The sequence below is a fragment of the Gossypium hirsutum genome, chromosome D13, assembly GCF_007990345.1.
Source record: "Gossypium hirsutum isolate 1008001.06 chromosome D13, Gossypium_hirsutum_v2.1, whole genome shotgun sequence".
Lineage (NCBI taxonomy): Eukaryota > Viridiplantae > Streptophyta > Magnoliopsida > Malvales > Malvaceae > Gossypium > Gossypium hirsutum.
In genome coordinates this window covers 49,334,604-49,478,782 of record NC_053449.1, presented here as the reverse complement: position 1 = coordinate 49,478,782, position 144,179 = coordinate 49,334,604, and the positions used below count along the sequence as shown (strand labels likewise).

General features: G+C 33.6%; 4 protein-coding genes, 1 long non-coding RNA gene and 2 other non-coding genes across 10 annotated transcripts; 3 read left to right on the top strand and 4 right to left on the bottom strand.

Annotated features, from left to right (window-relative positions):
* Positions 1-30,706: 30,706 nt before the first annotated feature.
* On the bottom strand, positions 30,707-33,177 carry LOC107918652 (uncharacterized). The gene is made up of 5 exons (XR_001690189.2): positions 33,090-33,177; positions 31,556-31,636; positions 31,360-31,467; positions 31,174-31,277; positions 30,707-31,070 (listed from the first exon to the last, which is right to left on the bottom strand). It is a non-coding gene; the product is annotated as an uncharacterized lncRNA (long non-coding RNA).
* A 24,507-nt stretch (positions 33,178-57,684) lies between these two features.
* LOC107920560 (uncharacterized) lies at positions 57,685-60,193 on the bottom strand. 4 transcript variants are annotated; one of them, XR_005922945.1, is made up of 5 exons: positions 59,938-60,191; positions 59,525-59,668; positions 59,310-59,372; positions 58,866-59,227; positions 57,685-58,157 (listed from the first exon to the last, which is right to left on the bottom strand). XR_005922945.1 is itself a non-coding variant. In XM_016850315.2 (3 exons), exons 1-3 carry the CDS (start codon positions 59,630-59,632, stop codon positions 59,110-59,112), a joined length of 333 nt encoding a protein of 110 aa, XP_016705804.1. In that variant the 5' UTR covers positions 59,633-59,931; the 3' UTR covers positions 57,685-59,109. The 4 variants fall into 4 exon arrangements, 2 of the variants coding, with proteins under 2 accessions (XP_016705804.1, XP_040964953.1); XR_005922944.1 differs by having other exon boundaries at positions 57,685-59,227; positions 59,938-60,193; XM_016850315.2 differs by lacking the exon at positions 59,938-60,191 and having other exon boundaries at positions 57,685-59,227; positions 59,310-59,416; positions 59,525-59,931.
* Positions 58,163-58,269, bottom strand: LOC121226083 (small nucleolar RNA R71). The gene has a single exon (XR_005923980.1). It is a non-coding gene; the product is annotated as a small nucleolar RNA R71 (small nucleolar RNA).
* An 8,338-nt stretch (positions 60,194-68,531) lies between the features above and the next one.
* Positions 68,532-71,563, top strand: LOC107920541 (FRIGIDA-like protein 1). Its single transcript, XM_016850293.2, has 3 exons — positions 68,532-69,587; positions 70,484-70,659; positions 70,752-71,563. Exons 1-3 carry the CDS (start codon positions 68,627-68,629, stop codon positions 71,349-71,351), a joined length of 1,737 nt encoding a protein of 578 aa, XP_016705782.2. The 5' UTR covers positions 68,532-68,626; the 3' UTR covers positions 71,352-71,563.
* Positions 71,564-73,968: 2,405 nt separating this feature from the next.
* Positions 73,969-78,156, top strand: LOC107920301 (probable WRKY transcription factor 20). The gene is made up of 6 exons (NM_001327172.2): positions 73,969-74,203; positions 75,557-75,715; positions 75,998-76,538; positions 76,617-76,749; positions 76,833-76,988; positions 77,348-78,156. Exons 1-6 carry the CDS (start codon positions 73,997-73,999, stop codon positions 77,835-77,837), a joined length of 1,686 nt encoding a protein of 561 aa, NP_001314101.2. The 5' UTR covers positions 73,969-73,996; the 3' UTR covers positions 77,838-78,156.
* Positions 78,157-78,817: 661 nt separating this feature from the next.
* On the top strand, positions 78,818-80,552 carry LOC107920302 (uncharacterized). Its single transcript, XM_016849940.2, has 2 exons — positions 78,818-79,568; positions 79,739-80,552. Exons 1-2 carry the CDS (start codon positions 79,277-79,279, stop codon positions 80,338-80,340), a joined length of 894 nt encoding a protein of 297 aa, XP_016705429.1. The 5' UTR covers positions 78,818-79,276; the 3' UTR covers positions 80,341-80,552.
* A 7,690-nt stretch (positions 80,553-88,242) lies between these two features.
* LOC121225854 (small nucleolar RNA R71) lies at positions 88,243-88,349 on the bottom strand. Its single transcript, XR_005923758.1, has one exon. It is a non-coding gene; the product is annotated as a small nucleolar RNA R71 (small nucleolar RNA).
* Between the last annotated feature and the right edge of the window lie 55,830 nt (positions 88,350-144,179).

Below are 144,179 nucleotides of genomic sequence, written 5' to 3'. Positions count from 1 at the left end.
TGGGTATAGGTGAAGTGAGAACAACAATTGTAACATTTCAATTGGCAGATCGATCTTTAGTACACCCGAAAGGATAGATTGAATATGTTTTAATACGTTTGGACAAGTTCATATTTCCTACTAATTTCATAGTTCTTGATTTTCAAGCAAATAAAAAAGTGCTAATCATCTTAGGGAGACCTTTCCTGGTGATTGGTAGAACCTTAATTGATGTGCAAAAAGGTGAACTCACTATGTGAGTTTAGGATGATCAGGTAACTTTTAACATTCTTAAAGCTATGAAATTTCCTGATCAATTATAGGAGTGCTCTGTAGTTGAAGAATTAGAATCCTTAGTCTCTATAGAATAGGAGCTTAATTCTCTAATAAACTAATTCGAAAGGTTATCTTCGAACATAGTAGTTCGAATCTTTGGAGTTAAAATCTTGGTTCGACAACCCAAGGCATCAATTGAGGAACCACCTAAGTTGGAACTCAAGGTACGTCCTTCCCATTTAAAATATGTTTATCTTGGTAACTCCTCTACTTTGCCTGTAATTATTTTAGTAAACTTGACTCAAAGAGAAAAAGAAAAGGTAATTTAAGTCTTGAAAATTCAAAAAGGCAACTGATTAGTCTATAACCGACATCCGAGGGATAAGCCCATCTTTTTCCATGCACAACATTTTACTGAAGAAGGATGAGAAAGCTATAATTGATGGTTAGAGGAGGCTCAACCCAATCATGAAGAAGGTAGTTTGAAAGGAAATCATTAAATGGCTAGAGGTGGGAATCATTTATCCTATCTCGGATAGTTCATAGGTGAGTCCAGTCTAATGTGTTCTGAACAAAATAGATATTACGGTTGTGGTAGACACCAATAATGAACCGATTCCTACAAGGACAGTTATCGATTGGAGGATTTGTATAGATGACCAGAAGTTGAATAAAGCAAAAAGGAAAGACCATTTCCCATTGCCATTCTTAGACTAGGTTTTAGATAGACTGGCAGGACGACAATACTAATGTTTCTAGGATGGATATTCAGGTTACAATACGATTACTGTTGCTCTAGAAGATCAGCATAAGATGACCTTTACATGTATTTATTATACTTTTTCCTTCTAGCGAATGCGTTTTGGTCTATGTAATGCGCCCACTACATTTTAAAGATATATGATGGCAATTTTTACTAATATGGTGGAGCGATTCTTGGAAGTATTTATGGACAATTTTTCGTATATGGAGATTCGTACGATGATTGTCTGAATAATCTTACAAATGTGCTACAAAGGTGTGAAGAGACAAACTTTGTCCTTAATTGGAAAAAGTGTCACTTCATGGTTAATGAGGGTATTGTCTTGGATCACAAGATCTCAAGTCGAGGAATTGAAGTTGATCAAGCAAAAATTAATGTGATAGAGAAACTACCGCCTCCTATGTCAGTTAAAGGCATTAGAAATTTCTTAGGACATGTTGGTTTTTATGGAGATTTCTCTAATATTTTTCAAAAATAACGAAGCCATTATGTTTTTTGCTTGAAAAGGATACAACATTTAAGTTCGATGAAGTCTGGTTGAAAGCTTTTGATGAGATTAAGAAATGATTGATCTTAGCACCCATTATTGTTACGTAGGATTGGAATAGTCCCTTCAAGCTGATGTGTGGTGCAAATGACTATGCAATTGGAGTAATTACGGGGCAAAGGAGAAACAATATTTTCCATCCCGTCTACTATGCGAGCCAGAATTTGACAGGAGCCTAACTAAATTATACAGTAACTGAAAAGAACTACTCGCTATAGTTTTTACTTTTGATAAATTTCATTCCTATCTTGTAGGCACCAAAATTACAGTTTAAATTGACCATTCAACAACCAAGTATTTTCTTACTAGAAAGGATGCCAAATCGAGGTTAATTATGTGGGTGCTTTTACTTTAAGAATTTGACTTGGAAATTCAGGATAGGAAAAGAGTTGAAAACAAAGTGGTAGATCATATGTAAAGGTTGGAACAATCTGAGGAAACATGCTCTCCTGTTCCTATAAATGAGTATTTCCCAAACGAACAAATTTTTAGATAAATCATTTAAATAAATGTCCTTGGTTTGCTGATATCGCTAACTATTTGGCCAGTGGAATAGTACACTAGATTTAACATATCAACAAAGGAAGAAATTCCTACGTGATATGAGGTATTATTTCTAGGAAGAGTCATATTTTTTTTAAATAGTGTGTGGAACAAATGATTAAAAGATCAATAGCTTAAAGAGAGATAGCTGAAATTCTTTACCATTGTCATTCATCCCCAAGTGGTGGGTATTTTGGAGGATCACGTACCACAATTAAGGTATTACAGGCTAGATTCTTTTGGCCAACCCTATTTAAGGATTCGTATGTCTACATGAAGAATCGTGATCGTTCTCAAAGAGTAGGGAATATATCAAGGAGGAATGAGATGTTATTAAATAATATCTTAGAGGTAGAATTATTTGATATGTGGGGCATCAATTTCCTTGGCCCATTTCCTCCATCATATGGAACCTAGTACATTTTATTGCCAATTGATTATGTGTCTAAATGGGTCGGGGCAGAAGCTTGTCTAGTGAATTATGCCAAAAAAATTATGTGTTTCTTGCATAAGCACATATTCACTAAGTTTGGAACCTCAAGAGCCATAATAAGTGATAAAGGGTCCCATTTTGTGAATAGATGGTTTAAGTGGTTACTTGATAAATACAATATGAAGCACAAGATTACAAAAGCTTACCATCCATAGATGAATAGGAAAGCTGAGTTGGTGAATAGAGATATAAAGAACATTCTTGAGAAAGTGGTGAAACCTAACCAGAGAAATTGGTCTAGAAAACTCTATGAGGGAAGTCTCTGTATCTTTTGGTGTTTGGAAAAGTATGTAATCTACCTTTAGAGCTTGAATACGGAGCTTATCAGGCTCTCAAGAAACTCAATTTGGACATGAAGCTTATTGGAGACAAATAGAAGTTTCAATTAGAGAAATTGGAAGAATTAAGATTGTTTTCATAAGAGAATACAAAGATTTTTAAAGAAAGGGTAAAAAGATGGCATGACAAGCACATTCAGTCTTGAGAGTTCAAAGAAGGTCAACAAGTCTTATTGTTCAACTCTAGGATGAAATTATTTCTTAGAAAACTTAAGTCTCGATGGACTAGACCTTATATGATTCACTGAGTGTATCCATATGGAGTAGTGGAATTGCATAATGGACAACGAAGAACTTTTAAGGTAAATGGTCAGCATCTTAAACATTATTGAAAAAAATGAAATGGAGCATAATGAGATTTCACTCATTTTATTGTATCCATGAGTGTATTTCTTAGAAAACTTCTGTCTCGATGGACTAGACCTTACATGATTCACTGAGTGTATCCATATGGAGTAGTTGAATTGCATAATGGACAATGAAGAACTTTTAAGGTAAATGGTCAGCGTCTTAAACACTATTGAAAAAATGAAATGGAGCATAATGAGATTTCACTCATTTTATTGGATCCATGAGTGTTACTTTAAATTAAAATAATTTACTTAAACAATAATTCAGAGATCATTATAATAGAAAAAATTATGTCTAAGAGATTAGGTTTTAAATGGGACCATTTTGTGACCCCTCCAATCTCTCCTGGGAATTTATTCTATTATAATTTTTTAGGAATTATTTTCTTAGTAAGCCATTAATTTGGGGATTTGTGGAATAAGGGTCAATTTTGGCCCAATAGTTTTCATTTATTTTATTACTCTCAAATAATGGCTGAATTTTATTTTTATATTGTTGATAGCCAAAATCATTTTTAAATTTATTTATTTAGTTGACAGTTATCAATTATTTAAATTTATTTAAATTTTATTATCCATTTTCTAGTGTTTAAATTCTTGAAGAAACTCCCCTATTTTAGTTTAATTAAAATTTTGTTGCTTTATCTCTTTAGTTTCCAGCCTCCTACTTTAAACACATCAACAACCATATCCTCTCTTAAAAATCCTCTTGTCGTCCTTACTTTTTAGTTCTCTCTTCCCATATTGTCCCAAAATCGCCGATCACTTGTGATTCTTGGCCATAGTTTACCATCAACAACTCTCCTTAGTCACCACCCTTAGCCGTCGACAACTATTCTATCCACCGGTGTTTAACCATCACTCTTCCCTAACACCATATAAAGTTTCCTTGTTGCACCACCTCTAAGAAGCAACAACCATGTTTGAAGTTGTTGATTCATAGGTACTTTTACTTGAGTATTTGTCAGTTTTTATCGTTGCTAATATGTGTTTTGTTGAAGAGATATTTTAGTCACGCATTTTGTCACATAAGAGGAAAATTTCACCCTTGCAAAATGATAGATTTTAGCCATGGTTTTGTAATTAGACTACAAGAGAATGTTATTAAACAGTCTTTAAAAAGAAACTGATGCTTCCAGACAAAGGTTTCCAGCTTGCGAATGATGAAGAAGTGAATGTGTAGAAATATGTTCGAGAAACCATTGAAAAGGTGAAATGGAATTCATTCTGTGTTGTTTAATCCATCCCTGACGATGATGTTGTTCGAGAATTTTATTCTAATTTAACATCGTCAGAAACTTTATCAATTTAAGTCCATAGAAGATGGATTCCTCTAAATCCATCAGTGATCAATAAACTAATTGATTTTTCTAATGTGGAGCATGATGATTATTCAACTTAATGCAAAGATATTGATAGCGAAATGCTTTGAGATTTGCTCAAAGAATTGACAATTCATGGTACTGAAAGGAACATCTCAAAGTAAGGTAATTTATACATGCAGGCACGAATTTCTTAGTCGAGAAGCGAATGTATGGTTTTACTTTATGTGGTCAAGTTTAATGCCCATTGCAAATTGTTGCACAATATCAATGGAACACATGATTCTTTTATTCTGCATTATTACTGAAAGATATATTAACATGGGGAAAATAGTCCTCAAGGAAATTCAAGAATGTGCAGGTAAGAGAACATGTAGTGCGTATTTCCCATCACTAATTAGTTTATTATATCGTCAATCACGAGTGCCAATGCGAAGATCACCTACAAATTTTTACAGCAAGGGATTTATTTCTACTAATGACATTGCTAGAATAATTAGTGACCATAGTGGGAAGAAGCAGATAGTAGAAGTTGAAGATGAAACATCTAAACCAATTGTGCAGCCAAACATGCATGTTTCTACAGAAGCTTCAAATTCAATTAATTCAACCATTATGCCTTATTGAACATCGACCCCAAGGTTCAATCAGAGCAGTCGCCAAATGGTATTTGTTGTAACACATGTATAAGCAACAAAAAACTTGTTGGTAGTTTGCGAAGATCTGAGATGATGCAATCTGGATCAGTACGCAGAGGAATTTAATTTAACACTTCAATGAATTACCTGAATTTCCAAATGCTATTTTTGAACCATGGAAACCAAAAGCCAAACAATAAGAATATGGTGTTTCAATGCAGAAAACAAGGCAAGAGGATTTCAACAAGCCAAGACAAGATAATGATCATGTAGAAGTGGAGACAGCTTCAGAAAGTTCTGAGTCTAATTAAGGTAGTTTTACTTTCTTGATATTTACAACATTATTTCTTTTAGAATTTTTTATATTTCTTTTTCAGCATAATAATTTTGGATACTTACCCCTAATTTATTTCTTTTGTCCTTGTTGATTTTAAGTCTGAGCGAATCTTAAACAAAAAGTGTGCCAATGAGAATGTACATGTCTAGGATTGGTTCTGACAAGCAAAGACTTGGTATTTAAGTAGTTTAATCAGGCTCACCTCTCTTCCTGGGAACCTACTTGGTGTACAATTCACATTCACTTATTTGTTAAATTATTTACAACGAGGACATTGTTTGTTTTAAGTTTGGGGGAACATTCTAAGGCAGTCATCCGTTCTTCAGTCTTGAATTATTTTTTGATCGAGTCCCGCATGAGGTATGTGTAAGTGGAAAAGTACTCAAAGTCAATTTATTTCACATATTATGTTACCTCTAGTTCAAGTATAATTTCTTATTTTAATATTTTTCATTTTAATTTTATTATGAGAAGAATGTCAATTTAATGGATATGAATAATATTCAGCTCATTTAAATTCTTTTAAATGTCTAAGTAAGCATGAAATTTTATGTCTTTAGAATTGATTCTAGTAAATCCTTGAGGCGAAATCCTAGTTGGCATAATAATATTAAAAATGATATAGGCTATTTAAGGCCTCTTTATGGGATTAATTGTTTGAAATTAAGTGAATACATCTGCATTTTTAGGACAATTTTAGAACATTGCATAACAAAGCTTAGATTGCGCTACATTGGCCATTATTTGTTACTTTTATCACTTGAGGAGTATAGGTGTAGTTGTGTGTGAATACATGTGAAGAAAGAGCAAGAAGATGAAGAGGGAAACTAAGAGAAGTGAAACATTGCCGTGGTAAGTGGCAAGATTGATTGCCAACAAAATTGCCATGGCAATGCAAGGAAAATGACTCCTCACTCTATCCCCGTCACTCTCAGCCAGCTGGACGTGTAGCAGAAAAACCAACCTAAAAAGAGGAATGAAAAATTTGTACTGAGGTGGGACGAATCTACCCAATAAAAGAATGAGAGAGAAAAAGAAAAATGGAGAGGAGAATTTGTATGAGAAAGAGACTGGTGACAGTAATCCTTTCTCTACAGAGGGAAAAAATCCATTGGAGAATTTCAGAGAAAGAAAGGGTAGCAACTACAAATAGTAGAATACAGACGTGAAGAAGAGGAAGAGACATCTATACTGGATTCACGAACAATTGGAAGATAAAAGAGAAGCTGGAGTGTGGCGAGAAATCCTGCAGTTCTGCCTTTAGTTTTCCTAATTTTTGTCATTCAAACTTCTTTAAATGTCGATGAATGATTTAAATTCAGTGTTTACTTTTCCACCCATGAACTAAATCTTTTTTGGGTTGGAGTTATTTGGGTGGATGTTTATCATCTTTAATGTTAATTATTTGAATTTGCCTATATCACTGTTTCATTCGACTTATGCTTATTTTAAATACATGCATTCAAGCTCTAGACATAGCTGATTGTATTTTGTTTTCATATATGTATTTTTAATTCTGAAAATTTTAAATATATTGGATCTAGAATCGTGTGATGCAAGCGAATATTCAACAGAATACTCGTAGCACTCTAGACATAGATGTTGCAAATTGTGCAGAGAAGATCGTTCATTATTGTTATTAATCCAGAGTTGTATAGACATACAGTAACTTGGATTTCTAGCTTAAATTTAGCTATCGAAAGAGCCAGGTTACAGTAGTAATTCTCTGAGCAGTTGATTAGACAATATTTTTCCATGACATTATTTTGATATGAGTATTTCAATTGAATAATTAAAGCCGTGTTAATCCAACAACATAATTACTCTTGCTTTTCTTTGCAATTTGCCACTACATTTTACTTGTCATATCAATTTTCTGTTTTTAGCATTAAATTGCATTCATTCATTATACCAACTTCTTATTTAGTTTAAAAGTATTCCTAGTATTTAGTATAGTTAATAGGGTTATAATAACTTAATCAGTTTCTTACCAATTTCTGATCCCTGTGGAGACGATAATTACTTATCACTTTATTACTTGAATGATGTGTACACTTGCACAATTGCATTAGTAATTTACACACAATAAGTTTTTGGTGTTGTTGCCAAGGATTAGCAGCATTAGTGAAAAAATTGATTTGTTATTTCTTTTTATTTTTGTTAGAATAGTTAATTAGTATTTTATTTGATTTTTCAGGTTTTGTACTAGTGCATGAGAAAAAGTATTCAAGAGGATACAAAATACTATTTTGCTCCTAAGATTGAAAGGATATTAAGGCGAAGAAGGAAAGTGCTAAGAGAAATGGAAAGGACTATAAATGATCCAATAAAAAACGATCAGGAACTCTAGAATGAAAGGAATGATGATATTCCTCGAATCCTAGATGACAAAGATAGACCCATCAGAGAACTTGTAGTGCCTACTTTGGGTGATCTAAGTCCAGGAATTGTTAGGCCACATATTAAAACCAGTAATGTTTCAGATGCTAAAGACGGTAAGGCAGTTTAGTGGTTTACCAACTGAAGATCCCAGGTTGCACTTGAGAGTTTTTCTTAAAGTCTGTGATTCATTTAGGCAGCATGGTGTTCCTGAAGATGCCCTTAGATTAAATTTATTCTCATATTCATTGTGAGATCGTGCCAGATCATGGTTGAATTCATTACCATCAGGTATAATGGCATCTTGGAATGAACTGTGTTAGAGATTTTTTCTTAGGTATAATTCTTCCAACATGAATGCCAAGCTGAGGAATGGCATTACATCATTTAGAAAATCTGAAGATGAGACATTATATAAGCAATGATGGCATTTCAAGGAATTAATTAGAAAATGCTCGAGTTATGGTTTTCAACATTAGACACAAATGTAGATGTTCTACAATGGATTAAATGCTCATATGTGAATGGTGGTGGATGCATCTGCTAATGGGACGTTGCTTGACAAGTCCTACAATGAAGCATACGAAATTCTAGAAAGAATAACAAATAATGATTATTAGTATCCGACTACCAAAGTTGGTACTGGTAGAATACTTGCTGGAGCAATGGAACTTGATGTGATTACATCGTTAACGACACATGTATCATCTTTAATCAATATGATTAAACCTCTGAAAAGACCCCTTTGCAGTGTAGGAGATGAAGGTTGCAGAACTAGCATGTGGTGCAGAAGATCACGTTTTTGATGAATACCCATCCAATCCAGTCTTTGTGTATTACATAGGAAATTTTAATCGTAGCAACAACAATCCCTACTCTAACACTTACAATCCAGGGTGAAAGCAACATCCAAATTTTAGCAGGAGTAATCAGGGAATGAGAAATGCCAGCACTGTTAATAGACACAATGCAACTAGTTTACCACCTGGACACAGTCAACCAATGCCACGGCAAAATGTGCAACAAAGTTTGTCATCTTCAACATCAGCTATTGAAGCTTTATTAAAAGAGTATATAACTAAGAATGATGCAATTTTTTAGAGACAGACAACTTCCTTAAGAGCTCTAGAGAATCAAGTGGGACAAATTGCCACTACATTAACCTCCAGACAACAAGGAGCGTTGCCTAGTGACACAGAAAGTTCTAGTCTCAAGGAAAAGAACAATGTAAAGCCATAACACTCCGGAGTGGCACTCAGCTGCCAGGAGTTGTGAATGATCCCTTATCTGAGGAAAGTTTTAAAGTTCTTAGAAGCAGAACTTTCGAATCGGAGGTGGAGCAAACTACAAAAGATAGGAGTAGACAAAAGCATACAGAACCAAATTCATCTTTCCAAGCCAATACAAATGCCATAGCAAAACAAATGGAAGGAAGACCACCACCACTTTGTCCCCAATATTTCCAAAAGTCGAAATAAAATACTCAATTCAAGAAATTTCTAGAGGTCGTGAAGCAATAACACATCAATATACCTTTGGTGGAAGCATTAGACAAATGCCTAAGTACGTGAAATTCATGAAAGATATCTTATCCAATAAGAGAAGGTTAGGAGAATTTGAAACTGTTGCACTTACTGAAGGGTGCACAGCAATGCTAAAGAACAAACTGCCACCAATATTAGAAGATCCTGGGAGTTTCACTATACCCTGTTCGATTGGAAACCATTATATAGGTAAAATATTATGCGATTTAGGTGCAAGTATCAATCTAATGCCTATTTCTATTTTCAAGAAACTTCGGATAGGAAAGGCAAGACCTATTATAGCCACACTGCAACTAGCTGATAAATCATATGTCCATACAGAAGGTAAAATTGAAGATGTACTGGTAAGAGTCAACAGTTCATCTTTCCAGCAGATTTTATTATTCTGGAATGTGAAACAGATAAAGAGGTACCTATAATACTTGGATGACCTTTCTTAGCAATTGGTAGAACATTGATTAATGTGCAGAAAGGTGAGTTAACCATGAGAATTAATGATCAGCAATTGACTTTTAATGTGTTTGATGCTTTAAAGTGTGCAGACCCAAATGAAGAATGTCATGTTGCAGAATTTGTTGACATTGTAATTCAGGAAGAATTTACAGGACATATGCACAACAATTCTGATACAGACTTTGTCCAATTAAATGAAACAAATTTAATTAAATAATCTGAAGAACTGACAGAAGCTCAGCAATTTGAAAATGGATACAGAAGGATCTTTGAATCATTAGATTTATCAAGTCACTCTTTAAACCTCCTCGCTCATCAATAGAAGATCCACCGATTTTAGATTTGAAGCCATTACTAGTGCATTTGAAGTACGCTTATTTGGGAGAGAACGATACACTACTTGTAGTTATTTCTATTGAGCTTACAATAGATCAAGAGATGCAATTACAGGAGGTTTTAAAGGAATCCAAGAAAGTTTGAAGATGGCCAATTGCGGATATTAAAGGAATTAGCCTAACAATCTATATGCACAAAGTAATACTTGAAGATTTCCATGGCAAATCTGTTGAACAGTAGAAGATACTGAATCCTATCATAAAGGAAGTAGTTAAGAAGGAGATTATTAAATGCTTGGATGTTGGGATTATATACCCAATTTCTAATAGCTCTTGGGTGAGCCCTATTTAGTGTGTACCCAAGAAATGAGGAGTTACAGTAGTTAGAAATGATAACAACGAACTCATTCCTACACGCATTGTCATTAGTTGGAGAGTTTGTATGGATTATCAAAAACTCAACAAAGTAATAAAGAAGGACCATTCACTTTGCCTTTTATAGATCAGATGCTGTATAGAATAACAGGGAAAGCCTTTTACTATTTTTTAGATGGCTGCTCAAGTTACAACCAAATTGCCATATCTCCTACTGATAAAGAAAAAACTACATTCACCTGTCCTTACGGAACTTTTGCTTTCAGAACAATGCCATTTGGGTTATGTAATGCCCCAGTAACATTCTAGCGTTGCATGATGGTAATATTTTCAAACATGGTGGAGAAAGTCCTTGAAGTATTCATGGATGATTTCTCGGTGTTTAGTGACACTTTTGAAGATTGCTTAAAAAATTTGGATTTAGTAATTTGCCAATATCAGGAAACAACTCTGGTGTTGAATTGGGAAAATGCCACTTCATGGTTTGTAAGGGCATTGTTTTAGGCCACAAAATTCCACAGCAAGGAATTTTTGTCGACAAAGAAAAATAGAAGTCATTGAAAAGTTGCCACCACGCATTTCATTGAAAGGAGTCAGAAGCTTTCTCGGGCATGTTGGATTTTACCACCGCTTCATCAAGGATGTTTCTAAGATATCAAAGCCTCTATGTCAATTGTTGGAGCAAAACAGACCATTTCATTTTGATGAGTTATGTTCAAAGGCGTTTGAAGAGTTAAATGAGCAATTAACTATAGCACCTATAATCACTGCACCAGATTGGAATCTACCATTTGAACTAGTGTGTGATACAAGTGACTTTGTTGTTGAAGCAGTGCTAGGGCAAATAAAAGCCAAGATGTTTCATGCTATATATTATGACAGTCGCACGTTGACAGATACACAGCTCAATTACACCACTACGCAGAAAGAATTGTTAGTAGTGGTGTTTACCTTTGAAAAATTCAGGGCTTATTTAGTGGGCACCAAATTCATAGTTTGTATAGACCATTCTGCCATCAAATACTTGGTGACAAAGAAAGAGGCAAAACCTAGACTCATTAGATGGATATTGCTACTACAGGAATTTGATTTGGAAATCAAAGATAGGAAAGGAAGTGAAAATCAAGTGGCTGATCACTTGTCACGACTGGAAGCAGAGAATGAGTATGGTGAGAGTCAAATGATTAAAGACGAATTCCCTAATGAGAAAATATTGTTGGCTATGGCATTGCCATGGTATGCTGATATTGTTAACTTTCTAGTCAATGGGTTGTTGATACCTGTGATGAATTATCAAGGACAAAGGAAATTCCTTCATGATGTCAAGCAATATTACTAGGACGAGTCATTTCTATTCAAGCAGTGTGCAAATCAAGTAATCCAGAGATGTACTCCAAATGATGAATTTCAAAGTATTGTGCATCACTGTCATTCTACACCTTATGGAAGACATCTTGGAAGCATGAGAACCGCTGCAAAGATTCTCAAATCTAGTTTTTATTGGTCCACCATGTTTAAATATGCTAATGAGTTCTGTAAGAACTGTGATCACTATCAAAGAACTGGTAACTTATCAAGAAGACACGAGATGTCACTGCAAAATATTCTAGAGGTAGAATTATTTTATGTTTGGGGAATTGATTTCATGGGTCCATTTCCACCATCCTAGGGAAAAATCTATATTCTTTTCGTTGTGGATTATTGGAACGATGGAAATGTTCAAGTGTACACAATCGCAACAAGTAATAAAGTGATAAATAAATGTCGAGTTATCGTACCCACAGGGACTGTGAAAAGAATTATTTATAAATGCAATTAAAAACACTTTGGTGAAGAATAATATTTTGATATTAAGGAAGTGATTAAAAAAATAAAATTCAACTAAGTAAATAAAATAAAAATAAAAGTTCCAATGCACAATTTCAAAAGATGATTTTCATCAAGATGACATAATTGTGTTAGATTAATTACATTTATTAATTTAGAATTACTAAATTCACGGCAACTCGATAATTTGCTAACTACTGCTCATACATACTTATTAAATTAACTAATCTCTTGAACATTTTCCAATGTCAATTCAAACTGTCGAAACCATTTTTTGTAAAGGGGTCGACTTTTTGTTTAAAAACAAAAATGGAGTCGTGACCAATATTTTTTATTTAGGTGTGATCCGATCACCTCATAATTTAATCATCTTAATAAAAGTTTAAATTTACTAAAATGATAATTTTTGGTCTACAAAATCTAGAAAACGGGTTCGGGAGTCGGTTACGCACGAGGAAGGATTAGCACCCTCGATACGCCCAAAATTGGTACTTAGTTGATTACTTAATGTCTTAATGTCGAAAGTTGAAATTTTTAAGAAAAATGTTAATTTTTAAGAAAAATATTTGAAAAAATTGAAACGAATGGCAAAGACCCTCTCGTCTCGAGAATATAAATGTCACATCCAGTAAGTTAGGACACGACATTTTGAACCCTCGAGAACAAGCTTACCTTTAGACTTTTTTTATTGAAAACTTAGGTATTTTAAATTTAGAAGGATGTTCGGTTGTTTAGATTTAACGAGACAATCGAAACCCCATAAGTTAGGGTACGACTTCTCGAATTTCCAAAAAAATCGAAACATTGCCTTATTTTGAAAATTTCTTTTTACGAATAAATACAAGCGTAATTTTTTTAAAACAATGTATACTTATTTTATTTAGGCATAACGTAAGAATGGCCATAGTACATGACTTAGTGATGATAAATCGGTATGAAATGACTATACGGACGGAATATTGGAATGATAAATGAAAAATATATAGATAAATATCATGGTAGTAATAATATGAATAGAGTAATAATGAGAAAGAAGGGTAAATAGCATCCAATTAAAAATTAAAGAATAAAAATAAATAGATGAAATAAATAACAAATGACACCACATTTAAATATCTAACGAATAAATAAGAAAAATTAATAAATATATAAATAGGTAAAACAAGCACAAATAATAACTTCGGTATTTAAAAGGTAATAGAATAATAGACAAATAAAATGAATATACATATTTTAAATTTAAACATTTTAACTGTAAGAAATTAAGAATTAATAATAAATAAATAAAATAAAAAAAGGTTGAAATTTAATTGACGAAAGCCAAGATTAAAATGGACAACAAAATTTAAGGATTAAAACAGGATTTAGATGAAGTTAAGGGATAAATTAAAAAAAGGAATTAATAAAACAAAATAGAGGGCTAAAATGATACACGCTAAAAGGACTAGGGAGTAAACATGAAATTACCCCTAATTCTTTATGTGCGTCATTTCTCAGGTGGGTTAAAATAACATTCAAACAGAGTTATAAGGTAAAATCTGGAAATATATAAAAATAGGAAAGACTAAATTAAAAAGTAAATAAAAGGCAGAAGGGCTGAATATGCAAACAGCCCCTCAAAGCAAAAACGCGCGGATCCCGATCGCAATCGGGTCGATTTTTGGGTCTGCTGCAAAACGGCGCCCTATATAAATAGCAAAAAATAGAAAAAAAACATTGCAACTTTCATTTTTTCAAAAAAATCTGAGAGTTCTCTCAGTCTCTCTCAGCCTTCCCCCTGGTCGGCCATGGTCACCACCGCAGCGCCGCCATGGCTCCACCGTGTGTGGTGATTTGAGCCACGCAAAAATCGGGTTTTAAAACACGTTCGAAGGCCAAGCCTTCTTGACCAAAAAGATCGAAGGAAAAGATCCCTCACAACCATTTTGGTCTGATTTCGGCGATGAAAAAGGGACTTTCAGCGACGTGGCCGCGAGATGAATTGGGTAACTTTTCTTTCCTTTTTTATTTTTGTTATTTGTTTGTAAAAAATGAATTAATAAAATGAAAAGAAAATCAAACAAGAATTTAAAACAAAAGTAAAAAATCACCTCTGAAGTTTTGTTTTCTGTTTTTTATTTTCTTTCTAATGTGTTTGTAAAAAAACACAAAGATGAGATTTAGGCTTTTATAGTCGGATACAACTTTTTAGTTTCTAATCTTTGTCTATTTTCTATTTACTGCTATTGTTGCTCGCATACTTCTATGTTATTGCATTCCATTGCTGAAATGTTTAGGTTCTGGGCCAATTGGGCCTCTAGTTTTTTTTGGGCTACTCGGGCCACATGTAATTTTGGGCTTGATGGACTATTTCTAATGGACATTTGGATTGTTTTATGTGGACTTTTAATTGGTTTTGGTCCTAGGCAAATTGGGCCTATTACACAAACAATTAGTCAATCTTCATAAGCACATAAAAGATTAAGTGAAGTAACAATGTATTCCTACCTTGAAAATGTTTAATCACAATAATCTTGCAAGTTATGCAAGGCTAATGTACCGTTAATACCATAGCTAATTTAACCCTCAGTTACCTTAGAAGATTAAGCATGCACTAATTAAGTATTATGTCAATTAATTACAATTTCAACATGATTAAATAATTAATTCATTAGTTACCTTACAATTATAAAGCAAGAATAACTCAATCATGATTTTACTTAATCAAACAATTTATTAAGGCCTATAACAACACAAACACAATTTTAATAACTTAAGTGGATGAAATACAATCAACCTAACACAAATTAAATTTGAGCCATACTAATTAAATTAATCATATCAACATCACAAGTATTCATAGACATGTTCATAATAACAACAATAAAAATTAAATGATAGGGAACTAGAATCAAATCCAGTGTTTCTTTGAAGCTTGACTAGTTTGCTCCACTCCTCCTTCTCTCCTTGTTCTTGTTGAACCGAGGCTTCTACGAGCACTTGAGTGCTGCTTCCAATGGTGGTTGAAGTATTCTTTTCCAAGAGGGGAAATCAGAAAGGGAACAGAAGGGAGAAAGAAGAACAAAGTGAGAGATAAATGAAGAATGAAAGGAAGAGAAGTGTGTTTGAAATGAACAGCAAAGAGGGGTATTTATAAGTTGGAAAGGCTGCTAAAAATAGCAAAAATCAGCAATCGTAGACTCCCCCAATGGCCTGCCACACATGTGGCAACTTTGAAGCTTTCAGACTTGCTAAATTTAGCTAGGGGCAAATCTACAAATGCTTGATAAGTGGAGCGGTTTGAATGCAATTTCAAGGAAGCTTCAAGGGCTATTTTGCAAGCCAAAAAATCAGCTAAACAAGCTGATTGGGTCAGCATGTTGGACGGTTTTGGGCAGCCCAATTGCTCAATTGGATTAGTCTCTCAGTTTAGCACAATTGGGCCTCTTTTCAAAATTTAATTAATAATAATTATTTAACCCAAAATAAATTGGATTAAAATAAAAATTAATTATATTATGAATTAATATTCATAATTTGGACCGTATTAGGTTGAAAAATTAATTCACCTCGATGTTTCAAAATCGCTTCTCAGTTTTGTGCTTCTAGCAAAGTCTGCGAGCCATTTTCCGCCCTTTGTTTGAATCTGTCGAAAATAAATCAACCAAGAAATAATGCAATGGCATAGGCAGTTAGGACACCTATCATTTTTTTATTATAGAAAAGTTATATCCCAGTTTATTTTCGAAGACTCGGTTTGATTCATTGTTTTGTGAAGCTTGTGAGTTTGCTAAACACTAAAAATTCTTATATTTTGAGAAATAATAGAAGTAATATCCCTTTTATGACCATTCATTTCAATGTTTGGGGACAACCTCGACATATCTCATTATCTAGTAATCGATGGTTTGTTACTTTTATTGATTGTTGCACTAGGATGACATGAGTGTATTTACTAAAATTGAAAAATGATGTGTTTACATGCTTCCATTCTTTTCATAAAATGGTTTATACTCAATTTGATGCTAAGATACAGTTTTTTAGAATTGACAATGGTGCAGAGTACAATTTTGATACCTATTTGGAGTCTTATGGAATAATTCATCAAACAACTTGTCCCGATACTAGTTCATAGAATAGGGTTGCTGAAAGAAAAAACATCCATTTGCTAGAAGTCATCAAATCTCTTATTTTTACCATGAACCTTCTAAAACCATTCTGAAGGGATGCAATTCTTGTAGTTGCTTACCCTATTAATAGAATGTCTCGCAAAAACTTTAATTTCAAGAGTCCTTTGGAACTTTACAAGATAAAAATAATTATACTATTCCTCTAAGGGTATTTGGATGTGTCTGTTATGCCATGATTGAAAACTAGGAAAATTAGATCCATGAGTCCTTAAATGTGTGTTCATTGGGTATTTTCCAACACATAAAGTTTACAAGTGTTATCATCCTTCTTCATGAAGAACTTTCATTAGTATGGATGTTACATTCGAGAAAATGAGCCCTATTATGGTACAACTCAATCACCTCTTCAGGGGGAGAATAATGAGAGAGAAGAAGTGATGTCTGACTCAGTAACTATTGAAATAATTATTCTAGAAAACACCATTCTACAAGGGGAAGCTACTGTTCAATGGGAGACAACTGATTAAAAGGAGATTGTTGGGCGTTTGGACAAACCAGATTTAAAGAAGTATTCAATAAGGCTTAAAACATAAGAAGCCATCATGCAACCTACTGTGTGCCAAGAATCTTCCTTTTCTGGTGACTTACCTTTAATTTCCTATCTTTATAATGATTTAGATAAACCTATTACCCAAAGAAAAAGTGTTACATCCTATACTAGACACCCTATCTCTAACTTTATCTCTTATGACTTACTGTCCCCTCCCTATAAAGCTTTTTACTTGTCTTTTTCCTCTGTATATATTCCACAAGATTGGTGTGAAGCTTTTGAAGAACCCAAGTGGAAAGAAACCATGGTTGAATAAATGAAAGCATCGGCAAAAAATAAGACTTCGGAGATATTAACTCCTCCAGTAGACAAGAATTTCGTTGGTTGCAAATGGTGTTTAATGTGAAACACAAGTGTTGTAACATCCCAAAAATTGGGGGTTACTAGAATTGGGTTTGTGAATAGAGAGAATGGTCAAGCCTTAATTTTTTAGATTATCTATGTATTTTTAGGAAATAAATGAGGTATTGGTTATTTGGTTAAGTGTTAGTTAAACGTTCCTTGAAACCCAAGTTCAAATCCCTTTTCTCTCACCATTTTTTATTATTTTGTAATTTTTTCCTTAAACCCTAGTATGTGACATGCCTTATTTTCAAAATAAATATTGCAAAATCATTTCAACAATGAGGAAAAAGTCTAATATTAAAAGAAATATGAGAAAGCTTGGAAATTAAATGAGGTCCCAAGTTCGAACCGTTTCCTTTGCAAAATAATTAAATTTTGCAAAATCAATTATTTTTTAATGTGTGTGTCATTCATACCCTTGAACCTTAAGTATAAATACAAATTTTTATTCTATTTTTCAGCCTTTGATTGAATTTTTACTTTCCCTAGTCGTTCACCCTCTTACTCTCCTCTTTTCTCTTTAATATTCTTTTTTTCTCCTATTGTTGTCGTCACCTACACCTCACGTTTTACCATCTCTTCTTCTTTTTGCATCAAGATTGTGAACCATCTCCTTTACTCTATTGGTTCCATTTATCCTCATCTAAATTGACCCCAAATATAAAATCTTGAACCCCAAGATCGATCCCGAACATTGCCAAGAAAGTGTCATTGTCTTTTCTCTCAACTAGCTTGGCTAAGATCTCTTTTATCTTCAATTTCTTGATTAATCTTGTCAATTAAAAGAAAAAATTTATAGATCTTGAATTTGGTGGATGTTAAATTACTTAAAAGGTATTTTTCTAGATTTTAATAGGATCTCAAACCGTTTTAAAATTCAGTCCCAATTTTGGCCACCATGTGTGGTGGTGCGTTCGCCTATGCGCAAGAAAGGGGTTGTTTTGTTTCTAGGGTCTTGCCAATATTTTTCCAGAATTAAATTGTGTTCTTAAATCCTCCTAATTATAATTTAATCACATGTAAATTAGGGATAGACGTTCTTGATCAATTAGCCAATTGGATCCCACAAATCGTGAAGCGTAAGTGCAATTAAGGATAATTAGTTTGTTATTTCGACATAGTTGTTGGGTAAAGGTTATGAATTGATTAAATGAAGGAATTTAATCATTAATTAGCTATTTATTTTACAGTATATTATTGAATTAGGTACTGACCTAAGTACCCCAAATCATCCGTAAAGGCGAAGAACGATTGTACCTACAGTTCGCATCGATACAATGTAAGGAATCTAACTAGTTTGGATTCATAAAATAGTTATAATTTCAACAATTCGTTTGAACTCATAAGTGGATGTTTGGGGGCTGGTTTAATGGTAAATTGATTTAATTTATACTCAATTTTGGTTTAGGTTCATTTAAGGAATTATTAAGGAAAATTGGAAGATTCGCTAGTGTGTTGTGAGGAAGCAAAAAATAAGGTGTGGGTCCTAAACTTATAAACTTGTTTGAAAATGTTAAATATCATGTTATATTTGATAAATTAGCTTGCTTATTAGATTGGATTAATAGCCAAATTATTAATTTGTGACTGGCCGAGCTAGGTATGCTTCGAGCCTTTAAAGATTGATATGTTGGTAAAATTGCTAGTTTGATAGTATGAATGTTTGATTAAGTTCATAACTGCATATTTGAGTTATGAGGTATGAGAATGTTTGACTGAATGATATAATGTGTTGAGATATTAAGCTTATGTATGATTTAAATGCATGAGATATTTGTTATTTTGTATACTAAAAAGGGTGATATTTATGCACAATGAAAATCTGTGAAGTATGTGAAATTGAACGATATTAATTGATACCAACACAATGATAATTTGAAAGTTTGGAACACTATTTCCATTTGCTAAAAGTTTGTGATTATTGAGGACATGTTGAGCATGTCAAATGAATGTGAAAAGTATTGAGATATGATTATGTATGAGATTGTGTGATATATTGCATATGCATTGGATTGGGATTTTTTCGTTGACAGAGGAGTTCCGTTGAGTACCGACGACATATTAAGTCTGCATTATTTGTAGTTAGTGCCCTGCACCTGGAGTACCGAGGGAAATGGCAATTTATTGTATTTTTACTGGCAGCTTGTTTTCATTTTTACTGGTAGAATTTTTTGCATATTGTTATAGGTGATTTTAACCACAACGGGCTTAAGCCCATAATGTTTTGGAGTTCGGATGACGGGTTCTGGGGAACTTGTGGTGTATAGCGAATGGTCTGGGTAGGAACATTTTTGCATTGCATCATGCTCGTGACATATTCAAATGTTACTGATTTATGATATGTATTGTATTATATTGTATTGAATGGCATCAAAATTAATGATTGTTACCCGAATGAATGATTTCCCATGCTCATACATCATTTGACATCAATTTGATAGTGGCTATGTAATGATATGAAATTCCTATGATGGTTTCATTTTCTTCTATTAAAGCTAGTTTGTTTCAATGTATTCAATATTTATGTTTGTTTAAATAATTGTTCGAATCACACTGAGCATTTCATAAGCTCACCCCTCAATAGTGTTTAACTTTTCAGGTAAACCTTGAAATTAAGACCGAATTTGGTATTCGGGGAATCACCTTGGACCTCGAATTATTTTTTTATAAGTATTAATCAATCTCTACTGGTTTCAGTTTGTAATTTTTAACAACTTCTGGTCTGTTACTTGGTAACTTTTCTTCTATTATTTTTGCATGCATGGATTACTCAAGCATAATAATCGAATAATACATGATATCAGATTTAAGTAAAATTTGATATTGTTCCTTAGTTTCTGCTACATTGTAAAGGTACTGTTTTTAAAAAACAAATCAACAACGCAAAAAAGTTTCCAAAATGACTTGAAAAATGGTTTTTTCGCTGCATTAGTTTAACATCGAGTTTTTTTTAAAAAGAATAGCGACAAGCGAACAATTTTTCTAAAATAACACTATCAACAATAAAATGAATCCTAAGTATACACGACTTAATGAATCAATACTTTTAAGCTATCTCAAAGTACAACTACGGTTTTATTTAAAATGAGTTTACTTAAGGTCTTCAAAAGTAACATAAATTAGCTTAGCCATTTCGGTGGCTAATGTAGCCTTCTCAATCTAGCCATAATGTCTAGGCTAGGTTTGGGAGGTTACAAGTGTGATGGTTCGATTGAAAGGTTCAAAGTTAGATTGGTTGTTAAAGGCTTTACTAAAACTTATGGAGTAGACTATCAAGAGACGTTTGCCCTTGTTTCCAAAATGAGCACCATCAGAATTTTGTTATCTTGTGCAACCAACCTCGACTAGAACCTACAACAATTTGATGTGAAGAATGCATTCCTACATAGAGACTTAGAAGAGGAAGTATATATGGAGAGTCCTTATGGATCTGATAATGTTAAAATGCAAGGGAAAGCATATAGATTGAAGAAAGCCTTGTATCGATTGAAACAATCTCCTAGAGCATGGTTTGACAGATTTCACAAAGCTATGGTCACTTTTGGTTAGCAATAGAGGAATTTTGATCATACCCATTTTATGAAAAATAACAAGGGTAAGATAACACTTCTTATTGTATATGTTGATGACATAGTGATGACAAGAGACGATGAAGAAGAAATGGCTTAACTGAAACAGTGTTTGGCTCAAGAATTTGAAATCAAAGATCTAGAGAAGTTACAATATTTCCTGGGAATTGAAGTTGCCAAATCAAAGAAAGGAATCTTTATCTCTCAAAGAAAATACATCCTAAACCTCTTGACTGAGACAAGTATGATGGGATACAAACTTGTAAAATCACCTATAGAAAGCAATCATAAGTTGCAAGCTGGAATAGAAGAGTCAGTGGACAAAGAGAGATATCAAAGACTGGTTGGTAAACTAATTTATCTCTCACGCATTAGACCTGACATAGCATAAGCAGTCAGTTTATGCATGATCCTCGATAGTCTCATCTACAGGCTATCTTTTGTATTCTGTACTACATAAAGTCTACCCCAAGAAAAGGTCTCCTCTTTTCTAAACATGGTCATCTCTAGATAAATCTTTTACAGATGCTAATTGGGTTGGATCTCTGGATGATAGGAGGTCTACATCTGGATATTGCATACTTGTGGGAGGAAACTTAATCACTTGGAGAAGCAATAAGCAAAGTGTGGTTGCTCGATCAAGTGATGAGGCAAAATACAAAGCTATGACTCAAGGTGTTTGCGAGCTATTATGGTTATTCAAAGTTATAGAGGAATTAAAGTTGCCGAATAAAGGATAATTATCCTTATATTGCGACAACAAGGTCACCATTAGTATAGCTCAAAACTCGGTAAAACATGATCGAGCAAAGCACATAGAAATTGATCGACACTTCATCAAAGAAAAGTTTATTGTCATCATCTTGGGCTTAAGTCATGTAGCCTCTAATAAGCAATAGCTGATGTGTCCACTAAAGGACTTAAAAAAAGAATCTATCATAATTTGGTTTGCAAATTGGGCATGGGTGATATCTATGCACCAACTTGAGGGGGAGCGTTGACAGCTTATCTCTTGACAGCCCATTGATAGCTTATAAATCTCAGTTAATCCCATTACTGATATTTGGGGATTGGGTTAGCTTAAAATTAGGGATTATTGTTTCAATGTACTTATTATTTTTCCTTAGTTAGGCTTATTCTTTTTGGCATAAATAACCATGGAAATTTTCTATTTTATATACAAGAAAGAAGGATTCCTATTTTCGACAATAAATTTCATGTTTGTTATAGTTGCTAACACCATTGTTGAAATTAGAATTGAGTTTTTACAATTAATTTTTTTTTTAAAAAGCAAGATGTGCAACTTATTTATTTAATTTTTTAGTTTTTGTGGCAAGTGTCTAATTTTTAAGAAAAAAAATTTGGGTAACTTAATAGTAATTTTGATTATATTTTTTATACAATGCTTAAAACAATTTGTAATTCTTCTCAAACCTTTAAATAAGATAATAAATGTACTTTAATTTATTCGAACATACATCTTCCTATGTTGACAACAATATTAGACTTGATTAACAAAAATAAAAACAATTAAAATAACATTTATAATTACATGATAATAAATTCATATTTAATAGGTAATTATTTCCAATCATTTTATCTTGATTCACATTAATTAAAATTGTCTACACTAAATTTATACATTTTGCTTTGATCATTTAAATATTAATTTAATATTTTTTATTTTAAATTTAATTAAATAATATAATTATTTTTTCCTATATAACATTATTTGAAATTTAAAACGAAAAAAATTAAAAAATTTATTTTAAAAAATTATTAAATTATTAAAAAAGACATAAGACTTATTTGGTCCACCCACTTAAAAAAATCATTTTAGCATTCTATTTAATTTTTCACCATTTTTACCCTTTAAAATTATTTTTTTTGTCAAATCACCCTAAAATGGATGGAAGAATGAACACTTTTTAACTTTGCTAATGTGGTATACACATGAATGACACATCAACATTTTATTAATTTTTTAAAATTTTTAAAATTCAAAAATATATAAAAATGATTTTTAAAAATTAAAAATCATTAAAATTATTTAAAAAGTATAAAAATTATAAAAATATTAATATTTTTAAAATTTTTAAAAATTAACTTAATGCTAACATGTCATCCACGTGGCAATTGATGTTATGCCACGTTAGCAAAGTTAACAAACATTAACTATTCCATCCATTTTGGGGTGATTTGACAAAAAATGCAAGTTAAGAGCTAAAAGAGGAGAAAAAATAAATGGAGGGCTAAAATGATTTTTTTGTAAAGTTGGAGGGCCAAAAAAGTCATTATGCCTTAAAAATTATAAAAATATATATAATATTTTTAATTTTTAAAAATTGATTAATTGTTAACGTGACATACATGTGGATGCTACGCTGGCAAAGTTAAAAATTTAAATTTTCCATGCATTTAGGGTGATTTGACACAAAATTCAAGTTTAAGGGCTAAAAGAGGCAAAAATTTAAATGGAGGGATGAAATGACTTTTTTTTTTGTAAAGTTGGAGGCCAAGAAAATCATTATGCCTAACGGTTTTAAGGGTATCAATATTAGAAAAATCAAAAACTTCTTGAACCCAATCATCTATAACATACATAGCATATACATATCATACATCCCTAGGAAATTTCATAGCATCAAAAATATTAAATTTAATTATCTCCATCAAACTCCATGTAACACCCCATACCAGACCCAATTGTCGACTCTGAGCTATGGAATGTCACAACGATTATCGATGAAACTAATGTCACATAAACATCATACAACCATTCACACATGAAATTAAGTACAAATTACATTCATAATAATCTACATAATCATTTTCAAGTCCCACATGAGCTTATGAAAGCTCTTTTATTAACTCGGGGTGAATTAAGACCAAATTGTAAAGTTTTCAAAATTTTGGGCCAACAGCGCGACTTATGGTCTCGACTTCGGGACATCACCAACTCAGGGAGTCACGTCACAAATTTGGTTATATTGATGTCACTCACTGTCAATCTATATCGTGACGTTGGGGTTTCATGGTAGTGACTTTGTCCCTACTTTTGGAAAAATGCATATTTGGTACCTATTCACTTGTTTCCAGCCAAGGCATATTATCACATTCATTCATTTGCCAATTCTACCTATACCAAATCATGACAGAACATGCTAAAACAAGTTTATAACATTTGAATTCAACCATTTAACATGTCATTCAATACATAATCATCATTTAGATTCAATCAATCCATATGTTCACTTAACATATCAACTATGTCATTCAAGTTCGTCACATGCTTACCTATACATTTTTGCACACCAAGAACCTATATGACCTTAGTATGAACCAAAACAAAACATGCACCAACAATGTCTCAAGCATAACATTCAATTATACCAAATCCATCCATTCATTAACTACCCTAATTGCCTTAATTTGTAATCTTTCACATACCAAATCATGAAAGGTTATATTATCACTCAAACTAATATGAAACATAATCAATGCCATACATATACCAAGTCACAAGGAAATCGTATTACACAAGATTATCCATACCGCAATTGCCATATAACTAACTATCCAAAAAGACCATTTGCACACTAAGGTTCCCCTATATACATGCCAAAAGATTTGGACACAAAAGAACATAATTCTACCATCTTTTGATAGTGTGTGCTTCACACTGATCCAAATCAGCAAGTTTCGCAATGTGATGATCTACAAGGAAAGCAAACAATTAGTGTAAGCATTAAGAATACTTAGCAAGTTCAAATGGAAATACTATGCTTACATTGATCAATTATAAGTATAACAACTACCAATCACTTTGGCAGACAATTTGGATATCTTTGGCGTATAATGCCTTAACTAGTCACTTGCCAACATTGACATTCAAATAGGTTAGTGCATATCGTAAATAACATCACTTAATACCAAAGTAATTTCATATCACATAACAAGTTATAAACATATACCATTTCATATTTAATACATTTTCAAGCTTTTCCACTTCCATTAAAACTAATATCACCTGATGGAACCATAGCAAAATAGACTCGGATACACGAGTGAACTAAGTTGCTCACACAAGCTAAAATTACGTCAAGTTACCCGTCTAGGCTAAACCTATGTTACATATAACCCGAGAATCTGCAACAAATGATAGATCTCATTATAACATATAAAATCTCTGATCAAGCACATGTATAACCTTATTGACAAGCCAATTGTATCTTAAGCTTTTACTAAGTTCACATGGGCATTGATTACATATATTTTAATATCATACCTACAATCGATCATTTTCATACATTTGTACCCTATAGTTATTCCCATGTTTCAATTCAATCCTTTCTAACCATATGTACCAAACTATTAGTATGTCATTACATACTCAACATACACATACATTTTGATATCGAATTAAATACAAGAATACATACCACACAAAGTGAGTTAATAAGTTCCATGTGAACTTACCTATTCAAAACATCGAAACGAGTTGATTCTTTAGGGACTAATCAATAATTTTAGCTTTTCCCTGATCAACTCCACTTTGATCCAAATCTTGATTTATGAAATATTTTATATCACCAATCAATACAAAAAATTTTCATACTATAACATGATTTGCATGATCTCATATAATTCTATTTTTTGATTCTCCTCATATTTTGCATTTTATTCAATTTAGTCTCTAAACTCGAGAAAGACATAACTTTTGATTCCTAACTTCAGATTAAAATCTTATTTCATATACTATCATTAAGGAAATTATACTTTCTATTTATAAAATAATTTCATAAAAAAATTTACATTTATTCAATTTGGTCCCTAATGTAACATAGTTAACAAACAAGCTAAATTAACTTTACAATCTAGTCTTTTCATAATCTAAGCTTAATTTTTTTTTCAATTTCAAGTCTAATTTTTCAAGAAATCAACAATGAGAACTTTCTAAAACTTTAGCAGTTTGACAAATTAGTACATGGGCTAGCTAAAACAGCTCCCATGACCCCAACTCTATAAAAATTACAAGAAAATGACTTAAACTTTCTTACCTATTTATGGCCGAAAGTTTCAAAGCATGGAAGGTTTTCTTTTGATTCAAGTATGGTAGACTGCTAAGGTGGAGAAGGAAGATGATTATTTTTTTCTTTTTCATTCCATCAAAGTTTGGTATTTATATGCTAATTAAAATTTAATTTAAATTAACTAATTACATTTAATTAATACTAATAATGCTTAGTAAATTTAACATCACCATCCACTAACTCTTATTTCAAAATGAATTATTTATCATTTTGGACCTTTGGCTCATTGCCTTAGAAGTCCTTAAACCTTTGGCCAATTAAAAACCTATAGCGGTTGGACTTTTACAATTTAGTCATTGGGCTTTAATTAAAGATGATTTCGATAAAAATACTTGACCAATATTTAATATATTTTTATATTATCCTTTTAAATATTCATTTTTAATATTTATGAACTCGTTTTACATAAATGAGATTTCAAAACCATATTTTCCTATACCATTAAAAAATCGGGTCATTACACTCTATAGTGAGTATATTATCATGGAAATCAATTTTCATTTAGATATGTTCAAGAATGGTCTTCCCAGTAAAACTTGTGTTGATTTGGGTGAGTTATCATCCTGCATATTCAACATATAAAAATCAACAAGAAGAACTAAGCCATGAACTTGCACAACAACATCCTCTACTACCCCTTTCAACTAGACCACAGACCTATCAGCAAGTTGGATAATTACAAAAATTTCATAAAAAGGGCTTAGTTTCAAGGATAAGTAAATAGATAATAGTGTAACATTTATTGATGCTCTTAAGTCGCACATAGCTTTCTCAATTTTGACATAGCTTATTTTGCAAGGGATAAAAAAATATACTTGGGTTTTTGCATTTATGAGGTAGCTTCTTTTGTAGCACGAGGGAGACATTATCCCCCACACTTATGTTCTCATTACCTTTAAGCTTCCTTTTATTAGTGTAGAATTCTTTGAGAAATTTGGCTTAACAAGGTATCTGTTTAATAGTATATAGTAAAGGAATATTTACCTTAACCTTGCAAAGAGCCTTTAGGATTCTTTCTTCCTATTTTACCTTTTTGGTCTTTGTAAGCCTTTCCAAAAAAAAGGGGGTGACACCACTAATTTGGGTACTACTCTACTTGGTTGGACATTTGGCTTTTTCGATGTAACCGGTTCCTTTTCAACTTATTCTTCCAAAGATTGACTCCTTTCATCACGGTTAGGTTCCTTAATGTAATATCCCGAAAATTACTACTGTAATACCCCGAAAATTACTACAGTAAGAAAGTAGGTATCATTGATAGTAAAATAAGGAAATAAAGTGACAAAAAGAGAGATTTTGAGTTATGGCAACATTGGGAATTATATTATGACATATTAATTCCAGAAAGGATTAAATCGCAAAAGTGAGAAAAGTTTTGTTGCCCAAGAGTAAATGCTTGAAATTTGAGGGATTAAAGTGTAAATACAAAAAATTTAAAGGACCAGTAGTGTAAATATTTTAAGAGTGGAATAATCTAGAAACTAAAGAAAATGGATGAATTAGGACCAAATTGAAAAGGTGAAGAATTTTGAGGGACTAAATTATAATTTTACCAAATTAAGTGATGATTCAAGGATGGAATTTCAAAAGATTATAAAGGGCAAAATGGTCAAATAGAGAGAGAGAGAAATCTAGAAGGTAATGATCATGTTTGTGATATTTTTAATTAATTAATTAGATAAATGTTATTTAATTAATATTTTATTAAGATTTTTAGTATTATTTTATTGTTAAATGATTAATATAAAAGGGAGAAAAGATGATGAAAAAATCATCATCTTTCCATGCACCCAACGTTAGAAGAGAAGAGAAGAAAGAAAGTTTTGCTTTTTTTACAATTTGGTCATTTCACCAAAAATTCACTATTTTCACCTAGAAATCAAAAGAATTTCCATAGCTGCCAAGAGAGAAAATTAATAAGGAGACAATGGGGAGCTAGAATGTCAAGTTAGATTCAAGAAATAGAAGCTGGAGGAGAGAGAAAATCAAGTTAAAGATTGAAATCAATAGCACAAGGTAAGAACATCAAGATTTCAATATATTTTTAAGTTTGTTATTGTTGAAAAAGCATGAAGATGATGTTATAGTAGAGTTTTCTTAAATAAAGTCTTATGTTCTTGATATATTAGTGAAGGGAAATAAATGATTATTCAACTAGCATGAGTTCTCATTAAAAATGGTCAATTTGCATGTTTTAGGTTCAAGGACTAAATTGAATAAAAGTAATATTCTAAGGGTAAATTGGTAAAGATGTCAAAAAGTGACCAAATTTCATGAAATGAATTGTTTTATTATTTAAATTAATAAATTGAATGAAATATTAATTTATATCAAGATTGGGTGGAAATTCGAGGAAAATAGAAAATTACCAAAATGTCCCTTAATTTTGGTATTTTTGCAATTTAGCCTGGTAAGTTCGTGTGACTTGAATTATATTTTTAGATGATTGAAATATATATATTGGATTGAGAAATTGATTTGAATTGTGAACATGAGAAATTGTGAATTGAATGAAATGGAAATGAAGCTTTGAATTACATGAGTAAATATTGGGTCTCGTAGGCCCTATTTGTTATGAATATAATATATTTCGAGGATATGTTGTCAAGAATTATAAAAGCATGTTAATAATTTGAAAGTTTTAATTCGGATGAAATTTTGTAACTCAGTTTAATACGTATGTAAATGTATGTCTTCTAGTAATGCCTTGTACCCTATTCTGACATCGAATACGGGTAAGGGGTGTTACAATGTGACATCGCCAGATTCGGTCATAACATTTAGACCGGGTTTGGGGTGTTACACTTAAGTTCCTTGCCACTTCTCAAAGTAATAGCACTAATATTTTGTTTTAAATTGACAATAGTTTGAAATGGCAATTTACCTTGAGATTCCATTATACTAAACAAGGTTGCGAGTTGCTAACTTGATTTTCCAGGTTTCTATTATCATTTTCTAGGTTTCCATTATGATTTTCTAAGTTCTAAATACTTAACCTTGTCTCTTGTTGAAACTGTTGAATGTTTGGCCTTGTCTCATTTTGAAATAGTAATGTCTCATGTTGGATCTTTTGAACATTAGTATCAAGTGATTGAACAAGATATTCAATAGATATACATTGCTTAGAAGACATCGATTGCATTGGAACTGATGGCCTCAATTGAGAATTTTGATAACCTTACAATTTTGTCCCATAACTAGAATTCAAATGATCTCTCTATCTTGGATTATAGTTATTCAAATATGGGTCGTATCTCTTTTGTGGCGGCCAAGGAAATTCTCTGTTTGTAGTAGCGTGCTTATTTGTATTTTCAAAAGTGTAGGGCATGAATCAGTTTTATGGTCATAAATAGTGCATATGAACATGTAGATTTTCTAATATCATATGTTTAATGAGTGAAGTTAGCCTATCAAGAGGATTTTTAATAAAAGATGAATTTACCTCATTCATTCATCTCAACATATATTGTCAAAACCTAAATTGTTGAAATTTAGCAACCATTATTGAAATTAATTCCTTAGACTTGTGAGGATTTTTATTCACTATGACTCCTTTATTCGTGACATCTATCATCTTTTGCACCATCGATAATAATCCTTCATAGAAATATTGGATGAGTTTGCGGGCAACTTGCACTCAACTATTTAAATCACTCTCAATATTCATGAAGCACTACACCAAAATAGGCTTTTAGCGGCGCTTTTTTAGGCCTTTAGCGGCACTTTGAGAAGCGCCGAAAAAAACGCCGCTAAAGAACGCGTCTCTAACTTTAGCTGCGTTTTTAGAAAAAACGCCGCTAAAGACCAAGACCTTTAGCGGCGCTTTTACCACAAACGCCGCTAAAGACCAATATCTTTAGCGGCGCTACTCCCACAAACGCCGCTAAAGACTAATATCTTTAGCGGCGCTTTTCCCAAAAACGCCGCTAAAGACCAAGACATTTAGCGGTGCTTTTTCCCACAAACGCCGCTAAAAACCATAACCTTTAGCGGCGCTTTTCCCACAAACGCTGCTAAAGTCCATGACCTTTAGCGGCGCTTTTATCACAAACGTCGCTAAAGACCATGACCTTTAGCAGCGCTTCTCACAAAAACGCCGCTAAAAACCATAACCTTTAAAAATATATATTTAATCAAATAACATTTATTTTTATGATAAATATTTTATTTTATTTTTTAAATTTGAACTTTAAATATACTTTTAAGGATAAAAATATTATTTAAATTAAATTTTCTATGAAAATTTTAACTTTAAAATTAAATATAAAAATTAATGAATTTAGTTTTAGAATTTAAAATAATAAATTAATAACACAATTAAAATCCAAAAGTTAGAACTCAAGTTATCGTAAATATTAAAGTAAAAATAAAAATTTAGAATCAAAACTAAAATAAATAATACATATGAGCAACAAACTGACTAGTTGAACAAGCCTATAATTATACACATTGCAAGGTAATAAAAAATACAATGCATTTTCTTAATCAAGTAAATCTTGGTAATAAAAGAAATAATACAATTTACATGACTCAATAATTTACAGTTTAATAAAAGATATAATCAAGCAAATATGAAATCCAAATTCAGAATAAACGCCTATTTACATCTCTAACTGCCATGCATTACTTCTTTACATGACTCAACAATTTACAGTTTAACGGAATCGAATTTCTCACCCACTACACCGCCTTTTTGTTTTTGGAACTGAATGTAACGCAAGGTGCTGGCAAGGAAAGCATCCGCCACACTATCAGGGTTTGTGGAATCACTTTGCATCTCAGTATTAATTAATTCTATCAGCCCTTGGATTGCAGAACTGGTGATTTGCTTATTGTTAGAGGACCCTGCAACCTCTCCCGCAAAGTTTTTCAGTTTCTTATTGTTAGAATGAATTTAATGTTTACATGAAAAAAAATCTAAACCAAAGGACAAGTTTTGAGGCCAGACCTCTCGCCGTCCTTTATGCCATCCTGATCATCAACCCAAAATAGATGGGAACATGCATAAACAGCTCTACACTGATTAGCCTTCTTCAATAGCCAAGCTGAATACTGACCAAAGTAACACATATGTAAGTTTTGTATAAACAGTTCAATGAAGTACAATGAATCAGAGAAGAGGAAGCAATATTACTCCTGTGGCTTTGTGTGTCAAAGTATCTCTGTTCTCAACACCAAATACATTCATCCTCTGGAGAGTCCCAATTATCATATGAATTGCAGTCACTTGGGCTTTAGAGTCCTATGATCAATAAACATTCATGAAACTCTACACAAATTAGAAAGGCATAACAGACTTCAACAATAGCTGATCTGAGTAGTACAATTACCGCTATTTCTTCTTCATATAATACAAACACTTGTGTGAAAAAATCATACGCAACATGCTCAATATCACAGCCATTAGCTGCCTGATCGTCAGGAAACAGAACAAGGACAAAATACAGGTTAAAAGTTAAACATAAAATTCAAGCCTCTCTTCATAAAAAAGGAATATAACCAAAGACAAAGCCTGCAATACTGTTCACTATGCATATATTGCTAATATCATAATGATAATATGCCATTCATTAAACTTAAAAGTCATAATGATGGGAGATTTATGATGATAGCACCCCCTTCGCATCATCTTAAAATAAAATTATTGATCCCTAATGCCTGGAATCAACATAATAAATTAATGGAACATTGGTAACAGCCCTAAGAATGTCACAAATAAAGCTATTTATTCTTGTAAGCACCTGTATGTATGATCTTGTGGATTTTTACTAATAAGCATTTAATATGTCATCGCTGTATATAGAAATAAGATGAGATGAAAGGTATGCAGATAAAATGAAAAAACTCAAACCACAAGCTGCAAGCATTTGACAAAGAAAAAACTCACATGACTTGGATTAAAACAACGGAATACCAAGAAAATACCACATCAGAATCTTTTTTTAATCAAAATTTTATACATTTATTGTATAATTGTTTTCACCTATATTATGAGCGTGTCAAAATCTAATATACAATATATATATTTTTTGTGTGAACTTTAAAGCTATAAAATAAATAATTATATATATAAATAATTTAGGTAAATTATACCAACAGTCTCTAAGTTTTATATAAAATTATATTTTAATCATTCCACTTTAAAAATTTACACATTTTAATTACTCAATAATTATTTATCCGAAAAATACCTTTCCAAGAATAAAATGGATGGCCATGCGACCAAAGAGATGACTCTAATCATAATCTTTAATATGGTGAATGAATGGTCAGAATTGAAAACGTGATTGGACTTTAAACATTAAACTTTATTTAATTATAAAATAAAAAAAGTAATAATGTCACATCAAAATGTAATAACTTTTGAATAAAAAGATAATTAAGCACGTTTAAATTGGAGCAAAAATAAATAAATAAATACATGCCTTGAATAAGACGCAATGAAATGATATATTTTAGGTTTATGTCAATCTGTGACTATGACCTTTTTATCAATCCAACCACATATGGCTACCAATTTTCTTGGCAAAATAAAATATTCTTTTCTTATCCTGATAAATCATAAACAAAAGTTACCAGAAATGTACATTCAAAGTCCAAATAAGCAAAAGGAAAATAATGCAGACCATAGCATACCAAAACTTCATACTTCCCAGGCTTTAAAATCTATCATAGCTATATTAGATGGACACATGACATGACGGCCAAAAAACATAGAACAAATAAAGTGCAAGAACTAGACAAGTAATTGGCATGCACAACCATGGTACATTCACTGCTAGGATACACATCATTACTATTTATATCAACCATGGTCAAGCAAGCTTCCATCATTACTATTTATATCAAGTAGAACGAACTTACAATTGCCTGGTGCAGATCATTTTTGCTGCTTTTGTCAGAAATGTGCAGCTGCCCAAACACCTTTTTCCATTGTGCATTGGCTCAGACTTTCTGGAAAGTGATAAAGAGTAAGCATTTGATTTGTTAAAGAATTTTAAGTAGCCCATTTCGTCGCTTTGAGAATGTAACTTGCCTGCTCGTATTGTTCTCTATGCGCCTCATTTGTGCTTTTCCCCTCACCATGATGAGGATCTTCGTACCTTCAAAGCCAACAAAACATATATATATGAAATACCAAATAGGCATTAAAACAAACACATGGAAAACATAAGAATATAACTAGTTCTTCTTGTTTGTATGCGGCGTAGTCATTCTACTGCTAAAACTTCCACTTAGCTGGGAAGAAAATTGATCTGCAAATCCTTCATAATCATTCATTACATTCATATCATCATATAATTTTGAATGACAAGTCTTAATTGCTTCTCTCTGATCTTTCTATCAACAATTATTCAACCAGTATGGCCATCAATATTTAGAAATCAGAGTGACTCTAGAACCTAATTTTCTTTAATCCCCTAATTACAGATAGACAAGCTGATAAAATTGAGACCGTAAATGAACATATATGATATTACCTTATCCTTCAAAACAACGGAGCTACTTCCTCCTATCAGAATGGTAGCTTTTCATCAATAGGATTCGAATCTGAAACTGACTCCATAAAGGTAGCTTCCTCAATAGACCCTTCAGTCTCATATTCATCCGACACTTTACCGTTTTCATTTGCCACAGTTGAGTCAGTTCATCTTCTTTCTTCCCAAATAACTTAGATGGAAGAATAGATGAGACAGCCGCTTTTGCACTTCTCTTGGCTGCTTCATGGAGGCAGAGCAAGAAAAAATTGCTTTCCAAATTTGGGCGTTTAAGAATTGGGGTTGAGGAAGAAAAGATAGCAATGGGCATGGATTTAAAATTTTTAAAGGACGGTATGTTTGTAAAGTTGGGGGTTTCAAGAGGGGAAATTAGGGATTTTAGGAGGGAAAGTTGGGGATTTTGGGGAGGGGGGAGGGGATTTTATAAAATGAAGCTATTTTTTATAAAATAATTTTTGTGGTTTTTTTATAAAAACGCCGCTAAACCTTTTGTTTTATTTTTTGTGGCGTTTTTATAAAAAACGCCGCTAAAGGTTTTGCTATATAAAATGACTATTTTTTAAAGTAAAATTATTTTTTGTGGCGTTTTTTATAAAAACGCCGCTAAAGTTTTTGCTATATAAAATGACTATTTTTTAAAGTAAAATTATTTTTTGTGGCGTTTTTTACTAAAACGCTGCTATTGCTTACCTTTTGCGGCGTTTTTTATAAAAACTCTGCTAAATGTTTTGCTATATAAAATGGCTATTTTTAAAGTAAAATTAATTTTTTGTGGCGTTTTTATAAAAATGTCGCTATTGCTTACCTTTGGCGGCGTTTTTATAAAAACGCCGCTAAATGTTTTGCTATATAAAATGGCTATTTTTTAAAGTAAAATTTTTTTTATGGCGTTTTTATAAAAACGCCGCTATTGCTTACCATTTTGCGGCGTTTTTATAAAAAACGCCGCTAAATGTTTTGCTATATAAAATGGCTATTTTTTAAAGTAAAATTATTTTTTGTGGCGTTTTTTTATAAAAACACCGCTAAATGTTTTGTATATAAAATGGCTATTTTTAAAGTAAAATTATTTTTTGTGGCGTTTTTTATAAAAACGCCGCTATTGCTTACCTTTTGCGGCGTTTTAAAGAAAAACGCCGCAAAAAATTATTTCATTTAGAATAAAATGACACTGTTTTGCTATGCTAAAAATCTTTTATTTTGTCTGTTAAAAATTATTAGTTAAGTGATTTTATAAAACATTTATTATTATTTTTTATAAATTGAATTTTTATAAAGAAAAATCAAGTACTCTCAAAATAAATATCGTATATTTTAATAAGAAAAAAATGATTAAATGGTTGTAATTAATTATTAAGTTAGAATTATCCAATGTAAGCAATTAATCTCTCACAAATCAAATTTCTATTAAAGATTGAGACGTTAATTATGATTTTATATTGTTCATTTCCGATCTAATCTCCATTTTATTAAAGATATTTCTTTTTATTAATGATATTTCTTCCTAACTAAAATATAATTATTTTGTTAGATGTTCGATGTGGAATGATTTTAGTTTTTGTATTTTATTTTTATTTATTATAATTTGGTCCTATATATCCAAAATAGATAGTTACCTATCCGTATCAATTTGTTACATTTTTTTTTATTTATTAATTTTTTTAAATCTAATATTTAAATATATCAAATGGTTTAAATTAAATATTTTTTAGTCATAAACACCGCTAATGTTACCTTTTCCGGCGTTTACAGAAGAAACACCTCTAATAAATTAAATTCTTGTAATGAAACGACACCGGTTTGAAAAATTCTAAATCATATTAGCGGCGTTTTGGCTATAAACGCGGCCAAAGCTCGCATATTTTACTATTTTTTATATTCAATTATTGTATATTGCATATCAATTTTAAACTAATAATCTTTACAATTTATTATTTCTCTTTTACAATTATATAAGAACTTATTTAATATATAAATTAAAAAATACTAATTAATCTAAACCTTAAACCCTAACTCGACCCCGAATCTCTAAACCCTAAATCACTAACTCTTAAGCCCAAACCTCAAACCCCAAATCACTAACCTCTAAACCTTATTTAATATAGAAATTAAAAAACACTAATTAATCTAAATCATAAACCCTAACCCGACCCTGAATCCCTAACCCCTAACCCCTAAACATTATTTAATATATAAATTAAAACACACTAATTAATCTAAACCCTAAACCTAACCTGACACCAAATCTATAAACCCTAAATCCCTAACTCTTGACCTCTAACCCTTAAACCTTAACCCCTAACCCATAAACCTTAAATCACAACCCTTAAATCAGAATTCCTAATCCATAATCCCTAATTCCATAATCTATAAACCTTAAAATTGCAAATCTTAAACCAGCCCTAAATCCTAAATTAACCATATATATACCCTAAACCATAATATTAAACCCTAAACTATAATGATAATTAAATTAAATATTTTAAAATTAATACTATCGTATCTTTTACAATTATATTTGAAATTATTTAATATATAAATTAAAAATCAATCAATCATGTACACAAAATATTTTAAAATTATTTTAAATAATAGTATTTTAATTTCTTCATTTTTAACAAATATATTTCTATGTTTTTTTATTTCAAAATTTTTTTACGTGTCATTATTTCAAATTTATCCATTTTTAACAAATATTCAATTAAAAATAAATTAAATAGTAAATAGCAGATAAAATATTTTTGCGGCGCTTCTTCAAAAACGCCGCTAAAGATCTGAGCATTAGTGGCGCTTCATGGAAAACGCCGCGAAAGATCTGAGCATTAGCGGCGCTTTTTCAAAAACGCCGCTAAAGATCTGAGCATTAGCGGCGCTTCTTCAAAAACGCCGCTAAAGATCTGAAAGGTAGAAAATGATGCCGTTGGGCTTTGGTTTTTTACGGTGTTTTTCCAAAAAACTCCGCTAATGCTCATTTTTAACGGCACTTTCCTGGAAGCGCCGCTAATGCTCGATCTTTAGCGGCGTTTTACGTAAGGCGCCACTAATGCTCGATTTTTAGTGACGTTTTTGTCCAAACGCCGCTAAAAGTTTGTTTTGGTGTAGTGAAGGCTTTCCATGTCCTTCTGTTTGATACAACAAACTCTTTCTTGATAGTAGTAGCACATAAGGTAGAAAAAAATTATCCAAAAACAATCTCACTAGTTTGGTCCATGTGTTTATAGACCTGGGAGGTAGATACAAGATCCAATCCTTTGTTTTATCTGCTAATGAGAAAGGAAAAACTCTTAGTTTGATTTGTTCTTCGATTACACCGTGGGGTATCATAGTGGAGCATACCACATGAAATTCCTTCAAGTGCTTGTGAGGATCTTCATTCTACAAACCATGAAAAGTAAGAAGTAAGTGAATTAATCCAAATTTCAATTCAAAGGGTACCTCAAGTTTAAGGTATTGGATGCAAAGCGGTTGATGGTTCAATTTTGGTGTAGCCAACTCTCTCAAGGCTCGATTATCATCCATAACTTCTTCAATTTCACTTATTTTAGTTTCACTAGATGACATAAATGAATCACTATTAGTATTCGATTCAATAGCGGCAAATAAGACGTTTCAATTGATTCTGATCTCTCTTCTTAGTTTCCTAGAAGTTTGCTCAATCACTGCATTATACAAAAATTCATCTATACGAGAAGATCGGGGCATAAAGCGAAACAAGAACAAAGATAAAAACTACAATTAAAAATAGAAATAAGAAAACAAATTATCGACACTAATCCTTGACAATGGTAACAAATTTTGTTAAGCTGTTGAGACCTACAAAAATAAAAACCTACTTGAAAATAAAAAATTAGTAGATAGCAACAAGTAGGGTCATATCCGTAGAGATTGGTGATAATTTTATTTCTTGAATAAAAAGAGTAAAGTAAATATGAGGGGGCTTTTGAAAAATTAAAACAATTTAAATTAAAAACTTACTAACGAGAGCAGTAATTAAAATTTGGAAAAATCAATAAGAAAAAAACTCTAGTTAAAAGTAAAATCTCTGTTTGATTCATAAATCTTTTGATTAGAAAAGGGAGTTTAGAAACCCCAAAGAGTTAAAGAATGCAATAAACAATAAAATAGCTAAATGTGAGAAAATAGCTAAACTCCCTCTAAACAAATCATATTTATATTGCTTAAATAACCTAAATTAGGTTACATGAGCTTGCTTGAAGCTATAAAACTCCTAAAGGACCAAAATACCCTTGAAGCTTGGTCAAAACGCAAACAAAATGCATCAAAGCAATGATGTTGATGTGGGGGCATCGAAAGGCGTACGAGCTGGGACACTAGGACCAGACAGTGGCGCTTGGTTTGGCAAGGTCACTCATTTTCTTTTCAATATTCGTTCCATTATTTTAACTCCTCGTTTTTGCTTCTAGTGGTCTTCAAACTCGACCTTAAGCTTCCAAATACCTAATTCAAGTCACAAAACATTCAATTAATCATCAAATCTTAAAATCCTATAAAAATCAAGCATAATTAAATAAAAACTCAAATAAACATAAATGAGATATAAATTTTGCAACGTAAGCTAATATGCAAGATTTCATTTAAGAACCAAACAAAATACTAAGTATAAGGCCTAAAATATACAAACTATTAGCACTTCTCAATAATATTGAAAAAATATATTTAGTTAAAAAACAAATTTATTAAGGAGGGACGAATTTATATTAGAATGATAATCTTAGTTTTAGGCTCCAATAAAATAAAGGCATATCATTATTTTTTAAATGCATAAAAATGTTATTATACACACAACAATTTCATTTCTAACTTAATTTATTTTTAATTAAATTATTTATAAATAAATAATTAAAATTTTGGAAAAGAAAAACCACCCCATTGAAACTTCTCTAGGATTTATTTTTTTTATAAATATTAAAGTTATATTTTATAAATCTCCTCAAAATTTTATGAAATTTATGTATAATTCTAGTATTAATTGGTTGCTAAGTTCTTATTGTATTGTTGTGTTTGAATAGGGTTAATGTTTCTCAACTTTTCAAAACAAGATTATATAAAAAGTTTCTTCATCTTTTAGAGAAAAAAGAACCTTTTTAACCCTCATTGTATCGATGTTTATTTTATAACTAATCTAATTAAAGTAAAAATAAATTAGAGAGGGCATTGTGTATGAATGTTTGTATAATAAATTTTTTATCTGTTTAAAAATTAATCATATAATTTTACTTAATTGGTGCCTAAAAATTAAAATTATAAATTATTCTAACTAAAAAACCATTTAATATTCGATTTGTGTAAATAAAAATTATTGGATTGAAAAATATAGTCTGACCTTTAGATAAAATCATAACATTATACATTCCTTTATTAGATCTAATTTCGGGGGGCCAAAATTTCTTGAAAGGAACCTTAATGCGCATGAGTTGTGCAAGCATGTGGTATTTTTATCACACCAAAATTCCATTATGATTGTTATTATCCGAAACTTAGGGTAGTTTAGTATTTTTTTTAGAATTGTTTTTAAAAAGTATTTTGTAAAAGTAATTTTGAGAAATAATTTTGAAAAGTTTGGTTTAAAATTTAAATATTTAGTATTACTGTTAAAAAGTACTTTTGAGAAATAAAATATCCATTTTAGATATAGTGTTATAAAGTAACAAATAAACATTTAAAGAATGTTCAAATTAGTTAATATTATGATATTTTAATAAGAATATAGAAAATAATTTATTAAAATTTGTTGTTAATATTTTAATATATGACAAATAAATTTTAAATATTTTTTAAGCAATTAACCGAAGAAGGGAAAGTACTATATGTTGGAGAGTTGAAAACGTAATTAAACTATTAAAGGTGCTTTTGAGAGAGAAAAACTAAAAATTTTAACTTCTCCATTTGGGGGAAAAGTGCTTTTGAAAAGCTAAAAATTTTCTTCAAAAGTTGCTTGTTTAACATTCCTTTTGCTTCAAAAGTGTTTTTCATGTTAAAAGTGCTTCTATCAAGCACTACTAAACACAACCTTAAACTTTTGCGTTATAAATTATCAAATTTTGAAATGATGAAGATAAATTTTATTACTTTTAATAAAAAAATAGTTAAAACGAAGTGAAATTTTAAAATAGAGTCAATACATTCTAAGTCCCTAAGGGATTTCGATTTGCCTTATCATTGTTACTTCAACAAGAATTAAGAACATTTTTATGCATCTTATTTTAAATGTTAAAAGTACACTATGAAATTATTATTTAAATAAATTCACGTCCTACAAAACTTTTTTGTAATGCAAACATTTACAGAGAAAAAAATATACGTCACAAACAATCCTTTCATTTTCTCTTCTTTTTATTCCTTCCATATAAATACTTTTTATCAAATGAAAATGCTTATGTTTTATATTATTTTTATCATAATAAAGTTGTACAAGATATTAGGGTGTATAAAGGTGATGGCTCACATCCTAGGTGGTATAGAGAGTCGCTATGATAGAAAGTTTGGGATAAAGGGTTGGAATGGTATTTTAGCAAAGTGAAAGCCAATGGTTCTTGTTCTGTCCCCCTTGATCTTGGAAGAAGGAATTTTATAGAACAAGGAAGGCTTGGAGTGGATCCATCTTATCATTATTATTTCTTCAGTAGAGTCTAATTTAGGTTCATGTTAAGGTATGGCCTGAATGTGCGCTAATGTGAGGTTGGTGAGTTTGAAAAATTGAAAGCATTAATGAGATTGGATCTTATTGGACAGTTGTCTTTGGTGATGTCAAATAGATGCTCTCCTCTCATGGCGTAGGGGTGTTTAAGAGTAAGGGTATAACAATTGTTCCCCATACTAAAGAAAAGTTTATAAAATGAAATTTTTAGAGACTATGATTTTGAAGCAGTGGGTGCTGCCTTTTTAGGCAAATGTAACAAGTATGACAATGAACTTATGTCATTTGGGTTAATCATAATGGGATTAATAATTAATCTGTTGATGTATTAATATGTAAAACATCTTTAAAGATCATGATTGCTAGTTCTTAATGTGGTGTCCCTTCATTAGATAATTGTTGCTTTATTTAAGGATATTTTCCCTCTTCATCTTTGTACGATTTCAAAATTAAGTATATTTTCTCATAAAATTGAGGTTTTTGGGTTTTTTTAGAAGGATTTAACTTTTGTGATTCTTCTTTTACCAATTTATTTAAATTTCTTCAAATTTCTTGCTTTTCAATGCTTTTTAATCTTCTTCAGAGTTGATCAATTCTCTTCTTTCTTCTTTAATAAGTTTTTTTTCTACATTAATACCCTTTTGTGATTCTTCATCTCTAGGAAAACTTTCTTTGATAAGTTATTTTTCTTTGTGATTACCTTAATACCAATGATCGACTTTCTTGTATAGCCACGATGGAAGACATGTTACGAATTCATCAGTTGAGGGGGATTAAAGATCCCCATTATAGGTATAAGTTCTTGATTAGGGGCAGAGTTCATCAGTTGAGCGTTGTCGTTACAATGGGTAGTATACTTTTCCTCTATATATTTTTGAATTGGGATTCCATCTAAGTCTGCACCTGTGGTTCATGAAAGTGCACTATTCTTTTGAATTGTCCCCAGGACAATTGGATGGGGGTTTATAGTTCCACTTGGTGGCATTCTTCTTGAATTACCGTAGGAGAGAGTAAGGATCTCACTTAAATAGTTTTCGCAACTTGTACTTCTTCCAATTTTCTGACAAAACGTGCCAATAAGGGTTTTGCTATTCTCAAGGGTTTTTTACAAAAATAATATAAAAAAAATAAAAAATTACCAAAATGTTATAACTTTTTTTTATTTACCAAAATATATATAAATTTTTTTATTTACCAAAATATATCAAAAAAACAAAAAAAACAGAAAAAAAACCTGAACTGATTTGACAACTCCCTGGGTGGAGGGAAGCAGGTTGGCGGCACCAAACAAGGGAACTCTGTTGGCGGCACCAAACAAGGGATCCCTGTTGGCGGCACCAGTCCTGCCAACCAGATTGGCGGCACTACTCGTGTTATAAACACGAACTCTGTCCAGCTGAAACAAGAAAAATCAGAAGAAAAAGAAAAGAAAGAAGAGGTGCTGCAGAAAAAAAGAGAAAAAGAGAGAAAGAGAAAAGAAAAATAAAGTATTTTTTTAAAAATATTATTGTTATTGTTTTGTATAATTTGTATTTTTTTTGTTTTAGTTTAGTTATTAAGATTAAAATCAATAAAACTCAAATTGATAGTTTTAGTTAGGGTTTTATTATCAAAATATTACAAAAAAATAAAAATTTTATAGTATTATTATTATTATTATTATTATTATTATTAAGATGTTACTTAGTATTATTGTTAGTAAAAAACTAGTATTATTTTTATAGTTAGTTATTAATAATTTTAGTTAGTATTATTTTGTATATAAAATTATTAATATTATTATTGTGTTAGTTATTAAGATTAGTGGTTAAATGGCTTTCATGTACAAAATTGAATATTGAAACATTAAATTTTTTATTTAAGTTATTTATTATCCGTGCGAGATGTTTTATGAGATTTTGTTTATTTTTTGACAGATTAAATATTGAAGATGAATGCTAAGTTTTTTGTATGTGTTTATTTCGACGGAGTCATCTTGACAACAAGTGTTGGATGTGTATTTGAATGTCAACAACAAATAGCAATGAGATTTAATAGAAATGTCTCGTTTGACGAAATGAAGGCAATGATTAATGCAAAAATTTTAAGATGTTGTGGGAGAAGGATAGTAAAAACTTTCTACAAGTTTCCAGTTTTGACAAATGAAGGCAAGGATTAATGCAAAAATTTTAAGACGTGGGAGGAGCCTCTGACGACTTTCGAGCTTCTTCCAAACAGAGGGCTGCGGAGGAATCCGAGAGGTCGTCCGTAGTCAAGCAGAATCCGTAATGAAATGGACATCAGGGAGAAGTCTGACGGAAAGCGTTGTGGAATATGCAGGTTAAGTGGTCATAGTCGGAATAAATACCGTAACCGAAACTTTCATGTTGGACAGTCATCCGGATCGGGTCGTAATTACCTAATATTGTAAAACTTTTATGTGTAATGATAAAAAACTATACAAATGATTATGATTATCCAAATTAAGTTATAAAATAATATATGGCGTTTGGAATTATTAATATTATATCGAAAATGGAGGCATATAACCTTAAATTAAGCTTTAATATAATGCAACTTTAAAATAATTAAATTGGTAAAAAGAAATTGAACAATAACCACAATAACTAAAACTAGAATAATTAAATTGATACAAAAAAGTAAAAACGTGTTAATGTACAAACATGTGCCATACACCCCTAAAATTGATGGTTCGATGGTGTAGTCCTAGGGGTATACCTATTCGGAGGTCGACGGTCACGTTCTGGGTGCCCGCGACGACCGACATTATCATTTAGCGCAGGTGGTGGTGTAGTAAAAATAGGGAGGAAATCATTTTGAGCAGGTCCTTCGTTCGGCAGCGACGAACTTGATGCACCTGAGGGAGTCTCATAATGCTGCGGATATGGGCCGGGCGAGTAGGATCTGAATAGTTCAAAGTCGTATGCATATTCTGGCCCTGAGAAGCTCGGCAAATTGTCAGTGCCTGACAATTTCGGATGATAGCTATCTGAACCGACAAATCCAGATTGTTCCGGATCTGGCTGGGGCTCTTGCTCGGGCTCCGGTGGTTCCGGAGAATAATATGCCATGGGATCTGCATCATGCTGGGCCGCTATGGCCGATCCTCCATGTCGCTGCATGTGCCGGGGGGGATTACAACCGACTGGCCTCCGTATAAATATGGCTTCCTGCAACTAAAGTACCATTGCATATACTCTTCTGATGGTTGTGAGTCGGTAGCCATAACCATCTGAGGTCTTCGACGAAATCGATCGTTCCACAGGGTCACAAATTTCTGGTGCTTAATTCCCCAATCTATCATCGATTTTCCTCTCTTATTCTTGCCGTGAACTTCTCCCACCTCACATGGTGGATCCGGGATAGGTTGGATGAAGCCAAACTGCCGTAGCACCCGATCCCCGTGATACCACTCGACCATGTTGAAATTTATAATTGGTGCGTTAGTGCACCATATGCACGAATGCACGTACGCAGACGAGGGTACCACGGCGGTAATTTCTGGCGTTCGGTACGGCGTCCATATAAACTGCATGATTAATAACATGGTTATAATTAGCCATAACGTGTGCGTAAGATATAGAAAGTAATATGTCATGAATATGACTATAGCATGAATATTAGAATAGCATCTTACCCCATCCCGGGCATACTGTTCAATCATGAGGCGGTATAGCGGGACATTGTATGACTGCCCGATACCCGGATGACCACTCCACCTACAAAAAACAAATATGGCGTTTAGAGTTGGTTGGTAACATTAGTCAATATATTATGACTACAAATAACGAGAAGTTATATTTTATCACCTGTTCAGCAGTGGATAAACATATGGTTGGTGTCTAACCGATGCCAAAAATGGCATCCGATACAGCGCCCAAGACTGCAGCAGTGAGAGGCATTCGCCAATGTCGCGAACTTTCGGATCTGTCGTCCGACAAAGCTCTCGATACAAGACTGCTAGCACAGTTGAGCCCCAGCTATAGGAGCTAACACTGGACAAGTCAGCTAACAGGGGCAAGTACATCAAATGCACCTTGTCGTTGCTTGCATCAGGCATGATTTCTCCCCCTATGATATGCATGATGTACGCTCGAGCAGCGCACATCAACTCGCATTCAGTGGCTGTCGCTGATAATTGTCCATACTTGGCTTTCAGCCATGTAAATTGTACGCCCGAAAAATATGACTCACCGTCCCCTGGTGAGTCTCCTAGAAGCTGATAGCAAAGTGCATCTGGATCAGTAAATGCAAATAATCCCGTTACGGGACTCCGTCAATTGGGAGCCCAAGCTGCAACGCTACATCCTCCAATGTCACCGTGCACTCCTCACACGGAAAATGAAAAGTGTGGGTCTCCGGGCGCCACCGCTCCACTAGCGCAGATAATAAATCAAAGCGCAAGACGGTGTACCGGATCTGTGCTACGGACCCAAATCCGGCTAGCTCTAAGTACGGCATCAACCGTGCATCCGGAGTATTCTTCAAAACACTCACACGACCCCTTAAAACTCGGTACGAATCCTGATAGTGTTAAATTACAGAAAAAATTTTACAATAACATTATTTCTTTGTACGTCTATCCTTTTTAAATAAATAGAACCCATGATTAATAAATAATAACTCATACCGCGTTATTAACCGCATAGATATGTGGCTTTTGCTGCTAATCAATGAAGCCATTGTGATGCCTGCAAGTTGAAAAAAAAAGTTAGTTAAAAACTCTTACTTCGGCCATTTGTTCGTATTTTTTTCTCCGGATTTTATTACTTTAAAAAATATCTTCATTTCTAATTTTATAATTTTACATAATGTTTTAAATTTATTAATTTAGTGTGTTTTTAAAATTGATTTAATGTAAAAAACCATTATCCCTGCCATTTACTCGTATTATTTAGTGTATTTAGTGTAAAATTAATTTACAAATTTAGTGTGTTTTTTTCTGTTTTTTTTATTTTTTTTGTTTTTTACTTTTTTGATATATTTTGGTAAATAAAAAAATTATATATATATTTTGGTAAATAAAAAAAAGTTATAATATTTTGGTAATTTTTTTTTATATTATTTTTTTATAAAACCCATAATAAAACATTATAAAAATAATAAAATATTAAAAAAATACCAAAAGATTATATAGATTTTTTATTTACCAAAATAAAAAAAATACTAAAAACGGGTTTTTTGTTTGGTGTAAGAAAAAAATCCTTATCCTTGCCATTTCCTCGTATTTTTTTCCCGATTTTTATTACTTTCAATAAAAATATTTTTATTTTTTATTTTATTATTTTATATTATTTCATTACATTTTTTTAAAATATTTGTATTAACTATTTCTCAATTTTTTAAAAAGTTAGTAATACACTATTATTTTGGCAATTTGTTCGTATTTTTCTCTCTGCATTTTATTATTTTAAAAAATATCGTCATTTTAAATTTTACAATTTTATACTTTTTCAGTGCATTATGTTTAAAATTTATTAAATATATAATTTTTTTCGCATTTTTTTTACTTTCGGTGAATATATAATTTTCGTTTTTTCTTTTCTTATTTTATGTTTTCATAAATATATTTCTTTATCATTTTACTTTTAATATTATTTTCCTAACAAAACTAATTTCAACATCTTAAGTCAATTTCATAAAAAAAATTCCTAATCAACATATAATGTACATACCATGAATTTTTTTATGCTAAATATATCTCAAAAATTATATATCCTAAATAAATTAATAAAATACGTAAAATGTACTTCACATTATTTTTTAACACACAAATATTACAAAAATCTTAAATTAATAATAAAAATTACCTTATTTTCTTTTTTTTCCTTCCTTCTCTCTTCTTCTTCTTTCTTTTTTTTTTTTCTCTTCTCCTTTCCTTTTCTTTCCTTATTTTTCTTTCTTTCCTCCCCTTTCCTTTTCTTTCCTTCTTTTTCTTTCTTCCTTTCTTTCTTCTTCTTCCCCTCTCCTTCTTTCCCCCACCAACTAACCACCCTTAAATTCAAGGGTGGTGCCGCCAACAGGGATCCCTTGTTTGGTGTCGCCAACCTGCTTCCCTCCACCCAGAAAGTTGTCAAATCAGTCCAAGTTTTTTTTTCTATTTTTTTATTTTTTTGTTTTTTTGATATATTTTGGTAAATAAAAAAAATTATATATATTTTGATAAATAAAAAAAGTTATAACATTTTGGTAATTTTTTATTTTTTATATTATTTTTGTAAAAAACCTATTCTCAACAATAGAGACATGGGTCCACTCATTTCTATTAAGCCCAATAATTGGTATCAAGATACGGGTCAGTTTATCTAGGTGGAGGACAAGCTGGGTGTCTGTCCTTTCCTTATGGCATGAAAAGAGCCTGGCACGCAAAAGTTAAGTAGCATACCCAACTTTTTGCATAGTTTAATGCAATCAATACAATCGTGAGTGTTATATAATATAGTAATAATATGAATTACTTTTTATTTAAATTAATTCTAAAACATAAATATGGTATAGATAACAATTTTTTTTTAATTATTGATGTAAAGGTAAAAATGTTAGAGATTAAATTTAAAGTCTCTTACCACTTAATCTAAGAATCTTACCGTTAAGTAAAAAAATATTTTTATATTTTTAGGTTATAATTAACTAATTACATCAATAGTTTTAATAAAAATAAATTATTAAAAATACTATAAATCGTATCACACGTTTATGCATGTAAAAATTGTAAATTTATAACACTATTGTGTGTTTAAAAATAACATCCAATAAATAATGAAAGATAAAATTTAAATTTAATTAATTAATATATACAGACAATTGTTTACACTTTTCTTTTTCAATTCCAGGTTTAGTGGAACAAATTAATTTCTAGAAAGATTTATTTCAATAAGAAAAACATATTGGATGACGACGACGATGGTTGACGATGATGGTGGCGTATCTTCGAATGAGGATCGTACCACCGAAAAGGTCAAATCCAAAAGGATGGATGTGTATACGATTAGCGGAGTGGTTAATGACTCGAGTTGTGGTATGGTTGTTAATCCCTCTCCAACATAAGTGCTGTCTTGGAAGGACAAAGTGGTTGGTAGTAGATCATTTGATTTTGGATGTGATGAAGATCTGGAATTTTTAGATGGTGATATTATGAAATCTACAGTTAATGGTTACCTACGATTAGCTTTTTCAGAGAGAATCCAAAAACTTTTGGTGCTAGATATGGCAACCACGTTGGTGGTGAAATTGTTGGGTAGGAAAGTGTCGAATGTACCTCTCTATAACAGGATCTCTAGCCTTTGGAAGCCTTCGTAGTAGTTCCATCTCATGGACGTCGAAAATGGTTACTTTCTGGTTAGATTTCAATGTCGGAAAGATTATGAGAGGGTTCTTACTCAGGGGCCATAGATCGTTCTTGGGAAATATCTCATGGTGCAGCCGTGGACTCCTGAATTCAATCCACTTCAGCCATTCCCGAGGAATGTTATGGTTTGGATTCGACTTCCTGGTTTGTCGGGGTTTTTCTATAAACGGAAAATCTTGGAGGAAATAGGCGGGTTGATCCGCAAAGTAGCTAAACTTGATTTCCAGACTGATCGTGGTTCAAGGGGGAAGCTTTCTAGGATGGTAGTGTTTATTGACCTGGAAAAACCTCTTGTTACTAAGATCCTTGTTGATGGTAAGGTACAAAGGGTTGAGTTTGAGTCGTTACCAACTGTTTGCTTTGCTTATGGCAGGTTTGGACATGTACAAGAAGCCTGCCCGGCCGTTGGTCCCAAACAAGTTGATGGTGCGATTGTTTCTCCATCGCCGGTGATTATACCGGAGAAAGAGAAGTCGAAAGAGCCATCGGAACCTTTCTTTCCCTGAATGTTAGTTGAGAAAAAATCAAGGCGAAACTTGAGGGTAAATTAGAATCAAAACTCGATCAAATCGGCATCATTTGGGGAAGGGTCAAGATTTGGGGCCTTGATTTTGATTAGGGACAAAGAATCTGAGTTTGCAGCAGCGGAGCTGCAAATTTCGGGTGTTATATTTCAGAAGGGGGGGTTTGAAGAAGAAAGGTAGGGTTAATTTTGGGGGTAATAACAAATTAGTTGGGTCTAGAACGGGCTCGCTATAGATAGGCGATTTGGGCCATGATAATTCAGTTGGAGCTGGGGTTTCCCGTGGGTCCAATGCTGTGGAGAGTGTTGGGCCTAGTATAGAGAAGAGCAAATTTTTGCATGGGGTTTCGGGGGAAAGACAAATTTTAGAATTTGGGGGTTCAAAAAGCCCGAATAAAACTGATTCTGTTGGGTCTGCTCCAGTCGGTGAAAAATTGGATTGGGTCCAAGGGGAAAAAATCCTAGGGAGGTGCAGGTGAATATTAATGTTCCTAGCAGTATTAATAATTATGTTGATTTGCTGGTTGATAACGAGCGTGAGAATAATTCGGGCACTAATTCCCACTTAAACCCTATGTTCGAAGGATTGATAGAGCAAATACTGCTTCCTATTAAAGATATTCTTGATCCCAGGAAACACTCAACCGTTTTTTTAAGGAAATTGAGGGCCCCAAAAATACTACATCTCCAGGAAAAGTTTTTTTGGCCGAGAATGATAAAGGACTTTTGTCTCTCGGAGGGCGAGATCCGGGTGGGAAAAGGGGGTTGTTTGAAATGGTAGAGTCATCAGTAAGATTTAGGATCGTGGTGGTCGGTTTAAAAATTCAGGCAATACAAGGGTTCTTTTATAAAATAACATGAATTATATAACCAAACTTATCAGAGAAAATGAGGCTAAGAAGGAGAAAATGAGTCATGATGAAAAATGTCGCAGAGAAAACTGTTAAGCTAGTTTTAAGGTTAGTTTTCATATTTCCTTTATTTTTTTATGAATTTATTTATATTTTCATGGAATTGCCAAGGATGTGCAAATATCAAGTTTCTACGGATTTTTCATGAGTATAATCGGGCCTTTTAGAGACAAGAGTTAGTGTGGGTAAAGCTGATTCTATTATTGCTAGTCTTGGTTTCCAGTGCTCTCAGTGAGTGGAGGCAGTAGGTTTTTCTGGTGGCATCTGGGTTGGGTGTAAGTAGTTGCTCCGTGTTGATATACTTTGGAGTCACCCTAAATTCGTTTTGATCCGCATTTCTGAGAATTCTCTCCTAAGACCAATTTTTGTGGTTTTTGTTCGTGGTAATCCAGATAGTTGTAAACGGAGATGCCTTTGTGATGATTTAAAGTCGTAGATTTTGAGGAATGGTTGCCCTTGGTAGGCTATAGGGTATCTCAACGCTATTCTTTCTATCAATGAAAAGAGAGGTGGGCGTGGTAAGGGAAGAAGATGTCCATATTTTGGTGACTTTATGAATTCGGTTGATCTTAATGATTTGGGGTTTAGGGGTTCTCCTTTTACGTGGCATAGGGGTGGAGTTTTTGAGCGTATTGATAAAGCAATTGGAAATGATAAGTTGATGGCTTCTTTTCCAACTTGTTGTGTGACTCATCTCTCAATGCTCAAATCTAACCATAGGCCACTGTTGTTGTCACTTAGGCTATTGATTCATTATTCTAATAGGAGACCCTTTCTTTTTTCGGCGAGATGGGCGAAACACCTAGGTTTGGAAAAGCGGAATTTTAACAGTTAGGGTGAGCAAAATTGGATTCGACTCGAAAAAATTGAAAAAATATTGAATTTCGAGTTAAATGAATCGAGTTATTCGAGTTAATCGAGTTATTCGAATCAACTCGAATTTTTTTTTCAACTTTCGAGTTCGAATCGAGTTGAGTTTTCGAATTCGAATAATTCAAATATCAAACTATAATATTTTACATTTTTACCCCAAACTCCCAAACCTTTTTATTTTTCCCTTAAAACTTTTACTCATTCCCACATTCCCCCCAAAACTTTTACTCCCCTCCCCTCCCAACCCCCAATCTACCCAAAATTCATTTCTCACCAAAATTTTACTCTCCCATTTACTTTTTCTCAAAATTTTACTCCCAAAAACCCTCAAAACCTTTTATTTTTCCCCAAAATTTTTACTTCCTCCCACTTTTTCCCTAAAACTTGTATTCCCTTCTCATCCCACCTCTCATCTACCCCAAACCCTCCCCCCTCCAATTTTTTTTTAATATTTTCCCTCCAAAATTTTACTCCCCCCTATTTACTTTCCCTCAAACTTTTATTCCCAAAAACTTTTTATTTTCCCCCTAAACTTTTACTTCTCACCCTTTACTCTCAAATAAAAAATCAAAATTATCCAAAAAAAAACACTAAACATAAATAGTAATAATTTTACTTATATCTACTATTTATATTATTAAATTAAATTTCACATTTTATATTATTTATATTATTGAATTGTTTAGTCATATTGAATATTTATATTAAAATTGAATTATTAATTATGCCATAAAATATTCGTGTTAAAATTTTATATTGGTATCAATTTCACATTTTATTTTTAAAATAACTTTTATTAAAAAATCATATTTTTACATTTAATATATTTTTTAATTCCAAAATACATAGTGACAAGAATCTGAAGATAATTGAAACAACTAAGCAAGCAAAGAAGCTAACCAGTATATAAAAAATTAATAAATAAATTATGAGGTGATGAAAGTTAATAAAAAATTTGATTAAGGTGGACAAATTTTATTACGATGGGTGACAGTGGTTACAAGGACCCAAAATTATTTTTTAAAATTTAACTCGAACAAATATATTCGATTCGATTCGATTCGAATTCCATCCTACTCGACTCGATTCGAGAAAACTTCAAATAAAGTTAGGATGATAAAATGAGATTCGAAAACTCGATTAACTCAAAAATTTTCGATTCGCTTCGATTCGATTCGATCGAATGCTCACCCCTATTAACAGTGTTATGTGCTCTACGATTTCAAATTTTACAAGTCAACTTAGAGATTGGAATAAGAAGGTTTATAGGCACATTAGGACTCGTAAAAAATGTTGGTTCAGAAACTTACTATAACGCCTTAAATTTTGAACTGTTGTTGTTAATTTCTGTCAATAATTAACTATCTGCTTCAGTAGTTAAGTGTTTTGTTGTGTGATTGAGGTCAGGGGTTCAAGTCTCACTTTTAGAAAATTTTATTATTCTTTTGGTTCAACTCCTATCCTTGAATGTTTGAATTAAGTATATTTATGCGTTAATTTATATCAAGAATAAGTTTACTGGTTTGATGGTTAAGTTATGTGTATTATCAAGTCTTGTGTTCGAGTCTCTGCCTTGGCAATAAGGAGATAGTTTTATGCTACTCAAGAAAATTTTAGTTATAATTTTCTTTAATTAAATAGTTTCTTAAAAAAAATTCCATTTCTTCTCTTTTTCTTACTGTTCTTCTTCTCCCTTCTCCTTCTTTTCTTTTTCTTTTTACTTACTTAAATAAATTATTACTAGGTCGAATTAGAAGTTCTATGTTGCTCGTTGTGTCGATTAGAAGGTTATTGTGTAAGCTATGTCATTATTCTCTTCTGTTTTAGTGAGTTTTTTATTTGTTATCGTTCGTTTTGTCGAAATAGGTTTTCTACTCATTTTGCTCGGATTCTCTATTTAAGTGTGCGATTAACTTCTTTTTTAGGCGAGGATTTTACTAAAGACGCTCCCCCAACGCGCTAGTTTCGTTTTTCACTTTTACGTGCAAGGTGTATGAATTTTGAGTTGGCATTGTGTCAAAGCTTTTCGACAAAACTTTGGTTTGATTGTTATTCCTAGTGATTGTTTGAGAATAATTGTGTAATTAGTCGCTAGATTGTCATTTTTAGGCATCAGATTCTCCCCGATTGCTTATACGTCGAAACCATGTCAGGTGTGAAACAAAAACCTAATTTTTTGCAAATTGCGAACACCAGAAAACATGGTTCTCGACTCCACATGGCCATTTGATAGGCCATGTGAGCCACACGGCCTTGTGTCAAGCATGATGACAGGTCGTGTAACTTACTATTTTTGAATTTGGAGCTCACGAGCTAGGGACACGGGTGTATGTCCAGGCCGTGTAACTCATTATTTTTGAATTAGAGGAATACGAGCTAAGGACACAAGCATGTGTCCAAGCCGTGTAACTCACTATTTTGGATTAAGGTCACATGGGCCAGGGATACGGACATGTGAGCGTTGTGAGTCATATGGGTGTGTGCTTAGACGTGTGCCAGACCATGTAACTCACAGTTTTGGGCCACACGACTGTGTGCTATGCCGTGTGGACCACACAAGCCAACCACCCAGGTTGTGTGAATCCACACGAGCTTATGAGCCAAAAATCAGAAATTTCCTCTAGGGCTGTAATAGTCATTCGGATCGAATGTAGGCCTACCATTAGGTCCGTATGATCTGAATTATACATTGAAACTATTTCTGATAATTTGTTACTGAGTAATATATTATTCTGATATATACATATTTGTTATTAGATTTGGCAAATCAATGTGATTGTGTTACATGATAATGGTCTGAAATTGTATTATTGTATATTTGTATCTGATATATGTTAAATCTACATTTGCATCGGGATTGGGACTGTATGAAGAAGAAAGTGTGGGCAGTTTAATAATCTGCCAAATCCAGTGGCTAAGCCACGTACATTTCTAATTCTGGCGAATTATCACATTCTAATCCGGAATTATTCTAAAATGTAACATACCATCACTATATGGTGTGAAAGGATGGAAGGGTACTTGATGCCCTATCTAGTGTGTTAGGATGGACAAAGATGGTGTGTGGCGAATAGGGGTAGGAATCAACATCTGTATCTGATATGTTCTGCATCTGTATCTGAGATACTTTATGTCTGTTTCTATATCTGATTTTGAGAATTGACTGACTAAAGATGACCTAAAATTACATCTATTCTTTTACTATTTAATTGAGAATGTAAGTTACACACTGAGTTGAAAACTCATTAGTTTTTTTTGTTTGGATTATAGGTAGCTAACATACTTAGGCGGGTTGGCGTGAAAGGAGCTGGGTCATTTCTTTTTAGTTATTTTATTATTCTTTTTATAAACTTATGCTAGTGTATGTTTATTTTGAATTACGTTTTAGAAGTTGGATTTTATGTTTGATTTAAATAATTATAAGTTTTTCAATGGTTGAATTTCAATTAATCAAAGGTTAGGTTGTTCTAAAATAGTTTAATGTAAACTTTAGACTTAGTCTTAACTTCTAAGCCAGATATGGGGTGTTACGTTTTATGGTATCAGAGTCAAGTTTACAAAACTCGAGTTGTGTTTTTAGGCTCCTATTTTTATTAAAATGAGTTTTGAATGAAAACTTTAATCAAGTAACTCTGAAAATCGATTTTATAAAAGACTGAGTCTCCGATGTCGAACCTATAAGTATTTCTACTTTAACTATACTATTTAACTAGAAATATAGTAATGACTGAACTTGTGGTTTTAGTTAGAGACTGTGATATGAGCTATGAACTAAGATATATGATGAGAATTCTAAATTGATCTATGAGGTCAGAGTAAGCTCAAGAGGGATTTGGGTTCCTCTAATTCTGTTCAGTGCCCTATGAAAAGGGTCAGGTTTGATAAGCCTTCGAGGACTGAGGCACCAGCTAGAGCGACTAAGATTCAGACATATAGTGATTGTGGGAGATGTCATTTGGGCGAATGTTGGAGGAAGTTGGGCACATGTCTTCGGTGGGGATCGATGGAGTACCGTGTTTGAGATTATCCCCTACGATTTGATCAGGTGTAAGCTCCTGCACTGGCTCCGACTCCAACTCCTGTGCAGCCGCTGAAAGTAGCTCAACAACCACCTAAGGGTCGTGGTATGATCAAGGGTGGTAATGGTTCTGGCTGAGGTCAGAAAGCATCGGGTCGAGGCACGAGTCAAATTGAAGCACGACAGCTTCCCCTTGTTTATGTGACGAAGCGCCGTGAGGATAGAGACAATGCCGACGTTATAATGGGTACTTTCTTTATCCATTTTGTTACGTATTTTGCTCTGATAAGTATTGGTTATACTCACTCGTATATAACTAACACTATTTCTATGAATTTAGGTATTTTTGTTAAGTGTACTGCTAGAGAGATTTCTGTAATTAGTCCATTGGGTCAGTCGGTTCGAGTTGATAAGGTGTATAGACGAGTTTTGTTAAAGATTCAAGGTGTGGTGTTTTCGGCTAACTTGGTGGAATTATCGTTTGGAGAGTTTGATTTGATTCTGGGAATGGATTGGCTCGTGGAACATCGAGTCAGTTTAGATTGTGCCTCTAAAAAGGTAAGTCTGAGATCATATTAATATTGAGATCGTTATGATTGGGCAGCGTCGAGATTACCTCTATAATGTAATCTCTGCTCTTACATTTGAAAAGCTAGTTCGAAAAGGTTGTGAGGCGTATATGGCCTTTGTGTTTGACTCTGGTTCTAAAAAACCTTATGTCACTGATATTCAGACAATAAAGGATTTTCTAAATGTTTTTTCAGATGAGTTGTCGAGAGTACCTCTAGGCAAGGAAGTTGAGTACGGTATTGAACTACTACTGAATACCTCTCCTGTGTCTATTGCCCCTTATCGCATGACATCAAAGGAGCTCTTGGAACTAAAGGCTCAAATTTAGGAACTTATGGATCGAGGTTTCATTCGACTAAGTGTGTCCCCATGGAGAGCACTGATTCTGTTTGTCAAAAAAAAGGATGACACGATGATGATGTGTGTGGAATATCGTCAGCTAAATAAGTTAACGGTAAAGAACAGGTATCCACTTTCGAGGATTAACGATTTATTTGATCAGTTTCGTAGGGCATCTATATTCTCCAAAATTGATCTTCGTTCTGGATATCATCAGGTTAAGGAGACTGGTATGTATAAGACTGTCTTTAGGACTAGTTATGGGTATTACAAGTTCCTAGTCATGCCTTTTGGTTTGATGAATGCTCCAACTGTATTTATGGATTTGATGAATTGGGTATTTCAGCCGTATTTGAATAAATTTGTCGTAGTCTTCATCGACAGCATTCCGATTTATTCAAAGACTAAGAGTAAGCACGATGAGCATCTTTGGATAGTTTTGTAGATACTCTATAAGAAATAGTTATACGCTAAGTTCAAAAAGTGTGAATTTTGGTTACAAGAGGTTACCTTTCTGGGGCATGTTGTTATAGCTGAGGGGATCTGAGTAGATCCCAAAAAAGTTGAGGCTGTGATCCAGTGGAAACAACCGAGGAATGTGTTTGAGATTCAGAGTTTCTTGGGCTTAGCAGTTTACTATCTCCGATTCGTTGAGGGGTTTTCATTTATTGCAGCTCCATTAACTAAGCTGTTGTGTAAAAACGCACCGTTTGTGTGGTCTGATAAGTGGAAACACGAAAATATACACACTTTTCATGCCCTTTTTAACCCAAATTCATGCAGTTTTGGTATAATTCTTATCAAAAAATATATAATAATTATAAAATAATTAAATTGTACTTAAAATTATTAACATGTTGAATTTTAATTAATTTTATAATAAATTTTGATTTATTTTCGACATATTCACACAAAGGGCGAAAATTGGCTTGGCAAACACTACTAGAAGCACAAAACCGAAAAGCGATTTTTGAAGCATCGCGGTGAATTAATTTTTTAGCCTAAGACAGTCCAAATTATTAATATTACTTCATAATATAATTAATTTTAATTTTAATCCAATTTATTTTGGGTTAAATAATAATAATTATTTAAATTATGAAAAGGGGCCCAATTGTGCTAAACCAAGAGACTGATCCAATTGAGCAACTTAGCTGCCCAAAACCATCCAACATGATGACCCAATCAACTTATTTAGCTGATTATTGGGCTTGCAAAATAGCCCTTGAAGCTTCCTTGAAATTGCATTCAAACCCCTCCACTATTCAAGCCTTTGTAGATTTCCCCTATCTAAATTTAGCAAGTTTGAAAGCTTCAAACTTGCCACATGTGTGGCTGGACATTGGGGGAGTCTATGGCTGCTGATTTTTTCTATTTTTATCAGCCTATCCAACCTATAAATACCCCATTGGCTATTCATTTCAAACACACCTTTTATCCTTTCGTTCTTCACTTCTCTCTCACTTTCTCTCTTTCTTTGTTCTTCATTTTCCGTTCCATTCCCTTGTCGATTTCCCCTCTTGAAAAAGACCCCTTCAACCACCATTGGAAGCAGCATTCAAGTGCTCGTATAAGCCTCAGTTCAACAAGAACAAGCAAGGAGGAATGGAGTAAACTAGTTAAGCTTTGTAGAAACACCCGATTTGATTATAGTTCCCTATCCTTTAATTTTTATTGTTGTTGTTATGAACATATCTATGAATGCTTGTGATGTTGATATTTTTAATTTAATTAATACAGCTTAAATTTAATTCGTGTTAGGTTGATTGCATTTCGTCTACTTAAATTATTAAAATTGTGTTTGTGTTGTTATAGGCCTGGGTAAGTTGTTTGATTAAGTAAAATCATGATTAAGTTATTCTTGCATTATAATTGTAAGGTAACTAATGAATGAAATAATTATTTAATCATGTTGAAATTGTAATTAATTGACACAATACTTAATCAATGCATGTTTAATCTTTTAAGGTAGCTGAGGGTTAAATTAGCGATAGTATTAGATGATACATTAGCCTTGCATAACTTGCAAGATTATTGTGATTAAACTGTTTCAAGGTAGGAATACATTGTTACCTCACTTAATCTTTTATGTGCTTATGAAGATTGATTAATTGCTTGAATTGGCATTGGAAAATGTTTAAGAGATTACTTAATTTAATAGGTACGTATGAGCAGTAGTTAACAAATTACCAAGTTTCCGTGAATTTATTCTTAACAACATGAACATGAGTTTAGTAATTCTAAGTTAAGAAATGTAATTATCTAACACAATTATGTCATCTTGATTAAAATCATCTTTTGAAATCCTGTATTGGAACTTTTATTTTATTTTACTTAGTTAAATTTTAGTTTTTAACCACTCCCACAAAATCAAAATATTTTTAATCACCAAAGTGTTTGAATTTCATTTCATAAATAATTTTCTTAAACAGTCCTTGTGGGTATGATAACTCGATATTTACTTGTCACTTTAGTACATGTTGCGATTGTGTACACTTGCACATTTCCATCGTTCCAAGTTTTTAGTGCCGTTGCGGAGGACTATTTTAAAAGACGTTATTTTTGAAATCGTTAATTTTTCATTTTGGTCTTTTTTTTTCTATTAAATTTTAATTCCATTTTTTGTCTTTGTTTCAGGTGTTTATGATTATTGATAAAATTATTAACTTACTCCCAGTAGACCTTGAAATTGAAAGGATGTTCAGACAAAGGAGACGATAGGCGAACCAAAAAAGGATCGAAGAGATGAATTTCGAAAATCAAAACCAAAATCCAGGAGGAACACTCGCTTACAATATTCACAGTCTGATCATTGTTTCTAATGACACAAATTGTTCCATTTGACAATATGCCATTCCTCTATTCAATGAGCTCTATATGAGCATTAGGAGACCCGAAATCGTGGCACAACTATTCAAGCTAAAGCCGATCATGTTCCAAATATTGCAAAATATGGGTTAATTTAGTAAGATTCCTACTGAAGATCCACATCTTCTTCTTCTGCTATTCATGGAAGTGAATGACTCATTTAAACTAGTCGGGGTGACTAAGGACACCTTGAGACTGAGATTATTTCCATACTCTTTAAGAGATATAGCACGAGCATGGTTGAAATCCCTACTGTTAGGTTCCATAACTACATGGAAAAAGTTGGTTGAACGTTTCTTACTGAAATACTTTCCTCCATCTCTGACTGCCAAGATCCAAAATTAAATCACTTCATTTCAGCAACTTGACGAAGAATCTTTATATGAGGTATGAGAGCAGTTCAAGGAGTTATTATGAAAGTGCCATCATCATGGCATTCCTTACTGCGTTCAAATAGAGACTTTCTATATTGATCTCAATTTACATACTAGAATGATGGTGGATGCTTCGAAAAATGGAGCCCTTCTTTCTAAGTCTTATAACAATGCTTACGAGATTATTGAAAGAATTGCTAACAATAACTATCAGTGGCCAACCAACCGAGTAGCCTCAAAAAGATGAGTAGCAAGAGTACATGAAACAGACACATTTGCTTCTTTGGAAGCCCAAGTATCCTCTATGTCTTCTATGCTTAAGAACATAATTGTTAACGGTTTCAATGGTAATTTGTCAGGTCAACAGCCTAAATATTTTCCAAAAACAGATTTTTTAAATTCGTGTCTCAACAACAATTGCTCGTTTACATGGAAGAGTATATGGGCAACCAAAGGAGTCTTAGTTGATGGGTTTGTTGGAAAGTAGGAAAGGGTACTGAAATCTCAGCCATTAATGATAGGTGGATACCAGATTTTAAGTATGCCAAATTATCATCTCAGTTTAATAATTTGTGTGATTTTAGAGTTGCCGATCTAATCGATGATGATCTAATCGATGATGTCAACAGGGAATGGAAGAGAGAGTTAGTTGTTTCTACCTTTCCAGAAGAAATTGCTGAGATGATTCTTCGAACTCCGCTAGCAAAGCAGCCGCATGATGACTATCTGGCCTGGAGGGGGGAGTCCTTGGGAGAATTCACGGTTCGTAGTGCCTACAAACTATTACAGGGCATCGAATCTAATCCTAGAGCTGACACTTTAAAAAACGAGCATAAGAAATTTTATAAGGAACTATGGCTTCTTAATCTTCTTACTAAACTAATAATTACAGTCTGGAGAATTTCATGGAATTATCTTCCAACATGGGTCAACTTGCAGCATAGAAGGCTTCTCAAAAACACTGCATGCTCCCGGTGTAGAAGAGTGGCAGAAACCACGAACCATGTTTTTCGCGAATGCCCTGGTGTAATATCAATATGGAAAGAGTTATCATTTCCGGAGATCCTTCAGGTGCCCCATATGGAATTTTTTCAATGGCTTACCTGGATTTTTGAACAAATCTCGCCCTCTCACCGAAGGATATTTTGTTGCGCTTTATGAGCAATCTGGGGAGAAAGAAACAAAAGAGTACATGAAAATTCCACCAGATCTGGGAAAAAAATTGCAAATTTTATTAAGAGCTACTTCTCTGAACTTGTTGGGATCGAAGAAAAAACACCAAAGGTTATAATAGGGAACAGGAAATGGCAGCACCCACCTGATCAATTTGTGAAAATAAACTTTGATGCGGCATATGATGGACATCTAAACCAATCGGATGTAGGGATTGTGGCGAAGGACAGTGAAGGAAATGTTCTCCTTTCATTCACAAAGATTCATAAGAAGGTTGCTTCAGCTTTTGCTGCAGAAGCAATTGCTTGCCGGTCAGCAACACAGATTGGTATTGACATGCAATGGGCAAAGATCATCATTGAAGGAGATGCATTAGCGATTATTAAAAAGTGTAAGATGAAGAGTCATGACAGATCGATGATTGGAGCATTTATCTATGATATTCACCTGATAATGACCAAATCTAGCAATATTTCATTCGAGTACATCCCAAGAGAAGGGAATAGTCTGGCACATTCACTTGCAAAGGAGACATTAAAGAGGAAAGATGAGATTTACCTGTTAGGTGAAGTCCCTGAGTATGCAGAACATCTGAAGGACAGAGATAAGGAGGACGGAATGGATTGAAGAAGGAAACAAAGAAATGAAGAGGCGATTACTGTAAAATCAAAAGGATTTGGAGAATAGGCTCCATCGGTATCCGGAAATCCCAGTAAAGAAATGGAAGATGATGAGACAGGATGAAAGCGAATTGGCTTTTGGTTGGGCAAACTAGCGGTGGAATTAATTAGTTGTCTAGAGTATTCTTTTATCTGTTATATTTTTTGATTTTCCTTCGGCCTTAGGTTTACTTTATTAGAATGGACTGAGCCCAGGTCTCTGCTTTTTAGGTCAGTGTTTTGTTTTTTAATATGGGTCATGTCATACTCTTTTAAATTTTTCAATAAAGCCCAATCTAAATTATGTTTCAAAAAAAAAAGAAATACTAAATTTTATAAAAAAATTACTACTTATTTTTATAAATTTTATGAATTTTTCTTATTTTTATAATTTTTTGAGAATTTTTATATAAACTTTAAAAATCATATAAACCCTAATAAAATAATTAAAAAATCAATTTAGTCTCCATAAAATAATTAAAAAATCAATTAAGCCCTCCATGTTAGATGACATTTTAGCAGTCGCATAATCAAATTGTCAATGTTAGATGCCAGTTAGTCATTACGTCATTTGTCATGTCAGCACTTAATGAATTATTAGGGGTTTTGATGAAAAATTATATTCGAGGGACTTAATTGATTGTACTTTTAAAAAAACTCAATTATTTTTTGAATTATATTTTAGAGGGCTTTTGAGTACATAAATTTTTTTTTGATGATGTCTATCGTTATTAGAATAAATATTATTAATTTTAAAATAAGAAACATTATTTTTAAAATACATCTATAATTAAATTCAAATAATTTTTTAATAATAGAACAATATTTTGGGCATTTTATCAAAAAAAGCTCTTTTTTTAAAAAATTACCGAAATGGGCTCATTATTTAATTATTTATAGAAATAGTCCATTTTTCGAAAAATCGCGTCCACGTCAGCGCGATGTCAGGAGACGCGCTAGGAAATCGCGTCCACGTCAACGCGAGTTGCTGACGTGGCCGTGACTTGACCCGCTCGTGAATAGTGCTCCAACGGTCAAAAATTTGACCGTTGCCCCCCAACGGTAAAAAAAAAACTAAAAATACCCCCACCCTTTTTTTTCACAAACTAATCCTCTCTCAAATTTCCTTCAAAAATTCTCTTAAGTTCCTCTTAAGTTCCTCTTAACTCCCTTTTTTTATAAATAATTTTAAAAATATTTTTTAAAATTTTTTTAAACCGTAAAAATTTGTACGATTTCAACAATGGCCGGAGAATTGACTCGTCTTGATAAGCATTACATATCGGTGGAACAAATGAAAATGGTAAGTATTAAATTTAATTTTTAAATATTATTTAAGAATTTTTTATTTATGCATTTTTAGATAATTATTAATTTTTTATTTGTTATAAAAGACTGTAGATAGGGTATTGGAATGCAATATCCGGAATATGCATGCTCCTTCATCACCGTTGGTAGAGAACTACCTGTGGGAAGCGAGTTTTTGGAACATGGCGACGGTAGGCTGGGGATGTAAGGTGGACTCGAAACTAATCAGTGCTTTGATTGAGAGGTGGAGACCCGAGACACACACATTCCATCTTCCATGTAGAGAGTGCACTATCACTCTAGAAGATGTCAGTCTGCAATTGGGATTACCGGTGGACGGGAGCCCAGTCACCGGGTCTGCCCAATCTAGCGATTGCGGGGCGGTGTGCTACGAGCTTTTGGGCACTATTCCGGAGAAAATGGAGGGAGGTAAGATCGAGATGGGCTGGTTACGTGACACATTCACTGATCCTGATGAAGATTCAACCGAAATTGAAAGAATATGATATGCTCGGACATACATTCTTCAATTAATTGGAGATTATCTGATGCCCGACACGTGACAGAGCCGCGTACATCTAAGATGGCTGCTGAAACTCATTGATTTTAGAGCAGCCGGTGAATTGAGTTCGGGGTCTGCCATCTTGGCAACGTTACATTGGGAGATGTGCAGGGCGACGCGACTGAGGAGAGTAAAAATCGGAGGTTGCCTGTCACTACTGTAGTCGTGGGCATGGTTTCACTTTCCATTTCTACGTCCTCGAGTGGACCACCCATATACATTCCCACTCATAACGAGGTAAAGTTTATATTAGATTTTTACAATTATTATGTAGATTTTTAAAAATAAAAGTATGCTAAAAATTTATTTAATTAGGTGGAACCATCCGGCAAGTCATGCTCGATTACCGTCCTCTCTTGAAGATATACGACTTCTATTGGACCAACGGTCGGAAGCACAAGTAAGTTTTAAATAAAATAGATATTTCCATACATTCGCTAGTCGGTTGATATTTAGTATTTAGTATTTAGTATTATGTATATAACTAATATTTCTATCATGTTCATATAGTTTCAATGGACACCATACGAGGATCCGGCAATTCGGGCAGTAATCCCGGAAGAGTCCTTACAATATCCACAAGCTTGGCACGTGAAAGTCGTGTTGATCAACTACGCAACCGTGGAACCGCACCAAATAGACAGAGTGCTACGACAATTTGGATGTCGATAACCGATTCTCGTGGATCCTGAGGTGTTTGACGATCAATACAAAGTCGACCTTCGGCAATTGAATACGGATTGGACGAGATACTGGTCTGAGTACATGGAAATGTGGGAAAATCTATATGAATATATACCTACTCAGGAACCAATCATCGTTTTGGAGTTAGCGTGCGTTCCAGAATACATGCCATGATTTAGGATCAATGGGAAGCTGTATTTACTGACGCCAGAGGAGAGGCAGTGGCAAATACGTGTCGAAAGGGAAAGGCACGAGCCTCTAAATCCAAGATGACGAAGGCAGCCCCTCAACGAGGCCCAGACATTCACCCGACTCATCATCAGCGGCCATGCAATCACCAGGCCCAACAAGAGCACCGACACAGTCACCCGATGCAGCAGTTCAACCGATAATACCCATGTAACTGCTTTTTCAGATGATGCCAGGTGCGTTTCCTAGCACTTATATGTATCCTAACCCTTATATGTATCCTTTTTCGAGTCCTATGGCAGGTTGGAGCCAAATGCTCGGTTCAGCTCTATTTCCTGTTATGCCGAGTGGACCGCAGATGTATAGGCCAGCGGTGCACGAGGGATCGCAAGAGGGGCTGTCGGGGAGTTCTCCTTTTTACCAATCCCCACCAATGTATGGGTTTCAAACACTGTCGCTGTTCGTGATACAAACACCTCCACATATACTATTCTTTAAAGGTGGATCATCGTCCCAAGTCTGACAACCAGATGCCGTACCGAAAGAACCAGAATCCCCGCCGGAAAAACAACAACCGCCGCCGGAAGCTAGAGAAAGGAGGAATCGAGCGCGTAACCATCGACGGTCGCCATGTGGCACTGAATCCCCTGGGCATAGACATTGATTACTGTATTTAAATTTATTTGTACAAATATTTTGAATATTTTGATATTATTTGATGTAATAAAATAGAAGTTTATTTGATGTAATAAATAGAAAATTTTGATATTATTTGAGAATTCTACTAACCATTTATACCCTTAAATTAAAAACCCTAACCTAATTTAATTAAAAATCTTAAACCCTAAACTTAAAAACCCTAACCCCCTTAACTTAAAAACCCTAACCTAATTAACTTAAAAACCCTAACCTAATTAAATTAAAAACCCTAACCTAATTTAATTAAAAACCCTAAACTTAAAAACCATAACCTAATTTAATTAAAAACTTTAAACCCTAAACTTAAAAACCCTAACCTAATTAAATTAAAAACCCTAACCTAATTTAATTAAAAACCCTAAACCCTAAACTTTAAAACCCTAACCTAATTTAATTAAAAATCTTAACCCTAAACTTAAAAACCCTAACCTACTTAAATTAAAACCCTAATCTAATTTAATTAAAAACCCTAAATCCTAACCTAATTTAATTAAAAACCCTAAACCCTAAACTTAAAAACCCTAACCTAATTAAATTAAAAACCCTAACCTAATTTAATTAAAAACCTTAACCTAATTAAATTAAAAACCCTAAACCCTAAACTTAAAAACCCTAGCCCCCTTAACTTAAAAATTCTAACCTAATTAAATTAAAAACCCTAACCTAATTAAATTAAAAACCCTAACCCCCTTAACTTAAAAACCCTAACCTAATTAACTTAAAAACCCTAACCTAATTTAATTAAAAACCCTAAACCCTAAACTTAAAAACCCTAACCCCTTAACTTAAAAACCTTAAACCCTAATTAACTTAAAAACCCTGACCTAATTAAATTAAAAACCCTAACCTAATTTAATTAAAAATCTTAAACCCTAAACTTAAAAACCCTAACCCCTTAACTTAAAAACCCTAAACCCTAATTAACTTAAAAACCCTAATTAACTTAAAAACACTGACCTAATTAAAAATCTTAAACCCTAAACTTAAAAACCCTAACCTAATTTAATTTAAAACCCTAAACCCTAAACTTAAAAACTCTAACCTAATTAAATTAAAAACCCTAACCTAATTAATAATTTTACTTTCACATAATGTTAGATTTGGAAAAATGTTTTTTCCTGGTACTAACAATTAATAATTTTATATAATTTGATAATTTTACTAATCATTAATACAATTTATCAATTAATAATTTTACATTCACATAATGTTAGATTTGGAAAAATGTTTTGACTGGTACTAACAATTAATAATTTTATATAATTTGATAATTTTTACTAACCATAAATACAATTTATCAATTAATAATTTCACAAACTTAATTTTTTTATAATTACATTCAACTATTACGATTAGGGTATGATCGACTTGTATGGTCTAGATTCCTACACCATCCGCACAACTTCGTTTGACTGGCTATTTCTCAGATATCCATATTGTTACGTATTCTAGTCGAGCAAGGTCGAACATTTGGTTTGCGACGTAATTCTCTATCTGGTAACAGCTTAAAAGGAGTAAGAGATACGGGTGGCCACTTACGGTTCATCTGGGACCGGTGGGAAAATGTGTCTCCAGACGTTGTACATGTTTTCTAATTTGTACACTTCGTCCACATAACTCATCGGATCCAGACGGAGATTCTGACAAGCTGCAATAACATGCGCGCATGGATAACGAAGTGCATCAAACATCCCAAAGTCACAAGTCCTATTTCGCAAGTGTACACGATATTGCCCGCCAACAACACCTTGGTGCGGTCTGTCAAACTCTGTCACGCGAAACCATAAATTGTCTCAATCGTGACACACTATGTGCATGGTGTTTGCCCTCGCCTTGGCCTTGTTAATTTCTTAAACTACCTTACTGCACCATACATGTCCTCCCTGCATCTGGCCTGCATAACTTACTGCTCGTTTTGGAAATAGCGCCGCCAAACAAAAATATATCTCTCGCACAACTGATGTTATCGGTAGATGGCGCATTCCTTTAAGAACAAAATTGATGCATTCAGCCAGGTTCGACGTCATATGGCCATATCGTAGGCCGCCGTCGTATGATTGTGCCCACTGTTCGAAACGTATGTTATAAAGGTAGTCTGCCCCTTCTCCGTTAATTGAACGTAAAATTGCCAACATCTCATGAAAACGATCTTTATTTATTTCATACCCTGTAAATATAAGATCATAGCAAATAATTTATACCACTTCTACCAATAAAACTAATTCAAATTGACAAACGAAATAACACAGATATAGACTAAATACCCATGTTGGTCACTTGTCGTCGTTCGCTCTTAGATGGATATTGCCTGTAGTAGTTCGAAGCAACGTGTCTTAGGCAATATCTATGGTGTGTGTGCTGCCATAAGCTTCCCTGTCGATCAAATACAGCTAGTATACCAGCGCCCCGATCTGAAATATCACAGATATCAGGTTGGGGGCACACATGCCTCCTTAACCTAGAGAGAAAGAAATCCCAGTCATCAGACGACTCCCCCGGTGTTATTGCAAATGCAATTGGAAGAATTCTCCCACCGCCATCTTGTGCCACTGCAAGCAATAGCCGATGAGTATACCTACCGAACATAAAGGTACCGTCAATTTGTACCAATGACTTACAGTATAGAAATGCGTCTCGACATTGCTTAAAGGTCCAAAACAGGCGTTTGAACACTTGGCATCCACGTAACAATGGGCTGTTGTAGTACGCATGTTCCGTTTCAAGGTCCGTGATGGCACCTGAAACGTATCTCTCTAGCACCTGACACCACTGCCATATTTCATTATATGAGGCATCCCACCCACTATGCATCTTCTCCAACGCCTTTTGCTTAGCTATCCAAGCCTTACGGTAAGAGGGCGTGTACCCCATTTGGCTACGGATATTGGCAATTAACACCGGCACTGAAGTCTTGGGATCTGCTTTTACCGTAGGCAGTATCAAGCTAGCTAATATAGCTGAATCCATCTTGGGATGATCTTGTGAAACACCTATAAACCGAGTACATTAAATAATGCAACATTGCATAATAAAAGTATTATTCAGAAACTGTCAATACTATACCTGCAGCACATGTATGTGGACCTTTGTACTTTTTAATCTCCCACAACCCTGTCCTTTTCCTTAACGAGGCATAGATTTTCCATGAACATGTGCCGTCTTGGACCGCACACTTCGCCTCAAACTTATCAGATTTGGATTTAACGACGTGGTAGTTAATGCTGTTTTTGATGCTATGTTGTTTCAAAGCACCAATAAACTATCCTTGTTGGTAAACTGATTACCAACTTCAAATTCACCGGAATCTACCCCCGAACTTGTACGATCACGCAATCGGTGTAGTAGATCTGGAAACTCTAACGCATCATCTGTAGATAGATCGACATTATGCATGTGGGCTGGAGGTGAGTATGCTCTGAATCTTGGATTTTCTTCTTCATCTGAACTCCTTTCAGCATCTTCAGTTTCTGTTGGAATAGGCCCTGATTCAGAAAATAAGCCAACTTCTGCACCATTTAGCCCGGGCTCTCGAGGTGGATCCACATCGGAGTCATTTCTAACCCATAATTATCTGTAGCGTACGAGGTCCCCTCACTGGTTGACGTCGTAGGGAGTACGTCGTCCCTTCTTCTGGGCATTTGATAACGTCCCCAATTGGATGTAGATTGCCACCCACTAGAACTTGATGCCGTTCCCCAGTACGTATTTCCAGCATCAAATGTCGAGCCATCGACGTACATGTCTCATCCACCTACAGAGTGTCTTGCGGGGGATGTGCATTCGACACCGCTACCGAACATGGGTTGTTCCGTATTTTGTAACCTGCTAACCGAGTGTCAGCCAGGGTTCGTGTATACATCTCGAACACCGGTCGCAAGTACATCAGTTGGCGATGTAAATTGTACATATAACTCAGTTTAAGGTGCTCCACTAGCAAGATGACTCTGCACCATTGCCTCCAAGCTACGAGCACCTTTTATGTCGAACGAGTCATATGTCACCGGATCAACAGAAGAACAAAATTGATACGTGATAGACAGAACTTTCATTGGCGTCGTTCCGAAAATTTTACGCCTAATTCTTTTACAAAGTTCTGTCAAATCTATGTTCTGGTTAAAAACCAGTCACACCGTATTCTCCGACAAAAAAACAACACCATTCTCGGTGTGGCAAATCTCACCATTGTAGTAAATAATAACACTAATACATTCACTCATATTTGAAACTCTAACCTTCTTAGCCTCTCTAAATTGTTTCTGCTGTGACTTATGCATTCTGAGAACATTTTCTGCCTAATTTATAGCCTCAGCCCAAACATGCTACTGTAGCAAAAGCGCGTCCACGAGGGTGCGATTTTCACAAATTCTTCTCAAATAGCATTCTGCTAGAAGCGATTTTATACTATTTGCTCAGAAATGTCAAAAAAAAAATTTCTTCCATGACCGACTGTAGCAAAAGCGTGTCCACGAAGGCGCGATTTTACAAATTCTTCTCAAGTAGCATCCTACTAGAAGCGATTTTATACTATTTGCTCAAAAACGTCAAAAAAAATTATTTCTTCCATGAGCTACTGTAGCAAAAGCGCGTCCACAAGGGTGCGATTTCACAAATTCTTCTCAAATAGCATCCTGTTAGAAGCGATTTTATACTATTTGCTCAGAAACGTCAACTCGAAATTATTTCTTCCAAGACCTAAAAACCCTAAAAAGCCTGAAACCTAAGCCCTAAAAGCCGAAAAACCTAACGTGGGAAAAATGACAAAATCGCGTCCCCTGGGACGCGCTACGTGGCCCAGGAAATCGCTACCACGTCAGTGCGAGTTGCTGACGTGGTAGCGATTTCCTGGCGCGCCCCCTGACATCGCACTGACGTAGACGCGATTTACCGGAAAATGAACTATTCCAATAAATAATTAAATAATAGGCCCATTTCAGTTATTTTTTAAAAAAATGACTTTTTTTGGTAAAATGCCCTAATATTTTATATAAAGCCCGGCCCAAAATGAAACTCAATTCATTTTAAAAAAAAATTTCGATGATGGTATGCATTTGTTTTTTTTCTTCTGCTATTTATTTGTTAGGGATTTAAAAAAAATTAGTCCAGAATTTTAACAATTCAGTAGTTGATCTCTCCAAAACCAAAAGGAATGTCATCGGAAAATCTCTCGGCGACGCCGTCGCTGAGTAGTATTGAATCGGCAATCAAACTCATTGACGTCAAAAAGGACGAACTCAAGAGAGCGTTCGATGATCTCCAAGCCAACTCTCAGCGCCTCTCTTCTTTCTCTATCTCCTGGTCCGACCTCGACTCTCACTTCACCGCTCTTCAAAATTCCGTCACTCAACGCTTCCGCATCCTCCTGTCTCGCGAAGCCATTCACAACCCAATTGATCACGTCCCCACTCAACCACTCGCCTCTAAACAGGGAGACCCATCTGCTCCACACCCGTTAACCGAACAAGACCCAGTTGACTCGGTGGTTAATCAGCCATTAACTCATCTTTTACCGTTGGATAGTGATAAACCATCGTCTTCAAATTCGTTGAGCGTGCAGTCCGATGGTTCGGTTCCGCCGTCAGGCAACATTGACTCGGTGGTGACTCGACCAGAACTGAAGGAATTTTGTGAGAGAATGGAGGGCAAGGGGTTGAGGAAATACATAAACGACCACGTAAAAGAGCGGGAAGCTATCCGAATGGAGCTTCCCGATGCACTGCAGAGTGCTGCGGACCCTGGGGCAATGGTTTTGGATGCAATGGAGGGGTTTTACGCTGAGAATTTGCATTCTAAAGGTGAGAAAGACCCTGAATTGCTCGGATTAAGGAGGGTTTGTGTGGTTTTATTGGAGCAGTTAATGGAAACTGGTTTAAGTTTCAGTGAAGAAGTGAGGGAGAGAGCAAAGAAGTTAGCTTTAGAGTGGAAAGGCAAGGTTAGGTTGCGCAAAGATAACTCTTTGGAGACATCGGCGTTTTTGCATTTAGTGGCAACTTATAGTTTGGGAGCTATGTTTGATAAAGAGGAGCTTGTTGGTTACTTCTTTACCATTGCTAAATTTCGTCAAGCTACCATGTTGTGCAGGTCAATTGGTTTAGGGGAGAAAGTTCATGGTAAGATCATTAGTTTCTTGATTGAATGCAATGCTTATCTTGTGCATTTGATTTTAGGGTTGAGTATTTTGCTTGTTTCCCATGTTTTATGTGCATATAAATTTCGTTAATTGGTCCGCGGCTGAGTGTTTTATCATGAATGCTTGATATAGATTATCAGGTGTGATAGAGCTTTTATGATTTGGAGTTTTCATGTATGGGTTGATATGTCAAGCCTGGATATGTCTATCTGTTTAAGGTATATTATTCGCGGTGTCACTATTGGTTTCTTGGTTGGATTTGATTCTTTTTACAATCACTTAGGCTTTTTTTTGGTTGGTTTTATGCTTCTTTTTCCATCATTTATGTGAATTTAAAGTTCTCTTACCGCATACCGGTGATTGGTTATTGGTTAGATGAATTTCAGTCTTCTAATTCCTGCATCATATTGGAAACATAGAACTTTGAAATTCTAGGGAGTTGTGTGATCTTTTGTCATTGATGCCTTAAATTTTGATGCAATTGCTTAGGAAATTATGGTACTTTTTCGCTATATTAGAAAGAAATTATATCTTATTTTGATAGAAGACTCACATTGATTAAAAGGTTTATGGTTAGAATGGTTTAGTCAGTAGTCACCAGCAAGAAGCAAGTGAAACACATAATAAACACAGTGCCTTCCTAAAAGATGAAAATTAGTTTCATGGGTAGATCTTGTTCCATCAAATCATGGTGTGCATGTGTAATTGTGTAGTATATTGTTCTCTTATTCAATAATCAGCTCAAGTTGTAATACAGGGTCATTGATCATATTTTTTCCAGAATTTACATAATTTTCTGCCCCATTTGAGTTTTATAAATCTCTCTCCCTCATACTAGTAGCTTCTGATGAAACAGCCTTACCTTATGTGTTGCAGATTTGATTCAAAAACTTTTAGATAGTGGCAAACAGTTGCTTGCTGTGAGATTTATATTTGAGTTTGGGCTAGCAGAAAAATTCTCACCTGTGCCTCTTTTGGAAGAGTATCTGAATGAGACAAAGAAGCTTGCTCAGCAAGTATGCCAGAATGGTAAGAATACTCTCAAGTCACAGGTAAACTTTCATTTCCTACAAACCTTTCCAAGTATGAGTTTTGAGTATTCGATTTTTATTTTATTTTATACTAATTACATTTCCTCATGCAGAATGAGGCTGCTAGTAAAGAAATCGGTGCCTTGAAATCTGTCATTAAAATAATTGAAGAGCACAAGCTAGAAACTCAATATTCACGGGAGCCCCTTCAGAAACGTATTGACCAGCTTGAGAAGCAGCTGGCAAACAGAAAACCCCCTGCAACACCTGCTGCACCCAAGCCTCAGCAGCTGCAGGCCAGTCAGCCGATGGCTCAGCAGGCGAAGAAGAAGAAGAAGCAGGCACCTGGAAAGCAGCAACAGAGTGGCAACAAGCGTCCTAAAACAACTGCTAGTGTTGTTCACGCAGCACCCTTATTGAGTGCTGCTGGTTCAACTTCTGCAGTTGCTCCATTCCAGCCACCTGGTTTATTGCTGGATCATTCTGCTGCATATTTGAGCTCATCACCCATTCCTTTTGGCTTCCCAGGTCCCACTGCAGTTAATCCTTATGCCGGCCCATCAGCTGCAATGTATGGTTTGGCAGGAGCACCTATGGGTTTCCCTGTGAATCCAAACTCCTCTGCATCTCATTTATATAATTATGATAGGCTGCCTACTTACGGTGCATATGGTTTTCCACCACAATTCCATCCATCTTACCATCCAAAGTAGCTTGTGGCTTGGCATTACTAGGATATTTCTTATATTTGTTGACCGACTATTCTTGACAGGTTGAGGCTTCATTTATTGATAATTTTGCTAACTCGTCATCAGAAGATTTATGTAAATTATGGTTTAGTTTTCATTTTCAATCTAGAAAACTGTAGCACACTTAATCTTGTTTATATGAAATAAAACAAGACAAGATTGCTTGGATTTGGAAATCATTTTTTGGTTGTACTGATGCAAATACATGTGCTTACCTCACCCCGCCCGCCTCGGGTTTAAACTATTAGCCGTTCTAGCAATGTGGTTAACCATAGGAGGTTAGCCCATCCGGCTTTGTTTCTTTTCATCACTGAGTCAGCCTGTCCTCTCTATATTTACCATTTAATGCTGACCATATGGGAATGTCTGATAACTGGTTATTTTGCTCAACATCAGGGCTTTTACAGTCCTAGCCTAGGTGATTAATATTGAAGCTGATTAATATATTTGTTCCTCTCTGAGACAACATTGTTCATTTATGAAACTTCTCCACTATAAACACTTCAAGGGAGGCTCTCCTGTCTTCTTTTCATGTTTAATGCTGACATTCATGTTCCTTTTGTCTGGTTTTCCACAGTACTCAGTAATCCCAAATATTCTTATTTAAATTTAGCTTTATATTGAAATAAACTATTAATATACATCAATTTTAGGATAGATGACTTATTTGGGTATAATACTAGAACTATAAATGTATAAGGATTTATTTAAGAAAAATGAGATAATTTAGGATTCCTTTTTTAATATTTTTTTTAAGCTTTATGCATTTTACTCAAATTCCTTTGTCTCATTCTACAATGATTCAAGCTATAATCATGAATGCTGATAAGCTTTTGCAGAAACAAAAGTCTATTCGGTACTTACAATAATGCTCAGTTTTAACCTTTTTGAGACAATGTCACCGAATTCTTACTTTGGTCCCCATGATAATAATTATATGTCCTTTATAATGTTTTTATAGTAATGTTGTATTTTATTACAAGCAACAACATCATTTAAAAGAAGAAATGTATTTCGGAAAACATCTAGATGCTATTGATATATGCCGTAATTTGTAATTGTGATATTTAAATAAAATTTGAAGTTAAATTTCAATATTTATAATATATATTTTTAAAAAACATAATTTTTTTATAAAAAAAAGTTGTCTTTGATAAATTTTCAAAATATCAACTTAGTGTTATAGTTAAAAAGGTTGTCTTTTGCTCATGGCTTATCTAAGAGCCTAATATAAATAATTATCAAATAGATTTAGATGTATTAAAAAGGTAAAGAAGAATTCCATTTTGAAGCTCAATTTTTTCCCACTATTATTAAAGGAGTTGCAAGTTATCTCTAATTTTAGAAGGTTTTTACATTAAATTATAGAGCTTGAAGAAAAGGGGAAAAGAAACCTAATTGGGAGAGGTTAGATCTTTGTTAGATTTGGGGTTTGATTAATATAGTTTAACCAATTTAGTAATTTTCTTTTAATGTCACTTGTTTCACATTTTATGCTCTCATATTTTCACTTCAAATTTTGTTAAAGATAGTGGCTTTAGCATTTGTCAATTAATATAGTAGGGTTTATTCATTCATCAACACGTCTTCGTTAAATTTATTTTTTGAATAACTTTAATTTTAATGAAATGATATCATCCAATTATTTCTTTTTAATAAGAAATAATATTTGACACATTGTCATTATATTAGGGGTTGACAAGTCTTTTATAAAGTGTAGTAAAATATTAAAAATAAATATTTTAAAAAATAGACACATGACAATTTTTGAAGGCTACTTATAAAATAAAAATATATATTATCAGTATACCAAATACTTCATTTTTAACAGTAAAATAATTTTAATAATTAAGTAATATATTAGTAGGTTGTTAGTTTTTATTTGTTTATTTTAATAAGTCTTAAAGTATATCTACTACAAAGAGTCTTGACTCGTAAAGAAATGATTAAAAGTTTTTATCAGATATTAATTTAATATAGGTTCAAATCCTATTCTACAACTCCCATCTACTATAAGGATGAAAAGTACAAAAAAAATAGAAAAATATTTTTTATAAAGAATTAAAAAAAATAATTTTTCATATGTAAATAAAAAAAGTAAACATTTTTTTATTGAAAAGACTATATGTAAGAGGGTAGGTTTTTTTATTTTTAAATTGCATTTTATGATTTTATAAAATATACACCATTATAAATATAATAATATAACTTAATTTATATATAATTTTTTAATAATTTTTTTACTGAATTGCTATGTAATTGGCTCCTAATGTCAATTCAATTAAAATTTTAAATAAAATATAGATATAAATTAATAGTTAAATTTTACGAGACAGTTTTTTCATTAATAAACAATTTTGAATTTAAATAAATTAAATATGTATGAAATTACAAATGTATCCTATATAAGAAATTAATGTCAAACTCTGTTGCGCTCTTGTGACAATCATCGAAGCTTTAATTTTTAATTAAAGACAACTCAAAAAAAAAATGTAAAAACTTAATTTACTTATATACCCCCTCCCTCCTTTTTTTCCCCTTCTAATTGACATAAAAATCAAATCCATTTTGACTCTTTTTCTTTCGCTGCCTTGTTTTCCTCTTTGACAATGGAGGAGCAAATATTAGCTTCTTCTTCAGCTGCTGCTTCTGCTACTCAGCACGATCTATCGGCTTCAGCTGCTTCTAGTGGAGCTCGCTACAAGCTGGTGGCTCCGGCTAAGCTACCGATCTCAAGGTCGGCTTGTATTACGATTCCACCTAGGCTTAGTCCTTCTTCTTTCTTGGAGTCTCCTGTTCTTCTTTCAGATGTTAAGGTTAGACCTCCTTTTTTTTATGTCTTTTTGGGGTTGGATCGGTTTTGGGTTGTGTTTGTTTCCTGAGAAAATAGAGGAAAAACTGGCTACTTTATAAAAATTCACTGGTAAATTTAATTTCTTTTCTTTTTATTTTTCTTAAATAAAAAACCCAAGATTCCTTTTTTAATTGACTGAGGAAATTAACAATGTGAGCTTCGAAGTTTTGATTTTTTATCTTTTGGAGTAGCCTTTTAGTGGGGATTTTTTTTTTCTGTTTGGTTGGTTAGGTTTTTGAATGAAGTTATTGGATTTATTTTAAGCTAAAGAGATGCTTAAGCAAAAAAAAAACAGGTTACTTAATGTGCTCTTTTTTTTGGGGGGCTGTGGGGGTGTTCTTTAAAATGCTTGATTTTATATTTGAAGTGGTTGATGTTATTGGGGACCTTAAAAGAAAAGAATAAAAAGATTCCGATGCTTTGATATTGCAATCATCAGATAAATTATGAGATATGGCAACTTAATGTCCATGGATTTGTATATTGTGGAAGGAGGAATAAAGCTTTTCTTTATATATCTATATATGTTTTTTTGTAAGTATAAATCTTGATTGAACTTTTTTTTTTAAATACTGCTGTTTTTTTTTACATAATGAATCTTCCTCTATTGGTCGTGGGAATCGTGGCTTTTTACATTTTCAGTGGTTGAACTGGTTGTATAGGTGAGGACGTTCTAGAGAATTTTCCCGTTTTTGTAATGTAAGAATATAGAATAGATGCTGACGATGAAATGAATGGATTGATGCTTGTTTAAAGGAAATTGTTTGATTTGGATCAAAGGATTGGTTTTTGTTTAATGTGTGGTGCAATGAAAGGAGGCAATGAAATGAATGGGTGGAAAATATAAAGTTGGTGAGTCAAGTTGAAGGGAAGTGACATGATTGCCTGTGACTCAATGGTCGGTTTTCTTTTTCTGGTATAAAGGAGGCTTCTTGAAGGGGTTGTAGATCACGTAAGGGTGGCTGCATAAACCAATTGAGGAGATCGGTTGGAGGTTTTACAAACTTGTTTTCCACATCAAGTGTAGGGTTTACTGGAAGTACATGAATATTTATTGAAAGAATTTTGCTTTTACTCACCTTTATTTGCTTTGTTTTGGAATCTTCTTCTTAAGTTCTCTTTGGAACTAAGTAATCATATCGGCATTAATTTGTTTAATCTTAGATCAATAGCTTAATTTGAGCTTTATATACTTGTTCATGATCATGAGAATAGTAACTGGAAATTTATCAGTTGTTGTTTGTCGGTGAATGAAAGTGAAGTAGTTTTGTAGAACTACACTGAGTAATTTGTTGTTTGCTTTTTGTTCTTCCAGGCAGAGCCTTCACCGACTACTGGTTCTCTCATTAAGCCTCAGGCAGTGCATGGCTCTGTTAATTCTAGTACATATTCAGTGACTGCTGCATGTTCTAATGCTTTTGATGAAAGAAATCCAAGCTGCTTTGAGTTTAGACCCCATCCTAGATCAAATCTGGTAATTTCCTTTCTTGTTTCGTTGCCCCCTGTAGTTAATGGGCAATCATTTCATATTTCTATATAGCCATAGTTGTTTGGTTAGGTGGTCATCTAGAATCCTGATTTCTTGTGCCATTGGGAACTAATGTTTTAGGTAGCTAGTGAGAACACCTAAAATTAGCATCCTATTATCTCTTCTTTATCTTGATTTTTCATTATTGACATCGTTATCAATGTTCATTATGGCCTGCTGCTTGTATGGTTTATATCATCCTTGTCTAAAGGTTTTTGCTTATTCAAGGCACCTGCAGATTTAAACCATCTTAGAAGCGAACAATCTCTGCAGATCCAAGGTCAATACCAGACTATATCATATAATTCATCAGCTTTGGTTAAGAGCGAGATGGCAGGCTCCTCAAATGAGTTGAGTCTCTCGGTACCATTTCATACAGCTACTTCTGTGGCTAGTGCTCCTGTTGAAGTCGATGTAGACGAATTAAACCAGAGTGGGAACTCAAATAGTGGGATGCAGTCAGGGCAGACTGATCATAGAGTAAGTGGCTCATCCACGATATCAGATGATGGATACAACTGGAGAAAGTATGGACAGAAACATGTTAAAGGAAGTGAATTTCCACGCAGTTATTACAAATGTACACATCCTAATTGTGAAGTGAAAAAGCTATTTGAGCGATCTCATGATGGACAGATTACGGAAATAATATACAAAGGTACACATGATCATCCTAAACCTCAACCTAGCCGCCGGTATTCTTCTGGAAATACCATGTCTGTACAAGAGGAAAGATTTGACAAGGTGCCACCTTTGACTGGTAGAGATGGTAAGAAAAGCTACGCATTTAGTTTTTCTATATGTTGATTACATCTTAAGTTTAATCTTTCATTTTTCCCCGTTTTAGACAAGTCATCCAACATGTATGGCCAGATGGCTCATAGTATTGAACCAAATAATACAGCAGATTCATCTCCGGTCACAGCTAATGATGATAATGTGGATGATGTTGATGATGATGATCCTTTCTCAAAGCGAAGGTATTGTTATTGTTCACAAGAAGGTTTAACTTTTTACTCTGTGGTTTGTCTGCTTGCTAAGTGATATTATCGAATATGAGCAGGAAGATGGATGGGGGGATTGATATCATTCCTGTGGTGAAGCCTATCCGGGAACCACGTGTTGTTGTACAGACTTTGAGTGAAGTTGATATCCTTGATGATGGGTATCGATGGCGCAAGTATGGGCAAAAAGTAGTGAGAGGAAATCCTAATCCTAGGTATGTATCATTAAATGAAATATGATAGAATTAGAATGTTATAAATTGCAAATCTTACCATTTAATAAAGTCATTTTTCGACATATAGTTCTTAAAACAGTATATTGGTCGGCGCAAAATTCCGAAGTGCTTCGTCATAAATTAGAGAAGACAATGGATATATGTATGGATCTTCAATTCTGTTTATGCTAAGCGATATTTGTATTTTGTTGTTTTGCTTATAGGTCCAATTCTTGCAGACTTAGAGGCACATACTTTAGGATCTTCTATACAGTTTATGATACTGTTGACCGAATTCTTTGATTTTGGTCTATTACATTATTTGATCATATTATATTTTCTCCTTACTTTTTATGTAGGAGTTATTATAAGTGCACAAGTGCTGGTTGCCCTGTTAGAAAACACATTGAGAGGGCGTCTCATGATCCGAAAGCAGTTATAACCACGTATGAGGGAAAACACAATCATGATGTACCTACTGCAAAGACCAGTAGCCATGATATAGCCGGACCAGTAACTGTAAATGCACTATCAAGGATTAGATCAGAAGAAAATGATGCCATTAGCCTTGATCTTGGTGTTGGGATTAGCCCTGCTCCCGAGAATAGTTCGAACGAGCATCAGCAATTGCATTCTGAACTGCTCCAAAGCCACCATCAGACTGGTGGTTCTAGTTTCAAACTACATCAAGTGACTCCAATGACAGCATACTATGGTGTTCCTAATGGTGGCATGAACCAGTATGGATCTAGAGAAGCTCCGAGTGAAGGTCGCACTGTTGACATTACACCACTAAATCATTCTTATGCATATTCACAGACCATGGGAAGAATACTAACAGGTCCATAAATCTGTTAACAATGAAGGTGACAAGCAATAAAACATGAACAGTATTTCTTTTTTCCATCTTTTTGGCTGGTAAAAGAGAAGTAGAAATATTATTCTGAAAATGTCTTGTTCTCTCTCTCTCCCTATATATATAAATATTGGTTTACTGTCTGAGCTGATCTTGTTAACTGGCGTACAAACTACCTTCGGCTGCAAATCAGTCATTGTATTAACTTTGGTGTTTGTACTAATGTGGAACTGGTATATGTATTATTTTCTTACAGAGAAGTGTTGTAAAACAAGTTCTTGAAATGGAAATTGTAAGAAACATGTTTTTCCATTTTGTCTTCAACTTCTTAGATCGATAACTTGTGATTTATACAATGTATACCTGTGTTTTTCTTGACCATTGCCTCTCAGATACCGTGCCTCAAATCAAAGCTTTACTACATATTTTGATGGATTATTTTTCAAACATTATCCAGAGAAAAAAAATGATTGCTAGAGGCTTGCTTGAGACATAGGCAAATGATTGACCAAACATGTGAAGAATCCAAGGTTAGATCTTGGACATAATGATTGTTGATTGAAGGGTGAGATTCAATTGCAGACAACTTGTTCTAGGTACTGGGGTATAAAAGTACAAAATAAGCTATAATTTCTCTTTGTTTGGAATGCATTAACAACTACTTCTGTTCTTGTTGCATGTGAATTGTGAACCATTTGAAAGGAACCTTTTAGAAGAACAAAAGAAAACATGCTTGGTATTTGTCACATTCTAGACTAGAGTCAAATTTCTGGTTATCTCACTGGTATGGATAAATTTCTGGTTTGAAACTGCTTTACAGCACACTTCATTATTGACTTAAAGAATTTTTTTTTGTATTAAGTTTTATTCGAGATTTCCTTATTCATTTTCGACATATTTGAAGGTTTAATCTTCCAAATAGGTTGAAAAATTATATAAAGAGAATTATATATAGAAGTTGGTCGCTGTGCTTATGATGGTAATATTTTGAATTGAACAGATATTTATAGTTTTTTATATTAGGTAGCCTTAGCTTGCAGTCTTGTTTTGAACTTGAGTAGGGTAGACACTATAAATGCACTGTTGATAGAATCCAAAACCCTTTAAAGTCTCCCGTTTTGTCTTTGTTTTGGGCAGGGATGGTATAAGAATGTAGCCACGTTGTGACCCATATATCCACTTGAACCCATCAATTTTTTACCATGTCTAAACAATACATCGAACTGACATGAGATTAAACTGCCACGTTTTTGGCAGGGACTGTGATTGACAATGATTACAACGTATAGAATCTGTAACTTAGTTTAATCGGTTATTTCAGGGTTTGAATTTCAATGTCTGTAATTATATATTTTCAACCCTTCAATTTAAGGATATGATAGGCTGTTTATACTTGTGAAAGTAAGGGTATTATCCGGATCCGAATAATATAATGTGGAACAAGTGTAAGTCAGAAAAAAGTGTCTCCCATTGCCTTCCCTTGACAAGTTGTAAAGTATCAATGTCAGAGAGAGGGAAAACAATGGGAGAAATGCTGGCAGTTTGGGTTTCTTTGAAGGAGAATGTCAACTGTGTAGCTAAGCTGAGTGATGTGGTTGGAAGACCAGAAAAAAGCTGTGGGAATTCAAGAACCCAGAACCCAGAGAAAGAGCTTGTTCATCAACTCAGAAACCCCTTTCGAGAAGCACTTTTTAGGCCAATCCATCCAAAAACTCAGTTTTGTGGTATGTCTTTTCTCTTCTTTTTGCTCACTTTTGCTTCACCCTGTATTCCTTTAATGGCTTCCATATTTTGTCTAAGCTTTCAAAATGGTTTCTGGCTCTGCTATTAGAAATAGTTGCTACATATTTTGCATACAATCTAACCCTGCAATGCAAGTTTTCTTTCCTATCAGAGCTCAATGTTGGTGACCCATCAAGGAACATCATTGAGTTGATTTTTCAAAGAGCGTTAATGGATCCCTCAAAGTCAAAGCCATCATGGAAGATCAAAAGGGTACTAAAAGTGAAGAACTCCATAGAAGTTCTCAAAAGGTTCGAGGATTACAGAGAAAAAGTTATCAAAAAAGCCAACCAACAACACGAGAGACATCCAAGGAGCACCATAGATGGAAACGAGCTGTTACTTTTCTATGGCACTACAATGGCTTGCTGCAGGAAGCCGAAACCGGTGCCGGAGCTCTGCAAAGACCCGAGCTGTCGAGCGTGCCGGATTATTCATTCCCGATTTGACATGGAATTCACTAGGAAAAATGGGGTTAGGTTGAGTACGAGTAGTGAAGAAGTGTGTGACAACATGGTATCTTTCAAGTTGAAGAAGTTGAAAAGGGCTGTAATTGTTTGCAGGGTGATTGCAGGGAGTATTGGCAATACCATCGATGGGGCGCGTGAAGATTTTGATTCAATTGGACGTATAGGGCGTCACTCCAACTTGGAGTATTTGGTTGTACCAAATCCCAGTGCTATACTTCCCTGTTTCCTCATAGTTTTTAATTGAATTGCTAACATTTTCAGCCTAATTCAACCTCTTCTTTGTGTTTGATACTTGTATTTAACACATTCTGACATCATTTAAACACGTACATGAAAGAAGCATACTTCTCTCAAAACACTTGTGAGTCGAGTGATATAGATCAGTACATTTTATGTTTCCAAAGAAAAACTATGTTAATTGTTAATGAAAATAAGTGCATGGAGCCCTTATATTAAGATTTAGATTGTATTTTGTTCTCTTTATTCAAAAGATGGATAAATTAATCCCTATACATTAGACTAAAGAGTAAATTGCTTAGTTTAAAATTTTCATCCAATTCTACTTTTAAAAATTGGTCACTGTATCAAAATGAGCTATATGTGGCATGCCACGTGCGATTGTCTAATTATTGTGTCAGCCAAGTTAGTTTTAACAGTAGAAGATGAAATTTTTATCAAAAAGTATTAGTTTGCTCTTTCATTTAATGTACAAGGGCTAATTTGATCATTTTTTCAGTAAAAAGGGCAAAAAGCAATCTAATTCCTAAAACAAGTGCCATCATGGTACTTTTTACCCTCTTTTTATATAAAACAAATGGTTAGATATTTTTAGTTTACTTGAAACTTAACATGTATAATCTAAATAAATAAAATATAAAATATTTAGTACTAATATAGTATTTTGGATCAATATAACATAGATATCGTGTCTATTCGAAAATTCATATTCATGACAAATATAATTTGTAGATGCCACATTTTGAAGGTTAGATTGAGACAATGGTTTACGATGTTGTGCTAACAAGGTAAAAGTGAGTAAATTATTGTACTAGAAAACAACACTAGGTTTAATTCCCGGAAAAGATTGGAGGGGTCACAAATGATCCCATTTAAAATCCAACATTCTAGATAAAATCTCACTACAACGTAATTTAATAGCACAATATATCACTACACTTATACCCTACAAAATATTGAAAGAAAAATAAAAGCAATAAAGAACACTAGAAATTTAATGAGGTTTGAAAATTTATGCTTATGTCTCCTGATACTACCAAATATATTTTATTACAAAAGATACAAGTGGAACATTATAAATAAGGAGAGGAAAAAAGTTACTTTATGAAGAATATGACAAGTTTGGGATGATTCAAATATGGATAAACAACCCTTATTTATATAGTACAAAATCTCCACAACTTTTTATTTTTTAGATGTGAGATTGTGCTATTTTCAACAAATCTCCACATTAGCAACTTTCTACATTTTCAATCTCCTTGCAAAGCAACATTTGTTAGTGTCTTCAAATTTCAACCTTCAAGTTTTAACATTGATCAAGTCCAAACATAGTTGAAACTCGCAGTCACAACCTTAGTCATCATTTTGGCAAGATTTAGTGGTTGAAACTTTTTAGATCTTTACTATACCTTTTTCCAGAATATTTCGTACAAAATGATACCAGGCATCAATGTGCTTCGTCCTAGCATTCTAAACTTGATTCTTTGCTAACTGAATAACACTTTGACTATCGCAATGTACTTTGATATATTTCTACTTAATTTCTAGTTCACCAAGCAACTTTTGAAGCCAAGTTGTCTTTTTTACAACCTCTGTGATTGCCATATACTTCACTTCTGTAATAGATAAAGCAACCGCTGACTGTAAAGTAGACTTCCAACTAACTAGTTCCTTTGCGAGAGTAAACGCATAACCAATAGTTCATCGTCATTTGTCTGGATTACCAACATAGTTTGAATCACAATATCCAACCACACCCTAATTATCTTCCTGCTCAAAAATCAATCCAATATCCATTATATGTTGGATATATCTCAAAATCTATTTTGTAGCTTGACAATGCTCCTCTCTTGGATCATACATATACTTGCTCACAATCCCAACTGCTTGTGAAATGTCAGGTCTTGTACATACCATAGTATACATTAAGCTACCAACAACATTTGCATATGGTATCTTTAACATGTATTCTAGTTCAGCATAATTCTTTAGCGAGATAAAGACATTAAGCTTGAAATGAGAGTAAGGGGAGTGCTAATAGGTTTTGACTTTTCATTCATGCCAAAATGCTTTAGTGATTTTCTTAGATATTGTTTCTGAGTCAGAAAAAGTATTTTCAAATTTCTATCTTGAGTTATCTCCATGCCAAGAATCTTCTTTACTTCCCCTAGGTCATTCATCTCAAACTCTTTTTTCAATTATGTCTTTAGCTTGTCAATCTGTATTTGACTTTTGGAAGCTATCAACATAAAGAAGAAAATATATAAGAAAACCATCTTGAAGTTTGCAAAAATACTCATAATTATCATATTTGCTTCTTATGTACTTCTATTTTGTCATAAGCTAGTTAAATTGCTTGTACCACTGTCTCGAAGATTACTTTAAACCATACAATGATTTTTCAAGTTTACACACTAAATTTTTTCTTCCAACATACTTGAATCCTTCTGGCTAAGCCATATAGATTTCTTATTCCAAATCTTCAAGTAAAAAAAAGCAGTTTTTACTTCCAAATGAACTAGTTTCAAATCCAACCGGGCCATCAAAATCTAATAAAATTCTAATGGAGGAATGCTTCACAACAGGAGAAAATACCTCATTGTAATAAATTCCCTCCTTTTAAGCATAACCTTTTGCCACCAATCTTGCTTTGTAGCAAACATCATATTGGATAGAAAATCTTTCTTTCTTTGCGAACATGACCCCCTCCAAACGTGCGAATGTTTGAACAGAAAATACTACAACAAGTGATAAGAAATTAAATAGCAGTGCCTGCAAGTATACATATCAAATTATAAAATAAAGGTGTTACAACAAAACACTGGTAAGTATTCCGAGAATCGTACCTAAGGGATGATGGATTAAATTTAAAATTACTTTTATGGTAATAGGTCTAAACACTAATCACCAACAAACTAACTCCCAAAGTTGAAAATTTTATTAATGTAAAACAACTGTGTATCTAATGATAAATGAAGAGGGCTTTATATAGGCTAGCTAAGCATATCATAATAAAACTCTCAAGTATACTGAAACTCTAATTAATTTAAATAAAAAGTAGTTTTAAACTAAACTTTCTTATTGACTAAGAAACATAAAACTTATAAATAACTTAAAATACGTAAAAAATATAAAAAATTTGGAATAAATAAATAATAATTTAATGAATTAATAAAACCTAATAAATACAATATTGAACTCATATATAATAAAATTTAAGCCTAAAAATCGAACTCAATATGATTTAAACTTGAATTAAAAGCTTGAAATTTGTAATTTCTATTATAATCCCGTCCAAAAATTTCACTCACATGAAATTTTACTCTCACGGTCTTCATTAAAACAACCATAACTTGAGCTCCTGAACTCAAAATCAAGTTATTCAAAGTGATTTTTGAAGCTAAGAGATAGATATTCAAATGTTATGAAGACATTTAAATCCACAAAAACCTAGATCGCATTCAAAAAGTTGTTGCAATTTGTCTGATTATCCAAACTTGAAAATTAGCAGCTTTGATAAATGGAATTTAATAAATTTCACCCCATCCGAGAATGTATCCTTCCCTATTTCCTCAAAAAGATTCAGCATCTAATCTTGTCTTTGGTTGAATAAGAAAGAATCTTTATCACACCTGGAATGGGTTAATTGAATTCCTCTCAAAGGATCAACAAATTTCTGAAAGTGTGAAACAAGTCCATTAGACAAATTTAAGTTATGGTTAGTGAAAACATAATCATTCCCCTCTTTTGGATAGGTTTTCTCTTTCTTTGCATTCTCTTTTTAAATGTGAATTGAACTCTTTAATTTTATATCGTAGGAATTTTCACACCAAAGTTGGATAATCAAATTGACTTTTACCATTAAATGTCTCTTTTCTCTCAGTATTTTTACATGAATCATCCTCCCTTTTAACCTTTCACAAAAATTTTGAACATTGAAATCGTGAAAATACAACTCCTTAGGATGTCAATAAAGGTTTAACTTGTCCAAATTAATAGGCTCTAAGAAAAAATATTCTCACTATCAACTTTTTTGGATTCACAAAGTTCACTACCACTATCATCATAGTTCTCACTATTACTATCAATGTCTTTGACATCAACTTTGAAACAAGGTTTAATGCTAGATCTAGACTTAATAATAGGCACAAAATCGCATTTACTATCTTAAAAAATGGTGCCACTTGATTTTTCTTGCTCATTCATATCATCATCATCATCATCAATGACAATAGTAGAAAAATACTCCTCAATAGGCTCTGTGTCATACTTAAGTAACTCGACTTGCAAGGATCACATGACACCTTTGCTCTAATCAAATATATAGGAAATTGAAATTGTTAGACATTACGAGTTATGGCTTTCCTCAAGTGGCTAAAAAGCCTATCCCCTTAATGATGCAAGTATTTATTTGATTTTAGTTTTATTTCTTTTATGTTTTCCCTCATATGCTAAGTTGACAATAATTGCTTCTTTTCAAAACTTATTTGTAACACTCCATACCCGACCCAATCGTCAGATTCGGACTATAAGGTGCTACACTTCATTAACTAACTTTCTAACATGTAAGGCTCGAGAACATGTCGTAAGTTTAAAAGAAGAAATCATATAATCTGAACTCTTATTATAGAAACTTAACTTAAAACATTTCTTATACTAGAGAATTAACATAGCTAAGTTATTTATTACACTCAATGGGTTTACCATAATTTCTAATTCTAGAGGATGGCTTATTTCTATAGAAGTTCTATATCAAAAACAATAATTAGACTTAAAAATTTTGAAATTGTTTAAACTTGGTTACAAATTGACCTGAACCTTGAGACTTCGCCTCTAGGTTGCACCACTGTATCCATATTACTACGACCACCCTATAAGTTGCCCGAGCTTCTAGTGAATTCTGGCTTGGTCTCTTCTTGATTTCCTAGAATCAACCAACAAACATGCAATTCGTAGCGAATGCATTGGTAAGTTCATTTGAACCTAGTGAGTTGCCCATACCTGATATCAACATAATGCTAATAAAATGATAATTGATTAATCAGATAGAGGTGCTGATATTTGGCGGGTAGTTTTCTCTAACCCATCTTTCAGTAGTTCCTCTTGTAGACTCTTTTGCAACTACTTGCCAATGAGACCACATCTAATGGTTCCACTAGCGTGCTTCATAAGGATTCTCGTGCATATGTCTTTGTGACCACTTACTTAGAAGGATAAATCCTGATGAATATCTTAAACCACGAACCTTCATTTAGAATGCGTCAAACGGGCCCCATAGGTAGATCCATAATTTTGACTACATATCTGGGCACCTATATTTGTATTGTATTTCAGACTACATACTTGTTGGAATAAACAGTTCAATAGTTTTGAGAGTATAGGGGAATACTCTTATATCATTGTAAACAGAAAAATATATAGGATTTTTCCTATGTAATTTATCACCTTTTTACTTAAATCTATTGTTAAAACTAAGTAATTATTTAATAAATTAATGAAATATGTGAAAATATGAAATTAGGACATAGAAATTATTAAAATGTGATTTTATGCTTTATTATATAGTTTTCACGCAATAAAAGAATTATTTTATATTAATTTGAATATATTATATTTTTTAAGACATAAAGTGGGCCATGCATGATTAAATTAAATAATAAAATATAAAATAATATTTAATAATTAATTTTAAATAATTTCATTAATAATTTGGGTTTTTAATTAATTAATTAAATTGGATAAATTTACTTCTTTTGTCCTCTAACTTGTTGATTTATTTTGGACAAGTCTGATAGCTTTGCTGGATTACAAAACTGTCTAAATTGGAGACCAAGTCAACCCAAAATTAGGCTGCACATGTTGGTTTAATTGCACAAGGTCCTTGAAGAGTTAAAGAAATTAGAGATTTACCTGAAGAGTCTTAGTCCTGGGTTGTTGTGGCACTCAAATTGACAAAAATCAAGGAAAAATTAACTCAATTTACTAAAATTATGGCCGGCCACCCGTGAAAGATTCTTCAAAGGATGGAAACTTTTATTTTTAGCAAACTATCTCTCCCTCCTCACCTATAAAGAAGACCCTCTCATTCATTCATTCATCATCCCTCAAGCATCCATCAAGCATCATTCTCTCTTTTTCTCTTAGCCTTTTCCATTCCCAGGATTAACATCATCTCTTCATAGAGATTTTAGCAATTAAGCCTCTTAAAGAACCCTTGGTCGGCCACCTTGGAGAACCATCAGCAAAGGAGCAAAGCAAAGGAACGAATGAGTCTCATTAGTCAGAGTCTTGTGTCCCAACCACTCTGAATTGGGTTTAATCTTTCTTTTCTTTAACTTAATATAAAGATGTTTGCTATGTGTTCTTTGTTCTTGTTTACAACAATGTTAGCTTAATTTTGTTTATTTGATTAAATAATATTAGCTTAAATTAAGCTAGGATGATTGCTTTGATTAAATAATATTTATTTGATTCATGCTTATAATGTTTGTGCCTCAATCGATCATGTTTTCAATTAAAATCAAGTTTGTATTTTGTTCATACGTGATTGAAATGCACCTGAATTAGCTGAGCGATCCTAACCAGACGACGGCTAATGCACGCATAATTGAAATGTGCATGCTCAATTTAGATCCTAACACTATTAAATTGTAGGTTGCATAACAACTCTTACCAAGCTCTGTTATTTGCATAGTTTTTAGATTTATGTGATTAAATCGTTTCAAACCTAACACATCCCTGTTACCCCACACAAATGCTAAGAAACTCTTAGTAAATAAGGATCAATAAAATGTGTATTTACTAAGTAAAGGATTCCGAAAGGACCTAATGTGGTTTCCAAACTCATGAAAGATCGAGTTGCCATGGAATGTTTTTCTGAATGCTATTAAGCATGTTGATAATAAATTGAGTTAAATTAAAGTAATTGTCCTAGTTTATTTATACTATAATTGTTGCAAATTGTGTTTAATTTTACTAAAATCTATTTCATTCGTATAGTTTGCATACTTAGGATAATTTGCATTAGGGATCATTGCATTTAGTTTAATATATTTTTATCACCACTTTCTCAACTATATTGTGTTTTTATTTACCAAATTATTAATATAATTTTAAAAATTAAGTGACTTAGCACAAATACAATCCTTGTGGAGACGATAACTCGATACTTACTTATTAATTGATAACGGCTGTGTACACTTGCACAAACCTAAGCGTTACAAGTTTTTGGCGCTGTTGCTAGGGATTGTCAACTATTGCCATAGTCATTTTTTTTTCGTGAAATTATTTATTTTCAATTTGATTTATTTCTAACATTACTAACTTATTCTTTTTAATTTTTGTGATTTTGTTTTCAGGTGTTTATAGATCGAATATTGACTTACTCCCTGTAGACCCTGAAATTGAATGAACTTTCAAACAAAGAAGACGTGAACGAACAGCTCAAAGACAAGTCGAGATGGACCTTGAAAATCTGAATCAAGACCAAGGTAATGAAGCCGATTATGTACGAAATCCTATCCTCATTACCAATGATAGGGATCGATGCATCAGACAATATGCTGTGCCACTTTTCAGTAAGTTAAACCCAGGAATTAGAAGGCCAGATATTGAGGCAACCCAGTTTGAATTGAAACCAGTGATGTTTCAAATGCTACAAACGGTGGGCCAATTTAGTGGTATGCCTACAAAAGATCCACATCTCCACCTTCGATTATTTATGGAGGTGAGTGATTCATTCAAAATAGCCGGTGTGACTGAAGACGCACTGAGGTTGAAGTTGTTTCCGTACTCGTTGTGAGATTGAGCACGGGCATGGCTTAATTCACTGCAACCAAGTTCCATATCTACATGGCAAGAATTAGTAGAGAAATTTTTGGTTAAGTATTTCCCACCTAGCAAAAACGCTAAGTTAAAGAACTAGATTACAACTTTCCAACAATTGGATGACGAGTCTTTGTATGAGGCTTGGGAGCAATTCAAGGAGTTACTTCGTAAGTGTCCTCATCATGGGATTCCTCATTGTATCCAGTTGGAGAAATTCTATAATGGTCTCAATGCACATACAAGATTGATGGTAGATGTTTACGTGAATGGTGTAATTTTTTCTAAGTCTTATAATGAGGCTTATGAGATCATCGAGAGGACCACGAGTAATAACTATCAATGACCAACAAATTGAACAGCTTTAGGAAGACGCGTAGCCAGAGTTCATGAAGTTGACTCCTTCCCTCCGTTATTAGCTTAGGTATCGTCTATTTCCTCTATGTTAAAATAGTTAACCGCTAATAGTACTAATACTTTTACAGCTCAGACACCAAGTCTGTTTGAAATAGTTTCCTATGTGTACTGTGGGGAAGGTCATTCTTTTGAGAATTGTCCACCAAATCTTGAGTCAGTGTACTATGTGGGGAACAATATCAAAATAAAAGTCGATAAGAACCCCAGTCTAACTTTTCTTGGAGCAACCAAGGAAATGGACTGAACAACAACTTATTGGAGCAAAGACCCAACCAATCTCAAGGGTTTAATCAGCAAGCTCCAAAACCACCTTAAGCTGAGGCATCAAATAGTTTGCAGAACTTGTTGAAAGCATACATGGTAAAGAATGACGCTTTGATCCAAAGTCAAGCAACAACACTAAAAAATTTGGAAAACTAAATGGGTGAGTTAGCTACGGAGCTACGTAATAGACCGTAAGGAACCTTGCCGAGTGATACTAAGAATCCAAGAAATTTAGGTAAAGAACATATCAAGGTAGTGGCATTGTGAAGTGGTAAAATTTTAGAACCTCGATTGATTGATGTCGAAGATAATCCCGTTAAGAAGAATCAACCAGCTGTTGAAGTTCCTACACCAAAGGAATCAAAAATTGTAAAGTCTGACAAGGTAATCCCTGACTTAGTGAATTCAGATATTTTAACATCTTCTTTGGATACAGATTTACCTACTCACAAAAGTTGTCCGGTTCAACCGAAAGTTCCATCACCTCCATATCCGCAAAGATTGCAGCAACACAAGCAGAAACAAGAGGTGCAATTCAAGAATTTTTTGGATGTCTGAAGCAGTTACACATCAATATTCCATTGGTGGAGGATTTAGAACAAATGCCGAATTATGTGAAGTTTATGAAGGATTTACTATCCAAGAAGAAACAACTAAGAGAGTATGAGGCTGTTGCCTTGACAAAAGAGTGCATTGTGTTCCTGCAGAACAAATTGCCACTGAAATTGAAAGACCTAGGAAGCTTTACTATACCCTGTAACATTGGTGAATCTTACTGTGGTAAAGCTTTGTGTGACTTAGGAGTGAGTATCAACTTGATGCCTAAGTCAATTTTCAAGATGTTAGGGATAGGTAAAGTAAGACCTACAACTGTGATGCTTCAGCTAGTAGATCGATCTTTAGCATATCTCAAAGGAAAGATCGAGGATGTTTTGGAAAGAGTTGATAAATTTATTTTTCCTGCTAATTTCATTGTCTTAGATTTTGAAGCAGACAAGAAAGTACCGATCATCCTTGGGAGACCTTTCTTAGCCATGGGAAGAATGTTGATGTGCAAAAAGAGAACTCACTATGCGAGTTCAAAAAATCAGGTAACCTTTAACATTCTTAAAGCGATGAAATTTCCCGATTCGACAGAGGAGTGTTCAGTTATGGAAGAGATAGAAACCTTGGTTTCTATGGAAAGCAATTTTGAAAAAGATCCATAGGAGAAACCCTTAGATATTGACCCTTTGAAGGATGAAGAAGGTGAAGAAAACATGGTTTTGATGGAAGCCAATTCGAGAAATTTTATTCAATCCACATGATTTGAACCGTTAGAGTTAGAAGTCAGAGAATTTGTGTAACCCAAGTTGTCAATTGAAGAACTACCTAAAGTCGAACTAAAGGTACTTCCTTCCCATTTGAAATACGTTTATTTAGGTGACTGTTCTACTTTGCCTATGATCATTTTAGTGGAACTGACGAAAGATCAAAAGGAGCAACTAATTGCTGTCCTAAAGAAATTTAAGAAAGCAATTGGTTAGACTATAGCTGATATTCGAGGTATAAGCCCTTCATTTTGCATGCATATAATCGTTTTAGAAGAAGGTGAAAAAGCTCGAGTTGATGGGAAAAGGAGGCTCAATCCTATTATGAAAGAGGTTGTGAGAAAGGAAGTGATCAAATGGTTAGATGCAGAAATCATCTATCCTATTTCAGATAGTTTGTGGGTAAGTTCGGTGCAGTATGTGCCGAAGAAAAGTGGAATCACGATTGTTGAAAATGAGCGTAATGAGTTAATTTCATCAAGAACTGTTACTGGTTGAAGAATTTGTATTGATTATAGAAAGTTGAACAAAGCCACTTGGAAGGACCATTTTTTGTTGCCTTTTATGGATCAGATGTTAGATCGACTGGCAAGTAATGAATTCTATTGTTTTCCAAATGGCTATCGGGATATAACCAAATAGTTGTAGCCTCGGAGGACCAACATAAAAAAACCTTTACTTGTCCATACGGTACGTTTGCTTTTTAGGCGAATGCCTTTTGGTTTATGCAATGCGCCTGTAACTTTTCAACGATGCATGATGGCAATATTTACTGATATGGTTGAAAATTTTGTTGAGGTTTTCATGGATGATTTTTTTGTTTTTGGTAACACTTATGATATCTGTTTGAGTAATTTGGCTACGGTATTGAAGAGATGCGAAGAGACGAATCTTGTCCTTAATTGGGAAAAATGCCATTTTATGGTTAAAGAAGGGATTGTCTTAGATCATAAGATCTCAAAGAAAGGAATTGAAGCCAATAAAGCAAAGGTGGACGTAATTGAAAGATTACCGACCCCAATGAATGTGAAAGGAGTCAAAAGTTTCTTAGGCCATGCCAGTTTTTATCGAAGGTTTATCAAAGATTTCTTAAAAATTTCTAAACCGTTGTGCTTGATGATAGAGAAAGATACAGTGTTTGATTTCAACAAAGCATGTTTGGAAGCTTTTGAAGAGTTAAATAAGTAGTTAATCTCAGCCCTAATAATCATTATACCTGATTGGAACTCACCTTTTGAGTTGATATACGATGCAAGTGACTATGTCGTTGGATCTGTGATGGGTAAAAGAAGAAATAAAGTGTTTCACCCTATTTACTATGCAAGTAGAACTTTGACAGGAGCCCAATTCAATTATACGGTAACTGAAAAGGAACTCTTTGCTATAGTTTTTGCTTTTGACAAATTCCGCTCATATCTTATAGGTACCAAAGTTACAATATTTACTGACCATGCGACCATTAAATACTTGCTTACGAAGAAAGATGCAAAACCAAGGCCAATTCGTTGGATACTTGTACTCCAAGAATTTGACCTTGAGATCCAAGACAGAAAAGGTGTCAAAAATCAAATAGCTGATCATATGTCGAGGTTGGAGCAAGATGAGGTAACTCAGTCATGTATACCTATCAACGAGAATTTCCCAGATGAACACTTATTTAAGGTAAATCGAATTCATGAAATACCCTGGTTTGCTGATTTTCTAATTATCTTGCATGTGGAATAATTCCTCGACAAATGACATACCAACAAAGGAAAAAATCCCTTCATGATAGTCGGTATTATCTTTGGGAGGATCCGCTTTTGTTTAAACAATGTGCAGATAATATAATTCGAAAATGTGTAGCTAAAAGCGAGATTGCTGAGATCTTGTATCATTGCCATTCATCTCCAAGTGGGGGACACTTTGGTGGTTCACGTACTGCAACAAAGATTTTGCAAGCAGATTTCTTTTGGCCTACACTATTTAAAGATACTTATGCTTATGTAAAGAACTGTGATAAATGCCAAAGGGCTGGAAATATATCAAGGAGGAATGATGCCCTTGACAAACATTTTGGAGATTGAATTGTTCGACGTATGGGGCATTGACTTCTTAGGCCCATTTACTTCTTCATATGGGAGCAAATACATCTTAGCTACTGTGAACTATGTATCCAAGTGGGTTGAAACTGAAGGATACCCTACAAATGATGTTAAGGTAGTCATGCGATTCCTACATAAGCATGTGTTTACACGATTTGGGACACCAAGAGCTATTATTAGTGATGAAGGTTCTCACTTTGTAAACAAATGGCTTAAGTGGTTGCTTGACAAATATGATGTGAAGCACAAGATTGCTACTGCCTATCACCCCGAGTCTAATGGGCAAGTTGAAAGAGTAAATCGCGAAATCAAAGGTATCCTTGAAAAGGTAGTACTCCCTGGCAGAAAAGATTGGTCTCGAAGGCTTGATAATGCATTATGGGCCTATCAAACAACATTTAAGACCCTGTTAGGAATGACTCTATATTGGATAGTCATTGGAAAGCATGTCATTTGCTATTAGAGTTGGAGAATAAAGCTCATTGGGCTTTGAAGTAGTTGAACTTTGATCTTAAGCAAGCCGTTGAGAGAAAGATGTTACAACTTGATGAGTTGGAATAGCTGAGGTTGTTTTCCTATGAGAATGCCAAAATGTGTAAAGAAAGATCAAAGGGATGACATGATAGTCATATACAACCTCGCGAGTTTAAAGAAGGTCAGAAGGTTTTGTTGTTTAATTCAAGGTTGAAGTTATTTCCTGGGAAGCTTAAATTCCGATGTAAAGAACCTTATAACATCTACCGAGTTTATCCTTATGTAGTTATTGAATTATATGACAATTACGAAGATACATTTAAAGTTAATAGTCAACGTCTCAAACACTACTGGGATGGTGAAGTTGAGTGAATTGAATCCTCGCTTAAATTAGCAGACCCTTAATTTTTCATGAACTCATTTTGTAAATAAAGAAATAATTAGAACTTATTTTCTTAACTTATTACATTTAATTAATTCTGTCTAAGGAGATTGGAACTTAAGCGGGACTGCTGTGACCCCTCCAACCTTTCCTGTGAATTAATTTAATGTAATTTGTTAACAAGAAATTTTCTAATTAAGACTTAAATTTTTTTAATGCCATTTGTTCTATTTAAATTTTATATTTTTATGTTAATAAAGAGGGTCAAATTTGGCCCAAGTACTAATCAATTTTTTTAGTAAGATACAGCCTGAGTTTAAGGCCCTAGACAACAAAAATGAGGGAAATATCCATCCCTTGCCGTCACACCCATTGCTTTCTGCCCAAGTAACCCTAATAAACTTTGCCAAATTTTTGGAAAAGATACCATGCCTCACAAAAGAACCAAATCTTCAAAGGCTACTCATGAAAACTAGATTTTGATCGATGAAGAATTGAAAGAGAGATTTGATTCAATCTTCAAGCATCAACCTATGATGCCGGAAAAAAGGTTTTGACTTGAAGAGTAATGATTTGATTGTTGTTCCTATATCTATTAGAAAGAAAATCAATGCTCTCAAGTGGGAATGATTTTGTGATGCTCGTTCACTCCCTGATGATGAACTTATTAGAGAATTCTATGCTAGTTTGACTACACAAGATGCTATTGAAGTCATTGTTCGAAAGAAAAAGGTAGCTCTTACTTCTAAGTCCATCAATGATTTGTTTAATTTACCTGATGTTGAAGAAGATGAGTACTACCTTATGATGAACAATATCAATTGGGATTTTCTTCAACAAGGGCTTGATGTTGTGACAAATCCTAGATCCCAATGGATTATAAGAAAGTATGGGAGCCGTTCTTGTGGAAGAGAATACTTAAAACCAGTAGCAATTTTGATAGAAAAGTGCATTAATGTTGGGAAAAATATCCTCAAGAAGATTCAAGATTATGCTAAAAAGAGGGCAAGAAGTGCTTATTTCCCATCATTAATCACTTCACTTTGCTTAGAGGCCCGTGTTAAAACACAAGCAAATTTGAAAGGGCAATATGTTCAAGGATGCATTACAAATTATGATCTTGAAAGATTAGTAGAGAGGGTGCATGAACTAAATCAAAGCAAGCAAGAAGAGCCAACTGAGCCGGATAAAGAAGAGTCAACAGATGGAATTGAAACTGGAGCTAAATCAGTCACAGACAATGAAGAGGAAGAATCTGATAAGGAACCGAACATTCCTGAACCAAGGGTTGAGCCAGAAGAAGAACCGGTCAAGCTAAGTGTTGAACCTGAATATACAACTGTCATGCCGACTTTTAGAAGTACTTCAAGGAAATCAGAGTTTTCAATGTTGATGGATATGTGCAAGTTCATGCACAATCAATAACAAACTTACTGGAAATATGCAAAAATTTGATATGACTCAATTCGAAATACTTTTAAGAATATCTCTAATACTTTTGTTCCTGAGTTCCCAGATGCTATCTTTGAAACATGGACGGAAGATACTGACGATGCAAACGGAGATGGAGCTAAAGAAGACAAAGGGAATAAGTTAGAAAAATAAAAGGGGGGATCTTGTTCTGTTATTTATTTAATTATTTCTAGGTCTTTGGGAATTTATTCCTTTCATAATTAGGATTTAATTTCTGCAGAATAAAACATAGCAAGCATGAGCAAACTTAGCACTTCTTTAGAAAGAATAAGACTAAGTGATGTGGTAATAGGAATGAACATGTCTAGGATAGAGTTATTAGGGAAGACTTGGTATATAAGCAGTCTTAATGACTCACCTCTATTTTTTTACAACCCTACCTGGTGTTCAGTTTTCATTCATTACTTTCTTCTTGCAATGAGGACATTGTTTCTTTTTAAAGGGGGTAAGGCAAATAAATTGCTCAAACTTTTAAATTTTTCAAGTATGTTTTAATAATTTCTTTCATAAATATGTTTTAATAAATGAATACTTAGAGATATTCTTGTTTCTGAGATAGTTTGTATGTAAGTATGAATGATGATTTTATCTAAGTGAAAGTATGTTATCATGAAGAATGGAATGCTTGTATAATCTTAGCCTTAGTAATGTTTTCCATGAAAACTTAGTTCTTTTGAGATTAAACATGCATGAAGGTTTATATCTTTAAAATTGACTTAGTAACTTTCTTGAGGCGAAATCCCAGGGGACATAAAAATCTTAAATGATATAGGCACTATTTTTTTGGATCGTTTGAGCATTTTCAAGCCAACCCGATGATATTAGACCTTGAAACTATAATTTTGAGCTTAAATGGCTTTTTTTTTGCAGTGAGCCTACATTATAAGCCAATTATCATCTTTTTAAAGCTATCTTAAATTTGTGCGCCTATCTTAACTAAAGTTGTCTTGGGAATCAACATTTGAGGAAATTTTCATAAAGATGTATGTGCTCATGTCTAAAAAAAAGGAAAAATGTATGAGTTCAAGTTCAAAATAAGCTTGGGGGTGTTCCAAAGGTTCACTTAAAGAAAAAGGTTGTATTACGAGAAAAGTAAGACAATGTTAAAGGTTAAGATTTTTAAACTGAAATGTTCCATCTCTTAAAATCCCTACCTTTAACCGAGCCCCATTACAACTTTATAAAAGACCTGTTGATTTGATGATATGTCACCTACATTAGTGGAGAGAAAGTCCTAAGTTCAATATATGAAAATCATATATAAGCCTTGTGATTGTTTGCTTGATTGATAGGAAATTATGTTTAATGAAGAATGTTATCTATGGCTGTGACGTACATGCAAACTATACTTCATGTTGGCATCTTTTGAAGCTGAGTATAATCTTAAGGAATGTTTGCATAAGAATTAGTTGTTAATAAAGAAGATCGATAAGCATGAAATTACTACTGCATTATTATGGGACAAAGATTGATGCTGCTTACACAATTAGCAATTTTGCCTTAGCAATACCTTTTGTTGTGCATAAACATTACCTAGGACAAGCAATGATTTAAGTTTGGGGGTGTGTCCTATGTAATTTAGCACCTTTTTACTTAAATCCGTTGTTAAAACTAAGTAATTGTTTAATAAATTAATGAAATATGTGAAAATATGAAATTAGGACATAGAAATTATTAAAATGTGATTTTATGCTTTATTATATAGTTTTCATGCAATAAAAGGCTTATTTTATATTAATTTGAATATATTATATTTTTTAAGACATAAAGTGGGCCATGCATGATTAAATTAAATAATAAAATATAAAATCATATTTAATAATTCATTTTAAATATTTCATTAATAATTTGGGTTTTAATTAATTAATTAAATTAGATAAATTTAATTCCTTGGTCCTTTAACTTGTTGATTTATTTTGGACAAGTGTGATAGCTTTGCTGGATTATAAAACTGCCCAGATTGGAGACCAAGTGAACCCAAAATTCGGCTGCACATGGCTGTCCATAAACCACTTTTTGGTTTAATTGCACAAGGCCCTTGAAGAGTTGAAGAAATTAAATATTTACGTGAAGATTTGCACTTGACCGAGTCTTAGTCCTGAGTTGTTGTGGCACTCAAATTGACCAAAAATCAAGGGAAAATCAGCTCAACTTACTAAAATTATGGCCGACCACCCATGGAAGATTCTTCAAAGGATGGAAACCTTTATTTTTAGCAAACTATCTCTCCCTCCTCACTTGTAAATATAACCCTCTCATTCCTTCATTCATCATCCCTCAAGCATCCATCAAACATCATTCTCTCTTTTTCTCATAGCCTTTTCCTTTCCCACAATTAGCATCATCTCTTCATAGAGATTTTAGCAATTAAGCCTCTTAAAGAACCCTTGGTCGGCTACCTTGGAGAACCATCAGCAAAGGAGCAAAGCAAATGAACAAAAGGAGTCTCATCAGTCAGAGTCTTGGGTGACAGCCACTCTGATTATGGTTTAATATTTCTTTTCTTTAACTTAATATAAAGATGTTTGCTATGTGTTCTTTGTTCTTGTTTACAACAATGTTAGCTTAATTTTATTTAAGCTAGGATGATTTCTTTGATTAAATAATATTTGTTTGATTCATGCTTATAATATTTGTGCCTCAATCGATCATGTTTTCAATTAAAATCAAGACTGTATTTCGTTCATACATGATTGAAATGCACCTGAATTAGCTGAGCAATCCGAACCAGATGACGGCTAATGGACACATAATTGAAGTGTGCATGCTCAATTTAGATCCTAACATGATTAAATTGTAGGTTGCATAACAACTCTAACTAAGCTCTGTTATTTGCATAGTTTTTTTATTTGTGTCATTAAATTGTTTCAAACCTAACACGTCCCTGTTACCTCACACGAATGCTAAGAAACCATTAGAAAATAAGGATCAGTAAAATGTGTATTTACTAAGTAAAGGATTCCAAAAGGACCTAATGTGGTTTCCAAACTCATGAAAGATCAAGTTACCGTGGAATGTTTTTCCGACTATTATTAAGCATGTTGATAATAAATTGAGTTTAATTAAAATAATTGTCCTAGTTTATTTATGTTATAATTTTTGTAAATTGTGTTTAATTTTACTAAAATCTATTTCATTCATATAGTTTGCATACTTAGGATAATTTGCATTAGGGATCATTGCATTTAGTTTAATATATTTTAATCACCACTTCTCAACTATATTGTGTTTTTATTTACCAAATTGTTAATATAATTTTAAAAATTAAGTGACTTAGCACAAATATAATCCCTGTGGAGTCGATAACTCGATACTTACTTGTTACTTGATAACGACTGTGTACACTTGCACAAACCTAAGCGTTACAATCATCCCAAAAGAACCTGATGGATCTTCATTGTAACATCCCAAGATTAGCTTGGAAGTTTTGGCCTCATAAGTGAGGGTTCGCCAGTGATTCGATGAATGGGGGAGTTTGCCAAAGGGTGAGTTCGCCAAGTGTTTTGACGAAGCAAGATACACCAAAAGATGTGGTAAGGGGTTCACCAAGTTCATTGCAAGAGGGTTCGCTAGGTAAGTTGCGAAATGAGGGTTTCCCTGTCTGTTTGGCAAACTAGTGTTCACCAGGTAAGTTGCAAACTAGGTGTATATGAAGGAGCCTGATTGTATTGAATTCAATCGTGAATCGACAAAGTTTGAATGCTTTCCAAAATTTAGATCTCTTGAGCCCAAGGGAAAACAACAAAAATAAATTCTAAAACCGAAAAACAAAAGAAAAACTAAACTAGTTTACAAAAGAAAATCTAGTCTAAGTGAATGATGTCTTTTACATGTGACAAAGGAGCCTATTTATAGATCTTAGGTGCCCTTCATCTTAACCCTAGGTTAGCTAACGTTCTCACTCTTTCAGTTTGATTGTACGGGCTAAAACCCCCTAACTCGTGTTGTATTCTGTTTAAAGTCGATGTTGCGACATACCAAGAGCTATGTCACGACCTAGCAATTAGTGTACTCTTTCTGGGATATCTTCAGGGGTATGTCGTGACACCACTAATCTATGTTGGGACACCAAAGGCAGTCTCATGAATTCTCCATTCTATTCCCTATGTTACGACTGTTGGTTGCACAACTGATATGCAAGTCGTGCAAGTGTACACATTGAACAAGTAATAAAGTGATGAGTGAGATCGTCTCCACAGGGTTTAGATAGGTATAATTTGCTCGAGTTATTATAGTTAAGTTCGATTAATGCTAAAGAAAAATAAGGATAAGAATGCAGTGGTAAAATGAGAGATTGATGATGTATAAAATGTGCAAAATAAAACAAGTAAAAAAAAACAAGAATGCCACGACAAAAGCATTACGAAAAAGGGTTGAGGAACTACAATGTTGATTAGGACGACTGGGATAACTAATGAATCTACCTTCACTACCTACTAATGCCACAACAAAGTCGTGAATATTCTACTACTCGATAGGTTTATACAGTAGTTGCATCTCTCAAGAGTAAGACCTTGGGTTACCTCCCTTAGGGAACTATATGTCTAATAGGCTTTGAGTTCGGGTAACACTAATATTACCTACCTTCTTTCGCACGAGGCAAGGCTCTATGTCTAAAGGTTGCCATGAATAAATGATTAATTATTCAATCATATTATCCAACTCCTATGCAATTAACCTAACCCTATCTGAATTAAGTTATCGTTATAAACTTATCACACATTTGTCAATGTAAAAGCTACATATAACATGAAATACCATTGAATAAAACAGTAGAAAAAACCAAACTTAAACTTTAAACATTAATAGAAATAAAGGGTTCATCAAAGTAATCCTGAGCCTAAGAGATTTAGCTCATGGTTTGGCAAATCAGATTTAAGTTTAATACAATAACCAACATCATCAATAACTGATAAGCTTTAAAAAAAAAGCACGATAAGAAACAAGGAGGAAATCTGAGATGACAACTTTCACCTATCCAACTCTCAACATAGGCATCGCAATGTCTCACAATTGCCCAAGATGATTGCAATCGTTTTCTCCTTCTTTTGTTGCCCTTGTTCTTGGCCCCTAACAGATATTTTCTATTTCATCCAAGGCTATTATCCCAATCTCTTTTTAGCTACTTAAGGTTGCTCTATTTTTGTCTAAATGCCTCTCCTTAATTAGGGTTCCCTACTTGGCTTTTATAAGTTTCACCTTCTAGGGTAGGTCTATCAGCCCATGATCCTTTATCTATCTGCCAGGTAGATATATCTGGTACACATACATGTGGGGCCAAGAGCGGTACGTGTTAAGTGCTGACTAGGCACATTTCTAACATTTCAACAACATTTATGTTGGCAAACTGTCCATAAATTGCCATAGCAAACCGTCAACCTTTGCTCTACACTTTACACTTGGCAAACAATCGCCAAAAAATCCCTCCCACAAGCGATTAAAAGTAACATGTAATCACAAATAAGCGCAATCTAAGCTTTTCAATACAATGCTTTAAAAGTGCCAATGCAATATCCTAAAATGCAACTAACAACTCTTTAGTGTAGGCAATTAACAAAGTTTAAAGGTGTGAAATATAACTATTTTCAAGAGTTATCACACCCCTAAACCTGAGTCATTGCTCGCCCTTAAGCAAAGTATGCATGAATGCATGAATGCGAAAATTTCCATGTCAAACATAACCACCATTGTATTGGCAGACCATTTAGAGAGCATTTTATAATTAAGTCTTAGCAATCTTTTGTCTTAAAATTTGTTCAAGTTTCATAAGTTTGATTAGCAAAGGTAGTGTAGAAAATATTGCCCTAAAAATAAAATTCCTAAATGCTCATGTGTGCATTTTTGACTATATCAAGTGTCTCCTAATTTACTTATTTCATATTTTACCTAAACTCACTTTTCTTTTTAACCTTAGCCCTCTCTTTTTTGAAACAAAAAGGGGATTCAGCTCTTCACACGGTTTTTTGACTCGACAATCACAATGGAGCATACACCAAATTGTCAGGTACTCAATCATGTCATGATTTGAATGGACGTCACTCATGAAGCTAAGGCTTTTGACTTAGAAGATGGATGGAGCAAACAACTATCTCCTTAGCTACTTAGCCTATTACTACAGTAGAGTGCATCTAGATTTCTTTTTCTATATTTCACAATCTTGTCTAAGCTTGCTTTTCTAACCAACAATACGATGGAGTAAACAAAGTGTTGCTGATATATTTGGCAATTCTAAACATTAGAGTGTTTTATGACATTTCTTTGGTATTCCTTAATCTCTGCTACTTATTAATTGTTTGAGTATTTTTATGACAATTTTACTGAGTTTAGCTTCAAGAAGCTCAAAAAACAGAGAAAAGAAACATGCTGTAGTCCAATTGTAATTGAAGTTAGGATATCTCATTTTTAGGGGTCTATTCTCAGGCAAACTATCTGATGCTAAAATCGCCTAATCCACTGTCACACCTTTCTAGGATTATTGAAGAATTAATATCATCATCGAACATCGCAGGTAGAAAATAAATACATGCATGATAGTCTAACCATGCATTGGAAATTATGTGTGTTATGGCAAAATGAACATGCTTGACTAAATACATAATGCATCCTAAATGCCCAAGATACCCCAAAACCTAAGGGATGCATTGTCCTTAATGCATGAATATACATGTAATATGAATGCAATTTTGTGTTAAAATGAATACATTTACACGTAAAATGTCAAAGCAAAATATAAATGCATGATGCAATAAGGGGAAGAGAACTCCCTTGGCTTAGAGTTTGGTTATTGTTGCTTTAATGTCTATGGGTCGACTTGTGTCTCGAATGCTGAAGCCGCATCTTCCTTTTCAATGAATGGAGTGTCACATCCTCCTCTTATTTGTCAGACTCGGTGATCTCAGCAATGATGGGATGGATTTCACGGTCTTGTATAAACATTGCTTCAATTGGCGTAGGTGGGATAGCTTCAGTATTGTCCTCCGGTGGTGCAGGTGTCAGGGTTGCTTCTTTTGCCCCCTCTTGATCGATCTCTATATTGACTGATTTAGTCTTGGTGGCATCTTCTTTAGGTACTTTGGTTTCTTTTTCTGCAACAGTGGGTTTGGTGCTTGCAGGCTCTACTTAGCCCATCCTTTCCTCGACTGATGCTTGCAATTCCTTAGGGAATTATGGGAACACAGGCATGGGCTTGGTAAAATTATTTTGAAGGGACCTCATCAGGGCAACATTTCACATTTCCACAAAGGCCCAGAAAATGGCCATTCTTTCCTCCTCCTTTTCCATATCCCTAACAATTCAAAGTTGCCGAGTCTCGAAGAGAGTGAGCTACTTCTGCAACCGATCGATTGAGTTGAGCACTTGCTGTTTAAATGGATTGTTAGAGGTAGAAGATGTTGCTGCAGTGAAAGCCAACATGGAAGATGTAGATGCTGAGCTAGGCTATTCTTGCCGCAGTAATTCCTCTCCCGATATCTTAGCCACAATCACCTTTGTTATTGCCCCCTTATTTGGGGTTACATCCTCACTGGCCTACACTGGGACGTTGACATGCTGGCAAAGTGTAGTGAATAGTAATGGGAAGTTGAAACTCCCTACGTTTTTCTACGCACAGCGGTGAAGTTTATTGAAGGTTATCTTGCCCACATTAATCCGTCATGTAAAAATCCATTGTTTAGTGGTGAAAAAATAGAGGTTTCGAGACTAAAAATTTCTAACATATAGGCTCGTAAATAATATTTATAGAATATTTACGGAGTTATTAGAGTCGATTAAAATTTGGTCAAGAAATTTTAACGTTTAGATGGCTAATTAAGGAAAAATGACTAAATTGAAAAAAATGCAAAACTTAGTAATTATTGCATTTAAATGTTTAAATAACTTAATAACCAAATGTGGAGGGACCTATGTGGCAATTAGCCTTAGTTATTATGGTTGGAAGACAAATGGTATGAAAATGATAAAATAATAGGTGTTTAATGGCAAATTTGTAAATAAATCAAAATTAAACTAAACTAATTAAAAAAATTAGACATTTTACATTTATCTTATCTTCATCCTCTTACCGAAATCACCATTAGAGATTAGGGAGCTTCGGTCACTTTTTTAAACTTGCCTGGTATAGAAATTGGCTCGTTTTCTTGTATTTTTTTTTATGTTTTTGGAATCGTGGCAACAAGGTCCAAGTAGCCTGTACCGTTGCTTTTGAATCTGTTAAAAATTGTGGAGGTTACCATTGATGAATCTTGGTTGGTTGTGATGATAGTTATATGTTTGAAGATTTGATTATGGTTTTTGTTTGTTTTATGAAATGATTTTTATTATATTTTGCTTTAAGGATTAAATTGTTAAAATGTCAAATTCCAAGGTTTGACAGTAAATTTGATGAATGATAGGGACTATTTAAGGGCTTAGAATATTCAGAAACCACATTAGGTCCTTTCGGAATCCTTTACTTAGTAAATACGCATTTTACTGATCCTTATTTACTAAGAGTTTCTTAGCATTTGTGTGAGGTGACAGGGACGTGTTGGGTTTGAAACAATTTAATCACACAAATCTAAAAACTATGCAGATACAGAGCTTGGTTAAAGTTGTTATGCAACCTACAATTCAATCGGGTTAGGATCTAGAATGAGCATGCACATTTTAATTATCCGTCAATTAGCCATCGTCTGGTTAGGATTGCTCAGCTAATTCAGGTGCATTTCAATCATGTATGAACGAAATACAGACTTGATTTTAATTGAAAACATGATCGATTGAGGCACAAACATTATAAGCATGAATCAAATAAGTATTATTTAATCAAAATAATCATCCTAGCTTAAATAACTTTAAGTTATCGTTGTTGTAAACAAGAACAAGAACACATAGCAAACATCTTTAAATTAAATTTAAAGAAAAGAAAGATTAAACCCAATTTAGAGTGGCTGTCACCTAAGACTCTGACTAACGAGACTGCTTTGCTTCTTTACGTTGCTCCTTTTCTGATGGCTCTCCAAGGTGACCGACCAAGGGTTCTTTAAGAGGTTTAATTGCTAAAATCCTTATGCAAGAATGATGAATGGGAAAGATAGTTGAAAGAGTTGAGAGAATGATGAATGAGTGAGAGATGATGGGATGAGGGATGATTGAAAAAGTGAGAAATGAGTTCTTATTTATAGGTGAGACAAGGGAGCTAGTTTGCTAAAAATAGGAGTGTTCATCCTTTGAAACTTCCTCCAAGAGTGGCTGGCCATGAATTGAGGAAATGTGGTTGATTTTTCCTTGATTTTTGGTCAATTTGAATGCCATGACAACTCAGGACTAAGACTCGATCTCTAGCAAATCTTCGAGAAAATCTCTGATTTCTTTAAATCTTCAAGGACCTTGTGTAATTAAACCAAAAATTGATTTATGGTAAGCCATGTACAGCCGAAAATTGGGTTGACTAGGTCCCCAATTTGGACGGTTTTGCAATTAGAAGAAAATCTCAGACCTGTCCAAAAATAGTAGATAGTTTAGAGAACCAAAGAATATAATTTAACCACTTTAATTAATCAATTTACTTAATTAATTAAAATCCAATTTATTAATAAAATATTAAAAACAAATTATTAAATATAAATTTATATTTTTATTACTTAATTTAATCATGCATGGCCCACTTCATAGCTTAAAAATTTAATATGCTCAAATTAATATAAAATAAGCCATTTTATGCATGAAAACTATATAATAAAGTATAAAATCACATTTTAATAATTTCCATGTCCAAATTTCATATTTTCGCATATTTCATTAATTTATTAAACAATTACTTGGTTTTAACAACAAATTTAAGTAAAAAGTTGATGAATTATATAGGAAAAATCCTATATATTTTTCAGTTGACACACCCCCAAACTTAAATCATTGCTCGTGCTGAGTAATGTTCATGCACCGCACAAGGTCATACTAAGGCAAATTTTGATAAGAGTGTAAGTAGCATCAATCTTTGTCTCATAATCATGCATCAATAAATTCATGCTCATAGACCTTCTTTATTAACATGTAGCTCATATACAAACATTTTGAAAATTTTATTCTAAGTTTCAAGATATGTCAACATGAATCATAGTTTGTATATATGTCAAAGTAATAGATAATATTCTTCATTCAACACAATTTCTCATAATCAATCAAAACAATCATAAGGCTTATTTATGATCTTCATATGTTGAACTTAATACTTCCTCTCCACTAATATAGGTGACATAATCATCAAATTGATAGGTCTTTTATAAGGTTGTAATAGGGCTCGATTAAAGGTGGGGATTTTAAGAGATGGGACATTTCGGTTAAAAATCTTAACCTTTAACTTTGTCTTGGTTTTCTCATAATACAAACTTTTTCTTTAAGTGAACCTTTGAAACACCCTCAAACTTATTTTGAACTCAAGCTCATACATTTTTCTTCACTCTTTCTTTGTCTTTGTTGTTATTGTTGTTTTTTTTAAGCATGAGCACATACATCTTTATGAAAATTTCCTTAAATGTTGATTCCCAAGACAAATTTAGTTAAGATAAGTGCACATAATTAGGATAATTATAATGTAGGTTCATTGCCAGAAACAAGCTTTAAAGCTCAAAATTATAGTTTCAAGGGTCTAATATCATAAGGTGGGCTTGGAAAGGCTCAAATGACCCCCCAAAAAAATGCTGCCTATATCATTTTAGATTTTTATGTCCCCTAGGATTTCACTTCAAGAAAGTTACTAAGTCAATTCTAAAGATAAAAAACCTTCATGCATGTCTAATCTCAAGAGAAACTAAGTTTTAATGGCAAACATTACCTAAGTCTAAGATTATAAAAACATTCCATTTTTCATGATAACATACAATCACTCAGATAAAATCATCATTCATGCTTGCATACAAGCTATCTTATTAAAAAAAATTTCTCTAAACATTCATTTATTAAGACATACTTATGAAAGAAATGATTTGAAACATACTTGAAAACTTTAAAAAAATTTGAGCAATTATTTGCCTTACCCCCTCTTTAAAAAGAAGCAATGTACTCATTGCAAGAACAAAGTAATGAATGAAAACTGAACACTAGGTAGGGTTGTGAAGAAAGAGAGGTGAGTCATTAAGACTGCTTAAATACCAAGTCTTCCCTAATAACCTAATCCTAGACATGTTCATTCCCATTGCCACATCACTTAGTCTTTTTCCTTCTAAAGAAGTATTTATTCATGCTTGCTATGTTTTATTTTGCAAAAATTAAATCCTAATTACTTTATAAATAAATTCCTAATGACCTAAAAATAATTAAGTAAATAACAAGACAAGAATCCCCCATTTTATTCTTCTGACTTATTCCCCTTGTCGTCTTTAGCTCCATCTTCGTTTGCATCGTCAGTCTCTTCCGTCCATGTCTCAAAGATAGCATCTGGGAACTCAGGAACAAAAGTATTAGAGATATTCTTAAAAGTATTTTGAATTGAATCATCCCTAATTTTTGAATATTTCTAGTAAGTTTATTGTTGATCGTGCATGAATTTGCACATATCCATCAAAATTGACAACTCCGATTTCCTTGACGTACTTGCAGGAGTCGGCATTGGAGTTGTAAATTTTGGTTCAACACTTAGCTTGACTGGTTCTTTTTCTAGCTCAACCCTAGGTTTAGGGTTTTCAGCTCACTTAGCTGGTTAAGGATTATTTGGTTCCTTATCAGATTCTTCTTCTTCAGTGTCTGTAATTGAATCAACTTCAGTTTTAGTTTTATTTGTTAACTCTTCAGTTTTTGGCTCAGTTGGTTCCTCTTGCTCACCTTGGTTCAACTCATGCACTCTTTCTACCAAGCTTTCAAGATCATGACTTGTAATACACCCTTGGACATACTGCCCCTTCAGATTTGCTTGTGTTTTCACACGGGCCCTTATGCAAAGTGAAGTGATTAATGATGGGAAATAAGAACTTCCTGCCTTCTTTTTAGCACAATCATGAATCTCCTTAAGGATAATTTTCCCAAAATTAATGGACTTTTCTTTCAAAATTACATATAACAAGAGCATCCGTTCCATTAAGATGGTGGAACTACGTGAGATAGGCATAAAACTGTAGCGAATAAAATAAAACCATACCTTTGCTACGTGTTTTAAGATTCTCTTTGATAAGAATGGCTACCATCCTTTCTTATAATCCATTGGGATCCCAGATTTGTCATAACATCAAGCTCTTGTTAAAGAAAATCCCAATTGATATTGTTCATCATTGGGTACTACTCATCTTCTTCAACATTAGGTAAATTAAACAAATCATTGATGGACTTAGAAGTAAGAGGTACCTTTTTCTTTTGAATGATGACTTCAGTAGTATCTTATGTAGTCAAACTAGCATAGAATTCTCGAACTAGTTCATCATTAGGGAGTGACCGAGCATCACAGAATCGTTCCCATTTGAGAGCATTGATTATCTTTCTAATTGGCATATGAACAAACATCACATCATTGCTTTTTAGGGTAAAAACTTTTTCCGGCATCATAGGTTGACTTGAAAATTGAATCAAATCGCTCTTTCACTTCTTAATCAACCACAATCGGGTTTTTAGGAGTAGTCTTTGACGATCTAGTTCTTTTGCGAGATATGGTATTTTCCCGAAAATTGGGCAGAGTTTCTGCACAAGAGAGAAAAGAGAAATCAGCAAAGTAAGTAGAACTTGCTATGACAAAAATCTTGCGACAGTAAGTATGGTGCAGCGATGATCTCTTTGCGGTGGCAGTAGGGAATTTCGACAAAAAAAGAGAAAAAAACTAGGGTTTCTTTTAGGATTTGAGGTTGAGGGCACAAAAAGAAGATTTAGGGATTTTTAGGGTGTAAGAAAATTTCTTTGAGAGATATGAAAATTAGTAGAATGGAGAGGAGTTTATATACGGAGAAATTAGGGCAACATGTAGCAAAAATTTAGCTATATTAAAGTTACTTGGGCGGCAAGTAATGGGTGTGACGGCAAGGCTTAATTTTTCCCTCCTTTTTGCTATATTGGGCCTCAAACTCATATTGTATCTTAAAAAACAATTGATTAGTGCTTGGGCCAAATTTGACCCCCTTTATTAACATAAAAATTTAAAATTTAAACTGAACAAAATGAAACTTTAAAATTTTAATTAGAAATTTTCTTCTTAACAAATTACATTAAATTAATTCCCAGGAAAGGTTGGAGGGGTCACAGTGATCCCGCTTAAGTTCCAATCTCCTTAGATAGAATTTATTAAATGTAATAAATTAAGAAAATAAGTTCTATTTATTTATTTACAAATGAGTTCATGAAAAATTAAGGGTCTGCTAAGATGAGCGAGGTTTAAATTCGCTCATCTTTACCTTCCCAGTAGTGTTTGAGATGTTGACCATTAACTTTAAACGTACCTCCATAATTGTCTTATAATTCAATAGCTCCATAAGGATAAACTCGGTAAATGGTATTGGGTCCCTTCCATCAAGATTCCAGCTTCCCAGGAAATAACTTCAGCCTTGAATTAAACAACAACACCTTCTGACCTTCTTTAAACTTGCGAGGTTGTATATGAGTATCATGCCATCTCTTTAATCTTTCTTTACACATTTTGGCATTCTCATAGGAAAACAACCTCAACTCTTCAAACTCATCCAGTTGTAACGTCCTTCTATCACCAGCTTGCTTAAGATCAAAATTTAACTGCTTTAAAGCCCAGTGAGCTTTATTCTCCAATTCTAATGGAAAATTACATGCCTTTCCAAAGACTAACCGATAAGGATTCATTCCTAGCGGAGTCTTAAATGCTGTTTGATAGGCCCATAATGCATTATCGAGCCTTCGAGACCAATCTTTTCTGCTAGGGCGTACTACCTTTGATTTCACGGTTCACTCTTTCAACTTTCCCTTTAGACTGAGGGTGATAGGAAGTAGCACTCTTATGCTTCACATCATATTTTTCAAGAAACCACTTAAGCCATTTTGTCACAAAGTGAGAACCTTTATCACTAATAATAGCTCTCGGTGTCCTAAATCGTGTAAACACATGCTTATGTAGGAATCACATGATTATCTGGAAAATGGTCCTTTCGAGTGGCTTTGTTCAACTTTTTGTAGTTAATACAGATTCTCCAACCGTGAACAATTCTCATTGGAATTAACTTGTTACGCTCATTTTTAACAATCGTGATTCCACTTTTCTTCTACACTGCACCGAACTTACCCATAAACTATCTAAAATAGAATAGATGATTCCTGTATCTAACCATTTGATCACTTCATTCCTCACAACTTCTTTCATAATAGGTTTGAGCCTCCTTTGTCGATCAATTTGAGCTATTTCACCTTCCTCTAAAATAATTTTGTGCATGCAAAATGAAGGGCTTATACCTCTAAAATAAGACGTGTATATTTGATTGGTTTACAATGTGTTTATAATGTTGAATGTTATTTAGTTTAAATGTTTGTGATTGTTCAATAATGCCCTGTAACCCTAATCCAGTAACAAATACGGGTTAGAGGTGTTATATTTAGTGGTATTAGAGCTACAATTTAGTAGGTTTAGGACCAGCGTTGCGGGTTAGAGTTTAGTATATGCATGCCACATAAACCCTATAATAGTGTGATGCTTTTGATCAGCTCTAACATTGTATTTCCTTATAGATTCAAGATATTAGTTGAGTTAAACCAGGCTGTAGTTAACAAAGCTAAAAGTAATGTTTAGGCTTCAAACCCTGAAGCACGTAATAGTGAATCGATTCCACAGTCCTTTGGTGACGACATGAAAAATGTATTTCTTGGAATGATGAACCAGTTGTTCAATGAATTCAAACAAGAAAATCTTGCAACTCCGCCACCTCCACCCCCTACTATGCCTCTTCTGGCACCCTTGAATCCTCAGAATCCTATACCTATGGCAGTTAATCGAGTATCTGTAGATAAAAGATGGAAGTGTGGAGTGGAGGAATTTAGAGGCAAAGTGGATGATGATCCTGTAAAAGCCGAGTACTGGTTAATGAACACAAAGAGAGTCTTTGCAGAATTGATATGCATTCCTGAAGATTGTTTGAAATGTGTTGTCTCGTTATTAAAAGATGAAGCAAATTTATATTGGGATACTTTGAGCACAATGACATCACATGATCGTGTTAGTTGGGATTTCTTTCAGACTGAAGTCAAGAAAAAAGTATGTTAGTCGGATGTTCATTGAAAAGAAAAAGAAAGAATTTCTAGAGTTAAAATAAGAGGATCGACCTATAGCTGAGTATGAACGTGAATTTGCACAGCTAAGCAAATATGCTCATAATATAGTATCAAGTGAGAAAGAAATGTGTATCAGATTTGAAGATGGGTTGAATGATGATATTCGTATGTCTGTGGAAGCATTAAAGTTACGGGAATTTGTATAACTTTCAGAACGAGCTCAAAAAATTAAAGAAATTTGCAAACGTAAATGACGGTTAGATTCGAGATTTTAATAAAAGAGGGTCATTCAAGCTTACACAATTGTCTCCATGAAAGAAATTTAGAAATGAATCAAATCAATCGTTAACCCCTTCAAAGTTTACTAGCAGAGATAACCAAAGAAAAGGAATTTTAAGTCTGTTAATTCTCTAGCGGCTAGTGTCAGAAGTGTAAGGAAAGTTGAGAGAACCATTCTTGTTTGTGATGATTGTAATAAAAGGCATTTTGGTGAGTGCCGATCAAAGTCGGGAGCTTGTTTTCATTGTGGGTCTATTAAACATTTCCTTTGTGATTGTCCAAAAAGGTAGAATAATTTTTGCAATCAATTAAACAAGCTTGAAGCGACCTCAGAGAGAGACAAATGATTTGGAAACGCTAGAAACACTACTTCTAGTCAAGGGAAGAATAGCTTGATGAATGAACGATCTGAAGTGAGAACGCCAGCTAGAGCCTATGCAATCAGAGCTTGTCAAGAAGCTACTGCTTCAGATGTTATTGCGGGCACTTTTTCTCTCTTTGATATTAATGTATATGCATTGATTGATCCTGGATCATCTCACTTGTATATATGCACTACATTAGTAGACAAACAGAAATTACCTGTTGAGTTCACTGAATATACTTTCAAAGTTACAAACCCCCTAGGTCAATGTGTTTTATTTAATCAGATATGTAGATCATGTCCATTGACAATTAGGGGTTATGATTTTCTTGCTAGTTTGATGTTATTAACTTTTATTGATTTTGATATCATTTTGGGAATGGACTAGTTATCTGAACATGATACAATGGTAAGTTGCCAAAGGAAGAAAGTCATTTTGAAGCATCCGAATGGTGAGTTTATTTGTGTTAAGGCAGATGGGTTCGATTGTTTTACAAATGTAATTTTGGCATTATTAGCTCAGAAATTGATTAAAAAGGGATATGAAGCTTATTTAGCCTACATTCTTGAGTCGAAAATGACTGAATCAAAAATCAAGCAAATGCCAATAGTCAAGGAGTATGTTGATGTTTTCCTAAAGAATTTCCTGGATTGCTACCAACACGAGAAGTAGAATTTGTGATCGAACTTGTGCCTGGAACAACTCTAATTTTGATAACGCCGTACAAGATGGCCCCTACAGATATGAAAGAGTTAAAAGTGCAGTTGCAAGAGTTGTTAGATCACAAATTTATTCGGCAGAGCATGTCACATTGGGTGCTCCAGTTTTTTTCATGAAGAAGAAAGATGGGTCAATGAGACTATATATAGATTATCGACAGCTGAATAGAGCTATCATTAAAAATAAATACTCGTTACCTTGTATTAATGGTTTGTTCGATTAGTTAAAAGGAGCTATAGTGTTTTTAAAGATCAATTTTATGATCCGGATATTATCAATTGCTAGTTAAAGAGCATGACGTACCGAAAGCTGTATTCAGATCTAGATATAGTCACTATGAATTTTTGGGATGCCATTTGGCTTGACTAATGCTCCTGCAGCATTCATGGACTTGATGAATCGGGTATTCCAACCATATTTAGATCCGTTTGTTATGGTATTTATTGATGAAATATTGATTTATTCATTGAATGAGTTAGATCATGCTGAACATTTAAGAGTTGTGATGCAAACCTTGTGTGAAAAACAACTTTATACGAAATTTTGTAAATGTGAATTCTGTTACGAGAAGTTAATTTTTTGGGAGGTGTTATATCTACTGATGGAATCAGGGTTGATCCAGATAAAGTATCTATAATTATTAATTGGAAAATCCTGAAGACTATTTCTGACATTCGAACTTTCTTGGGATTAGCCGGATACTATCAACGATTTGTTAAAAAAAATTCAATCATTGCTTCACCTATGGCCAAGTTATTACAGAAAAATTTCAAATTTATTTGGTCTAATAAGTGTCAACAGAGTTTTGATCAGCTAAAAATATGTTAATAGAAGCTCTAGTATTAACTCATCCTGAATCTGGAATGACATATGTTATTTATAGTGATGCGTCACAAAAGCTTAAAATATTTAATGACCCAAAATGAGTTGAATCTAAAACAGCGACATTGGTTAGAATTTCTGAAAGATTATGATTTGGTTATTAATTATCATCCGGGAAAGGCTAATGTGGTTGCAAATGCACTCAGCAAAAAGTCATCATTGTTTGCACTTCGAGCGTTGAACGCTCATTTGGTTTTGAATGCCAATGGCTTTGTATTGGCGGAATTGAAGACTAAACCTTTATTTCTACAACAAATTCGAGAGTTGCAAAATGACGATCTGAAGTTGATAATGAAACAAAACTTGGTTTGTGATAATCTGACTACTGAATACAATATTGGTGGTGATGGTACATTGTATTATTGCAATAGAATATGAGTTCCAAATAGTTTAAATTTGAAACATGATATTTTATCATAGGCTCACAGTAGTACATATTCCATTCATCCGAGTAGCACAAAGATGTATTGTGATTTGAAACAAATGTACAGGTGATCGGGTATTAAATGTGAAATTTGTGAGTTTGTAGCCAAATCTTTGATTTGTCAGCAGGTAAAAGCAGAGCATCAGGTACCGTCGGGATTATTACAGTCTGTTATGATTCCTGAGTCGAAGTGGGAACAAGTCACAATGGATTTTGTATCTGGTTTGCCTGTAACTTCGAAAAAGAAAGATTTGATCTAGGTGATTGTTGATAGATTGATTAAATTGACCCATTTTATTCCAGTCAGAACATATTACTCACTCGAGAAACTAACAAAATTATATGTGTTAGAGATTGTGAGAATACACAGAATTATGACATCTATTATTTTTAACTGTGATTCGCGGTTTACTTTGAGATTTTGGAGTAAACTTCACGAGGCTTTAGGCACTAAACTCAATTTCAGTACAGCGTTTCATCCTTAGGCGGACAGGCAATCGAAACGGGTAATACAGATTCTAGAAGACATGCTACCATGCTGTACACTCAAAAATGAGGGTAGTTGAGAAAAAATATTTACCGTTAGCTGAATTCGTTTATAATAACATTTATCAATCCGGTATTAAAATGACACCGTTTGAAGCTTTATACAGAAGAAAATGTAAAATGCCTTTGTATTGGACCGAACTGAGCGAATGCAAAATGGTAGGGATTGATTTGATTCGAGAAATTGAAGACAAAGTTCAAATTAGTCGAGATTGTCTGTAAGTTTCATTTGATTTTCAGAAGTCATACATAGATTTGAAAAGAAAAGATATAGAATTTGTTGTTTGTGATCAGGTATTTTTAAGAGTTTTTCTGTGGAAGAAAATGCTACGATTCGGCAAGAAAGGAAAGTTGAGTCTGAGATTTATTAGGCCATCTGAGATTACTAAAAGAATTGGTCTTGTAGCTTACAGATTAGCTCTACCTCCTGAACTTAAGAAAATTCATAATTTATTCCACGTTTCAATGCTAAGATGATACAGATTTGATCCATCACACGTGATTCCTCATAGTGAAATTGAATTATAGCCAAATTTGACATATTTTGAAGAACTAATGAAAGTTTTGGCTCGGGAAGTCAAAGAGCTTAAGAATAGGGAACTGATGAATCGATGAAATTACAATATCTGAATCTATTCTCAGGTAATAGTTTTGAGGACGAAATTCCCTAAGGGGGGAGAGCTAAAACAACCCATTTTTTTATGGCGATAGAACAATGGTTTCAGGACCACAAATTTTTGTCGTATAGAATCATAAATAATATTTATAAAATATTTACGGAATCATTACAGTCGTATTAAAATTTGGTCAAGAAATTTTAACATTTAGATATTTAATTAAGGAAAAAGGACTAAATTGAAAAAGGTGCAAAACTTAGTAATTATTTCATTTAGATGATTAAATAGCTTATTAACCAAATGAGGAGGGACCTATGTGGCAATTAGCCCTAGTTATTATGGTTGGACGACAAATGATAAAATAATAGGTGTTTAATGGCAAATTGGTAAATAAATCAAAATTAAACTAAACAAATTAAAACAATTAGACATTTACATTTCTCTTACTTTCAACCTCTTGCTGGAATCACCATTGGATATTAGGGAGTTCTGGTCACTTTCTTAGCCTTTCCTGGTATGAAAATTGGTTCATTTTCTTGTATTTTTTATGTTATTAAAATCGTTGCAACAAGGTACAACTAGCTCGTACCTTTGCTTTTGAATCTTTTAAAAATTGTGGAGGTTACCATTGTTGAATCTGGGTTCGTTGTGATGATAGTTATATGTTTGAAGCTTTGATTGTGCTATTTGGTTGTTTTGTGAAGTAATTTTTGTTAGATTTTGATTTAAGGATTAAATTGTTAAAATGTAAAAATTTCAAGGTTTGACAGTGATTTTGATGAATGATAGGTACTATTTAAGGGCCTAGAATATTTGGATGTAGTTTGATTCTTGGAAAATGGTCAATTTGATGATTTTCGGGTTAAATGACTAAATTGCAAAAGTTATAAAAATTTAGGGAAAATTTGTAATTAATGAAAGGTTAAGGTTTTATACATTGAATGGAATGTGAAATATGTATGAGATTAATATATTGTATTTAATTATTATATGGATAAAAAAGACAATAATTGAGGAAAAAAGAAAATAACGGATTAGTCCCTACGTGTTGGTCAGAATCAAATAGTAGGTAAGTTCATAGTATTTCAATATGTAAATGAATTTCTACTTGTGTTATTATATTAAGATTTTTAATTTACATGGTTATAGAAAATTATTGCCTGAATGCACAAATGTGCCCCTGTTTGTACTTTGGTACCCCTGAATGCACAGACGTGCCCCTGTTTGTACTTCGGTACCCCTGAATGCATTTACCTGCCCTGTTTATACTCCATAACACTAAATTATATAGTATAGCAACTACATTTCATTGTATTTAGACTAAATGTTATACTATGTTCGTATTAAGATTAGTAAGCTTATCCATTTTTATGGATTGTTTTGTAGATAATCGTTGCTGATATTTTGGAGGGATCATTCAACCGACTCACACTATCCATCTGAGTTGGTAGTTTTTGTATTTCCTAGGGTTGTGGCATGCATATATGTAAATTTATATAGATGAATATGTGGTTGAAATGCTTAGGATATTATGTAATGGTGATTTGGTTGTTTATGCCTTGAAAGTTATGGTTGGTTTGGTGTATTTTAATGCTTCACCAAGTATTGTCCTTTTTGGGCACTTCCAAATGCTTGTATATAAGGTACCATGTTGGTGTATTATGCAGTTATGGAAATGGTTATTTGAAATAGGTCTTGGTAAGTGTTTTGAATTAGATTATATGGATGAACCAAAGGGTTTTTGGCTTATCTTGACATGTTATGTTTGGATGTTAATTATGGTGCCTTTGAAGGGCATATTGTTTAGTTGAATTAGGATTCTTGAAATGGTAAATATTTGTATGTTTAGGTAAGGTTTTGGTGCTTAGAAAGTGTGCACAATTGGTCTAAATGTTTATGCTTGAAATGGTCATGGAAATGGCTTGATTTTAGGTAAACTAAGTCCACATGGCCTTAGACATGGGTGTGTGACTCAGTTGTGTGAGGGACACGACTTGGTGACATCTCTGTGTGTCATCTGATGATTTTATTAGGGTGCAAGTCAGTGAGTCACACGGCCTCACACACGGCCTGGCACACGAGTGTGTGGGGTAACTCAAAGAGTTACATGGTCTACCACATGGGCGTGTGACACGACCATGTAACCCTACTCAGAGAGTTACACGAGTGAGGACACGGGCTGAGACACGGCTGTGTGTCCCTAGTTCAAAGGTTACATGGCCTAAGACATGACCGTGTGTCTCAGCCTTGTGATGCACATGGCCTAGCCACACGGTTGTGTAACCCCTGTTTCCAAATTTTTGTGACTTTTTCCTAGAATTTCCAAGTTGTTTCAAATTGGTCTTGATTTACTTCTGAGATATTTCAAGGTCTTGTGGGCTCGAATTAGGGATGGGACATGTGTATTTGATTGGTTTACAATGTTTTTATAATGTTGAATGTTATTTAGTTTAAATGTTTTGAGTGTTTGGGAATGCTCTGTAACCCTGATCTGGTAACAAATATGGGTTAGGGGTGTTATACATCGACCCATCATTATGGAGTGTAGCAACAACAGTCGTTCTTTGGATACTGTAGAGTTATGGGCAGAGGGGATTAGTCGCGTCTTCAGAAAGTGGTACCAGACTCTATAACTGGGCTTTAGTGAAGCCCTGTCAACTGTGTAGTAGTCCTGACGAGATACAGGTGATCGGGTTCTTTCAATGGAATGGTCTTTGAGGACTTGGTTCAGCTCATTCAAGGTGATGGTTATAGCAAAGTGAGAGTTCTCATCTTGTACGGCTGAGAGCCCAGTTTGGGTGTTGATGCTATCTTCATCAAACAACACAGGTGCCCTTCTAACATAGATAAAAGTGTCGTTTGGCGAGGGGATCTGAGCGTAGAACTCATGAAAAAATCTGCCAGCCATGCTTTTCCATCCTTTAAGTGAAAACCTTTTTCAAGGAAAAATGATCTCTTTGATATATTGTTTTAATACTTCTTGTCTATCGTAGTATTGAAAAATGTTCGCGGTGACACATATATTGTTTGAGGGGTACGTGTTTTGACCATTTTTGAGGTTTAGGTGAGGGAAATCTTCGATTGAGAGGAAAAATGTGAAGGTTTTTGGTTGCTTTCAGGGCAATGAGTAGTTCTAAGGGACACAAGAGTTAGGGTAATTTTTGAGAAGTTTTGAATTAGGGAAAAGGTAAAGGTAGAGGTGGTACTGTAGGTGGTAATTACGACCTGATATGAGTGATTGGATATATGTGCAATCGGAATTGAAGGGAAATAGAAAAATTGAGGCCAAATGTTTTCGGGAAAATTTCCATTGGGCCTAATCATCGCAAATGGGCCCCAACCTCTCAACTTCCTTCAAAAATTGGGACGACTGATCCTTTCTAATTATCTCCTTTCTCAAGAGCTATGCAACTGTTGGCATGGCACTGCCTTCTATTTTGTTCATCCTCTCACTTAATCCTAAATAATATTTGCACTACAAAGTAACAAAAATTATTAAATTAAAAAGATAAATGAAATCACTAAGAGAAACTTAAAAAATTGCAAAATTGAAGCATGCATCTCATACAATTACGTCAACCAAGTATTTAAACCCGAGTCCGTATCACACAAGTGGCTCTGATAGCACTGTTGGATCACCGACACCCCTATGGCGCAACGAAAAAATAATAATTTGGTGATCCCAACCAGGAATCCATGTGTGAGGAACGAATCGAGGTGAAAAGGTTGCGAAATTACCTAATGTTTATTCAAAGTAGACAGCAACACCTCAACAATGAGTAGTCTGATCTGCTGTCGAACCAAGCCGCAATCTATCGTGATCCAGGACTCTACGTAATCCACCCTGTTGACTACGAATGGAAGAAATCCCCAAAACAGTTTTGAAAGTGATTTTTCTTTGACGGCTGCTAGACCTAAGTAAAGGAAAAACGGGATCCTGATAAATCTTTTATTTTTAGGTTTTTTAGGAATTAAATAAATATAATAATATTTTAAACTAGAAATTATAATTACATTAAATATAATATAATTTCGGTAAACCATATATTTATTTGAATTCATATGCTAACCAAATTCATGTCCTCATTATGCGTACAACAACCTTGTACATAATGTGTTGGAAATTTGATTACCGAATTAAATTAATTCTATAATTAATTTAATTCAAGCGACCCCCAAAAACAATACCAACTATGGCTTATTCCTTTCATTTCAACTATACGGTGTGACCCTGTAGGTTCCTTAACGTTAGCAGTTATACTAGAACGATTCCAATGTTACAAACAATGAGTGGCATCTAACAATGTATCATTGTTACCTAAGTCACAAGAGATCATGATTCGACATAACATTTTTATGATTAACCCTTTATGCAATAATCCTTAAGTCCTTTATCTCTGGATTGGACATAAGTCATGGAATAGTCACACTTGCATAGTCCATTCCATGTTCCTTGATATCTTAAGCAGACTACGATATAAAAATGAGTATGACATCTCATATCAACTTATTTGAGCATGGCCATTCATTTCTAGTCTCACTTAATCAAGTAGCTTAAGATATTACTACCATTATGGAGGAGGGACTTATTCTATATCGACCAACCATATCCCTCTACATCGATTGTGGTATATCCAACATCAACCTTTATAGAACAACCAGTTACGGTGTACGTTTGATTGTATCAAGATATACTACTCACGATGTTGGGATTATGATAATCTCAAGTCTGAGATTCATATACATATCAATCACTATGAGTAATGTCGTGACAATTACATAATAATACAAGAAACATACTGATAATGGGTCAGTCCAATATGTTGTTCTCTAACACACATATTCATGCATCGATTCTGACATTCCATATCAATGACAACTCTTTATCATCAATCAACTGCATGTTAGTCTTAATGCATTATCGTTGTCCTATCCAACAATAATACTTGACTAAGGATCTTTTAAGAATAATCATATTATTCTCAGGACATTATTATAAAACAGTTTATTCATACACACAGAAAAGAAACTGAAATAATAATGGTAATGCCTTATATTAATAAACATGATAAATCAAGTATGTTATTACAACCATCTCATGATTGATCTTTCGGCATACTCTAACAATCTCCCACTAGCACTAAGACCAATCACTTATATATCTAACACCAAGTGACTTAGTGTGATGATCATGCTTCTGCTGTGTCAGAGGCTTGGTCAAGGGATCAGCAATGTTATCATCTGTAGGTACTCTGCATATCTTTACATCCCCTCGAGCGATAATCTCTCGAATAAGATGGTAGCACCTAAGTATATGTTTGGATCGCTGGTAAGATCTAGGTTTTTTAGCTTGTGCAATGGCTCCATTGTTATCACATCGGAGTTCTATAGCATCTGATATGCTAGGCACAACCCCTAGTTTAGTAATGAACTGTTTGATCCAAACTGCTTCTTTTGCTGCCTCACTGGCTGCAATATACTCGGCCCCTGTTGTAGAATCGGCTACTGTACTTTGCTTTGAACTCTTCCAGCTCACAGCACCACTATTAAGGCAAAACACAAAACCTGATTGTGATCAAGAATCATCCTTATCGGTTTGAAAGCTGGCATCAGTGTAACCTTTTACACTTAACTCTTCCTCACCTCCATATATTAGGAAAGTATCCTTTGTTCTTCTCAAGTACTTAGGGATATTCTTGACTGTGGTCCAGTGACATTTACCGGGATTTACTTGGTATCTGCTCGTCATACTTAAGGCATATGAGACATCTGGATGGGTACATAACATGGCATACATGATAGATCCAATAGAGGAAGCATATGGAATTTTACTCATGCGCTCTCTCTCTTGTAGATTTGAAGGACACATTTCCTTCGAGAGTGAAATACCATGTCTCATAAGTAGGAATCCTCTATTAGATTCTTCCATACTGAACCTTTTCAGTACTGTATCTATGTATGCACTTTGGCTTAGACCTAGTAGTCATCTTGATCTATCTCTATAGATCTTTACTCCTAAGATGTAAGTGGCTTCGCCCAAGTCCTTCATGGAAAAACAACTTCCTAACCAAGTCTTAATAGACTGCAGGGTAGGTATGTCATTTCCTATGATAAGTATGTCATCCACATACAGTACCAAGAATGTTATAGTGCTCCCACTAACTTTCTTGTAAACACATGGCTCATCTTCATTTTTGATAAAACTAAACTCTTTGATTGCATCATTAAAACGAAGATTCCAACTTCGAGAAGCTTGATTTAATCCATAAATGGATCTTTGTAGCTTACATACCTTTCCAGCATCCTTTGGATTGACACAACCTTCAGGTTGTGTCATGTGCACATCCTCTTCAAGGTTCCCGTTAAGGAAAGCTGTTTTGACGTTCATCTGCTAGATTTCATAGTCATGAAATGCAACTATAGCGAGCAAGATCCTGATGGATTTAAACATAGCTACAGGAGAAAAGGTTTCATCATTGTCAACACCATGAACTTGGCGAAAACCTTTAGTGGCTAATCACCCCTTGTATGTTTGTACATTACCATCCATGTCAATTTTCTTTTTGAAAACCCACTTGCACCCTATAGGCTTAACCCTTTTCGGTGGGTCAACCAAAGTCCATACTTGGTTTTTATACATGGAATCCATCTCAGATCTCATGGCTTCAAGCCATTTCTCAGAGTCTGGGCTCGTCACCGCTTCTTGATAAGTTCTAGGCTCATCTTGATCTATAAGTAGAACATCACCATGCGTTGTAATGAGAAATCTATATCTCTCAGGTGCTTAGCGTTCTCTTAAAGATCTACGCGGTGGTTGTGTTTCTACAGCAATTACTTGTTCCTCAATCCCTTGTGGAACTTGCTGTTGTTCTATCTCTGGTTCAGCGGTATTTTGCAATTCTCGAACTTCATCAAGTTCAATCTTTTTCCCACTTCCTTTTCTAGAAACAAATTCTCTCTAGGAAGACACCAGTCTGAGAAACAAGTATTTTGTTCTCAGTGGGATTAAAGAAATAATATCCTTTGGTTTCTTTTGGATACTCCACAAAAACACATTTTTCAGATTTGGGTTCAAGCTTAGTAGACATCTGACATTTAACATAAGCTTCGCAACCCCAAATTTTCATAAAAGACATACTAGGACGTTTCCCAGTCCACATCTCATATGGTGTCTTTTGAACTAATTTAGATGGAACACGATTTAGTGTGAAAGCAGTTGTCTCAAGTGCATGTCCCCAAAAGGAAGTCGACAAATCAGCATGACTTATCATGGATCGAACCATGTCTAACAAAGTTCGATTTCTTCTCTCAGACACTCCATTCCATTGAGGAGTACCAGGAGGAGTAAGTTGTGAGACAATCCCACATTGCTTCAAAAGATCATCAAAATCTAAGCTCATATATTCCCCACCTAGATTAGATCGAATTGTCTTGATTTTTTTTCCTAGTTGATTTTGTACTTCATTTTTGAATTCCTTGAACTTTTCAAGGGATTCAGATTTATGGCGCATGAGATAGACATACCCATATCTACTGAAATCATTAGTGAAAGTGATGAAGTAGTGAAATCCTCCTCTAGTCTGTATATTTATTGGCCCACATACATCAGAATGTATTAGGCCCAATAAATCATTAGCTCGTTCACTTTTACCAGTAAAAGGAGATTTAGTCATTTTTCCCAATACGCAAGATTCCCATACTTCAAATTGTTCAAAAACAAATGAATTCAAGAGACCATCTTTATGGAGCTTGGATATGCGTTCCTCACTTATGTGGCCCAAACGAAAATGCCATAGATAAGTTTGATTTGAGTAATTTATTTTTGATCTTTTAGTATTTATGTTGTAAATGAGATTTGTTTGATCTAAAATATAGAGGCCATTAATCAATTGTGTCGAACCATAGAAAACATTATTGAGATAAAAGGAACAACAATTATTCTTAATAATTATCTCAAAACCAATTTTGTCTAAACAAGAAATTGAAATAATGTTTTTAGTAAAACTGGGCATATAATAACAATCCTCTAAACATAAACCAAGTCCACTAGGCAAAGATAAATTATATGTTCCTACAACTAATGCAGCAACTTTTGCTCCATTTCCAACTCGTAGGTCCACATCTCCTCTAGCCAAAGTCCTACTCCTTTGCAGTCCCTGTACAGAAGTACAAATGTGAGAACCACAACCAGTATCTAATACCCATGAAGTAGTAGTTCATAAATTAATATCAATAACATAAATACCTGAAGCAGACGTTCCGTTTATTTTAGCCTTCTTGACTTCCTCAAGATAGATAGGGCAATTCTGCTTCCAATGTCCAGTCACACCACAATGAAAACAGTTTCCTTCCTTAGCCACCCCTCCTTTAGGTTTCAATGCAACCTTTACTTTTCTAGGCTTTGGCCTACCTTTGCCCTTGGGCTTTGTCTGAATTTTGGCCTTTCCCTTGCCCTTATTATAACGGACCATCAGTCTAGGCTTGGGTCCAACCTTTTTCATGTTTCCTTTAGCAGTTCGTAACATACTGAGCAACTTTGGTAGAGTCTTATCAATTTCATTCATATTGAAATTAAGGACAAACTGGCTGTAGCTATTTGGCAACGATTGCAGAATAACATCAGTGGCCAACTCTTGGCCCAATGGAAACCCAAGCTTAGACAGTCTTTCAATGTAGCCAATCATCTTAAGGACATGAGGTCCTACTGGGCTTCCTTCAGCCAACTTACAGTAGAATAGGGCCTTAGAGATATTGAACCTCTCTTGCCGTGCTTGCCCTTGGTAAAGTTCTTTCAGGTGCTCAATCATTTCATAAGAAACCATGTCCTCATGTTGCTTCTGAAGCTTAGGATTCATAGTGGCAACCATAAGATATCCAACATCTACCATGTCATCGAGATGCTTCTTGTAAGCATCTCTATCAGCCCTCGAGGCATTAGCGGGTGGTTCGTTAGGAACTGGTTGTTTAATGGCATATAATTTTCGTTCTTGTTTGAGGAAAATCCTCAAGTTACGGAACCAGTCAAGAAAATTTAAACCATTCAACTTGTCCTTCTCAAGGACCGATCGCAATGATAGTGTGTTTGTGTTTGCAACCATAATATATCTACAACAATGAAATTATGCGTGTGAAAATTTATCAAATTTATATCAATCATTAAAAGGACTTAATTAAATGATGTTCCCACTATTTTACTACAAAACTAATACCCTCATACGTTAGTTTCAGAAAGACTTTCTCGAAAAACATTTCAAGTGGGTTAAGAATTCATATTTCACCATCTCTTAAGTCAGCTTTGGCTTTACTCTCAAGATTATGATTATCTAGGTAAGCAACACTTGCTAATTACATCATATGTAACTCCTAAAGTTTGGTGAACAACTCTTGTTCTAATCATCTTATGATTTATCCAAATTACTTGCCTCTAGGTTTCTAATCCTATTAGAATAACCTAGTTAAGTCATTAACCAATTTTAACCAGCAAATATCACTTGTTTATTCTTCGCGTTTAACCAAGATAAATACTAGTACTTCGCTTTAGCAGAACCTACACAGTATTGATCGAGGCTTTAACGAGGGCAAAATTAGAAGGCTATGTTGACTTAATATTTTAATAGAGAGATTTTATTAAGATCGTTCCATCTCACCAATTATGGTTTACTTTAGTCCATTTGGCCATTTAATTGATCTCATCAATTAATGTGGTTCATTATTATCAAATTTTAACATGTTTAAAATTTGGCATGCTTTAGACATCCATAGCATCTCATACATGAATAAAGAAATAAATAAATGCAATAGTTATAGCCCATAAACTAAGGTGGCGCAACCCAAGCCAATGGGAGAACCAAAAGGAAACCTAAAGGTGTAAGCCAGTTTTCAAGCTATCAGTCCACACTGGTTGGCCCATCTTCCTTCTCGGCTAGCCAACAGCAACTCTTGCAAATTACAATATGTAGAAACTCATTTTACATATGAGGGAGTAAGATGAGAAGAGAAATACAAGAGAATAGTAGTAAGGCAAGACACGCAGGCCGTATTTATAAAATTACAACCTTTTATCAAATGGGCTGTCGGGCTATAACTATGCATTTCAAACACCGTGCATGTCAAAAATAGCATACATAAATAAACACTTTTGTTAAGGTGTATTAAAACATATCCTTTCAACTTTTATGGCCCACCAAGTTTTAGTTATTATAAAACATACTTTAAGAAGATGGGGGCTGAGGCGGTGGAGGGAGCGGGCCGAATAGGCTATAACACCATGATTAACATTTAATCCATTGTCAAAAGCAGCGGTTATCAGGTTACTCTTAAAGGATTCAAACAGTCAGAAATTTAATAAAATTGAAGCATACATCTCATACAATTGTGTCAACCAAGTATTTAAACCCGAGTCCGTATCACACAAGTGGCTCTGATACCACTGTTGGATCGCCGACACCTCTATGGCGTAGCGAAAAAATAATAATTCGGCGATCCCAACTAGGAATCCATGTGTGGAACGAATCAGGGTGAAAAGGTTGCGAAATTACCTAATGTTTATTCAGAGTAGACAACAACGCCTCAACAACGAGTAGTCTGATCTGCTGTCGAACCAAGCCGCAATCTATCGTGATCCCGGCCTCTACGTAATCCACCCAGTTGACTACGAATGGAAGAAATCCCCAAAACAATTTTGAAAGTGATTTTTCTTTGACGGCTACTAGACCCAAGCAAAGGAAAAATGGGATCCTTATAAATATTTTATTTTTAAGGTTTTTTAGGAATTAAATAAATATAATAATATTTTAAATTGAAAATTATAATTACATTAATTATAATATAATTTCGGTAAACCATATATTTATTTGAATTCATATGCTAACCAAATTCATGTCCTCATTATGCGTACAACAACCTTCTACATAATGTGTTGGAAATTTGTTACCGAATTAAATTAATTCTATAATTAATTTAATTCAAGAGACCCCCAAAAGCAATACCAACTATGGCTTATACCTTTTATTTCAACTATAGGGTGTGACCCTGTAGGTTCCTGTAGCGTTAGTAGTAATACTAGAACGATTCCAATGTTACAAACAATGAGTGGCATCTAGCAATGCATCATTGCTACCTAAGTCACAAGAAATCATGATTCGACATAACCTTTTTATGATTAACCTTTTATGCAATAATCTTTAAGTCATTTATCTCTGGATTGGACACAAGTCGTGGAATAGTCACACTTGCATAGTCCATTCCATGTTCCTTGATATCTTAAGCAGACTACGATATACAAATGAGTATGACATCTCATATCAACTTATTTGAGCATGACCATGCATTTCTAGTCTCACTTAATCAAGTAGCTTAAGATATTACTCCCATTATGTAGGAGAGACTTATTCTATATCAACCAACCATATCCCTCTACATCGATTGTTGTATATCCAACATCAGCCTTTATAGAACAACCAGTTACGGTGTACGTTTGACTGTATCAAGATATACTACTCACGATGTTGGGATTATGATGATCTCAAGTCCGAGGATCATATACATATTAATCACTATGAGTAATGTCGTGACAATTACATAATAATCCAAGAAACATACTGATAATGGGTCAGTCCAATATGTTGTTCTCTAACACACATATTCATGCATCGATTCTGACATTCCATATCAATGACAACTCTTTATCATCAATCAACTGCATGTTAGTCTTAATGCATTATCGTTGTCCTATCCAACAATAATACTTGACTAAGGATATTTTAAGAATAATCATATTATTCTCAGGACATTATTATAAAGCAGTTTATTTATACACTCAGAAAAGAAACTGAAATAATAATGGTAACGCCTTATATTAATAAACATGATAAATCAAGTATGTTATTACAACCATCTCATGATTGATCTTTGGGCATACTTTAACACTCCATACCAGGCTAAATGACAATGTTGCAATACACTATTCATCTCTTCCTCAAGAATACATCTTCGAATTATTTGATCAGCACACTGCTTATATAAATAAGGCTCGTCCCAACTGTAGAATCTTGCATCATGTAAGAATTTTTGTTTGCCCTAACTATTCATATCAGGTGGCAAAGGTCCACTAACTAAGAAGTCTACAATATCGACATACCAAGGAAATGCCATGGAAATTAACAACTGCTCATCTGGGAATTCTTCCTTAATAAGCTTGATATTGCCATCTTCATTGCCAGCTTCTAATCTTGATAGATGATCTGCCACGTGATATTCGATTCCCTTTCTGTCTCGAACCTCCAAATTAAACACTTACAGCAAGAGTATCCACTAAATCAGTCTTGGCTTTACATCTTTCATGCTCACCAAATACTTAAGGGCAAAATAGTCTGTGTAAACCGTGACTTTGGTACCAACTAAATATGATCAAAATTTATTGAATACAAATACCACAACCAATAATAGATTGCATGAAATATCTTATCTTTTTTTTACCCCAACACTGCTCCTATGACATAATCACTGGCATTACACATGAGCTCGAATGGTAATGTCCATTCAGGAGCTATTGTAATCGGTGCAGCCACCAGTCGCTTTTTGTAACTCCTCGAAAGCTAAAAAATAAGGTTCATTAAAGATGAAAGGTTTATTCTGCTCCAAGAAAGCACACTAGGGTTTAGATATCTTTGAGAAGTCCTTAATGAATCTCCTATAAAAACCTGCATGGCCTAAGAAACTTCTAATGCCCTTGACACTGGTAAGAGGTGGAAATTTTTCTATCACATCAATTTTTGCCTTGTCAAATTCAATTCCTTGCTGCGATACCTTATGCTCTAGAGCAATGCCTTCAGGGACCATGAAATGACATTTTTCCCAATTCATGATAAGACATGATTCTTCACATGGGTGAAAAACCAAATCAAGATTTTTCAAAAAGCCTTCAAAATTATTCCCAAAGAAAGAGAAATCATAGATAAAGACTTCGAGAAAAGTTTCTACCATGTTAGAAAATATTGTCATCATAAAATGCTAAAATTTGTCGCGGCATTACATAAACCGAATGACATTCTTCGGAATGCGAAAGTACCATATGGACAAGTAAAAGTTGTCTTCTCTTGGTCATTGAGAGCTATAACAATCTGATTATACCCCGAATATCCGTCCAAGAAGCAATAGAAGGCCTTCCCATCTAATCTGTCTAGCATTTGGTCAATAAACGGCAAGGGAAAGTGATCCTACCAAGTTGCGTTATTGAGCTTGCGATAGTCCATGCACACTCTCCATCCTGTGATAATACGAGTTGGTATAAGTGTAAGACCCTAAAAATAGGTCTAGTAGTTTCGGGTAAGTTTACCCGGTTTCGAGTGAAAAAAATTTGAGTGAAAAATTAGAAGTTAATCGGGGTTACTAGTAAATTTTCTCTTAGTTTAGTTAGCTTAATTTTATTTAAAAAAATCAGGAAATAATATTCTAGAAAATAAAAATATTTTTAGAAAAATTAATTTTATAGTTTTAAATAATTTTTGGCTAAAATAAATATTTTGGGTCAACTTAGAATTGAAAAAGGAATTAAATGTGGGTTTAAATAAGAGAATTTAAAATATTAATTACATATGACCATTTTGCAAAATAAGGGAAATGTTTGAGTGGTTTTATGGCAAATTACCAATAGTTTTGGAATTTTGGAGGGAAATGATTACTTTGTAAAACAAGGGAGTTCTAGGAGTGGCTTGATGGCAATTTCCCCAATTTCTGCAAGTCAGGTGGGGGTTCTTTAGCTCAAAAACACTATAACCCCTCACTTCACACACAATTTTCACCCAATTTGTAAGTGTTTTCTCTCATTTTTATTTTTCATTTTCATTTTCGAAGTCTATATATCAAAGATTAGATCTCATCTTTTATTTTCTCCAAATTCTTTCAAAATTCTCCAGAAAAGATTTTCAAAGTTGGGAAAAAGCTCATCCGAGTTCCTCAAAGATCTTGATCCAATATTCAATATTGATGATTCTAGATCAATTGAAGGTAATTTCTCAACTCTAAATTCATTTTAAAGTTTTTTTTAATCATTATTCTCAATTTAAATTGATTAAAATGATTTTTCAAATCTTGATCTCTTCTCTCTTGAACATGAAATTCATCAATGGTGAATTCATGGTTTTGATTTGGAATCCAAGTTTAAATAGATATCTAAGCTGAAATCATGTTTATTAAGAGGTTTTTGATCAGAAAATAAAAGATTAAACTCGTTTGAGTGATCAATTTTGACATTCATTTTTAACTAAGAACATAAGTTGTGTAATATCCCAAAAATTACTACTGTAATACCCCGAAAATTACTACAGTAAGAAAGTAGGTATCTTTGACAGTAAATTAAGGAAATAAAGTGACAAAAAGGGAAATTTTGAGTTATGGCAACATTGGGAATTATATTATGACATATTAATTCCAAAAAGGATAAAATCGCAAAAGTGAGAAAAGTTTTGCTGCCCAAGAATAAATACTCAAAATTTGAGGGATTAAAGTGGAAATACAAAAAATTTGAAGGACCAGTAGTATAAATATTTTAAGAGTGGAATAATCTAGAAACTAAGGAAAATGGATGAATTAGGACCAAATTGAAAAGGTGAAAATTTTGAGGGACTAAATTGCAATTTTACCAATTAAGTGATGACTCAAGGATGGAAGTTCAAAAGGTTATAAAGGGAAAATGGTCAAATAGAGAGAGAATTCTAGAATGTAATGATGATGTTTGTGATATTTTTAATTAATTAGATAAATGTTATTTAATTAATATTTTCTTAAGATTTTTAGTATTATTTTATTGTTAAATGATTAATATAAAAGGGAGGAAAGATGATGAATAAATCATCATCTTTCCATGCACCCAACGTTAGCAGAGAAGAGAAGAAAGAAAGTTTTTCTTTCTTTACAATTTGGTCCTTTCACCAAAAATTTACTATTTTCACATAGAAATCAAAAGAATTTCCATAGCTTCCAAGAGAGAAAAATAATAAGGATACAATAGGGAGCTAGAATGTCAAGTTATATTCAAGAAATAGAAGCAGGAGGAGAGAAAAAATCAAGTTAAAGATTGAAATCAATAGCACAAGGTAAGAACATTAAGATTTGAATATATTTTTAAGTTTGTTATTGTTGAAAAAGCATGGAAATGATGTTATAGTAGAGTTTTATTAAATAAAGTATTATGTTCTAGATATATTAGTGAAGGGAAACAAGTGAAAATGATGGGAAATATTATAAAGAAAGGCAATTAGGGAGTTATAAACTTAGTAATCAACATGTTGCACTAAAATAGTTTTGGATAGCAGTAGTAGGTTAACTTTCAAAAATCTACATAAATTATGGAAAACGAATTAGAGGATGAAAAAAATATGGAATTAAAGCTTATTAAGTCTAGTTTCTCATAGAAGAAACGGTGTAAGTAATGAAATTGTAAATCATGAGATATAATAAATTTTGTGAGATTAGATTTATGACTTTGGAAAATCAAAAAAATTGAATAAAAATAATTAGAGGCTTAAATTTTTATGTTTAAAATCTTGAATGAGTTTATTTTCAATAAAAGAAAACGGTAACATCATCCAAATCTTGTACGAGGAGATAATTAATTTTTAGTGAAGAAGGTTGAAAACTTTCAGATAGCAGAAGAGGGATGAATTTAAAGAATAAAATTTACTTATTGGATAAACCAAAAATTATAAAAATCTTATGGTAAGAAGATATGTGAGTCTAGTTTCATAGGAATTTAGCAGATCTTAATTTGGAGTTCCGTAGCTCAAGATATAAATAATTTGGTGACTATGACTCAAGTGGACAGCTTTGAATGAACAAATAAATAAATTGTAAAATTATAGATAATGTTACATATAAGCATGTTATATACATTAAGGATGTGGAATGGAGAGGAGGAGGAGGAAAATAAATGATTAATCAACTAGCATGAGTTCTCATTAAAAATGGTTAATTTGCATGTTTTAGGTTCAAGGACTAAATTGAATAAAAGTAATATTTTAAGGGTAAATTGGTAAATATGTCAAAAAGTGACCAAATTGCATGAAATGAATTATTTTATTATTTAAATTAATAAATTGAATGAAATGGAAATGAAGCTTTGAATTACATGAGTAAATATTGGGTCTCGTAGGCTCTATTTGTTATGAATATAATATTTCGAGGATATGTTGTAAAGAATTATAAAAGCACGTTAATAATTTGAAAGTTTTAATTGGGATGAAATTCTGTAACTCGGTTTAATACGTTTGCAAATGTATGTCTTCTAGTAATACCTCGTACCCTATTCCGGTGTCGAATACGGGTAAGGGGTGTTACAATATGACATCGCCAGATTCGGTCATAACGTTTAGACCGGCTTTGGGGTGTTACATTTAGTGGTATCAGAGCTATGGTTTAGTTGGTTCTCAGACTAACATAGCGTATGTGAGTTTAGCTATATATGCCATTTTATTACTCATGATAATGTAATATCTTCCGACTCCAATGAAATTGTTTTGTAAGACAGAGATGACTTCTAACCGAGTTGTTTCCAATAATGCTAAAAAAAATTACGTTGAGGTGATTGAAATGTGTTTATGATGAAACGAAATTTAGAAAGGTATGAATAGAAAATTCATGATAAGTATGTGTTAACGTATGAAGTAAGACAACCATGAATTGAGAAATGTAGAAACGTAGAATAAAATGAAAGTTTATATGGTAATAAGCTCATCCATGTTTGCTTGGCGCGCATATGATGTTATGTGCTCAACATATTTGATTAAGTAAATATGGTAAGTAAATATACACAAATAGATGGAATGTATGTTTATGTACACTTGCTTGAATAAGTGTAATCAGTATGTTTATATGATAGGATCTTATGTTTAATTGTTAAATTAGAAATAATATGATGTTTGTTTTATGAATATTATAATAGTATGAAAATTGAATTGGAAGATCAAATTGAGTAGAACGCAGTAAATGAGTATGATCATTCAATAAAGAATTGATGGTAAAGACCATGGTTAGACCATGGCAATATGTGAGCCAGTATAAGACCATGTCTGGGACATGGCATTGGCATCATTGAGATTATCAGAGGTCCCAAGTAGGACCATGTCTGGGACATGGTGTTGGCATCGAGATTAGAGGTCTCCCGTAAGACCATGTCTGGGACATGGCATGGGCACCAATATGAGAAATCCCATGTAAGACCATATGTAAGATATGACATTGGTAGTACAAGAAACATCCTATGTAAGACCATGTCTGGGACATGGCTTTCGTATGTTATTATCAGAAAAGAGACCCAAGTATCCTTATTATTCCAATGTGGCTCAACGGGCTAGTCAACAAGTTATGTTTCATGAAAGTTCACGTAAAATCATAAATAGCAAATTCAGGTGAGTTATAATATTTAAGAACATATTATGTTATCAATTGAGAACTAACATTTCAGCAAGAGAAGAGTAAGCTATAATCATGAGTTATTTAAGTAAGCAAGTAAGTAAACAAGAAAGAGAGTAAGAAAAGAAAAAGTTAAATTTTGATAAGACAAGATATTCAGGTATGATACCTAAAGAATGTATGCGTTAACGAGAAGTTTTTTTTTAGTGAATGGAATAAAGTAAGGTTCGTGATAACAGAATTAGTTAGAGAAATGATAATTAAGTGGTAAAGATGTCTGTGTGTGAAGGTTACAGTCGAAATGAACATGATGATCTTTTCTGGATATTATATATATTCTTTTATCCTCAGAGATATGTATGTGTAATTGTTCAGTTCTGATAGAGTTCTTATGTTGTGAGAATGTTAGCTAATTATAATGTTAGACGAAAGCCTTGTTGGTCTGGTCGGTTTATGACTGGTTATTGTTCTGTTTTGCATGCATATTTAGAAAGTGTATTATTTTGCTAAAAGAAATATTGTGCTGATTACTAAATTGCAAAACATGTAAACATGATATGTGAAGTACATGATATGGATTATTAGTAAATTATGGATGAATAATGAATTTTGAAATATAATACATGTATTAAAGGTAGAGAAGATATAAATATACGAATTATTGGTACAAGGATTAAATTATAAAGGATGTAAAAGCATTATGCGAAAAATGTAAAAGTGATATTCATGCAAGATATAATTTGCCCAAGTAGATGAGATTAGAACTACTAGGATATTAGTGGTATATCATTAAAGGACCCTAGCACACTCTCCGATTAATAGCTCGCTAGTGCTCTCCAATTATTAGCACATTTATGTTCTCTATATAGCACTTTAGTGTTTTCTGTTTAATAATGCATAATAATGCACCTCCGTATCAGTTTCGTATATCCTAAGTGTTCTATCTAATCTACTGGGCCTCTACTAAAAAAGATAAATAATTTTCGCTACAAGATAAAGGTTTACCTCTGATTCATGTTTGAAATATTGAATTAAAAATAAATTGTGAAATGAAAGGATAGAGAATGAATACAAATACTAAGCTAGGTAAATATGTACATAAGGGAACTATAGAATGATAGAGATGACTTTAAGAAAACTAAATGAAGAAAGGACTTCTAGTTATGAAGAAAGAGAGAAAATAAGAACTCGATTATGTAAAAAGAATAATATTATTGAAAAGGAAGTACAAAATGATATAAAAACTAGAAATGTTAGTGATAAGAATGGATAGAAAAGGATAGTTGAAAGAATATAGAAATGATGAAGTTCATGATCAAAATAAAACAAGGAAATTTCGAGGACGAAATTTATTTTAAGGGGGGAGAAATGTAATGTCCCGAAAATTACTACTGTAATACCCCGAAAATTACTACAGTAAGAAAGTAGGTATCATTGATAGTAAAATAAGGAAATAAAGTGACAAAAAGGGAAATTTTAAGTTATGGCAATATTGGGAATTATATTATGACATATTAATTCAAGAAAGGATTAAATTGCAAAAGTGAGAAAAGTTTTATTGCCCAAGAGTAAATACTCAAATTTTGAGGGATTAAAGTGGAAATACAAAAAGTTGAAGGACCAGTAGTGTAAATATTTTAAGAGTGGAATAATCTAGAAACTAAGGAAAATGGATGAATTAGGACCAAATTGAAAAGGTGAAGAATTTTGAGTGATTAAATTGCAATTTTACCAAATTAAGTGATGACTCAAGTATGAAATTTCAAAAGATTATAAATGGCAAAATGGTCAAATAAAGAGAGAGAGATAGAATTCTAGAAGGTAATGATGATGTTTGTGATATTTTTAATTAATTAGATAAATGTTATTTAATTAATATTTTATTAAGATTTTTAGTATTATTTTATTGTTAAATGATTAATATAAAATGGAGAAAAGATGATGAAAAAAATCGTCATCTTTCCATGCACCCAACGTTAGAAGAGAAGAGAAGAAAGAAAGTTTTGCTTTCTTTACAATTTGATCATTTCACAAAAAAAATTACTATTTTCACCTAGAAATCAAAAGAATTTCCATAGCTTCCAAGAGAGAAAAATAATGAGACAATGAGGAGCTAGAATGTCAAGTTAGATTCAAGAAATAGAAGTTGGAGAAGAGAACAAAATCAAGTTAAAGATTGAAATCAATAGCACAAGGTAAGAACATCAAGATTTGAATATATTTTTAAGTTTGTTATTGTTGAAAAAGCATGGAAATGATGTTATAATAGAGTTTTATTAAATAAAGTCTTATGTTCTTGATATTTTAGTGAATGGAAATAAGTGAAAATGATGGGAAATATTATAGAGAAAGACAATTAGGGAGTTATAAACTTAGTAATCAACATCTTGCACTAAAACAGTTTTGGACAGCAGCAGTAGGTTAATTTTTCAAAAATCACCATAAATTGTGGAAATCGAATTAGAGGATGAAAAAAGTATGTAATTAAATATTATTAAGTCTATTTTCTCATAGAAGAAACGGTGTAAGTAATGGAATTGTAAATCATGAGATATAATAAATTTTGTGAGATAAGGTCAGAATAAATTCAGGTTCCTTTATTTTGAATTTGGAAAATCATAAAAAATTGAATAAAAATAATTAGAAGCTTAAATTTATATGTTTAAAATAATGAATGAGTCTATTTTTAAGAGAAACAAACGATAACATCATCCAAATTCTGTACGAGGAGATAATTAATTTTTAGTGAAGAAGGGTCGGAATTGTCTGACAGCAGAACAGGGATGAATTTAAAGAATAAAATTTACTTATTGGCTAAACCAAAAATTATTAAAATCTTGTGGTAAGAATATATGTGAGTCTATTTGCATAGGAATTTAGCGGATCTTAATTTGAAGTTCCGTAGCTCAAGATATAAGTAATTTAGTGACTATGACTCAAGTGGAGAGCTTTGAATGAACAAATAAATAGTGAAATTATAGATAATGTTACATATAAGCATGTTATATACATTAAGGATGTGAAATGGAGAGGAGGAGGAGGAAAATAAATGATTATTCAACTAGCATGAGTTCTCATTAAAAATTGTTAATTTGCATGTTTTAGGTTCGAGGACTAAATTGAATAAAACTAATATTTTAAGGGTAAATTGGTAAAGATGTCAAAAAGTGACCAAATTGCATGAAATGAATTGTTTTATTAATTAAATTAATAAATTGAATGAAATATTAATTTATATCAAGATTGGGTGGAAATTTGAGGAAAATAGAAAATTTACCAAAATGTCTCTGAATTTTGGTATTTCTGCAATTTAGCTTGGTAAGTTTGTGTAACTTGAATTATATTCTTAGATGATTGAAATATATATTGGATTGAGAAATTGATTTGAATTGTGAACATGAGAAATTGTGAATTGAATGAAATGGAAATGAAGCTTTGAATTACATGAATAAATATTGGGTCTCGTAGGCCCTATTTGTTTTGAATATAATATTTTAAGGATATGTTGTAAAGAATTATAAAAGCACGTTAATAATTTGAAAGTTTTAATTCAAATGAAATTTTGTAACTCAGTTTAATACATATGCAAATGTATGTCTTCTAGTAATGCCTCGTACGCTATTCCGACATCGAATACGGGTAAGGGGTGTTACAATGTGAGATCGTCAGATTCGGTTATAACGTTTAGACCGGGTTTGGGGTGTTACGAGTTGATTTTTTGGAAAATTGTGAAATGGTTTGTTTGATGAAATTGATGCTTAGGTTTTGGTTTGATAGATTAGAAATGATGTTTAGAAATGGTTTTTGGTGCAAAGAAGGTCATTTAGGGGTTGAAATTTGTGTTTTGGCTATACCGTGAACTTTCGGTATGGTAGATTGGAGAGGCATTTCAGATCCGTGTAGTTCATTATTTTTTTTATTTTCTTGTTGTTAATGATAGCTTGTAACATATATTTTGTCTCTGTTTAAGCTCCACAATGAGGAGAGGCCATTGTTAATCAAAATCGAGGTCCAAACACATCTACTTGACACACTTTGGCTTGAGAAACAAAGTGTGAAGGTCAGTGGTTTTTAAAGGCAATTGGTAAATATGCCTATTTAGATTCTAAATTAAGGTTTTGAATTGTGTTTCTAATGATTCAATTGTATCTCAAATGGTTTAGATTAATAAATTTGATTTTAATTTTATATAAGTATATTTGTAAATGATTTATGAAAATTGTGAATTGTGTGTTTGATATGATTGATTTGGATTGTATTGAATAATAATTGGAGCATGGATTACTATATATTTCACTTGATGATGGTTTTATGATTGGTTTTAGATGCATGGACAAAGAAACTTATTGTGCTTAGCTATGTTGGTACTAAAATGGTTAAGTGACATGATTTAAATTGAATTTTATATCATGAATTAAATGCTTAAATATAAGTTTTTATACCCTGTATGATTGGTTATATTGACAACATTACATTGTGGATATGTTGGATATAGATCGCATGCCATAGGATTAGTGAGTACTCACCACTATATGTGTTATATGTGAGCATATAGCTCTAGGAGTATTGATTTTGTTGGAGTGGATAAGAGAGTGTAGAGCCTTTTTCTCCACTCAATTATTGGCGATTTCGAGGGTATATAAGGGAGTGTGTGGCTACGCCCCACTCAACTGGAGTATTGTATTCGATATTTGGGAGATCAAAGTTTCGTTTATCCAATGCATGGTTACATGTTTATATTTTATCATGGATGTCATTTGCCAATATAAGTGTTTGTTTGTTAATTAAATTATGTTTCCATATGTCATAATAAATGTGATTTTTACTCGTGGAATAACATATGGAATTATGATGTTCTGATGTAGAATTGTTGCTGAAAATTTTAGTCAATTTAATGTTATATTGAGCATGAAAATATAATTGAAACTATAGTTCACATACTCGAAATTCGATACATGATTTTCCTTGGTTTAAGTATGTTTTTGGTGTGACTTACTTATTGAATTTATGGCCACTCACTGAGCTTTTTCAGCTCACACCCTCACAATTTTGTGCAGAGTTTTTCTTTTTGGCTTCGGGGAGTTGGGGAGCAAGGGCAAGGCTGGTCCAAGTTTAAGGATATTTGGTAGTATAGATTAATAACTATTCTTTAGAAAAATTAGAGGCATTATGACACTCAATCGGGATAATTTGATATACTTGTAATGGATATTTGAGACTTTTATTTGGATTTTAATTTTCAGATGTTATACTTGTTTTTTTTAATGATTTATTTTATGGTTAAATTTTGTGTGGATTATGATATGTTGCTAAGGGATATCATGGTGATTGAAAACATGGTGATTGAAGCATGAATTTTTCACTAATACATTTTAATTGTAGCTTGTTAAGGAGTGGTTAGCTTTGTGGCTAAGGTAAGTCCATTGTATGATTTAATTGTTAAGCATGATTTTGAATGTTTAAATTATGAATACATGTTGTTTATTAGTTGTAATTAGATTAATTAAAATTGTATATAAATGATTAAAGTAATAAAACTTAGCTAATATAGCCTTAATTAGTAAATGAATTAAGGAAAAATGGTTAATTAAAATAAATTTTAGGGGTTTCCCAAATTGATTAAAATGAAGTTGGTAATCATTTAGAATTAAAATAGGATCATTTAGTTTTAAGTGGTAAAATAACTAAAATACCCTTAGGGTTAAATCCTTGAAATAAGTTTTCAAATGGTTCAAAAATCACTTCCGCAATAAGATTAGACAATTATTAGTTAGAATTGACGTGTTATAAGGTTGGGGTGTGTTTTGGGGTGGTTTTGTGCTAGAGAGTCAGTTCGGTGGCTAATGTGTCACTTCAGATTCAGGTTGATTTGTTCTGGTCAAGTTTGGGATGTTACAATAAGCTCTTTGTTATCATTACTGACAAATATGACACCTCCGTTCTTGGGCACAAACTGTATAGGACTCAACCAAGAGCTGTCCGAGATCGTGTAGATATTACCTACATCAAGCCATTTGATTATCTCTTTCTTAACAACTTCCTTCATGATAGGATTCAACCTTCTCTGCCGTTTGATAGAATCGTCATGACAATCCTCCAATAAAATTTTATGCATGCATATAGCAGAGCTAATTCCTTTGATTTTGGCAATTGTCCATCTTAATGCCTTCTTAGATATCTGGAGAACTTCCAACAACTTTACCTCTTGATCGGGTATTAACTCCACAGAAATAACTACCGTCAAAGTGCTATTTTCTCCTAAATAAGCATATTTTAGATGCACCAGCAAAGGTTTCAACTCGAATGTTGGAGGCTCCTTTATAGATGATTTAGGAGGATTAAAGGTGTGAGCCAATAAGTCCAAGGGCTTAAACTTTTCCCTAGTCTATCCACCATTTGCTTTGCCTCTATGAACTCACTAAGTTCTCCAAAAGTCTCTACTTCATTCAGGTTGATCGAATCTATATCATTATCTGAATTGGCATGGAAAAACTTTGCAAACCCTTCTTCCACTGCTGTTTCTAGCAAACCAATGGCATGATAATCTTCACTCTCATCAGCACATTTCAGGGCATTGAATATGTTGAAAGTGATCTGTTGATCATTCACCCTTATACACATCAATTAAAATCCTGCCTATAGCAAGAAAAAGTCTTCCAAGAATAATCGGTACATCTTTTTTAGCTTCACATTCTAAAATAATGAAGTCAGCTGGAAAAATGAACTTATATACTCTTACCAATACGTCTTCAATTTTACCTTTCAGATGTGCATAGGATCGAACAACTAACTGCAACTTTATTGGAGTAGGTTTTGCTTTTCCAATTCTCAACTTCCTAAATGTTGACATGGGCATTAAGTTGATACTTACTCCTAAATCACACAATGACTTCCCAACATAATGGTTTCCAACTAAGCATGGAATAGTAAAACTCCTTGGGTCCTTCAACTTTAGAGACAATTTATTTGTTAACATAGTCGTGCAACCTTCAGTGAGAGTAACCATTTCAAATTCTCCCAATCTTCATTTGTTTGCCAATATATCTTTCATAAATTTCACATAATTGGGTATTTGCTCTAAAGATTCTATGTAACGCCCCGAATTTGGGCCCAGATGGAAATAGGTCTTGAGCGTGGGATCACATAAAAATTTATTTGTGCAAGAAAATGACATAAATGAATGTCTGATTCAGTGTTTAAGTGACTTAGGAAGAGTTGGGAGTGTTGGAGAAGTCCTGGGTTCAAACTTGGGCTTTAGCAAAATTTTTAATTTTTGCTCTTAAGTGAATCTTGGCCTTAGCTTGAAGGCTTTATAAATATTTATTTGTGTAATCATGACACAAAAGAGCCTGTGGTCCAGTGGTAGGTGGTGTGTTTCTAATGCTAAGGGACTTGAGTTCAAGTCCTGGTTTGCATAATAAGGGGATCAATTTTTGTTACCTTGCACGGCTGGAGTTTGTGTTGCAGTAAAATTCCGATTGATAAGATGTTGGAGTGATATGTGGAGGATTTCAAGGAGAGGATTGGAGGAGAGATTTTAGAAGGAAAAATGGGAGTTTGAGTTGTTGAAGGTTGTTGTCGAATTTGCTAAAGGAAAAATAGAGTATTCGATTTTGGTCATTTCCTGAGTGTTGGTATTATTTTCATTTGTTTAGTGGTCGAATACTGCGTTTCTGGGAACTCTCTTCTTTTCTTTTGGTGCAATGTGAGTTCCTCTTTTGGTCTACTATGTGAAAGCCGAACCTTTTTTTACCATTCGAGTACTTTGGGCAATTTGGTTTCTTTTCTCTATTAGCCGAATACCCCTTTTGTTTTCTTCAATCACTTCATTGTCAGCCGAATCTCTACTCATCTTTTTCTCTCCATTTCCTTTCCCTTCTCTTCCAATTTCAGTTAGCCTTGGCCAAATATCCTACTCACATTTTTGGTTTCATTAATTAGTTTTTTTGGCTGAACTCACCATACCATCCTCTCTTTTTCTGTTTTTCGACTTCCTTGTTGTGTTTAAACCGAGTTTCTTCTTCTACTAATCCTTGGGGTGGTTGCTTACTCTGCTTATTTTCTCTCTAAATCCCGACTATTTCCAGACTCTGCTGGTGGTATATTGAGTTGATATCTGCAAGTGATCCTGCCAAATCGGTAGGTATTCAAAAGTTTCCTCTCTTGTTCTCTATTATTGTGATATGTGTATGATCCTGGTTTGCGTAATAAGGGGATCAATTTTTGTTACCTTTCACGGCTGGAGTTTGTGTTGCAGTAAAATTCTGATTGATAAGATGTTGGAGTGATATGTAGAGGATTTCAAGGAGAGGATTGGAGGAGAGATTTTAGAAGGAAAAATGGGAGTTTGAGTTGTTGAAGGTTGTTGCCGAATTTGCTAAAGGAAAAATAGAGTATTCGATTTTGGTCATTTCTTGATTGTTGGTATTATTTTCATTTGTTTAGTGGTCGAATACTGCGTTTCTGGGAACCCTCTTCTTTTCTTTTGGGGCAATGTGAGTTCCTCTTTTGGTCTACGATGTGAAAGCCGAACCTTTTTTTACCGTTCGAGTACTTTGGGCAATTTGGTTTCTTTTCTCTATTAGCCGAATACCCCTTTTGTTTTCTTGAATCACTTCATTGTCACCCGAATCTCTACTCATCTTTTTCTCTCCATTTCCTTTCCCTTCTCTTCCCATTTCAGTTAGCCTTGGCCAAATGTCCTGCTCACATTTTTGGTTTCATTAATTAGTTTTTTTTGGCCGAACTCACCATACCATCCTCTCTTTTTCTGTTTTTCGACTTCCTTATTGTGTTTAAACCGAGTTTCTTCTTCTACTAATCCTTGGGGTGGTTGCTTACTCTACTTATTTTCTCTCTAAATCCCGACTGTTTCCATACTCTGCTGGTGGTATATTGAGTTGATATCTGCAAGCGATCCTGACAAATCGGTAGGTATTCAAAAGTTTCCTCTCTTGTTCTCTATTATTGTGATATGTGTACGAATCCATTTCCTTCTATCTTTTCACTAAAAACTGAATATTTCTTTCCTTCATGTTCATTGATGGCTAAATGGTGATCCCTTCCTCTTGTTGTGGTGATCGATGGGTTAGGTGTACCCAAGAAGTGAAGGGGTGCAAGGGTTACCAAGCCATCGAGGTCCGTCCTTCTGTTAATCGATTAAGTAAATCGGTAAGAGGCATATGATTGTTCTTAGTTAGCGATCTAAATGGAGTAGATCGTGTGGTACTCACTCAAGGTTGGTAGTGATTATTGTTTGGGGATTAAGTGCTTTGAACAATAATATATGAAAGATTGACTGTATGTGGAATGAATGTAGGTTGGGCACTTGAGAAACTTGGAACTGTTGCTTAAACAGGTGTGTAATCATACACCCGATTTCGTGATTGTCAAACGCGAGATAAAGGTGTGTATACACCCCGATCTAACTGTAACTCGGCAAAAGCTAAAAAGCCAAAAATACGTCGATTGAGGCTACATGGGCATACGAATGCTTTTGTGGTGAACTGAGCCCATGAAACATGGTGTTAGACTATAGAGGCCAACACGAATGTTCTCGTGCCCTTGGGCTATTATGGGCTAAAATGGGTCGTGTGGGCCCAATGGGCTCGTGGGCCCCACACGGATAAAATCCACATTAAGTGGCAAATTCTGGACTGGGCTATGTAGCCCGCATAGCCGTGACTGAATTTAGACTAAATAGCCCACATGAGCATGTGGGCCCACTTGGGCCGAATATCCATTATGACCATTTAGGTTATCTGTGTTGCATGAGGCGACTGTAGACCTTCGAAAGGTTGTTAAATGACCATAATGCCTCTAGAGGGTAAATGCCTATTTTTCTCCTCTAGGGTAAATGACTGTTTTGTGCTATGGTTTGATTGACTTAATTATGAACGGTATGACTGATTCTAAGCATGGCATACTGCATACACGACATACTGCATGGGGTTGGGATATTGTATTAGAGGAAGTGATTAATATGTGAGGATCGTACGGGTCGCATGAGACGATTGTGGACCCACCGATGGATTTAAGCCGATTATGTGATTGGTAGCTCTGTTGCAGTATTGGTTAGTACCGCAACCGGTGCTACATAAAGAGTGTAAGGATGGGTGGGTCGATTTAATCCCCACAAGATTGTAGGGTTGGACAACGGATGGAGTGTAGGGTTGGTTTGGATATTTATGCATTGCTTATACTGATTCTGATATTGAGATGGGCTTAGGCCCAGATGGCTATGATATGTGACATTTGATATGCGTTTAGGCCCAACCGAGGCTGATGGGGGCTAAGGCCCATTTACCACCATTACTGTATTGGGGTAAGGTCCACACTATACTGTTACTATTAAAGGGCTCAGGCCTAGACTGATTCTGCTTCTGTATACTGACTGTTTCTTTAATAAGGGGATTACACACTGAGTTTTCGTAAACTCACCCCGTTTTTAACCTTTCAGGTAATCCTCAGCATTAGACTGTTCGAAGCTGCGAGGGACTCAGAGAGGGCCACATGACTGCACATGTTTTATTCTATTTTTCTCATTTACTCAAGAAATTTGACTTTGATTTGGGTTGTAATAAGACCTCTATAATTTCTGGATTTTATAATTTGAGATTTAATGTGATTGTGATTTATATCTGCTAGAAGTAGAACACGGTTTTCCAAATCAATAACTATTTTCTAACACTACATTTTCGCACCTCAATTTTTTTTAAATATCACATTTTTGTAAATCATTTGTTTAAATTAAGCTTCCGCAACAATAATGTTTTGAAGTTAACAAACTTTCTTTAAGAGGGGTTTTCAATGAAAACATGGTTTTTGAAAAACACTTCAATGTGACTCGTTAGATTCAACAATAACGTTTAGGCTGGGTCTGGGGCGTTACATTCTACTAACGATATGTTGATGTGAAGTTGTTTAATGACATCCAGAAATATTTTGAATTATTGATCTTGTTTACAATTGTGGAAGCATTAAGGAAAAGGTGGAGGTGGTCGACCTTCAGGTTTTCTGGAATTGTTTTTTTGTTTCATTTTTGTTGGCAAAATTACCTAATTTTTCTTTAGCAGCGGTCATTTTAGCCTTTTCATTTGCGGTGTGCTTTTCAAGTTGTTTTGAGATTTTTTTCATTTTTGAGATTTGAGTTGTCCATTTCTGTAGTTGCATTTTTTACAACTGCATCCATCTGAGTCACACTTCTGAGAGTGATTGCCTTGCAATGCTCTTTCCCTTGTGATCTTGTATTCTCGGTATTCCTTGGCAGAGTTCCTTGTGGTCTCGAACTCAAAGCATTTTCTATCTATCCCACTTGATTCCTAAGGGCTCGTAAGGATGCAGCTTGACTTTAAATCATGACATCATTCTCGGCCATATATTTTTTAAGAAGAGATTCAATAGATGATGAAGCTGATGCCTTGCCTTGTTGGACATTTTGCCGTGGCATAGGTTGATTATATCTAGTCATTGCACTCTCAACATTCTACCTAACAGTAGTGTTTAGATTCCCAGTACCTTGATTATTCCAACCAATTTTTTGGTGTTGTTTCCACCTAGGATTATAAGTGTTGGAATAGGGATTATTATTTCGGTTAAAGTTACCCATGTAGTAAACAGATGCTGGGTTTGATGGAAATTTATCAAACACGTGATCTTTACCACAATAAACATAAGATGACTTGGCTAATTTCAGCTCTTGGACCGCAGCTGGCTTCTGCATTGTCTGAATTATATTAGCTAGAGAAGATACGTGGGCTGTCAATGAAGTAATTGCATCAAGCTCAATGGTGCCAGCAACTCTCCTTCTAGTCCCAAGTCGCGTGGTAGGATACTGATAATCATTATTGGGAATTTTATCCAAAATTTCATATGCTTCATTGTAGGATTTATCCAATGAAGTACCATTGGCAGATGAATATTTTTTCATTCTTTAATAGGGGTGGATAGAATTGTAGAAAAATACTATTTTGATAGATTTTTCTCTTTGAAGAGTGCTTGTGAGCTTATTTAGACACAAAAAGCATAGTCTAGCAATCTCTTCGTACAGTTTCATTTGGGAATCCTTAAGGAGAATTAAACTTCTATTCAATATAATTTTATTCCTTTAGAAACTATGCAATTAACTTTTTCCATTAAAGTTGACCTTCGAAAGAGAGGTATGTCAATTGTAGACACTTTCTTGATTTGCAGATTACATACTAATTTTTTGGATCAATTGCTTCGCACTGGTCTTCACAAGCATTTCTATTTTGACTAAAAAAGTTGAACTCAGTTTGGTAATTATCAAGTCGAGCTTGAGCTCAAGCAACTTGAACTATCAGTCGAGCCAAATTTGAGTTTAGTAATACTAAACTCGAATGACTTGCTAGCCTTATCGAGCTTTTCATACTTTTATAAAATTAATTTATGATATTAGCCTTAATATATATTATTAACCCTAAACTTAATCATTGGGCTGAGCTTGATCTTGAGGAAAAAAATTGGTAAACGAGTTTAATCAAACTCTAGTTCAAGTGGCTCAAAGATATCTAGAGTAAAGCTTGAACTTAAAAATAGATGCTCGATTGAGCTCGAGCCAAGTATCGAGCTCAAAATTAGAAAGTTGAGCTCAAGCTCGGCTTCGCTCGATTAGAACTCTAGCTTTGGTTGTTTGGATTGATTGTAACTTATCCTCTAGATAGAATGATTCCAACATGCTCGATACTTCTAATTGGACCCAACAAAAAATTAAGGTACAAGAATTATAAGGCACAGAGAGACAATTATAAAAACACTGAAACCAATTGTTTAGTTGTAAATATAGTGGAAACTTATAATATACAATTCGACTAAGATATACTACATCAACATGGATCTATAGATCAACCCTATGCTTTGTAAACTCAACATTATAGAGGATTTTCTATATATTTTTACCACATTTTGACTTAATAAATATGTTAATCTTTAGTAATTGTTATTGAATTAAGTGAATTTTACTTAAATATTGATACTGGACATGACTTTATAAAGTATGTGAAATTATGATTTATTACATGATTTTTATGCATAATTTATATTATTTTTATGTTAATTATTAATATGTTAATTTTCACTATGCAGTGGGACCATGGAAGATGATATTAATATAAATGTTGCATGGACATGCACATATCCACTCTATTTTGACGGTAAGACCATGTAAATCTGGGTCA

Bases quoted from the DNA above. Each gene is read 5' to 3' on its own strand.
- LOC107920560 (XM_016850315.2), bottom strand. From the start codon at position 59,632: ATGAAAGGAGAACATTTCCTTCACTGTCCTTCGCCACAATCCCTACAT. The intron at 59,417-59,524 runs GTGGGTGCTGCC...TTTTTTTCCCAG, and splicing joins TATTTTCACAAATTGATCAG to ATCTGGTGGAATTTTCATGT. The intron at 59,228-59,309 runs GTAAGCCATTGA...ATATTACACCAG, and splicing joins AGATTTGTTCAAAAATCCAG to GGCATTCGCGAAAAACATGG.
- LOC107920541 (XM_016850293.2), top strand. From the start codon at position 68,627: ATGTCATCGGAAAATCTCTCGGCGACGCCGTCGCTGAGTAGTATTGAA. The intron at 69,588-70,483 runs GTAAGATCATTA...TATGTGTTGCAG, and splicing joins TTTAGGGGAGAAAGTTCATG to ATTTGATTCAAAAACTTTTA. The intron at 70,660-70,751 runs GTAAACTTTCAT...TTCCTCATGCAG, and splicing joins AGAATACTCTCAAGTCACAG to AATGAGGCTGCTAGTAAAGA.
- LOC107920301 (NM_001327172.2), top strand. From the start codon at position 73,997: ATGGAGGAGCAAATATTAGCTTCTTCTTCAGCTGCTGCTTCTGCTACT. The intron at 74,204-75,556 runs GTTAGACCTCCT...TTGTTCTTCCAG, and splicing joins TTCTTCTTTCAGATGTTAAG to GCAGAGCCTTCACCGACTAC. The intron at 75,716-75,997 runs GTAATTTCCTTT...TGCTTATTCAAG, and splicing joins CCCATCCTAGATCAAATCTG to GCACCTGCAGATTTAAACCA.
- LOC107920302 (XM_016849940.2), top strand. From the start codon at position 79,277: ATGTGGAACAAGTGTAAGTCAGAAAAAAGTGTCTCCCATTGCCTTCCC. The intron at 79,569-79,738 runs GTATGTCTTTTC...CTTTCCTATCAG, and splicing joins TCCAAAAACTCAGTTTTGTG to AGCTCAATGTTGGTGACCCA.